The sequence below is a fragment of the Pelophylax lessonae genome (genome assembly GCF_965119305.1).
Source record: "Pelophylax lessonae genome assembly, chromosome: 6".
Classification (NCBI taxonomy): domain Eukaryota; kingdom Metazoa; phylum Chordata; class Amphibia; order Anura; family Ranidae; genus Pelophylax; species Pelophylax lessonae.
In genome coordinates, this window is record NC_138773.1 from 234,024,143 (window position 1) to 234,162,876 (window position 138,734).

General features: G+C 45.6%; 2 protein-coding genes across 2 annotated transcripts; both read right to left on the bottom strand.

Annotated features, from left to right (window-relative positions):
* Positions 1–29,601: 29,601 nt before the first annotated feature.
* Positions 29,602–56,376, bottom strand: NUP35 (nucleoporin 35). Its single transcript, XM_082261002.1, has 9 exons — positions 56,243–56,376; positions 54,381–54,536; positions 51,326–51,453; positions 38,943–39,006; positions 36,694–36,835; positions 33,168–33,237; positions 32,952–33,080; positions 31,930–32,091; positions 29,602–29,752 (listed from the first exon to the last, which is right to left on the bottom strand). Exons 1-9 carry the CDS (start codon positions 56,310–56,312, stop codon positions 29,675–29,677), a joined length of 999 nt encoding a protein of 332 aa, XP_082117128.1. The 5' UTR covers positions 56,313–56,376; the 3' UTR covers positions 29,602–29,674.
* Positions 56,377–73,884: 17,508 nt separating this feature from the next.
* Positions 73,885–121,331, bottom strand: DUSP19 (dual specificity phosphatase 19). The gene is made up of 4 exons (XM_082261349.1): positions 120,968–121,331; positions 115,394–115,440; positions 97,850–98,002; positions 73,885–74,301 (listed from the first exon to the last, which is right to left on the bottom strand). Exons 1-4 carry the CDS (start codon positions 121,191–121,193, stop codon positions 74,080–74,082), a joined length of 648 nt encoding a protein of 215 aa, XP_082117475.1. The 5' UTR covers positions 121,194–121,331; the 3' UTR covers positions 73,885–74,079.
* Positions 121,332–138,734: the final 17,403 nt, after the last annotated feature.

Genomic DNA, 138,734 nt, shown 5'->3' on the forward strand with positions numbered 1-138,734 from the left:
AAGTAATCAACTCATCCATGAGTGCAAGCTCTTCAGGCGAGCCAGGGGGAGAATTATCAACCCCATCTACCTCAGCCTCCCCCTCAGACCCCCCAAGGTCCAGAGATGAGCGAGACCCTTAGAAGGGCACTCCAGCCATCGCAGCCCCATCGCCCTCTGAATCAGAGGAAATAGACAATCTGGGCCGTTTTGCGGATCGATCAGCCATTAGCATCTGCACCTGAGAAGCCAAGTTCGCCACAATAGCAGCCAGATCAGCCCCCTCTGGGGATGCAGCAGCCCCTTGGCCCCCCACCAAGGTGGGAGGAAACTTGCAATACTGAGAATCCATGCCCCAGCAATAATTGAAAAAAAGGAGGACTGCCCCTTTAAGACCGCGGCGAGCGTAGCCCACCGCACACTACAGCATGCACCGACCCCCACAGGGATAAGGACACTGAGCAAGGAAATACAGGAAAAAGAAAGGTAAAAACCTGGAGAGACCACACAGGCTGCTGCCACCGATCGCTGTTCCAAAGCAAAAGGAAGTGATGCAATGACTGACCGCCCTATAAAGCCTATGCAGGCTACACAAACATGGCCGCTCGGCTGAGGCATTTTTGGGCAATGAGAAAATGGCGCCGACATGTGGCTGTATGATCGATCGCCGCCAAAATGGCGGCGTTTGGTGCCAAAACACCGCGCCATACCACACAGGGCTGGTCACCATAATTTGCCACAAAAAATGGGGGGCCGCAGTAGCGGCCGCCGCAAGCAAGTCCAGTCTGCCCCACACTCTCACATAGCAGAGCGGGAGAGCCCCCCCCCCCCGCAGCCCACAGAAAGGCAGCTATTCCACACAGGAATCTGACAGGGAGCTCAGCACATACACAGACATGCAGGGTCACACAGTCACAGACTGACACCCAAAACAGACAGGTCCCCACATAGAATTGCACTTACCAGTCCGGATGGCGTGGGGAGCCTTCTCCAGCGACCTGCACCGAGGACAGGGAGTGTCGCAGCCAGGACGCAGTGGAACTGCGGTGCGAAACCGCAAATGGCGTCCGGTGAGGTAGCCACCTCACAGGCAGCATCCCTGCAGCGAACAGGGATGGGTCGTTCAATATGCCAGGGAAAACCTGAGCTGAACGCTCGATGGCAGGCTGGGAAGCCCCTGGCCCTGAGCCCTGGGATCCAGGGTGGCCAGACCGAGACCCAGCTCCGCATGATCATCTTCATCCGAAGAAACTAAACTAATGCTGAGAAAAAAACAGCTAAGTAAAAGAAAGAGAAAAAATACTCAAAATAAAATCAAAAAGAGGATAGAAGGCTGAGACTGAAAGCCCCAGCACAGGATCAGCCAGCTACTCCTAAGCTAGGCATTAGAAAACTGGGTTGAGAATGCAGGAAGCAGGGAGGTATTGACTGAGGGGACCACCCCCTAGGGGTGTGATATGCTAAAAGCTTTGATATTAACAAATCTTGTTGCCTAGCTACTCCTGCGGAGCAAAGGTCAATTACCCCATTAATGAAGATTATGAAGTGGCGGTGACTGTCGGAGGACGTAAGAGAAACAATGTTTTCTACTTGGTTATAAAACATATGCAATAAAATCAAATTTCTTCATAAATTTAATCCAAAAGGTATTCTGCTACGTCTAAGGGGGGGAAAAATAAAAAATCCCAATGGTGTGGGCCAATCACAGCATCACTTTAGGAATCACAGCTGTTATGAACAAAATTTATTCATAACAGCTTTGTTGACACTGATCATGAGATCGCATAGGAACTGGCAAAGATTCAAACAGTGTATGGGCAGGCTGAATGTACCATGTTGAGCCAGCCGGCTGAATTTACTTGTGATTATCGGCAGTGACTGCTGTACCTGCTAGCAATAATCGCTGTCTTCTCCCGGCAGGGGCGGCATCCCCCCCGCTGGGAGAATGACAGCGTCTCCGCGTCTCGGCTGGAGAGATTCCCCTGTCAGCACTGTCTGAATTGATGAGGGAATCGTGTGAGTTTCTTTCCTGCAACCATTGGTTGCAGGAAAGAAATTTGCACCGTCTATGGCCTGCCTAATAGTTCCTGGACCCACCAAATTCTATTTATTCTAAATGCAGCTAAAATGTCCTCACTAAACCCAGGTAAACAATCAATATGAATGGCACTGTTGAAAAATCATTACATGCATTTATATGCATTTGGAAATGCATATAAACATAGGTTTGACAGCGCCATTGTAAATCAACCCATACATTCTCTGTATAAGCAACTTGTATGCGTTATCTGAACTAGAGATCGACCGATTATTGGCAAAGCCGATATATCGAAGGTAGATATGCACCTTCCCTGATATATATCGAAATCGCCCCCCCCCCCCCCCGGCGGTTACCGATATTGCCGATATTGTCGTGACGTCATCGCGTATGTTGAGCCACGCACCTCTGCGCACTGGGACAGATTCTGCCTTCTTAGGTTGCCTCCCTCAGCCTCGTCTGGAGTCGGGAAAGTGAGTGTACGTACACTACAGTCACAGTGTGTTGAACACAGCCGCCGTGGCCACATACTGGAGTCTGGAGTCGGAACAGTGAGTGATTCTCATACAGTACAGTCACAGTACACAGTGTGTTTAACACAGCCGCCGTGGCAACAACACCTACCCACAGCTGCCCGGTGCTAGCCAGCCACATACCCACAGGTAATTACCAGCCAGCCATCCACATGCCATGCCTGTACCAGCGACCCAGCCACAGGCCCTGGGCCTGTACCAGCCAGCCACCCACCACAGGGTGCCAGCCAGCCAGCCACTCACCACAGGGTGTCAGCCAGCCACCCACCAAAGGGTGCCAGTCAGCCACTCACCAAAGGGTGCCAGCCAGCCACCCACCACACCACAGGGTGCCAGCCAGCCACCCACCACAGGGTGCCAGCCAGCCACCCACCAAAGGTTGCCAGCCAGTCACCCACCACAGGGTGCCAGCCAGACAACCAGCCACCCACCCACCACAGGGTGCCAGCCAGCAGCCAGCCAGCCACCAAAGGGTGCCAGCCACTCATCACCAAAGGGTGCCAGCCAGACAGTTTTTTTAAGCCTATATTCAATTTCAGTAGTGTCTGTCAAATTTCAATGGAGATGGATGCAGATAGAAAAATTAAAAGTGTGGTCTGGGACTATTTATCATCTCCATCTCCAGGAAAAGCAGCAGCACTGTGCAACATATGCACAAACAATGTAAGCATGGGATTAATAACTGCAAAAACCAAAAATATGTCAAATCTTTGGGCCCATCTACTTGTTTATCATGTTGAATCGTATTATGCAGCACAGAAAAAAAACAAAATGAATCACAAGGTGAAACATCACTATCCCAGGCAACAATAACAGATATGTTTCAGAAATAAAACAGGTGGCTAAAATCGGATGGAAGATCCCAACTGCTGGACAGAGTAATGACAGAGATGATGGTCACTGATAACCAACCATTTACAATGGTGTCTGACTCTGGATTTATGCGGTTGATGCCCATACTTGAGCCAAGGTACACACCGAAGAGTGAAAAGTATTATTGAACCGAAATACTGGGAAAGATTCACCAAAAGGTCATAGAGAAAGTAAAGGCTATGCTGAAACCAGAGAATGCTGGCAACTCACTCTCATTCACAACTGACTGCTGGTCAGGACAAACAGAATCACTAATGAGTCTTACATGCCACTTCATTGACAGCTGATGGACAAGAAGGCATTTGGTGTTGAATACAAAAGTGATGCAAGGATCCCACACTGGGGAGCACATTGGAGAAAGGTTTCTAGGCATGCTAGAAGAATGGGGAAATCACCAAAGATCGAGTGATGCTTGTGCTTCAAGACAGCGGAGCGAACATGGTAAAAGGAATGAGACTTGCTGAAGTGTCAGACCTCAGTTGCATGGCACACACCCTCCAACTTGTGGTAAATGATGGTCTGCCAATCCAGAGGGCTTTGCTTGAAATAATTAGCATGCTGAAGAGGTGCACAGGCCATTTCCACCATTCAATCCTTTCCAAGCAGCAACTGAGGTGCATTCAGGAAGACCTTGGCCTACCCAAAAAAAACTTGATTAACGCTGTTCCAACACAATGGAACTCAACACTTCACATGCTGCAAAGAATGCTGGAGCAGAAGCGAGGTAAGTCATTATGACTCATCTGTGTCATCTGTCATCCCATGTGTGAGAGTGCTGAAGATGCTTCTGCAACAGAACCCGACACACGTGGCACTAAAACATGTAGGCAGGCCATGAGGGACAGCCTCGCCAAACATTTTGAGAAGCATGAAGAGAATAAAAATGTTGTGCTTGCATGTCTTTTGGATCCTCGATACAAGAACCATCCTTTCTCCTCTGATGATGTATTGGCCAAGGCAAAAAACAATGGCTGACAGAAGATATTCAACAGAAGGTGCAGGAGGTTCCTGCTGAAAAGAAAAGTCAAGAAGAGTAGGTTTCTAATGTGGAAGAGCAGGATGCTTCAAAAAGAGAAAAATGTCCAAAAAGACAGAGAAACTTCATTGTGGTCACATAGATGCCATGTTCAGTGTTTTATTGGAGGATTCCTCTGAATCTGCAATAATGAGCCTGGATGATGAACTTCATCTCTATTTGAAGGAACCAGTAATTGACAGAAGAAGTGGTGATCCTCTTCAGTGGTGGAAAGAAAATGAGGCTCGCTACAAAAGACTTGCTTCTCATGCTAGAAGATACCTTTCTGCTCCTCCTTCCTCGGTACCAAGTGAGCGCGTTTTTAGAGAAGTGGCAGCAATTTATGAAAAAAAAAGCCATTTAACTGGTGAACATGCTGATATGTTATGCTTTCTGCACTATAATATTGTTCTAATTAACTGGAAATATTAAAAGTGTAGTAGTGTAGTACTAGTGTCCACTCCAATCCATTCCACTGCCTAGCTTTTGTCTGGCTTTTTTTATAGCAGTTTTTCAATGACTGTGCTGCGCTGCAGTAAGTGCAAAACCTCTAGAAAAAACGTAGACAATTGATTGGAGTCAGTGGACTACTGCTGTAGTAGTGCGCCACTCACTACTGCAATCATTTTAAATCACTACTGCAGTGCAGTCACTGCAGTAGCGATTTTACATTTTTGCAGTGAGTGAGTGTACTACTGCAGCAGTAGTCCACTGACTCCCCACTTTCTAGTTTTTTTTTCTAGCAGATTTGCATTGACTGCAGTTAGTGATTTAAAATCATTGCAGTGAGTGAACTACTGCAGCAGTAGTCCACTGACTCCTCCAATCCACTGTCTAGCTGTTTGTTTTTATCTAGCTTTTTTTAGCAGTTTAATTTGCATTGACTGCAGTAGTGATTTAAAATCGTTGCAGTGAGTGCACTACTGCAGCAGTAGTCCACTGACTCCTCCAATCCACTCACTGTCTAGCTGTTTGTTGTTGTCTAGCTTTTTTTCTAGCAGTTTAATTTTCACTGACTGCAGTGTTAAAAATGTTAATATTGATGTCAATCCCCCCCCCCCTACCCTTCGGGGGTTCTTGGGAGTCTATCGGGGGGCGGCCCTCCGCGCGCCGGATGCCGGCCATATGTTGGATGCCGGTGGTGGCGGGGGTCTGCCCCGCGGTGGCCCTGGGGCTCCTGCTTACGCTCTGGGTGCCATATTTCCCGCTTTGCAGGGTTCTAGGGGGTTGGAATGCTTAGGTCGGGGGATGTCCGCCCCCAAGATTCATTATGCTGTTATCCTGTTATTCCACGATGTCTATGTCACCTGAGAGCTGTACATCTTACCGTTACACTATTACTGCTTACTGTGTTTATCTGGTGGTTTGTTATATGCCTTATTTTTGTTCCAATAAACGAATTTAAAAAAAAAAAAAAAATGTTAATAAACAAACATTAACATGTTTAGTAACAGATTTGTGTTGAAAATTGTGTTTATTTTGCAAAACTTTAAATGGTCAAAATATCGGTCCATACCAGCCGATACCGATATGCAATGGCCAAAATATCGGTATCAGCAACAAAAAAACGATATCGGTCGTTCACTAATCTGAACTAGGAAAAATTACCATGAAACTACTTACACATTTTCAAAGGCCTGTCAGTAATTGCAAATGTACTTTACCAACAAAACAGTTAAACTAAAAAGCACAAATAATATAACAAAGTAAAACTACACATACAACACGGAACTGTAATGCTACATTTTAAAACCTCTCTCTATAAAGTTGCACATTGTTACAGCTCTACAACTGCAAGATTCAGTATAGAGCTGTGAAACTGAACATAAGTCATGTACGTGATTCAAAAACAATGTAAACCAGGCATGTCCAACCTGCGGGCCGGAACCGCAGGCAATGCAGCCCACTGCCCCCTGACAATTTTTTATTTTTTTTGCTGGGTAGGAAGGAAGTCGAGTCGGAGGCACGGACACAGCGGCTTCCAACTAACTGTAGGCAGAGGCTGCCTTGGAGGGGAGGGGAGGAGGGGAGCGAGCACCGCAGGATTACAAACAGAGCGGGGATCTCCTGCTTACCCGGCAGCCGCTGTCATATGAAGCCCCGCCTCCTGGACCGCCTCCTATGATAGACAGCACATTGGTGACGTCTATCATAGGAGCCAGTCCAGGAGGAAGGACTTTGTTTGACAGTGGTCGCCGGGTAAGTGGGAGTTCCCCGCTCTGTGTGCAGCTCTCCTCTCTCTTCATTGCAGACTGCATTGGATGGGCACACACTGGTGAGGCTGCATTGGATGGGCTTGCACTGGTGAGGCTACATTGAATGGGCACTGATGAAGCTGCATTGGATGGGCATGCACTGTTGAGGCTGCATTGGATGGGCACTGATCAGGCAGCACTGGATGGGCACGCACTGGTGAAGCTGCATTGGATGGGCAATGTTTAGGCTGCATTGGATGGGCATGCACTAGGTTGCAAGTGCCAGGCGATCTCCTGGCTGATGCGGGAGACTTAGGATGTCTGCAGTCAGTGACAGAGCCGCTGATTCCTGTATAGTTCCGGCTCTGTCACAGGTGGATTGATATGAAATGCACTCCACCTGTGACAAGAGCCATACAGGAAGCAGCGGCTCTGCTCTCTACTGCAGCCGCTGCTTCCTCCAGCAGTACCCGCATGACCAGAAGTACCCGCATGACCAGCAGTAACCGCCAGCAGTAACCGCCAGCAGTCTGCAAAAAAAGTAGAAAAGGTATGTGCATTAGCGTGTGTAAATTGTTTCAATATGTTTTTTTAATAACTAGTTGTGTTTTGTCATAATATGTCATGTCCTTGTTCATACATGTATGAATAAGGACATTACCTTTTCTGGCTGCCTAAGTCACATGTGCTAGGGGTGCAACTAGCCCCCAGCACATAACTGTAAAAATCCCAGCATGTGCAGTGTTTCTGACTCCTACCACCATGAACACTTCAAATCACTGAAGTAGTCGTGGTGGTTAGAGTGTTCCTTTAACATCTCTCAGAAGAAGTAAACCTCTGTATACTGATTCAATTTAATTTGATCATCCTCTAGTTGTGTTAAATTAGTGCGGGGGGGGGGGGGGGACACAGCGGCGCGGGTAGGGCACAGCAGGATTTTATTACTTATAAAATATATACTATAGTTTAGGTATATAAGTGGCCGGAGAAAATTTCTCTACACTCAATGTGGCCTAGAGAAGCCAAAAGGTTGGACACCCATGGTCTACAGGCTTGGAAAGATCAGTTTGTAAATGGATAGAAAATTGGCTAAAAGATAGAATTCAGAGAGTAGTGGTTAATGATTCTTACTCTGAATGGTCCAAGGTTATCAGTGGTGTACCCCAAGGTTCAGTGTTGGGACCCTTACTTTTTAATATCTTTATAAATGATATAGGGTCTGGAATTAAAAGTACCATTTCAGTCTTTGCAGCTGACACCAATCTTTGCAGTGGAATAACTTCCTTACAGGATGTCTCCAACTTACAAGCTGACTTCAATGCACTGTTTCATTGTTCAACTATGTGGCAAATGAGGTTTAATGTTGATTAATGTAAAGTTATGCACTTGGGGGCTAAGAATACGCATGCATCATACATACTAGGCGGAGTAGAACTGGGGGAATCCATAGCGGAGAAGGATCTGGGTGTTCTGGTAGATCCTAAGCTTAATAATAGACTGCAATGCCAAGCCGCCGCTTCCAAAGCAGGCAAAATCCTTTCTTGTATTAAGAGGCAAGGACTCCAGAGAGAGAGAGAGAGAGATATAATTTTGCCCCTGTACAAATCATTAGTAAGACCTCATCTGTAATATGCAGTTCAGTTTTGGGCACCAGTTCTTAAAAAGGATATCGAGGAACTGGAGAAAGTACGGAGAAGGGCAACCAAACTGATAAGAGGCATGGAGGAGCACAGCTATGAGAAAAGATTAGAGGAACTGAATTTATTCTCTCTTGAGAAGAGGAGATTAAAGGGGGATATGATCAACATGTATAAATACATAAGGGGTCCATATAGTGATTTTGGTGTTGAGTTATACACTTTAAGGTCAACACAGAGGACAAGGGGGTATCTTTACTTCTAGAGGAAAACAGATTTCGTCTCCAAATACAGAAAGGTTTCTTCACCTTAAGAGCTGTGAAAATGTGGAATAGATTCCCTCCAGAGATGGTTCTGGCTAGCTCACTAGATTGCTACAAAAAAGGCCTGGATTCTTTCCTGGGTGTACATAACAGAAATGGGTACTAACATTTATAGGTATATCCCCCCCACTGCTTCAGCAGTGGTACTACAGGTCCCAGCGCACCAGTGGCCCTGCTATACCAAAAAGGGGGAGCTGCACACCCACAGAGACTCACCACCAACTTAAGTAAGGACACAGAGTGCCAAGCTGCTTGCCATGCAGAAAGGAAGAGGAATCACAGTCACTGCCACAAGAGGCCCACCGCCGCATCACCTATCCACAGGTCTACAAGAAAATGGCCGCTGCTTTGACTTCAATGGGAAACTTCAAAAACATGGTCACCGAAGCTCAGAACATCCATCCACAAGAAAATGGCAGTGCCGCGCAACACCTAGAACCATCAGCGGCCCCTCAGGTACCTGTACCCCACCAGGACGGCCCTCACAGGGACGCCCACATGACATTTACCATAGAAAAAAGTTAGTGTGAGCGCGCCCCCTCCCACCACTGCATGACATCCCACACTGAGAACAGCTTGGCCACCCTGGGGAGGGGGGTCTAAGGAGGGTAGGTGAGGGAGATTTGTGCAAAGGGACCATGCTAATGAGGGGGGGGGGGTACCATGTGGGAATGAAGTGCACAGCAGGGGGCCTACCAACCCAAGGAAAGGGCCCGCGCCCACCCCGACAATTCACCAGAGGAGAGGGGGGGGGAACTACTCACCACACCTGGGAACCAAGCAGGCACCACTTCAGGCAGTCCACTGCACCCCATTTTATATTCGGGGTACTGCGGGCCAGCGGTATGCTGCGATTTAGGTCGTGACCGGGGCTATGCGTCCTCGTGAGCTGTTTCATTCGCCGGCCAGCCCCCATCCAGTGGGGCTATGCCGTGGTCAACCTAACACAGAGAGAAAGCTCGCTGGCAAGACTGGGAAGACCGTAAGGATCTAGGATATCCAGTGCGTCGCCCAGTCTGGCAGTTGATTGTAGTTCTCACAGGAACAGAAAAAAAAAAAAACACTGAAGGCATGCTCAATTCTTAGCAAACTCTCCATGGAGTACTGTTGAGCAAACCTTTTTGGTTTGAAGCCATGCCTAGCTGGGAGAGGTTACACTTAGGAAGTGGTGGCAACATAACCTTATTGTAATGAATATGAAGCTACCCTGTGTCTTGGGGTGTACAAGAAAAGAACCTGCAAAGACTGGAAGTTTGGGGGAAAAAAAACCACAAAACCAAGCGAACACAAATTCCTGGTCGGGAGGAGTGGGTGCGTAAAGTGAATGAGATCAGGGAGGCTGAGGACTGGATTTCAATACGTAAAAGGTACCTGAGATCGTTTCATCAGCGCTTGGTCACCATGGCTGTACCACATTTGTGATCCAGATCAAGTATCCTCCAGTCTAGACTTGGCACTGTTGGAACCATCTTAGGCAGTATATTCAATCCCACAAGTAGTGGGACTAGATTTACTCTTTGTAACAGATGAGACAGCGATTATCTACTCACCTTACTCTGGATGACATCTCCTCCAGTGGATATTAAAAAATCTCCACAGCCCTATGTCAGGTTTCTGTGATGTAAAAAAATAAGACAAAGATAAATTATTTCAGAACTTTTTCCACCTTTAATGTGACCTATAAATTGTACAACTCAGTTGAACAACAAACTAAAATATTTTAGGTGCTGGGAAGTAAAAATAAAAAACTAAAATAATGTGGTTGCATAAGTGCGCACACCCTTAAACTAGTACAGTACTTGAAGGACCTTTTGTTTTTATTACAGCAGTCTTTTTGAGTATGAGTCTATCAGCATGGCACATTTTGAACTGGCAATATTTGCCCACTCCTCTTTTTAAAAACGCTCCAAATCTGTCAGGTTGTGAGGGCATCTCCTGTGCACAGCCCTCTTCAGATCAACCCCCAGATTTTCAATCGGATTCAGGTCTGGGCCATTCCAAAAACTGGATTTTTTGTAAGAACTTACCGTATAATCCATTTCTCTGAAGTTCATCGGCAGAAGTAGCTTCTTTTTCTTTAGGCCATTGGGTTATGCTCCTCCAATCAGGAATAGGCACTAGGCAGGAAAAAGCTTTACCACGCCTATGGGGGCTGTCCCTGCAGGCATAACCCCACACACTCTGCTACAGCAGTCAGTTTTGTTGCAAGCAGTGTTTAGAAGACAAAAAAAAAAAACCCATACACTCAGAAGTAGAGGGGCGGGTGCTGCGTCTGTCGAACTTCAGAGAAAAAGATTTTACGGTAAAAATCCAGTTTTCTCTATCATCATCGACAGACGCAGCTCCATCTTCTTTAGACCATTGGGATGTCCCAAAGCAGTATAATCATGAGGGGTGGGAAGACAACGCAAAGAAGAACGTAACTCCCCAAGGATAAAGCTAGCCAACTAGGTAACATGGAGCTCAACCAGGAACAACTGGAGCTCACCTTGAAAAAACATACACCCTCAAAGAGAAACAAAACAAAAAATAATTCTCTTTAAACTGCAGCCCGCAAAACCTTGCGATCAAAGGAAACATCCGAAGATGCCAACACATCTACTTTGTAGAATTTTGTAAACGTATGCACAAACGACCAAGTTGCCGCCTTGCAAACTTGCAGCACTGACGCCTGATGGCGAAAAGCCCAAGAGGCACTCAGCGTTCTAGTAGAATGCGCCTTCACTGGGAAAGGAGGAACCTGACCCTTCAGTGAATAAGCCTGAACTACCGTCTGCCTGATCAATCTGGATATGTTCGCAGCAGATGCAGCCAATCCTTTACGAAGTCCTTCAGTATGGACAAAAACAGCGTATGATTTTCTAAAAGACTCAGTGGCCTCCGGGTAAACCCTGATTGCCCGAACCACAGCCAAAGAATGCAAGGCAAATTCCCTGGGATGCTTGGGACAGAGTGAACACAACATTGAAAATTTGACTATACCAACATTGGGTGTCTCAAACTTGACTACTTCCCAAAAAAAACAGCTTTGAATACACTCATGAGTAACGACCAGATTGTCATCAAACCCTCAGACAAAGGTGGCAATGTGGTCATTATGGAAAAGCAACAATATGAAAATATGTGTCTGACAATCCTATCTAATGAGGAATAGTACAGACCGGTGATGACCGGTGAAACCAGACAGAGATGGCAAGCAGGTTTATGGATGATCAACTAAGACCACATGTGGTCAGGTTACCATCATACTTGAAAGACACCCTAGAACTCCTTAAGGTAGTGGAGGGCCTCATTGTTCCCAAGGGAGCCCTATTAGTGGCAATGGATATTGAGGCACTCTACTCCAATATACTGCACACAAAGGGGATTGAAGTAGTTTCTACATTCCTGAAAGAACAAGATCAAGCTAAGTGGCCCTTGGCGGACTTTGTGGTCAAATTACTTGACCACATACTACGCTCAAATGTATTACATTTAATAATGTGACCTACCTCCAGGTACAGGGGGTGGCGATGGGGACATGTTGTGCCCCATCATACGCCAACCTGTACTTGGGGGGGGGGTGGGAGAGGTCCCTATTCTCTGATGATGAGGCGTCAATGTATCTGCGCCACATTCTTTTGTGGCGCAGATACATCGATGATGTGTTCATCATCTGGAAGGGTACCCCTTTTGAACTCCTGGCATTTGTAGACTATTTGTCGAAAACAAATTCAACTTGAAATTTACAGTGCAATTTGACACTGCTAGTTTTTGAAACCCGATGGTTCTCTTTATAACTCCCTATACAGAAAAGAAACTGCTGGAAATACAATACTCCATCACACAAATATTAGTAGTATCCCATACACACAATACCTAGAGCTGAGAAGGAACTGTGCTAAGGACAGTGACTTTGAACGAGAAGCTAAGGCCCTTCAGAATCGATTAATAACCAGAGGCTATAGCAGGAACTTATTGAAAAGGGCCTATAAAAGAGCAAAAATACATCCTATAGAGAAATTAATCTTTGAGCCTAATATCCGTAGATCTACTGAAACAACTAAAATTATTACAAAGTATAATGTTCAACCTTCAGCTAGTTAAAACAGTAGTTAATCGGAACTGGCATTTTCTCTGGGATCTTTAATCCCTTAAAGATCGATTAGTTCATAGCCACTATTCACCAGTGGCTAGTGACTCTGAGGGAGCAACGGGAGGCATGGGCACTTATCGTTGTGAGGGTTGTAACCAATGCCCCTGGGCAGTGTTCCCTTTAGCCTGCGCGCATGCGCGGGCGCGCAGTGTGAATGAAGGTCCCGCGCAAGCACCTATTCAAACCGCGCAGCCGCAGACGTGGCGGCCGTGTAGCAGAGCGTGCGCCGCGAGAGCACGCCCATTGTGTGACAATAGCGAATGAAAATTCGCTATTGTCACACGGATCCTCCTCCTGGCCAATCAGGGAGCGGGTCCTCCCGCTTCCTGATTGGCCGAAAGGCCAACTTCATGCCATTGGCCGAGGAAGAGGCGCCGGGACTCGGGGAGTCAGGAGGACTGAGGAGAGGCAGGAAGCCGGGGAATGAACTGAAGAGAAGCTGCCGCCCGTGACCATGAGGTAAGTGCACGGGGGGGGGGGAACACTGGCATCTCTACATTGATTTGGGGACAATGCTGTGGGCACTCTGCATTAATTAAAAACTGAAAAAATGGCAGAACCATTACTAGACTCGGGACTGAAGAGTCTCTACATTGAAAGGGGGCACACTGGCATCTCTACATTGAAAGGGGGCACACTGGCATCTCTACATTGAAAGGTGGCACACTGGCATCTCTACATTGAAAGGGGGCACACTGGCATCTCTACATTGAAAGGGGGCACACTGGCATCTCTACATTGAAAGGGGGCACGCTGGCATCTCTACATTGAAAGGTGGCACGCTGGCATCTCTACATTGAAAGGGGGCACACTGGCATCTCTACATTGAAAGGTGGCACGCTGGCATCTCTACATTGAAAGGGGGCACACTGGCATCTCTACATTGAAAGGGGGCACACTGGCATCTCTACATTGAAAGGTGGCACACTGGCATCTCTACATTGAAAGGTGGCACACTGGCATCTCTACATTGAAAGGGGGCACACTGGCACCTCTACATTGAAAAGGGGCACGCTGGCATCTCTACATTGATTGGGGGCAATGCTGTAGTACTCTGCATTGATTGGGGGCAATGCTGTAGTACTCTGCATTGATTGGGGGCAATGCTATGGCACTCTGCATTGATTGGGGGCAATGCTGTGGGCACTCTGCATTGATTGGGGGCAATGCTGTGGGCACTCTGCATTGATTGGGGGCCACAGAAAAATGATCAAACGTTGACCGGTCCGCGGCGATAAAAAGGTTGGGGAGCACTGCGCTCAGAAATTTTTTTATTTGCTCAGCCCAGTAAAAAATTAGAGGGAACATTGCCCCTGGGTGAGGGAGAGGAATTCCCTCCCACTCCCGGGGGGGGGGGGTTAAAGCCCGTTTCTATGCTGATTGTCGAACAGAGGGGGTGGTATACCTAGCCAGTTGTACATGTGTTTCATTCTACATGTGAAAGACAAAAAGGGCATTCGCCCGACAGATACAAGACCACTTGTATTGCATTGATGTAGGCTTATTGTACACACCGTTTGGGAAACATGTCGGTCTATACCATAGTTATGATGACCCTCAAGTAATTTAATTCTCTGTATTAGAAACCATCCCAAAAAATCCAAGGGGAGGTAACTGACAATCGTATTCTTAAATGTGAGGCAAAATGGGTCTTTAGCTTACAAGCCACCAAAACACCAGGTCTGAATACAGCAATATCATTCAAACCCTTCTTGGAATAGTTAAATCCCTATCTGAGTCTTTATGTGTTAATATTGGCTCCAGTATAGATATGCGGGAATTGATGGTATAAATCTTATGATGAAGAGATCATCACGGTATATGCTTATATTCATTTAATAATTTATTTATTTTTTCCTCCCCCCCCCCCCCCATGTAATTTGTATCTATTGGAATAAAATTGTTGGAGGAATATCTGGTATTGATTTTGTGAAAGAAATATTGACTGGAATATTTTTTGTTTTTTCCTTTTCTTGTTTCTCTATATATGATATACTGTATAATAAATATGACATTTTGATGTAGTTATATTTCAGGATGCTGGGACATGACCAGGGACCTCTGTGCTTGAGTGATGGCATATCCATTGGTTCGGCCCACTTTTCCTTTTGACGATCACTCCGGCGCCAAGCCGGGATATGAGATGAGCCCTTTTCTCCTCTCTAGGATCCCGGACTCAGATCGAGGGTGTTTTAGACGTCGCTAGGTGACTAGCGTGTTGTCCGCAGACTTGTTTGTGGTTCAAGCTGGTTTCCTCGCACGTCAATATGGCGTACGCACCGAATGTGTGGGACCGGCCAAATATAGCTCTCCGATGGCGGAGATAGCCAGATGCGGCTCCCTGCACACTGAGGACGGAGTTTTTTGTAGGCTCTTTCATTAGCCTCATTGCCACTCTAAGACAAGATATAACTATAAGGTAAACTAGCGACTCTGATGATTGTTAGGCCCTTCTGGGCGATTGTTTGCCCTTTCTCTCTCTTCCACTGCCTTTATTATTCGTTTGGCTCCATCTGGATGGAATCACATTCCTACGGATGCATTGAATGCAGAGTGCATGGTCAGGATTGGCGGTGACTGCACGCCTGATGTAATGTTTGATCTGGGAAATGTGATTGAGGCCAAGGATTTGCTTTTTGAATATATCAATGAGCAGTATTGGTCTTGATCTTGTCTTCACACAGTGGATGTTTTTCTTTCCCTGCATTCTATTACAGTCCTAGTGGGCCCCTGTGAGATCTGTGGCATGGTCCAGTACTCGTCACTGGGCCTGACCCCACTTGAGGTGGACACACTCCCCTTTGTCGGGGGCAGGGAGGTATCTACCCCCTATTCATGTGGGGGATTTTCACCAGTGGTATTTGATGTCACCGCTAGGTGTGCTATGTGAGATCACTTGGGAATGTCTGGCAAACCTGATATAAAAGAAAAAAAAAAAAAATTGTTCTAATCATAGGTAAGCATAATTGACAACCAATGTATATGTAATAATTAGACTTGCGCTGAGACATGTTCTGTATGCGATTTCGGTTCTTGTAACCATGATTATATTACATTATCTCTTTCTCTGTTAATTTTTGAGTGATGAGATAAAACCTGTAGAGATTAAGTGCTACACATGGTCCCTGAAGACGCTACTGTAAGAGCGCATAGCTCAGCGAAACGCATGGGACTTTCTAGTACTATATCCATGTGATTTGTATCCAGGCAGTGATGTCAATACGATTGTCGCAATTCTGCTTTTTATATTACTGATCTTATCTTGATTTTATCTTGCATTGATGGATACTAATAAAAGTATGCAACATGAATAAAAACATCTTTATGTATGACAACCCCACATGCCCTTAAAGTCCCATTTTGAGAGGATTAGTGTAAAAGGAGAATACCTCCCACATCATCCAAGTCTTTCCTGACATAGACCCTAATGGGTTTTCCGCTTTCTCAATTTTTTACTATGAAGGCAACACAAATTCTTCTTTCAGATGAAAATTAGAAACCACCTTAGGAAGAAACAACTGATGAGGTCTAAGTACCACTATCTCTGTGGACCACCAAATAAGGTGAGCGGCAAGACAACATCCCCAGTTCAGACACTCTGCGGGCAGAAGTGTTAGCCACCAAGGCAAGCTTCTGAGACAATGAAAACAGAAATCTCCCAAATGTTCTCAAAAGGAGGATTTTGAAGAACAGAGAATACCAAATTGAGATCCCATGACGGTAACGGGGACCATCTCAGAGGAGCAATATGGCGCACTCTCTAAATGAAAGTACGAATCAAGGTATGCGTAGCTAACGGGCGTTGGAAATATATAGCCAAGGATGATACTTGACCTTTTATAGTGCCCAAAATCAACTGCTGTTCAATCCCTTTCTACAGAAAAGCCAAAACCCTAGCAATTGAAAAACAAGTGAGGATGCCACTTCAGTGATTCGCACCATTAAATTTACAATTTCCACGTACGATAATGTATCCTTCTGGAAGTAGACTTCCTAGCCTTCAACAGCGTAGGAATCACAGAGTAAAGCCCCGTACACACGTACGGATCGTCGTCATACAAACGTCGGCGGACGAAAGATCTGCCGATTGTACGCGTGTTAGTATGGTGCCTCCGACAGCTGTCTGCGCACAATCCGCGGACAAGAGTCTTTCTTGCAAACATGAAAATTTTTGTCTGCGGACACCAGAACGGACGATTGTTCGCCTGTCAGTACAGAATTCTGCCGACACACAGCTACAAATCCCAACACGCATGATCAAACCAAATGAGTTCCCGGAAGAATTTTCTCTAGTAAACTCAACATTTTATTCAGAAAGAACTTTCGGCTCGCGGCAGTCCAAGAAATAGGTGAAATGCGGAGCACATGCTCATCTTGATAAATGTGAGAAGAAGGAAGATGCTGCTCATAATGCCATACTTTTCTAATAAAAAGGCATGTGTTCTGTTATGATGAAGATAATGTTTGTCTATTCTATCTGTTCTATCAAAATTTATAATTAAATAATTTGAACTCTTCACCATTATTATTTTTTAAACAGCAAAGATCTAACTATTGATATGACCCTTTATTCTTGTCTGAATTAATGTCTAAAACATATTTTTCAGGTTATGCACAATATTAAACATGTTAACAAATTCAGATAGGCCATTTTTTATTTTCATTTTTCTTTATTTTTTGTATCTCAGAAAAAAAAAAATGAAAACATTAATACTTTCCGTATAATAAACTAAACATAAAAAAGGTCCATTTGGACAAAATTAAAATAGAAACTGGCAAACAGGGGTAAAATAAATAATAGGGGGTTACAAAAATTAAATTTGCTGGTAACTGAAATCAGGTTGCCATGAGGGCAGGTTTGGATCCTGCTGGCCATATTGCCACTGGCCATGTGGCATTTGGCGAGGTGGTGGGTGTTGTGGAGGTGGAGGTGGAGGGCACGGGTGCTCCTGGCATGCATGGCTGTGCTCATTAAGGATCCCGTTTTCAGCCTTTTGCAGCACATCAAGAATAATTTTTCTGGCATACTGACACTGCCTGAGGTCCACCTTATCCAAAATTTTGGCAGTCATGTTGCCGAAGGACTCATTGGCCTCCGGTTTCCTACGTAGGGCTATGGTGGCCTCCTGTATGAATTCATCTGTGATGTCGTCGATGTGTTTCCTCTTTTGCCTCCGTTTGGCAGGAGGAGGTGGTGGTGGAAATAGTTCCACAGGCTCCTCAGGCTCCTCAGGCTCCCCAGGCTCCTGGCTGCAACCTGGCTCCTCCTCAGTGACACTTCCCTGTTGATGAAATGAACAATTGATTAGAATGTTATAGTGTATATAAAAATGCATGTTTGTTATATTATTGTGAACAAATAGCAGACTTTACATACAGTGGCGTATCTAGGGTCTCCAGTGCCCTTGTTGAGGAGCTGTATTTGGCAACAACCCCCCCCCCCCCCCAGATCAATGTAAAAATGTAACCCACCCCCCCAAAAAAAATTAAAGGGCATTAAAAGTTTCTCATTTGCCCCTTGTTTGCCCAGTGTAGAGCTCTCTAGTGGGCAATCATTGTCTCAGGTGTGAAAAACAAGAAAGAGAGGGTTGAGAGCTAGAGAGAGGGAGAGAAAGAGGGGGTGTGAGAGAGAGAGGAGGGGGGTTGCAGAGAGAGAGAGGGGCCTGAACTTGCAGAGTGCTTGATGTAGGGCATTGAGGGTGAAGCGGTGCAGGTAAACAGGAATAAGGGAGCCACCTGCCTTGCTGACCCAGAGTGAGAGACCAGAGACATGGAAGCAAGGATGGATGGATCATTTGCAGGAGCTGTTAGTTTTGTATTAAAAAAGGTTGAGCCAGAGGAATGCTGAGGCTACAGCAGTGTTTGTTAGGACCAGAGGTGTGCTGGGGATGCAGCACTGTTTGTAAGACCGGAGGTGTGCTGGGGATGCAGTGAGAGGCAGTCTCAGTCTCCTGGTTTTTTGGCTCAGCTGCTCTCAATGTTTTACACCTGCATGAAGCAGCTCTCAATGTTTTACACCTGCATGAATCCGCCTGCAAACTGGGGGTTCTGGGGTGTGCAGGCTGAGTGGATTGTTCAAAAAAACAATAAACCAATGCCAATGTTTTTGTGACCCACCCCCCTTGGCCTGCGCCCCTGGCGGTTGCCTGTCATGCCAACCCCTTGCTATGCCCGTTTACATAAAGGGTCAATTATGGTTTACCTTATAATTTTGTTACATGATTACATTTTAGCAGACAATATATTGTGAAATGCCATACCTGAGTAAAACTCTCCTCCAGGAAATCCTCATCCTGGCTTGGATCAACCGACACTGAGCCCTCTGCCGAAGTAGAAGGCAGTGTTGATATGGATGGCCTGGATTCCAAGGTGTCGGACAGGAATCGCATGTTATCATAGTACCACAGCCGTGGTACATGTCTCTTCTGTGCACCTGCTCCAGACTGGGTGGAATCTTTTATTTTTTTTACCTCCCGCCTGTAGGCACTGCGAATACTGTTTATTTTTCACCTTACATAATCAAAATTTGCCCCAGGACAGACGGGCTTGTAGAAGGCCACCAAATGTTCCATGGCCTGTTGTTTTAGTTTTTTATTTTTATAATCTGCGGACTTCATTTGCCACAAACACGGCAGTTGCCTGTACTCATCAATGAAACTGATGAGAAAGTTGTTGGTGGTGTAATTGTCCACCATATTGCAGGACAGTATATGCCTGCAAGACACAACACAACACAAAACATATTAAAATAGCATGTATTTTGGCACATAATAAAGATATTCCTAATAAAAGCTGTATAGGGCCCAAAACACACACTTTCTATTAAAATAGTCGTACCTTTGTTTGTGGGGAAAAGTCGTGATTCGCCGCTCGATCGTGCTCCAACCCTCGATATGTCCGCTAGCGAATCGTCGGCCGAACGATCCGGCGTCCTTTAAATACAGCGCAGGCGTCAACTCCTCCTCCAGTGGCGGGCTTGTGCAGGGGTGTGTACGTGCCGAAGATCAGGCCTACATGCGACACACACACCTGAAGCAGTGGAACAATCGTTTTTTAATTACGAACCATGTCTCAACAATCTGGGAGCTCAATTAGTGTGGGCCGAAGTGATTGGGCCACCCGAAAATCAAGGGCTACACCCATGACAAAGCCAGAAATGGTGGAGATGGTCTCCATTTTAGAAAAAATGGACTATGATGGAAAGTTGGCAAATTACGACCGGCCCAATGCCAGGAAAGATGGCATCATGGATAAGGTGGTGGCCTGTTTGCAAAAAAAATTCGGTGTGGAGCGATCGAAAGATCAGATTCGTAAACGGTGGTCCGACCTGAAACACCGTGAGCAGGATCAGCTTTCCCAAATCCATCGGATTTTGAAAAAAAGTAAGTTTTATTTTTTATTTATTTTTTTAATCATGCAATATGTTTTTTATAATTTGGTGTATGTTGTATTAACATGTCTAGATTATAATGTCTATGTAAAAAGTTAGATTACTCATTTTAGTTATCATGTCGTGATTAGATCGATCTATTGTTGATGTTTTAGTATATGACATTAAAAGTCAGGAAGCCATAGTTAAAAATATATGTATTGTGTTGCAACGAACGTTCTTTCCTGCACGAATCTTCTCAGCAAACATTCCTATTAATCACAGATTATTATTCAAACCTTTAAATAGGAGAAAAACGTAAACTCCGTGCCAAACAATGGGAAAGGAGGAGGAGAGGTTTGGCAGCTCCATCTGCAGTTGCGGAAGAAGAGGAGGACATGGGCCCAGATGGTGGCACAGATTCGACTAAAGGTAATTGGTTCCTATGCACTGTCAAACATTAATGTACCATATTTTTCGTAGATAACCATGTACATGTCTTCATATTTGTTACTAAAAGAGCTATCAAGCAGGGCACCATGTCCTAACAAATGTACCTCTTGTGACTTTTATGATATGGCCAATGTTTTGTATTATGTAGATGAAGACATTATGCCTGAGGTTATTCTGGTGGAGCCAACAAGTGACCAGACACCAGAGCAACAAGAAGGTTGGTAGTCACAGATTTTTGTGTAGTGGGATCATAGAAATATGTGTATTTGCAATCATTGTTTAACCTTATATTCTTGTATTCCCTTACAAATTTACATTGCAGATGTTGCATCATGCCAGGATGTGGCATCCCCAGCCAGCTCAGAACCCAGATCTCCTGGCAACTTGCCAAGCAGCGTGGAAGCCACTTCCCAAAATGTTGAGGATCCAGGACCAAGTGTCAGAGAGCCAGTTGTGTGCCCACGTAGGTTTTTTCAGAATGATTTTTATCAGTGTTATTTTTAGCCTCCAATTGACAACACTAGTTCCCTATGGGAGCCTCTTTATTTGAATGGAAGTCGCACCGTAAGTCGGATCAGGATGCTCTGACTTGCGGGGCCACTTGCGTTGTGAAGATTTTTGAGGGGGAACTACACCAAAAAATTGAATAACCCACCGTGGGTGTCCCCCCAAGTTCACAACCCGGCCTTTTGTGTGTGGTATTGAGTTTGAGGGTATGCCCACAACAAAAAGACAGCGTGGGTTACCCCCAAAACCCCTACCAGACCCTTATACAAGCATGCAGCTTGTCAGGCCAGGAAAGAGAACGAGCAAGTGGACCAAACACCCCCTGGACCACAGCAGGACACATGCCCTCAACATGGGGGGGTTTTGTTGCTTTGGGCCAGGGGGCCTCTGCACCGCACACCCAAAAGCACCTTGCTCCCATGTAGAGGAGGACAAGGGCCTCATCCCCACAACCCTGTCTGGTGGTTTTGGGGGGTCATGCGGCCAGGGGGTTCCTAGGACTTTGGAATCAACCTTCAACAAAGGGTGGCCCCCAGATCCCGGACACCAATCACTGTGTGAATGGGTATGGGGTACATAGTACCCCTACACATTAACCACATAAATGGAAGTGTATGTGAATAACGACAGGAGACGTTTATGAAATGTTCTTACATATCTTCATCCGGTCTTCTCCACTCTGCTCTTTGGATCTGCTCCTCTCCACTCTTCTGCTGTCCAATCTTCTGCTCTTATGTTGTCTGCTCTTTTGCCCTAGGCTCTTCTTCCTCCTGTCCTCCTCCAATGCTGTTGCCGTGCATTTTGCCCGTCTCTGTTCTCTGTAGCTTAATATATATACATTACGACCATGCCCTCACAATGACGTCATCATGCGTTCACACCCCTAATGAATATATAGTAAGCTCAGGAGACCGGCAGAATCATCAGCAACAGGATCAGAGGAGGACAGGAGGAAGAAGAAGAGCCTAGGGCAAAAGAGCATAAGAACAGGGTAGGTATTAACTCGAGAGTAATTAAAAATAACCTGGACACCAAATGTTTCTCTATTATGACCTCATGTAGGTGATTCACATTGACTCAGTTGTATATTTTTTTACAGATCATGATTTACCTACTTGCACTTTAGCAAAATTAACACGTGAGGCACTCCAATGTTGCTCAGACCTCGAGCAAATCAAGGAAACAGCAACGGCATTGCAATCAAAAATGCGCGATTTTGTCAACATGATTGCCAAATTTTAAAAAGTTTTAAATACATTTTTTATGTTTTTATTGGTTCCTTTTATTACAAATGTTTTGTAATCTTTTATGATATCTTGATGGCACTCAGTTGTTAAGAGTGTACCCACGTTTGGGAAAAAAACTTGAAAACACCCTAACCCTAACCCTGTGAATGTTTCTTAAAAAAAATTTTGTACATTCAACAATGTGTGTTCCATTCTTTATTTGACTTTCGTTGGGGGGTCGAGATCTAAAGCTGTGTAAAGAAGCATTACATGTATGATGGCTGTCCTATTCCCATATTTACATGTTAATGAAAGCATTTTGGACACTGCCATATGCGAGTTGCTGAAGGTGTCAATGAAATGTTAAAGATCCCAACCGTTTATACGCATATCACAGTGCAATCTGACATTTCATACAGGATCGGATCATACAAGTGGGAACGACTGTGCAATCCTATCCTGATGCAGCTGAATAAATGCATCATGTGCGACTTTTGTGCAAGTGCAGTGCGAATTGAGAAATACACTTTGTATGGCTACATTCACACTGAACACAAGTCGCACATGACCCTTTATTTCTGATGTATCAGGATTGGATGGCACAGTTCTTCAGACTTGTGTAATACAATCCTGTGGAAAAAGTAAGTGGCGGGTCACCCTTATGCGATGCAGGAAGGATGCAAAGTCGCAGACTTCCCGCATCGCATAAGTGTGACTCAACACTCAAGGTACTAGCAGTCCTAGGATTCAATATGGCATTGATATTGGCAGTAGAAATCAGTGTAGGGAGATCAGTGTAATCTATAGTGTATTGCTGGTTCGTTGCTCTAGTTCACTTTCCATTACTTATATATATTACACTTTGAGATGAACAATGATGAAGTTTCACATAACACTGACATATCCTAACATTGGTGGGCAGTGAGAAGGATGTCATAAATGAACACAACATAACAGGTGTAGGTACGTTGTTAATACCCTAATGTATTATATTAAATATATAGTATGGGCAACTTCTGGACAAGAACCACCAATGTAAGGTGACATTAGATGAACCTTGGGTGTGACCTAGTTCTCAATGTGACAGGGTTTGTGTAAATTTTGTGGGGTGCAGAAGGCCCTTGTATTTACACCACTGGCTCAAAAATAACATGGCCATCATCACTTTGGATCAGCTGGTGAGAGACTACAGTAAAGAAACACCCTGATGAATGTATTAACCCTTCCAAAGTCACACATATATAACACATGATTAACCCAAATAATTGTGTTTGGCATATGTGCCCAAATGATTAGAATCCACAATACAGAATCATTGCAATTTTGGTTTAATGTGTTGAAAAATAAGATATCTCTGACATTTATCTTGTGTGTCAAATCTTTAACAAGATTAATGTGTGTGTGACAGTGATTGCTGCCAGGACACAGCTCCTCTCCCCACGAAATAGTCCAGATATTCCTGGCGGATCTGACGGGCCCTGTGTGATGCCAATGCTGACCGTCCAACTTCCATTGACGTCATGGACTCCACTTGGTTAGAAGGTTGGGCCTCTCCACTTGTACCTGGCATAGCAGGGTCAATATCCAGTTGCTGCAATACATAATTTTGTGCATTCCTGCGTAGGAAGTTGTGCAAAATGCAGCAACACAAGACCACATTATCCACTTTGTACAGTGCCAGGTTTATGGACGTCAGGAATATCCGGAACCGGTTGGCCATTATCCCGAAGGCATTCTCCACAACTCTGCGAGCTCTGGACAACCGGTAGTTGTAAATCCTTTGGTCTGGGGTGAGGTTCCTCTGAGGGTAGGGCTTCATGAGATGCTCCCCAAGCGCAAAAGCCTCATCTGCGATAAACGCAAAGCTCATACCCTCAACAGTTTGCTCCCTGGATGGCAGGTTCAGAGTGCCGTTCTTTAGACGACGAGCGAACTCCGTCTGATCAATAACTCCCCCAGCCGAATTGCGGCCATTTTTGCCAATATCCAAAAAAATAAACTCATAGTTTGCATTAACTATGGCTAGCATGACTATACTAAAAAAACCTTTATAATTATAATAAAATGTGCCGGAATTCGGAGGGGGGACAATGCGGACGTGCTTCCCATCAATAGCACCCCCACAATTGGGAAAATTCCACTTCTCCAGAAATTGATCAGAAATCTCCAGCCATTGCTCTGCGTTTGAAGGAAACTGTGGGGAAAAAATAAAAATAAAATAATTAGTGCTTGAGCACATCACATTATTAATTACACACACAGTTGTCTGTTAAATGCTTATGCAACTTGTTAAAAAAATAAACAACAGGAAGGCAAAGGTTTGGATTTGGGGATGTAACATCTACATACATTTATTTTCAACCTCCTATTGTTCTTATATTGTAAAGGGCCATACACACTAAGATTCTCTGAAGACTTTTTCGTGCAGATTTACCTTTTCTATGTAGTGCAAGGGCCTACCAGATTGCATAGGATTTGAAAGTGTTTGTTGAACCTCATATTATTTGGTTTTGGTAAATCGGAAGGATAAATTGTTCTGACAATATTCTAGTGTGTATGGCCCATTATACTCACCAGCTAGAGCTGAGATTTACAAACTACGGCCCTCCAGCTGTTGCAGAACTACACATCCCATGAGGCCTTGTAATTCTCTGACATTCACAGACATGACTAGGCATGATGGAAATTGTAGTTCGTGAACAACTGGAGGGCCATAGTTTGAAGACCTCTGAGCTTGAGCTTTGGTATATGCTGACTTTGAGATTTAGCATGTGGGTGGGGGATGGGTAAGAAAAACTGGGCATTTATACATCAATAAGGGCTTGTGGTCAGTGAAGGTTTTAACATCATTACATAAACATAAACAATCATAGGTGGGAATGGATGGACTGATGTATTTTAGATAAATCATAAACTAGGTAATAAAACATTGGCCAAGGAATAATTGTTTGAGGGAAAGCAATAAAATTTGAAAAATTCGACATACTGTTAACAGGCAATGCGTTTAGGGACACATAGGAGAGAATGGTGGGGTGGTTAGTGGGTAATTTTACAAATGGTTAAAGATAATCTACATCTTTACTACTATGTGCATGCGGACAGAGGGTAGTTTACAAATAATGGCCTGTATCAATTGCTGTACATCCAAAAACATCATAATTCAGGTGAAACGACTAATACATGTAATGTAAAAAATCAAACATACCTTGATATAATCCTTCTGCAAGACCTTGATGATGGCAGAGCAGGTCTCAGGGATGATGACTCCAAGTGCTTGGGGGGAGATGCCTGTGGTGAACTTCAGATCCTGCAGGCTTCTCCCTGTTGCAAGATACCTCAACGTCGCAATTAACCTTTGCTCAGGAGTAATTGCAAGCCGCATACAAGTATCCTGCTTCAGAATATAGGGGGACACCAGGGCAAGAAGACGGTAAAAGATGGGATCCGTCATCCTCAAATAATTCCTGAAGTCATCAGGATTATTTTCCTGGAGCTCCCTCAGCAAGGACATATGAGAAAATTGATCACGGTTAAGCAACCAATTTTTCGTCCAGGAGGTCCGCTTCTTCTTCCTATTGCTCGTACGTCGTCTCAGAGCCAAAACTCCAACACTAACGACAGCAACGGTCGAATTCACGGTCGCCATAATAAATTCTCGAACGATGTCTCGGAAAATAGTGAAATGTCGTCAACCAAACAAATGCTACCGAAATCAGCGCGAGATGCCCAGAAGGGTCACGGCCAAACACTCACTTCCTCTTTTGTAGCGGCGAACGTGCGTGGAACGTAGTGACGTCATTTTCTGTCGGCAGACAAATGTCCTGGGCAAGTTTTGAGCACTTTTCAACAGACAAACAACAAACACGCCAGCCGCGAACATTTGTAGGACGTTCTGTCGGCGGACGATCCGTACGTGTGTACGGGGCTTTAGAAAGACCTCCCATCTCTCAACACCTGGCTTTCAACAGCCATGCCGTTAAAGCCAGCGACTAAAGCAGGATAGAAGATCGGACCTTGATACAACAGATCTTCCCTGAGAGGAAGCCTCCAAGGAGCATCAGCGACCAACCTTACTAGGTCTGCATACCAAGACCAGCGAGGCCAGTTTGAGGCCACCAGAATGACAGGAATCCCATCCACCTCTATCCTGTATAGAATCATCGGCAGGAGTTTCCACTATTAACAGCCAAGACCAAAGTCCCAGCAGGGATCTAGGGCTTATTCCTCAACTAGGCAGAAACAAAATGACTGTTGTAGCAAAATGTGTGGGGTTATGCCTGCAGGGATAGCCCCCATAGGCGTGGTAAAGCTTTTTCCGGACTAGTGCCCATTCCTGATTGGAGGAGCATAACCCAATGGTCTAAAGATGGAGCTGTGTCCGAACGATAGAGAAACTTTTTTTTCTGGTGAAGCCATGCTTTGGGTCTTTGTCATGCTGAAAGATGAAAGTGGTTGTAAACTCACCTTTATCTATAGGTAAACCTTCAATAAGGCTTACCTATTAGATACTGTATATATCTCCTAAATTTGCACCGTCAAGAGAAATTTACATTGCATGCAGCCGATGACGTCATCGGCACATGCACTCTGAAGAAACGGCTGCCGTGTAGTTTTAGAGCCCTGTGCCATAACTGGCAGCTCCCGTGCACATGCGTGGGAGTGACGTCACGCGGGTCTGGCCAGTAATACAGCCGGTGTCCAGACCCCGGAAGGAAGACAGGTGAACACCGCCAGCGGGGACAACGTGGGCTTCGTTTGCAGGTAAGCGTCACATAATGTGCTAGTACACGATGCATACTAGCACATTATGCCTTTACTTTGCAGGGAAGAAAGAAAAAAAATATAAAAAACTCTCTACCTTGACTAAGGCCCCCTATTCCAGCTGAAGAAAAACAGCCCCAAAGCAGAATGCTGCCACCACCATACTTCACTGAGTATGGTGTTTTTTTTGGCAAAGTGCAGTGTTTTTGAGCCAAACAGATCTTTTGGAATTTTGGCCAAAAAGTTCAACCTTGGTTCCATCAGACCATAACACTTTTCTTCTCATTGTTTCTTAAATTTTTGAGGGACGTCTAGTTCTTAGTAATGTCACTGTTGTGCCATATTTTCTCCACTTGATGACTGTCTTCACTGTGTGCCACAGTATATCTAATGCCTTGGAAATTCTTTTGTACCCTTCTCTTGACTAATACCTTTTGACAATAAGATTCCTCTGATGCTTTGGAAGCTCTCTGCGGACCATGGTTTTTGCTGTAGGATGCGACTAAAAATAAAGGTCAGGAAAGACCTGCTAAAACAGCCAACTTTATTTGGGGTTAATCAGTGGCACTTTAAATAGGAGTCAGTACACACCTGCCATCATTTTAATTTGAATGTGACTGCCTAATTCTGAACACAGCTACATCCCATGTTATAAAAGAATAAACCAGCCTAGGTTAATCTAGGACTGGTTATATGTTCCCATGCTGTTCACTTTCTATCCATACTACAGGCGGTCCCTGGGCTACAAATAAGATAGGGTCTGTAGGTTTGCTCTTAAGTTGAATTTGTTTATAAGTCGGAACAGTTACAAAAGTGTAGCTCCAGCCAAAAAAAAAAAAAAAAAAGAAAAAAAAAATAAATAATTTAAATTATTTTTGGATAGCATAGGTAATGGTTAACACCCCTGTAACATTTGTTTTACTGTCTGTGCCCCTGTTCAGAAGATTTCACCTCACTTTATGTTCCTATGACAATTGGATTTTGAAACTTTTGGGTTGTTGTGGAAACCAGGATTGGTGATAAAGCTTCAGTGGAGACATCTTTTTCCCATGAGAACTCTTACAGGAGTGAATTTCCCTTCCTAAGGGGTGATTTCCCATCACTTCCTGTTGTCTACCTCCATTTGTAAGTAGGAGTGGTTTGTAAGTCAGATGTTTGTTACAGGGGACCGCCTGTAGTCGGTGATATGGCAGAAGTCGACATGAGCCCTCAAAAGCGTGAGCCCCTGAGCCATGTATGACGTATAACTGGTTAATTTCCTTTATTTCATTTCTACTCTACTTCCTATTGCTGAGTATATAAAAACGTACATGTCACATTTGTGCAATCACAGAGATAGCATGAAATTTTAGGAGCAGTGCGCTCTGAATTACATGCGATCTCTGTGCGGTGCAAATTCAGCCATACAGTTTGTATGGCTGAATTCGCACCCAACACGCACAGGACCCTTTTTTGGTCCGCAGCAGATTCGGATCGCACGGTGGTTCACACTAGTGCGATCCGATTCTGTGCGAACTTTCAGATCGCACTGCGATATGCGATCTGATCTGGGGGCGGGGGGGGGGGGGGTGTCGTTAACTTTTAATTGACACCCCCAGCATATCGCATATGGCAGTGTAAACTGCCAGGGGTGCGGATGCGATGCGGGAACATTCGCAGCATTCCCGCATCGCACAAACGTGAACCGGGACTGAAACATTGTTGTGAAGCACACAGTATTCTTTTGCAGGGGTTTTTTTTGTAATAGTCACATTAATCAGCATTGTCATGTGAAAACTTCATCTCCCTATGTAGGATGTGTGACCAGGTCAGTGTTTCAAACCAAGAGATGTTCTCAAACAGGTGTTTGCTTTGTGGCAAATACTTTTAATTAGATAATTTTTTCATCCAAAATAGAGTGGCTATTAACAGTAATGCTTCAGCACAGAATATATTGAAAGAACACAGAGTATTGCGTGATAAAAACTTGCTGTTCACAGGTTTATTAGAAAAGGGTAAAACAGTTCCGTATATTAAAGCAGTAAACATTCAAAAATTGAGGGGGGGGGGGGGAGAGAAGAAGAAGCACTATTAAAATCATTTACGGTATAAAACAATACAACGGAAAGACATGGAGACAGTTAAGTGGAACACCAGGAAAATCTTATTTTTAAAAAGAATGGGCCAAGGTTAGAACTTCCATCACCAGGAGAGGGATTTCTCTAGTGGGGGGGGGGGGGGGGGGACAGACCACAAGAGAGGTTTTGGTTGCCATATGCCTCCCAAATGAGGGGGTACTAACCCTTCCCAACTTCATCCAAAACTAAGTATTTAACTGGAGTTCTACTTTGAATTAGTAGTGCATTTGTTTGCATTGCATTATTCATAGGACAGGCAGATGGATAATTATGTAAAGATTCAAATTGTCCATCAGAATTGACAAGTAATGTATCCTTGTTGTTCGGCGGCAGATTTTAAATTTATTAGGTTGATGGCAGGGTGGCAAACATGGTTGAAACTTTATTTTTTCCCCCTATCTATACAAATAAAGGCAGGTCCGGTGTATTTTTGAACTGCCAAATGTGGTTATAGAACTAACCAAGAACCATGGCAGTGAATTCATTCAGTGTATTGTATTGGCTAAGAACCAGCTACCATCCAAACACGTACTCCAAGGCTTTAGATACGAGACCTTCATCTTTTCTAGGCGTCTGCTTGTCAGATACCACCTGCAAAAAAGATAAAATACACAATATATTAAAATAGCTACAATATTTTTGACAGCCCTGTGTTTTATACAAACTTATTAAACAGCTTAGAGAGAAGATCTAATATTAAAGTAAAGGGCATACAGGAGATCATACAAACAGATCTAGGATTACTAGAAAAAAAAAAAAAAAGTAGGAATTTGGACTTGCTTGTAAATTCCTCATATCGGGGGGTACTGTAGGGGACTTGTTTTCTTAGACTATGGGTTAAATGTGACCACCTTCAAGGTGATTAGACACTTTCAAAAAATTTTGCTAAAGCATATAACCCTGCCCAGTCAAAATTGCTATTCTCTGAACCACACACTTGTATTCTCAGACCATAGAACATACCCAGCAAACAGAAAGGTAGACAACATCATAGCAAATAGAACTGCTAAAACAACTAAGAAGAAAAAAAAAAAAAAAAAAACTCAGATGGCTGCTAGAAGCACCATACTGCAGTCATGGGTATATTGAGGGGGGTTTGGAGTGAAACTGGGCAAAAGAAAGGTACCTCGAAGGAGGCCACCATAAGGTCCAGAAACCCCAATGCAGAAGCAAACCAAAGGATGGAAGTGGCTTTGACTTGAGGGTCACGTGGGATCATAGGGAGGAGAATCTCAACTTGGGCTCTATCCAAGATTAGACCTAGGTACTTCAGCCAGCATGAGGGCTAGAGAGCCAACTTGGAAATTGGTCATTCTCCCACAGTTAAAAAAAAAAAAAACACATTGGGGTGGGAGGGGAATGGGGATGTGTAGATGGGCATATAGTAGGTCTACCGATACCTAAATTCTGATGGAATTTTTGGGACACACAAAAAAAAGTGGCTTAGAGATTTTAACTCCTGCATTGGGCAGATACACCCATTTGGTTTTGGGACTGTGAAGTTGTTCCAAGGAATTCATTAAATCTGCCACCTTTCAATAGGAGGCTGGCAGATTGGAAGGCAAAAAGTGAGTAGAGGGCAGAGATAGAAACCCATTTGTATCCCTTTGGAATGACAGATTGGACCCAGAGGTCCAGGACATCTCAGATCCAGACTGGCTAAAGAGACATCCCTCACACTTAAAGAGTGGAGGGACCCCTTTATTGTGAGGGAGGCTTCTAGGTAGCTTGATGGAAGTGCCAAGCCTTTGTATGGAAGTAGACACCTGGCAAAAGTAAAAAGGAAAAACTTTTTCTGAGAAGTAGTAGCCAAAGAAATAGGAGACTTGGGCTTCTTCTTGTGTTAAAGCACATCAGTTTGAAGCTGGAAAGCCCAATAACTCACAAATCCAATAGATTACACATTGATAGGAATGGGAAGAAACCTGGCCCTTCTGGTGTCGACAGCCAAAACTCTGGTCTAGTCTCAAAATTAGGGTAGAAGCCAGACACCAATTGAAGAACAAACTGCACTAGTGGAGCTTTTCCTTTGACCCACGTATACAAGCTGGTTATATCTGTAACGGCAGAGGCAGAGATCGTTTGGTTGGGTCCATTAACCCCAACACGAGAGTGTAAGGCCAAAAATTGTGGCGAGTTTACATCTTATGGGGAGAGGTGATTGGCGCACTAACGGTGTGGTACGAAGATTTCATCTTGGTTGAAAGATTGATTTTGTGTGCATAATATAGAATTTTTTGCACATTGGACATTTGAATTTATAGCCTTTTTTCAAGTCTGTTTCCAAATTTTAACCTATTAGGTTCCTCACAAGAAAGCTCTACCCGATAGAGCGAGTGGAGGCTGATATTTGGCAAGCTCTCAATGCAAATGCCAATTGTCTGGCTGTAATGCGGACCCCTCTTGACCCATTATTTTGGGCCACCAGCTCACAAAAATGCAGAGAAGACTGACACTTTGCTGATGTCACAATTGTTCTGGGTCTGTGGTTCCAAGTACTGAAGCCAGCTGTTTAACATTCAACAGGATTAATAAATAAATTAAAAAAAAAAAAGGAAGAAGAAGAGGGGGGGGGGTGGTGGGGAGAGAAGGATAAACAAACATAGTGACTCCTGAAAAAGTGTACCCCCACTACAGAAGTATGCTACACACTAAAACTAAAATCTGGGTGAAGAATATACAGATTATTCATTACCATCAAGAATGGGTGGATATTTTGCGATTAAAATATAGTAACCTAAATATGCAGCCAACTCAGACTGACTTACCTGGTAATCACAAGTTGAAGCTTTATAAGCTGCAGCAAGAGGTCTCATTGTTGATCTTGGAGTAGACACAGTTTGGGTAGGGGTACCTAATGTCCTAATTGGTGGCGTAAAGACAGAGTTGACTGAAGACAATGAGGTCTTTTCACCGCTTTCCATTATGCTCTAAAAGTGAAAATATACATATTACATGTGGTCAATGGCAAAGTGCATTTTACTGTAACTATTACAGAAGGAACAATTTTTTAAAGCCCAAGTTCACCTCTAGGAACATATTACACCTGTATTTAGGGTGTTACCCGTTTCTAAGCATCCACTGATCATGGGTGCAATGCTTTGCAGGCTCATGTGGGGAAAAAATACATGCACATTTTTCTTGCAAAATATCTGCATCTCTTCTTTTACCATTTTTATACTTAAAAAAGTGAGCTTAGGTTTTAACATTAGGGAATCCAAGCGATTGCAATAATGAATTTCTCTAATATACAGTGTCAGCCACAATACACTATTAGTTAAATTAGCCAAATCGATAATGAAGAGGGATTATTGCTGGAAAGAATACATACAATTCTTGGTTGTGGCAAATGGAGTTCTTCTTGGGCACAGCATAAAAAAAGTTGCATAGTAAGTATTTAATACCTTTAGCCTCAAAATATGGCATACCTTTTCCCTAATGCAGTACAGTTTTGCCACTTTTCATCCGGCCAGTAAATGCCTTGCCCCTGCTCTCTAATAAGGTGACATTATTGCCTTTGCATGCATAGTAAGGAGCGTCAGCCTTGTTCTATGCCCATATCTATGTAAAAGCGCATATCTATGTAAAAGCAGAAGGCATGATGGCTCAGGCTGCCCAGTTGTGCATTCTCATGTATGAGTCGGATACACAAACAAAAAGTGGTCATAGCAGACTTGGGATTTAGCTTCATGACTTTTATATTATAAATATTTGATAGAACTGTGTGGAGTTAAAAAAAAAAAAAAAAAAAAAAAAAACTCTAGCAAACCCTACTTGACAGCAGACTTACCTTATCTATGCAAGGCTTCACACCAATCATAATGCAGTCACCAAATATCTTGCCATCCTTACTTAAAGCCTTCCTGGCTTGTAATTTGGACTGATATTGCACATGCATCCAGTTTCCAGTATTGGACATCTGTATAAGAAGGGGTAATTACAATCTACATATAAACACATTAACTAGCATTAAGGAAAGTGGTCCAAGCACGACACGCACACTTACCACATGTTTTATTATGTTACCATACTGTGCAAACTGCAACAGAATATACGATGCTGAGGCCTGTGGAAACCTAAAAGTCAAAACAAACACTTCAATTTGAAAAGGTTTTGATAGAGATTTTTTAATACATACATACTGTTTTTTAGTGCCAATACCGATATTTTGGTCATCTGATATCGGTTTCAGCAATTAAAATTTTTTTTTCCCCACAGGTACCATTATGGAGGGAATCTGGGGTCTAAAAGACCCCAAACCCCTCCTTTGCACTTAAAAGCATTCAAAAAAACGCCAAGTTTGGCTGTTTTGAATGCTCACATTTTTTAAAATTTGCCGCCGAGTACTGGGAAGTGAAGGCGTGACATCACTTACGGGTTTTTTAAACGGAGACACGATCAGAGCCAAATGCGGCTTTGATCAGGTCTTCTCTTCGGCCGCCGTGCAGGTAGGATTGCCCGGGTCTCCTTGAAATGACAGCCGAGGGACGTCCCCTCCCGCTCCTTGTAATGACAGCCGAGCGGCTTCTCAGCCGCATTGGTTGTCATTACAAGACAGCCGACTATGGACGCCGGTACCAGGGTGATGCTTCTAGCTGCAGGCATCACTCCGGTACATGCACTTTCCCGAAAGATCGGCAATATCGGTAACCTCAGGGGCCGATTCCGATATATATCGAGGAAAGTGCATATCGGCCCCTGATATATCGGCATTTCCTATAATCGGACAATCCCTATACACACACACACACACAAATAAAAGTGATGGCTTGGTTGCAGAATGTGTACAGATGTCACATATCCGTTTATGGTATTTACCATCACCCCAAGGCACCACTTTTTTACATTATTCATATCCGATAGTACAAAGTATTTGGTGCTTTGGGTCACATTTTCCTGGGTGCTCTAACACTAGCTTTGATACATTTTAAAACCCTAAAAAGGATGAGAGAGATCAACAAGATCTAGAGAAGTTGATTTATAAACATTGATTCAATGCATTTTGTAATTACATATGTAGAGGAGCAGCAAGGTTTGCATTATATATGCAAGATCAGTTTCCTTCTTTGCATTGCTACACAAGGGTTGTGCTTTTCTGCTCCTTTACACAATGCAAGTCTGAGAAGGCCTTCTCAGTGCAACAATGCACTGAGAGCACCAGATTTCTTGTTTCACCAGCTGTTGAAAAAGGGAGGCAGAGCAATTTGCAGAAAGTAAAAATGAATTAAAAAAAAAAAAAAAAAAAAAGCTGCAAGTCATCAAAAATGGCTCTACTGGTAAAAGCAGAAAATTGTGAGGACCTCAAATACACTCTGTACCAAGTCAATTCTTTGGCTTCAGTAGTTTGAGTCACTGACTTACAAAAATTAACAGATAGGGAGGCTTTTCTTAAATATTTGCAGCAGGTTTTGTTTCAGGTCTGAGACTTGAAAGTAAAAAGCCAGACAAAAACAGTGCTGAGAGAAGGAGTATACCCTCTAGGACTGCCCATAGGCGTAGTCGAGCTTTTTTTCTGCCTAGAGTCCTACTCCTGTAGGGAGCAGTATAACCCAATGGTTAAGAAGATCAAGCGCTGCATCCGTCAATGAACGTTAGAGAAAATAATTTGATCCCCTGCAGACTTTGCAAGTTTATCCACCTACAAAGAAATTAAAGTCTAATTGTTATCATAAGTGTATTTTAAATGATAGAGACAGAATATCAAAAAAAAAGATACAAATTGATTTCGGTGTTCATCAAGTTGGAGTTCGGTGAGTAAAATAAGTATTTGACCCCCTACCAACCAACAATAATTCTGGCTCCTACAGACTAGCTACAGTATGTGCTCATGTGGTACACAGATTAGTCCTGTCATGTTTAAGAAGGTGCTCCTATTGACATTTTGTTATGTGTATAAAAGACACCTGTCCACAATCTTTCTTCCATGCAGATCTCACCATCAAGACCAAAGAGCTGTCGAAGGATGTCAGGAACAAGATAGACCTTCACAAGGCTGGAATGGGCTACAAAACCATTAGCAAGCTTAGTGAGAAGGAGACAACTGTTGGTTCAGCCCAGAACTACATGGGAGGAGCTTGTGAATGATTTCAAGACAGTTGGGAATAGTCACTAAACAAACCATTGGCAACACCATATGCCACCATGGATTAAAATCCTGCAGGGTCCCCCTCCTCAAGGGGGCACATGTACAAGCCTGGCTGAAGTTTTCAATGAACATCTAAATGATTCAGAGAAAGATTGGGAGAAAGTGCTGTGGTCAGATGAGACCAAAATTGAGCTCTTTGTCATTACCTAACCTACCGTGTTTGAAGAAAAATGCTGCCTATGATACAATACTGTCTAGGTTGTTCTTTTATAATGCCTCCCCATTATTGAATCCTGTTATGAATTTTCGATTATATACACACTTGAATTGTTTGTAATAGTTGACGCACTTGTTTTTTTCTTTACATTAACCACTTAAGCCCCAGAAGATTTTACCCCCTTCCTGACCAGGGCCTATTTTGCAATTCGGCACTGCGTGACTTTAACCACTTGCCAACTGCCGCACGACTATTTACATCGGCAGTCAGCCCCTCACAGGCAGAGCGACGTAGGGCTACGTCGCTAGCCTGTGAGGGTCTAGGGAGCGAGCGAGCGCGCGGGCCACCGGAGGCGCGGTCACGAACCCCCCCCCCGCGCGCGCGCGCGTGTCCGGCAGACCCGATGTCCGCCGGTCACTCGCGATCGTCCGTTAGAGCGGAAGAAAGGCAGGCGGCTAATGTAAACAAGCCGCCTGTCATTCTCCCGCGTATGAATTTTTAACGAGTAATGGCAGCAATCTATGTATTTTTTAATGAGTAATGGCAGCGATCTGCGATTTTTTTGCGGTACTGCGACATTGCGGCGGACAGATCGGACCCTTGACTGACATTTGACACTTTTGGGGGTACCAGTGACATTACTACAGTAATCAGTGCTATACATATGCACTGTTACTGTAAAATGACACTGGGAGGGAAGGGGTTAACTTTATTGGAGAGGGAGGGGTTAAGTGTGTCCCTAGGGGCGTGTTTCTTACTGTGATTGGATGTGGCTTTGTGTGTAACAGCACAGATCAACGGTCCTACATAGCCGGAACGAGTGATCAGTGCTTTTACACAGGGGAGAGGGACAGGCGGCTTTGTTTACATTAGCCGCCTGCCTTTCTCCCTCTCCACACGACGATCGCGAGTAACCGGCGGACATTGGGTCCGCCGGTCACACGCGCCGGCTTAGTCGGGTACGAGCGGGGGCGCCTCCGGCGGCGCACTAGCCCCCTATTCACTCCCAGGCTAGTGATGTACCGGTACGTCACTTTGCCTGGGAGGGGCTGACTGCCGCATATAGTCGGGCGGCGGTCGACAAGTGGTTAATAAAATATTTTCACCTCAAAAAAATAAATAAAATAAATAAATATAGTATGGCACACAAAGCACAAAGAAATAAATTAGATTTTCCCTTTGGGGGGAGGGGAAAAAAAAAAAAAATTTAGGGAGACAGAAACCACTCACCCGTAGACTGTCACCCACGTATCATCCAGCTGGTCTTCAGATGTCAACGCATCGCCTTGTGTATAAAATGGATCTAGCTGAGCAGGTGACAGGGTCGCTTTTCTACTCTGATTGATGGTTGCTGGGCTAAAGACACTTGATGCTGTTTACAAGCAATGAAACATTTTACACACAGGCAACATTTCTAACTCCCTTTCAAAGACAGTAATCACAAAATCATCCCACAGTGTGCATTTGGGGCCACTCACCCTCCCCTGCAAGCCTGTCATATTAGAACAAGCAGTGGTGTCTGTATAGTCATGGATTCCTCAGAGAAATATGGTTTACCTTCATGTAGCTCCAGCCGCATAAACCATGCACTCATTCATGCTGTACAGGCCCCAGTGTTTGTGTAAATGAGCCCTTGATATTTTACAGGAGAGCGCCAACCTGATTTATAAAACCATACTTCTGATCAAGTCAGAGCTATATTGAAGCAAGCCACCAAGGGGCTAGCTTTAATGAGAGGAGGCAAGCAAGGAAGCCGGGCAGAGAGAATACTTTTTTTTTTTAAAGCCATCCATTTACTGAATGCCACCAAAAATGTATCTAGTTTGCAAATCCAGTAAAACCAAAGCTTTCAACTATTGTCACAACTGTGCATGCTCATGTTTTGTTTAAATGCTATCGCTGACCTCAACAGAACAATTATGATCAAACGGTTGTGCAACGAATAAGCACAAGCTCCACAATTGCAAAATCCAGTTTTTTTCACTGTCGTATCAAAGGCTGCTCTACCTAGTCTGAGATACTATCAATTACAACAATTCTGCATATGTTTTGCAGGATGGATGAACATGTTAAAGGTTTACTCATAAGGAGTTGGAGAAGCATCAGAACACATTTTTATGAATCAATCACGCAAAAATAAATAGCTAAAGCATTCACATACAGAAATCAAACATTTCTATTCATTATTTAACCTATGAAGTGAATACATGGATAACCTAAACCAAATCATTATTCATGGTCTTCCCCCCTTGCCTTTAAACCCAACTCCAGGCACATCAGTTTCAGGTTTTTCCCTTTAACTTTAAAAAAGGAGAAGTTCACCTTTTTTAACATATTACATCCATATACAGGGTGTAAAATGTTAGATGCACCAGCCCCTCCACCCCCACCGATCCTCTGCTGACAGCACGTGGGGGGGGGGGGGGGGGGACGTTGCATCTCCTCACCCCACTTATGGTCAAAAAAAAAAAAAAAAAAAAAATCTGCATCATTTATTTAGCTTTCTGCGACTGAAAACTACAATTATAGTCAGCCTTTTTGGCTGTCGGCTTATAGTTCACAGTTAACCAGTGCGCTGTTGAGCGATCTAGGTAGTTCAAGTTTGTTCGTGTGTAACTACCTGCCAGTTCAAGGTACAAGCAGAAAGCTTACACAGACTGTCTGTAATGTAAGAGTCCTGCATTGCACCTACAATCTGCTGATTGGGAGTGCAATCCTTTGCACATTCATAGTTAAAAAAAAAAAAAAAAAAAGTCAACTGCAGACAGCCTACAGGCAATATTGGCATCAAATGCTTTCTGCCTTGCCAGCCTCTTTTACTTTGCTTTATAAAGGGGGCAAATGAAGGTGGGGGCCTAAAGTGTATATCCACTTTTGCAGCCAAACTAGAAAAACTACCTTAAATCCGTTTCAAGTTCCCATTCACCTAGAACTTGGGTGTTCAACCTGTGGCCCTCCAGCGGTTGCAGAACTACAAGTCCCATGAGGCATTGCAAGGTTGAAAGGTACAAGCATGACTCCCAAAGGCAGAGGCATGATGGGACTTTAGTTCTGCAATAAGCTGGGAGGGCCACAGGTGGAGCACCCATGACCTAGAATAACTCCCCTTCTATGTAATGTTAAGTGGGGGATTATGGAGTTATGTTTACTGTAATTAACCCTGGCTGTAATGTGCTGGCAGATCTCATAAGATGTAAACTAGATGTAGACAATGTATGTCCTAACAAAGGGTTAGAGATCTCAAGGTTTGGGTGTTACATTGTCAGTGAATACACTACCTCAGTTTGTCCCTCATATTACAGTTTGAAAGTGCTCAGAATAGCTTATAGTCCTGTGTAAAATCTGCTTTAAACAACTAGACAGGTAAAGGTTTACTTTTGCTATGTGAATGGGAAACACGTGGTAGGGATTGATCTGAAACGAATACTCTAAGTTCTGCATTAAATGATTACATATAGATTACTGCTCAAACAACTTACTTGCGCCTGGAGTTGACGGCATAGCACCAGTAAGAGGAGTGTGTAGCGTAGAAAAGCTGGGTTGCTGTAGAATGAATAAAAACATAATACATAAAAAAACAAACATAAAAAAGGAGCTGACAAGAGTTCCTTACATACTAAATGATGAGAGGGTTCCTCAATCTACTATTGTTATGATGCACAGAACAGTAAATACCAGCATCCAACTGTATATGGTAAATTAATCCATCATCCTCCCCCATGTTTCCAATGAACCACTACAGCTCCAGAAGGTCTTACCCCCTTCCTGACCAGAGCACTTTTTGCAATTCGGCACTGCACTGCTTTAACTGGCAATTGCGCTGTCATGCAAAGCTGTATCCGAACTAAATTTGCAACCTTTTTTCCCCACAAAGAGATTTGGGGGGGGTGAGTATGGGCAGAATCTGTGGGCTGCCAATCAGGATTTGCAAGCGCATCAGGAAGGGCACTATAGGCTCTACTTGTGCTAGCCACCACACCAGCTTAAACTGCACTTATGGGACTCGCCACGTCAAGTGATACTGCAGTGCTGGTTGGTCTATGACCAGGGTGTACTAGATCACTAGTGCTCGCCAGTTCACCAGAAGGTTGAGTGGCACTAGTCCCAAGACTGCAGCATACGAGAATATTGTGGTTGTTGCACCTCAGCAACAGAACGGGGGGGGGGGGGGGGGGGGTTGGGTACGCCTGACTTTAGCAGGGACCACTTCTCCGTTGTCAGAGCCATCTGTCAGGGTGCTGCTGCTCTCTACAGGTTCATATACTGAGCCCGATTCTGACAGTGAGGCGTCCCCACCACTCTCATCTATCATGCAGGCTTCTTCACTAGTGTACCTTTCTTTTGACATTTTGGCAACTAAATTTACAGGTACCTAGTGAGACTCACAGATTTAAAAGAAAAAAAAAAACTGCTAGCAGAGATCAGGCCTGACTGCTAAATCTGCAGTTGTGTGTGCCATGTATTGGAAGTGACAGTAATCTATTGATATAGATATAGTAGGACCGTGATAGTGTGGCGGCAATCTGGCGCAAATAGACCCTCTGGGGAGGTACACCAAATGAGTGACACAGGCATCAATAGTAACACTAATACAGTGATCAGATAAAATGCTGATCACTGTAATAAAGGACATTGGCTGGGAAGGGGTTAACATCAAGGTGCAATCAATGGGTTAACTGTGTACCTAAACAATGTTTAAGGTTTGTAATATGTGCTGCTTTTACCAACAGCCCTGGTGAGGAGAAACAGCAAACATCTCGGAAGAAGAGTAAGCTCCCCCAAAAAACAAATACACCACACATTCAGTATTACTGCACACATTGGATTCTGGGGCCATTATTCATTCTTAAGTTATGACAGTTAAAGTTTTTAAAGCACTGCTTTTGAACAAATTTGAGTATTGTAATTTTTAGTTTCCCCAAGCACAATTATAAAGTTTTACATGTTTGGCATTTGTTTACTTAACGCAACCTCATCTTTTTTATTTGACAGAAAAAAAAAAAAAAAAAAAAGTAGACTGACGGTAACTGTTGCTAGGAGTCTTCCATGACAGCCCTTGGGAGATGGAGCTCCTCCCACAAGACAGGGAACACATTGCCATTAGCTCTTTAAAAGGCGGTCCCTCAGGCACCTAGTCAGTTTATTCAAGAACCGAAGGACGGAGCTGAAAAATAGTTGATCCAAATCACCCTATAAATACAAAAGGGTGGCAACATGCTGCCCTGGAAGACTCCTGGAAACAGAGTTACCGGTGAGTCCAACTCCGGTTTTCCACCAGTAGTCTCCCAAGACAGCCCTTGAGAGGATGAACAAGTACCTTCCTTCCAAACGCTTGATCCAGGCTACACAAAATGTCCAAATTAATAGTGTAGAATGAACGTTGTAATACTTGACCACAAGGCAGCTTTACATACCGTATATATTGGAGTATAAGCCGACCCGAGTATAAGCCGAGACCCCTAATTTTACCACAAAAAAACAGGAAAAATGATTGACTCGAGTATAAGCCTAGGGTGAGAATGCAGGGCTGTGGGCATGGTACAGGACAATGCTGTGGGCATGGTACAGGACAATGCAGTGCTGTGGGCATGGTACAGGACAATGCAGTGCTGTGGGCATGGTACAGGACAATGCTGTGGGCATGGTACAGGACAATGCTGTGCTGTGGGCATGGTACAGGACAATGCAGTGCTGTGGGCATGGTACAGGTGTACCATGCCCGCAGCACTGCATCCCTTGTAGCATGCCCGCAGCCATGCATAATGGCAGGTAGTGCAGCTGTGTTTCACTTACCTGTTCTAGAAGCGCTTTAAGTTTAAAAATGGCGCCACCCGGTGCCAAAGCGTCATTGCGCATGCGCCGCCGCTCGGGAAATCTTGTATACATTCGGCTATTCCCGAGAATAGCCGGACGTGTACGGCATGTCCCGAGCGGCGGCGCATCCGCGGTGAAACGTTGGCGCCGGCCGGTGCCATTTTTTAAACGTAAAGCACGTCGGGCCGGCCAGGACATTTTTTTTTTGTGGACTCGAGTATAAGCCGAGAGGGATGTTTTCAGCACGTATACTCGAGTATATACGGTATTTGCTCTCAGGTAGCACCAGCTCTCTGTGCCCAAGATGTGGCTAATGCTCTGGTGGAATGCGCATTCAGCCCCTGTGGAGGATCCAAGTGTAGAGCCTTGTATGCCTCTGAGATAGCCATCTTTATCCACGTAGCTATAGTCCCTTTAGAGGCTTACCTCCCTTTACGCTTCCCTGAGAAGAGGATAAACAAGGCCTCTGATGTTCTAAAGCTCTTCACCTTCAAAATAAGCCATAAGACACCTTCTGACATCTAGCAAACGTAGTTGCTCCTCTTTGCTATTAGATAGTAGTACTATATTCTGACTCCTATGAAAGGTAGAGGCAACCTTGGGGGAAAAAAATGCTTGATCAGTCTTAATAATCCTAACCTCCAATATCTGTAGGAAGGGCTCTGACTGATAAAGCTTGTAGTTCACCGACTTTGCGAGCAAACGTTATTGCAATGGGAAAAAACAGTTTTTAGGATAATAAGTCTTGAGGCCTCTGATAATGGCTCAAAAAGGTTAAGGTTCTCCAATGATTGCTTTTAACAATAGAAAAGTCCCATGTCAGAATCCTACAACAAGGTACTGGCCGTAATCTAGAAACTGCTTATGAGGGAATATTGCAAGTAAATAGGGCTGAAATCCTTAACCATGCTTAATTAAGAACAGACCCTTATCAATAATCTCCAGTATAAAAACTCTACAACAGTCTGAGAATCAGATTCTTTGCCCGATTCCAACAACCATGAATTAAACCACCTCCAGACCTTTTGGGAAATTGCTCTAGTAACTGGTTTATGGCTCTGTAAGTGTTTTTATCACTCACTCAGACCCTGAAATCTAAGGGTCTCTCAGATTCAGATAACAAGCTTAGCATGGCTGGTCTGGGATGGAGTACTGGCCCTGCAATAGCAGGTTTCGGTTGGAAGGTAACATCCAGGGTGGTCAATCTATTAAAGATAGTAAAAGAGAAAACCCATGCCCTTTTTGGTCAAAACACAGCAATCAGGATTAGAGATGTATGTACTGTCCTGAATTTTGACAGGACCTTTGGAATTAAGTATAGGGGCAGAAAGGCATAACATAACCTGAATGTCCATGCGGTCTGGTCTGTAGAGCATCGACTGCCAAGGGTTGATCCCTTGAATGTTAGCAAAAAAAAAAAAAAAAACCCTCTGTAGTTTGTGTTTGATTTGTTCGCAAATAAGTTGCTCTGGAAGGCCCCATTTGGATGTGATCTCCAAAAACGACTGGATCTAGAGCCCAAGCTTCTTGCGAGATTAGCTACCTGCTCAAAAAGTCAGCTAGGTTGTTCTGTATCCCCTTGAGATGCATTGCAGAGAAGGATTCCAAATTCTTGGAAATTTCTCCTTTCAGGAAAAAGGATTTCCTGTGCTATATTTATCAGCATAGGGCTCCTGGTCCCTCCCTGCTTGTTCAGGTATGCTACTGACATGGTCTGACCTGACTTGTACATACTGGCCCACCGAGTTGATCTTGAAAGGCTGCAATTCCTCTCGCTACAGCCTTTAGTTCCTTGCAGTTGGAAGGAAGAGCTGTGTCTGACTGAGATCAGATTCCTTGCACACATTGTCCCTCTAGGTAGGCTACTGGCATCTGTAGTCTGTATGCAGGAGATTGAAAAAGCTCATAGCAATCCCTCCCTTATATTGGCTCGGTTTCTTCACCACCATAAGGCCTGCTTTGTTTTGGCTGGGAGGAACACCCTGTCCTCTAAGCCTTTCTTACAAGTTTTGTAAGAGGAAGGATTGTAGTGGTCTCTGGTGAAACCTGGCCCATCTTCTGGCTGGGATTGAGGCAGTCATAAGTCCTAGCACAGACATTATCGCGCTTATTGACACTTGGGAATTGGTTTGCATCTCTGCTGTCCTTTGACCGATGCGACTGACTTTTTCCTCTGGGGAGTACAATCATCTGTTCCTTGGAGCGGATTATATAACCCAGGAACAAAATTTCTTGCAAGGGTGAGATTCGATTTCTCCACATTGATGATCCATCCTAAGTGGGATAACTACTGCTCTGCAACTATCAGGTCTTCCAGTAGTTTCTCTTTCGTTGGTGCCATAAACAGTAGGTCATCCAAGTATGGGACAATAGTTATGGACTGGAGTCTAAAGGTGCAAGAGCTTCTGCCGGGATTTTGGTAAAGATTCTTGGGCGCCCCCCCCCCGCCGCCATCTTTAATGCTAGGCGAAGATATTTGAGAACTTTCTCTTATAGGGATGTGCAAAAAGGCATCTTTTAAATTGATTGTTGCCATGAAAGCCATGGAGCAAACCCCTGACAGAGTAAATTGACTCCATAAAGAATTTGTACCGTATGACTGTTTATTGGCCTTAAATTTACAATCAACCAGTACTGGCCTTAAATTTACAATCAACCAGTACTTTCCTGAAGGTTTTAGTACTAGAAAAAAACCCTACTTCTTTTGGCTACCAATTCCTTATGAGATTCAGTAAGGCCTGTGCTTTTGCTGGCTCCCTGGATAATTGGATTGGGTAATTAGCATTTGAGGGAGGTATTTTGCTGAACTCCAAGGATAACTCTTTTCGATTTCTCCCCCGGTAAAACTGTTGGAGAAATTCCTCCCCCGTGGCAAAAACTAACCTCCAATTTCTGCAATTTTGGCCAGGAGGGTTAAAGAGCACATTTGCCCTTGACCTCCCCTTCTGGCCAGACCAATGCTTTTTCAAAAAAAATCTTTCTAGGAAAAGACCTCTAACTCTGAAGGTTTTCTTCCTATCAGCTGTACACTCCAGGGCTTCGTCCAACTGAGGGCCAATATGGAGGCTGTATCCCACGGCCAGGTTTTGAGCCAAAAGTGCTCTCCTGGCTGCCACTGATAGCGAAGCTGCTCTGGCTGATAATTTCACTGACTCAGCTGAGGCATCTGAAAAAGCCTACTGCTTTAAAGAGCATGGGGAAAAGCTACCGGTAACTCTTCTGAGAATCTTCCAGGACAGCCCATGAGACGATGAGCCAGAACTTACCAGTCTAAGGAGGGACTACTGCGTGGAGCACCTTTCGACCAAATGCCTGCTCCTGAAAAGAGGAGGAGGTCCAGATAATGTCTAACAAAGGTCAAAAAGTTAGACCAGATAGCAGCCTTACATATTTGTTCTGGTGAGGCACCAGCCCTTTCGGCCTAGGATGCGGACAAGGCCCTTGTTAAATGTGCGTTGACAAAAGTTGGAGCAACATCTTTTGCTTTATAAGCTTCTGTTATAGCCTGCTTTATCCACCTATCTATGGTGGCTTTAGAAGCTCTATTACCCCTGAGTGTGCCAGAAAAAAAAAAATACAAATAAGGTTTCACATCCTAAAGGTTTTGTTAACCTAGGAAAGCCAGAAGAACTCTTCTGACATCCAAAAAAACTAAAAATGCTTTTGTCGTTTTTTGGAGAATTACAAAAAGGGTAGGTAGTACAATACCCTGTGATCTATGAAAGGAAGTGGCTACCTTGGGTAAAAACCCTGGATCGGTTTTGAACACTACTCGATCTTCAAAAATCATAAGAAAAGGCTCCCTAATCGAGAGGGCCTGTAATTCACTGACTCTTCGAGCTGACGTTACTGCAATCAGGAACGCAGCTTTCAGGTGTGAGTAATCTTACTGTTAAATCCTTCAAAGGCTCGAAAGGAACAGTTACCAAGACCTGATGGACCAGAGATAGGTTCCAAGTCGGACATGACCCGACAACTACAGGCTTAGCCCAGGCAATTGCCTTGCAGAACCTAGCTCTAATGGGATTTTCCCAAAGGGAATACTGGAGAAAAATGCTAATGGCTGCAGCCTGCCCTTTTAAAAAGGTACTAAAGGAAAGGCCCTTGTCGAGATTTAAATTTCTTCCAAACTTTGGAGTAGATTGCTCTCGTGACAGGCTTTCGACAATTGACCAAGGTCTTCACTACCTTGTCTGAGAATCCCTGGAAGCTTAGTATCTGCTCCTCAGATACCAAGTTGTTTAAGGATGTGATATGCGGATGAGATACCGGACCCTGAGTCAACAGGTCCTGTCTCAAAGGAAGTGTTATCGGAGGCTTTGAAGTTAATGTCTGTAGGCGCAAAAACCACAGCCTTTTGGGACAAATAGGGGGCTATTAGTATTAAATTGGTACCCTCTTGGAGAAATTTACAGAGGACTTCCGGGATTAGCCTGACTGATGGAAAGGCATAGCAAAGGTTGAATGACCAGGGATTCGCAAAATTGTCAATCCCCAGAGATTTATCCCTTTGGTTTAGGGGAAAAAAACTCTGTTTTGCTGTTTGGGCTGCAAAGAGGTCCACTTCTGGTAGACCCCACCCGGCCGCAATTTCTGCGAAATCTTTTGGGTTGAGGGACCAATTGTTCCGACATACCAGGTGGCAACTGAGGTGGTCTGCTAAGACATTCCGAGTTTCCTTCAGATGAAGCGCTGAAATGGAGGCCAGATTCACTTCAGCCCAAGAGAAAAATTTCTGGGCTATGAACTGCAACCCCCGACTTCACATGCCTCCCTGTTTGTTGAGGTACGCCACTGGTGGAATGTTGTCAGGTCGAATCTGCAGATGACTTCCTCTGATGTCTGCTTGAAAGGCCTCTAAGGCTTTTTGTACTGCCATGAGTTCTGATACAACGACACCTGTGTCTCTAGTGGGGACCATACTCCCTGTGCTAATTGGCTCTGGAGATGGGCTCCCTATCCCCAAGAGCTTGCGTCTGTGATTATCCTTTGTGACACCTGAATAACCCAGTTCAATCCCTTCGTTAAGTGAAGCCGCGATCTCCACCACCATAGGGTTCTTTTTACCCTGGAGAGAACTTTCACCTTTTGTTCCAAGGAATCTGGAGATCCATCCCAGTTTTTCAACAGGAACCCTTGGAGGGGACGCTGTTAAATTCGTAACCAAGGGACAGCCGGAAAACAGGAGGTCATAAGGCCTATGACTCTTGAGATATCCCTGAGTGAGACCCATTGGTTGGTGTGCAAAGAAGTCACCATCTGAAACATCTTTAAAACCTTGGATTTTTGGGAGAAAAATCCTTTGATCCAGAGAGGAAATCTTGTAACTGAGATATGTCACTCTTTGGGAAGGTGTTGGGTAAGATTTTTTCTTTGTTGATCATCCAGCCTCGCGACCCGAGGAACTCCTGAAATTGTTTGGATTGTTTGGAGATTCCTTTCTAGTTTCTGACTTGAGTCTGCCACAACTAGGAGGTCGTCCAGGTAGGGGGATGATCAGTATTGATTTTTGTCTTAGCGGGGCTAAAGCTTCCCCAAGACTTTGGTGAAGATGCGTGGGGCTGAAGAGAACCCAAAGGGCAGCATCTGAAAATGTTGGATTTCCAACCCTAGCTTCACTGCTAGTCGTAAAAACTTCTGGTAAGCCAGGTGAATGGGGGATGTGAAAATAAGCATCCTTTAGGTCCAGTGTTGCCATGAAACATTCCGGATATAGCAAATTTCCTATGGAATGCACCAATTCCATGCAAAAATGCTTGTATTTTATCGAGCGATTTAAAGTGTGTAGAATTGGAATCAAACGATAACTCCGAGGGTTTTCTCATCACAAAGATGTGGGAGTAAAACCCCCTGCCCTGTTCCTCTTTTGGAACAGGGACCAACACTTTCTGATCTACTAAGCCGCAGCTGCTTTCACTCGATCTCTGGGTAGACTGGTAATTAACAACCTCTTAGAGGGCAGGGAATTGAACTCCAGTCTGTACCCTGTGTGGACACAAGGTCCATAATAAAAAGAGCTTGACGCAATTCCTTTCCACTGTGGGAGGAAGGACCTTAATCTTCCGCCCACTCCGTGAAAGGAGTCACTGCGGTTTGTTGGAAGGATTAAACAAGATGCTCCCCCTATCCCTGCCTTTGTGGCCAGTCCAACGCTTTTTGGGTCCGGCCTGTACCTCACGCGGCCCCGACTGTCTGCAACTTTTCCCTCGTGTCGTCACCACACACACACTGTTGGATCAGAAATAAGTTACGGTCTCAAGCCCCAAAATCTATCTATGAGGGTTTTAAAGGAGCTAAAAGTTAGCTCATCCCTGACTGAAGTCAGCATCCTCTGGGAGGATATAGTTTGATCATCTTTAACCAAACTATCTATACATGTACGGCACACTGTTTTGCTCCATGTGAAACTTAGCTTTGTCCCGCAAACGGCACATTTCTTTTTGGGGGGGCTGCACCTGGACCTTGGTCTATAACCAAAAAAAAAAAAAAAAATAAGGAGACATCAATTCTGAGTTAAGACTCCCAATATTTACAATCCCAAAACACCTGCGCAGGGTGATGAAAAAAGTGCCCCCTTCACCAGCCCCCAAGCAATTTATGGAGGGAAGGAAAAGGTAAACCCCCACAGGTATACGCAAAAGGGAAGACTCCCACAGCTTACCTGGGAGGTGCCGGTGCCCGCTTCTGCTGCCTGAGCGGATGCTGCAGAGGAATCCATCCTGCTCTGGTGTTTCGCAGCCTCTGCTGGGTCTTCACCTATACACCGGCCACCCAGAAATCTCCTGTTCGTGTCCTCATCGAGGGGGAAACTTCTCTCTTTAGGCTACTTGAAAAGAAGGGCCTTTTCTCAAGTTCTGACCCCTCCTTAAGCACCATATCCATCATGACTTGGTGCACTGGGAATACCTTGGGCTTCTTGCTCAGCCCCTTGTACATTCTATCGTGCCTTAATAGCAGAGCTTCTTCCTTAATATCCAAGGTATCGTATATAGCTCTGAAAAGTTCATCCACTTCCTCCAAAGAAAGTCTGAACCATCTTCCTGACCCTCCTCCTGTCCAGAGTCTGTATGAGAGAAATCTGGGTCAGTAATCTTAGAAAGGGGTGCTTCCTACTCTCTGAAGGCTCTCCTGAGCCTGAAGCTACAGGAGTAGGAGAGGTGGGCACCTGATCTGACTAGCAGCCGCGCTTGACACCTGGGCATCCACAATAAACTGTCGGATTGATTGAAAAGTGGATGCTCGTCCATCACTTCCCTCGCCGGGCACTGGAGAGAGGGTGGACGGGAAACCCCAACACCTGCGGAGAGAACCCAAGGCCAAAGGTTGCTCCTGAAAAAAGGTGAGGGGGAACTCCTGGCTGAAGCTGGTAACCCTTGGAGCGTTGAAGCTTATCCAGCCCTCTTTAACCACTTCCCGCCCACCCTATAGGCGACTGACGTAGGCTCTTTATGTGACCAGCTGTGATTGGTCACATGGTAGTAAATAGGAAGTTCCATTGATCGGCTTTCCTCAATTCGTGCCTGACAGGCATGAGTAGAGGAGAGCCGATCTGCAGCTCTGACGGGGGGGGGGGGGGGGGGGGGTCTGCACTGGTAATCAGAGCATTGGATTACCAGTGCAAACCCTTGGGGGGGGGGGGGGTGCCACTAGAACCACCAGGGATGCCCACCCATGACCCCAGGGATGGCAATACCAGTGCCCTCCCCATCAGTGCTGCCCGCCAGTGCCCATTATTGCCCACCAGTGCAGGGAAAAAAAAAAAAAAACGTATTTACAAAATTGTATAACAAAAGAAAAAAAAAAACATTTGTTTTTATTTTTTTTAAGCTTTTCGGCATTTTTTTTTTTATTTGTTTAGCAAAAAAACCTTTCGGTGATCAAATACCACCAAAAAATAAAAACCTCTACTTGTGGGGGAAAAAAAAAAAATGACATAAATTTGGTTTAGGTACAGTGTTGCATGACCGCGCAATTGTCATTCAAAATTGTCATTTGCAACAGTGCTAAAAGCTGAAAATTGGCCTGGGCAGGAAGAAACACAGTTCCTCCACGCAACATGTCTCCTCCGGAGTGAAGAAACAAAACTGACCACCTTTTAGAGAGCTAATGGTAATACATTTCCCGTCTAGTGGGAGCAGCTCTCAAGGGCTGTCTTGGAAGACGACTGGGGGAAAAATGTTTAGGTAATCCACAGCGTTTGTGTGTAACAAAATTAATCAGAGTATTTTTTACTACAACCATTCTTTTCGCCAGGATCTCTGCTTTTAGAAACGTGTAATGTTTTGGGAATTCTAAATAACCCTCAGACATGTGCATTTTAACGTGTGCAAAAAAAATGAAAGTGGTTCTTGCAACTGTTAAACCAACTTTAAGCCCTCACTTTTCCTTCAAGTGGGGGGGGGGGGGGAAGAGATTCACTTTAGGTCCACCACATTTGGGATGTCATTTGTGTGTGTGGCATGTACTTAGTTTTGACAGGTACCCACTTAGATCACCGAGGCAATCCAAACAGAAAATTCTCCTCTCCCCTCCCTCCCCACAGTCTTCACAGAAACGTCACAGGTCCCAGAGGACTGTGGGACCATTCATAAAGTGCAGGGCAGCTCATGCATGTGCAGCCACAAGCAGCACAGCCAGCCCACAGGGAAGAGGCCAGCACCAGGAACCCAAAGGCTAAGCTAGTGATGAACTAGCCTGGGTAAGGATGGCGCTGGATCCCTGGACAGGTGAGTGTCCTTATATTAAAGTCAGCAGCTACATGATTTGTAGCTGCTGACCTAATTTTCCTAGCGTGAAGGACCTCTTTAAGCACTGTCAGCAGCGAGATTTTAATAACTTCCCACGTACGCAACTTCTTTATACCACAAACATGTCAATAGCTCCCACTTCTATCAACCTGCATTGTAAGGAGGAAGAGCCAGGAGAGCAGCTTCTCTCATCTACAGTGCTAGATTAAAAAATCAGGCTCAGGCAAGTATTGGGGAAGAATGCATGAAGGTAAAAAAACTAAAAGGCTTTAAAACAACTTTTAGGTTCGGTTCACAGATATGCAAATTGGATGAGTTTTGAACCGCATCCGATTCACATGACATGTGAACTGAATGTGCTTTCTATGGAGCCAGTTCACATTTGTTCAGGCTGGCCACAATTTTTTTTTTTTTCTTTTATAAATAAGAGTCCTGTACAATTTTCAGTGCAGTTTAGGTGCAAATAATTCAAGTTTCATACGCTGTAAAATTTCTCACCTGAACCGGTGAACAAAACCACACACAAGGAAATAATGCCCTGTCATGTGAACCGAGGCCAACTCATAAAAAGCAAGGAACGCTTTTAAAAATGCATGCAAATGTACGTTCCTGCATATGAATTTCCATGTGCAGCATGGTGTAAAAGGACCTGCATTACTTGCCTATGTTCTATTTGAAGTTGTTGCCATGACCGCTGCCTCGAGTTTCCTCTCTTGGGGAGGCTCCTTTCTCTTGCAGCAACCTATGGAGCCACCTCTGCATGCAGAGACTAGAGATATAGCCCTTTACACTGTGTGCATCAATAGAAACAGTCCTGTAGCCTACTCCTCACCCATCATTGCTCCATGCTAGCAGACTGGCTTGAGACTGCACGGTCTCCTGTTAACTCTCTCTTGCGTAGACTGAAGTTCAGAAAGCAGGAGCCAATAAAAGTACTTGGGTAAGTATTTTAACAAATAGATTGCTGGGGAATATTTGTGTTTTCAATGTGTTAAGCTAAAAACTGCCAGAGGGTTAATACTATTTTAATACTAGCCAACAATGAAGAAACCAGTTCTGGGCTCCCTTCCGCACACAGCACCTGAACTAGTATAGATAGTAGAGGCATTGGTCATGTGATATCAGCTGAAAGGTCTTAATTCAATGAGAGCTGTTAATGGGCCAGCCCCTTTCTGATTATCAATCCTCTAGTACACTGTGGCTGCAATGCTACTATGAATAGAACTTTATCTGTTGACCAAGTAGGGGGCTTATAACACAGAGCTATATTAGGAAAAATAAAGAAGTGGTATTGACCTTACCAGTTTTCTGGAATTAAGAGGTGTTGACCCAAGACCTGGACTTGAGACATCATCATAAAGGCTTTTAACTGGAGGAGCACCGCTCTTGTCTTTATGAGATGGTACTAAAGGCTGAGGAGGGGAGCCACCTAAAAAGGTTAAAAATTAACAAATTTAAACAACTAGAATGGGCTGAAGATGCTCTTTCTGCTCTCATGTGACAGCACTGGGTGTCTGGAGCACCAACCACCATCACAGTCATGTGGGTTTAGAAAAGGGACATGATCTCTATACCAACAAGTACACAATAGTTAGCACACAAATGCCAAAAAACACTGTCGGGGAAGGAAGGTAAGCATGTGCTGCTGGGAAAGGCAACAAGGATGTGAACCGGTTACCTTTTCCCAGTAGTAACTTCTAAGGCTTCAAGTACACATAGCCGCCCATGACCGCCAGCCGCAGGAAAATGCAAAACGTGGCAAAACCGTTCCTATCCTGAACACAATTCTCCACATTCAGAAGAGGGAGGTTGAACCTCCCCTAACTGCTGTAGCTCCCAAATGATCCTAAAAGCTTGTATGTACATGGACAAAGGCTTTTATAGAGTGGAGTTTAGGAGCTTTGGCAAAAAAACACACCAAAAGCTCCCAAAACACAAGATTAGAAGCTGTAGTGTAAATGAAGCCTAAGAAAAATTATGTCCATTATAGTTGATTGAGTTTTTCCCCTACGCCAGGGATATGCAAACTGTGGCCCTCCAGATGTTGCAGATCTACAAGTCCCATGGGGCATAGCAAGACTGACAGCCACAAGCATGACACCCAGAGGCAGAGGCATGATGGGACTTGTAGTTTCACAACAGCTGGAGGGCCACAGTTTGCATATCCTTGCCCTACGCCAACTATAGCCAAATGCCATGGCCAATACAACAAGCATGGAGGCCTAGCATCCCTTTAGTAAAATCTAAATAAGGTGTAAATCCGACACAGTTATAGATAAGTTCACCCTTGAAGTAGCCCCCTTTTCCTTTCCCGCACTGCCTAAGGAGAAATAATTATTCCTTGCTCTGCAGGGTCACTCCAGCACTGTGACTGGTCCCCAGCAGCTGCCTCTAAGCAAAAAGAGAGAGGCTGTGCCCACAGACCGAAGCTTCAGGCAGAGGAGGAAAAGCAGTGGAGAAGGAAGAGAGGTTAAGGACAGAGCCAGCACTGTGCCCACCTAGACAGGCATTGCACGGGTCAATTTTGGATATTCCTGAAGCTTGGCTTTCAAGAACTACTCAAGGAATACATTTTTTTTTTTTTTTTAAATCTGCTGGGGTTACAAACAGGTAATTCTTTAGGTGCTGTACACCACCTCCTAGATTGCTGTCTGTAATTTGCAATTTTCATTAGAGCCAGAAGGTATAGCTATTGTTATACTACACACATTACACAGGACCATCCTTATTTTGTCCATTCACAGAATTGCTTTTTATTTTGTGAAGGAGTTCACAGGATACAAAAGGTTGCGAGTGGAGAAGCAAACAGGATGGCTTGTGCATAGGAGAGCCGCAAGTCTAGGGTCAAAAGCAGCTGAAGTACACTGATTGTTATATTCCCCGACTTCAATGAAACTAAATTATAACAAGCAGTGTTGCAGGATGGGACATACACCACCTGAGATTTAACTCTTTACAACCCAGCACATTTTTAAAAACCCTAATTTCCAGTGCTTTTGTTGCTGCCTGAGTTACGTGCGGCAGCAAAAGCGTAGGCTTTAACGCCCACTTGCAGAACATATGCATCCCTGGTTGGATGATGTTCCTTGCAAAGAGATTGCAGCACAGAGACGGAGCTGTCAAAGACCGCTCTTAGTCCCCCACTAACAACTGGTAGCTGGCAGAACTGGCTTCCGATCATTTGACAGCCAGTCACAGGTGGTCACAGGATCGTAATCTTTCCTACCACCTTGAGTGTATATACCCCAATAAAAAAGTTGGGCAAGACAGCTAGGTTTCAAAAGTTGGGTGTCAGGCCACAAACACATTAAAATACTAAACTGTTACCACGTTATACAGTTTCTGTATTGTCTTAGGTTACTCCTTCGCTGCAATAATGTACGCTCCATGGAACTTTGTTTAAAGTGTATAGAGGCGGTTGGGGGGAGGGGCTTCCGGCCCATGGGCGCAGTATGATCCCACCTGGGGCGCTTGGGGTCAGTGGCACCCTCCTGGGGCCCGGAAGTTGTCAACTATGGCCCTGTACACCAGAACGTAGACTCAAGGGTAACCTATTTTGATAAAGTTCCTTTTAAGCCTGGTCTCTATGTTATTATGTTCAGACAGGACCAGGGAGGCCCAGTTGGGTTTCCTTGCTTCCCTTTTGTATCTGTTAAATTGCATTTCTTTTTACTCCTGCTGTAAGTTCCTTATGGTCTATTTGTTACATTTCTCTTTACAAACTCTGATAAAAATGTATTGAATCATAAAGTACTAAACTGATTAGACATTTTTCCACAAAGCAAAATATCTTTTTCTTCTACATTTTTGAAGTATGTATGCACTGTGCTAAATACTTGATCACATGCAAGTGGAGTTCCGACAAAAAACACTGAATTATCAGAGGTCCCAGCCAGGCGGAGAGAAGGTATAGAGGGAAAGGGTGCCACAGCTAAATAAGTGAACAAGAGCTGCGTCATCAGTACAAGCGACGTTTCACAGCCAATGTTTATTTTGGGATACATGGATTACTAACTACAAGAATGGTACCAGTGAACAGCTGGAGAACTGGCTGCGTCTGAACCAGCTTCAGCAAACACTGCTCCCAGTATAGCTGGGGAAGTCACTCTCTGAAGAGAAAAAAAAAAAAAAAAAAAAAAAACTCACCAAGAAGGCAATTCATGGCAAAGCTGAATATTCATTAATAAATCTTTGTAACTGATCAAGGCAACAATTTGTACCAGGAAGAAGGACCAAGCTAGTGAAGATTGTGGCAGCGCAAGGCCAAGAGGCCTTCTTTTGTCAATGGAAGCATGCATGGTTGTCCATTACAGAGGTCAAATTGCATTAGAAATTTTGAAAAGCATTTTCCATTACCTCCAATCATAGGGGAACGTAGCTCCATTACTCCCATGGATTGCCGCGGCTGTGGAGTTACTGGTGTTGGTATATCTCCCAATAGAAAACCAGGTAAAAACTGGGCTCCGGCCCCAGGTTTTGGAGAGGTTGGTGATCCTAAAGTCATTGGTTCACCTGCAGAAGAAAAGCAAAAATGTATTACTAAACAACCAGCAATGATTTAAAGGTGTATTTAACAGCCAAAGTAAGCTAGGCCACTTCCACATGGGTAATGCTGCGGGCTCGCAACGTGGGGTTAGCAGGTGATAAGGAGGCCATATTTTGCCTGTTGGAAAAAGGATCGTACATTGAAATTCCTCTTCGCTGCAACCTTATTCCTTAGATAGGTTTGCAGTGCACCACTATGTACATCAAAGTGTATGGGGCCAGGTCTGGCAGGTGGTTGCAGCGTGTTAAAGCAGAGTTCCATTCCCATGAAAAAAATTAAAAGTCAGAAGCTACAAATACTGCAGCTGCTGACTTTTAAATATTAGAACTTACCTGTCCAGGGTTCCCGCAATGTCGGCACCTGAAGCCAATTTTCGCATTGGCTCTCGGGTGCCGCCGCTGCCATTCAGGGTAAGGGAACACGGTATTGGAGCCTTTAGGCTTCACTTTATAACTGGAGGAAAAAGGAGGGGGCTGAACTTCGAGGGACAGTGCCGCGGCGCCGTGTCCGGGAAGTGGGGGGGGGGGGGGGGAAGTACCTGTCAAAAACAGGTACCATATTCCTCACTCCCCCTTGAAAGGTGCCAAATGGGGCACCAGAGGGGGGGGGGTGATTAAGCATAAAGGCGGACGTTCCAATTTTTGGATGGAGCTCCACTTTAAACTCTTGCTCCTGCTGCCCCTTAAGAGAATCTAAATGGCAGGAGTCTTGTTACCATTGATTGGCTGTCACAGTGGTCACATAGTCGGAAGCACCCAATCGTAAGATCGCAGCAGGGGCTGCCCACTGCAAGGACCAGCTAGGCTCCACTCAGCACAGCTTGGCCCAGCTCGGTTCTTTTCCACTAAAGTAGCAAGTTGGTGGGATTACAACGATTCTCTGACCAATCAGTGGCTAGTAGTGACAAACAATCAAGGCTGCATGCAAAGGATTGTGGGATATGGTATAGGTACGGCCCACTTGGCACCCCAACCGAGGTGGTACTGTTTAAGTGAGCCGTACCATGCAGTGGAAAAGCGCCAAACCAAGCCATACCATACCATGCAGTGGAAAAGCGCCTATAGTTACTGTAGTGATAGCTTGCAGTGAGCGTACCCACCGCTCCCAGTTTAGGCAGCCATTTGCCAGTAAAGCCCACCAGTCCAGTGGCTCCATATAGGCATATGGCAGACAGGGACATCTTAAAATGCACTTACTGCCTACTTTTACTGCACTGACACCCATGTGAAAGGGAATATGGGGTTCCCAAGCACAGATCTCTTCTGGGAGTTCCCAATTACAGCTGCAGGGGGAATAGTAATGGGTGTGGCCTGATTCTTCCAGGATGGAGCCCCTCCTCCTTTAGCAGCAGTCTCAGGGGTATCAGATATGTACACTGGGAAGGAGATAGAATCCTCTGGGAAGTGTGTAGTTGTAGCGAATGGTCTGGTGACCGGGTCCCTTTAATGACCATGAACTAGGTGGTGTGATTCCGGCCTGTGATTGGCGGAGTCCGGTTCTGTCCCCCTCGGGTCGGCCTGTGATTGGCGGAGTCCCGCACTCTCACGCTCCTCCGGCCAGCCTGTGTCCTCCATCCTGGGAGCGGCACGTGTCAGTGACAGGGGAAGGCCAGCACTAGGCGCGCTCCCGCCATGCCGCCTCTGCCTGACCGCCATTCAGCGGCGCTACTCACCCAGCGGCTCCATAGAGAACGCGGCCATGCCTCTGTGGGCTGGAAGCACCGGCGGCTCACCCGACCACATTCAAACCCAGCGACTAGGAGGGACAAATCAGCTGAGCGCCGGGAAGTCCCGGTGAATCGTCACTTCCGCGGAGAGGCAGAGGTTTAAATGATGCCGAGCAGCGCTAACTAGCGGCCATAATGAGAAGTGCATCTTGTGCTGGGGATTCATTCTATAAAGGAAGGAGATGTGTGTAGGCAGGATCAGTGATCAGTAACCTGTGATAGAGCAGGGATCTGTATAGGATGTGTATCTGTTATGGCCCAGCTGTGAGGGCTGCCAGACACTGCACAGATCAGCGGATTTCTGAGTAGGTTACACCCTAGGTTCACATAGGTGCGCGTCACCAACGCGTGTATAATCACACACCATGCATATCACTTCAATACCGACCACTTTCACCCCATTCCTGCCCAGGCCAATTTTCCATTTTTATCATGTTGTAAGGCAGACAGAGCTTTGTTTTGGTGGTATTTAATCACCACTGTTTTTTTTTTTTTTTTTCTAAGCAAAAGACTACATTTTGAAAAAAAGTTTTTCTTAGATTCTGTTATAAAATTTAGCAAATAAGTAATGTTTCTTCTTCACTGATGGGTACTGATAAGCTGCACTGATGAGGCAACAGTGTTAGGCTGCACAGATGGGCACTGATAAGCTGTACTGATGGGCACTGATGAGACGGAACTGATAAGCTGTACTGATGGGCAATGATAATCAGGGCACTTTGTCAGTGTATAGAATGTACTGAGAGCCTTGCTGGATATTGGCTCCCCTTTTCTCATATAGACACAACACAACACATGAGGAAAAGAGTGCCAACAACCAGCAAGTCTGTGTACATGTGATCAGCTGTGATTGGACACAGCTGATAACATAGTAAAGGGCCCCTGTGATAGTCCCTTTACCAACACCTTTGATCAGCTGTGTCCAATGGACACAGTGGTCTCAGAGCGCACCCGTTGGGGGATGCACAGGGGGCAGGGTTCAAGGAGGATGTCCATGGACGCCCTTCTAGAACTAGCCGACCGCACTGTAGCCATCTTTAGGCTATAGCGCAGTACTAAAGTTGTTAAAGAAAAGGTTCAGGAATGTTTTTACCCACTTTTCTCGCAGGTACAGCAGCAACCTATTCAAATTAATAGGCAGCATTCCCCGTGATGTGCTTGCACAAACACACACACAATATATTGAACCCAGGCATAGATCAGCCACAGAGAGGAAGCCTGTATGTCAATGACAGACTGACATTGCATGTCCTTGCAGATGGGACAAATACCTGCAGATGGATGTGTGCACCTGGATGTGGACTGTCTTCTTCCAGAGGTGTGCATCTGTCCCTAACCACAGGTAATCACTCCATGTTCAGTTTACATGTGTTTAGCCTGTCATTGATTTGTACTGGCTTCCTGTCCCTGTCTGATCAAACACACCTGCCCAAGAAATAGGCTGATCTGAGCGGTGTACAGTCCTTATTGGTCATATGCATGATCCCTAGAAGATACAGTAAAATTTGATATAGGTAATCAGGTTATTACCCAATGGAATCCATCATTTCAATACCTTTCTCATGTGATCCCCACGCCAGCCCCATGAATTTAAAGGGTTAGTTCAACTTTACAGAAAAAAATGTAAAGGTGAACCCCCCCCCCCCTTACCTTGGGGGTTCCAGATGTCAACTCCAGAGCAGGCCAGTTCTCCCTCTTCTCTGTCAGCGTTTCCAGGGTGCACCAAATGGATTCCCTGACAATTCTGGCCAATGTGCTTCACTTTCTGTGTGCTTCTTCCAGGCGGGTGACTCATAAAATACTAAAGACAGAGGCAGCCAAGTAACTGGTATTTTCAGGAGGTTGTCAGTAATGACGGCTTACATACCTTTCTTAGTGAATGTTTCCTTTGAGAAGACAGTCCAGAGTTGGCACTCAGAATACATTCATGCTTTTACATGCACATGGTAGTTTTTACAAAATTGAAAGCTGTTTAAACATATGAATGCATGGAAACTGATCAAGGCAGCCTATAACCAACAATGTCTATGGAACTGTGAAATGATCAAAACTGTTGGTGGTGGTTGGTTTAATCTGTTTGGTTTCTTTTGCAGTTAAAAATGGTTGAAAGTGTTTGAAATTACCAAAACTTGTGTGTATCACCAACATTAGGGTCATCAGTTTCTAAATTTTGCAGCTATAAGAAAACTTCAAATTAGAAGTAAGATTGCCGATTTGCTGTTTGCTAATTCAGAGGCTTAATATACTTGGGGGTCTTTTTATTAATGTTTTCACCCAAGAGTCACACATTTTACAACTATGATTTATTAAGCAAAATGTAAATCTAGATTTAGAGTTTTGTGAATCTTGGGTGAAACAAATAAATGATAAATAGACCCCCTTTAGGTCAGCTTTAAACGAGTCAAAAAACCAAACATTCTGCCGATTGAAAATTATTTTGGCGTGTATGAATGTGCCATCATTTTTTTTCATTTCTCTAAACAAAATCCAGCATGTTGAATCAGGCACTTTCGATTGCGGCAAGAAAATCTTGCATGCTGGTACCCTAAGGCCCCTTTCACACTGTTTGCTCCATCAGCGGACTCCGTTTTTCTCAGCGGGGGGATCGATCCGCCAATCCCCCGCTGAGCAGGCGGATGGCAGCTCCGTCTCCGCTCTGTGTGCGGAGACGGAGCTGTCAGGTCCCCGCTGTCCTCTATGGGGGAATCGGATGAGAACAGACCGAGTGTCCGTTCTCATCCGATCCGCCAGACGGATGGAAAATAGGGTTTCCATCCGCCCGGATTTGACGGACAGGATCGGATCCGATGTCAGCGGACATGTCTCCGCTGACATCCGCTGCCCCATAGAGATGCATGGGGCATCCGTTCAGATCCGCCTGAAAAACTGACAGGCGGATCTGAACGGTCTGCATGTGTGAAAGAGTCCTTATGATGCAAAAAAACAAGTAACCAAGAGTTTTCATTCGGTTTTCAACTTATCTATGACCTGCTTTAGTGCCTAGTGTCTTCAGGCTGGTTTCACACGGGCTGTCCGATCAGGTTCACCTGCCAGTTTTTCAGGTGGACCTGATCAGACCATCCCTAAGGCTCCGTGTACACGGGACGTTAGAAAAAACATGCTGCAAAGCTAGTTCTGACGCCGGGAAAAAGCAGCTGTTACAGCTTTTTACATTTGCGTTATTGCACGTTTGGCCACGTTGCTTTTAGCAGTGTTATTTCTGCCTCTGTTCAAAATCAATGGTTCCCTATGGGAGCCTATTGATTTGTATGGAAGTCGCACCGCAAGTCGGATCAGGATGATCCGACTTGCGGCTCGACTTGCACTGTGAGAATCTTGAGGGGGAACTCCACGCCAAAAATGGGAAAAAAACTGCGTAGGGGTCCCCCCCAGGCAGGGCTGGTGCTACCACTAGGCAAGTTAGGCAGCCGCCTAGGGCGCCTGGCCACTGGTTTTCCCACTCAGTCTCAGCCTCCCTCTCCAAGTCCCGCCGCCGCCTGTGCTGTGTAGCCGCTCTGCTCACTGAGTGAAAGGGCGCCGCGGCAGCACTGAAGAACCGCGAACTGACATCCGAGTCCTGACACTTGCAATGAAAGAACAGAGGCTGCCCGTGCCTCTATGATCAGGTAAGTGATGAGGGAGGGTGCTCTGATAGTGGAAGATTCCCTGTAGATGGGACAAGTCCTCCCTAGTCCTGGGCTCTCATGGAAGGAGAGGGTTGGGGTAGGGGGGGATTATGTGTCCGCATTCTCCGGCCATACAAAGGATTGGGGGCGGGCCACTTGTGCAGGGGGTGTCACATCCAGGAGAAGGTCAGAAGGCAGAGAGAGAGAGAGCCGGGACAGCTCGGCCACATCTACAGCACAGCCTGCTATGGGGGCGGCTCCGTGATGCCGGCACACCGGCCATGGAGAAGAAGAGTGCGGATGATGACTGCGAGGACTGGGGGGAGTGTTTATTATCTGCATCCTCCCATCTACAGGATGGTACCAAGTCACTACAGGTCCTCTTGTATCAGAGACTACGGCTCACCCACTGCATGGTGACATGACAGACAGGTCACAGTCTGTGACCTGTCTGTCTCTCTCAGAGACTTTCTGGTGCCAGTCCAGAGCTTTAGAAGCAGTCAGTGATCGTCTGTCCCTGGTCCCTCCCATGATCCTTGTGAAGACCAGTTACTACAGCCAGCCAGCTCTGCTCTGTCCTTCTCCCCTCCCCTTTATCCAGCAGCAGAGCAGAGCAGACTCACGTATCTAATCAGTGGAGCTCCGGGGGGTCGATACCTGGAGGAATGTGTGAGACAGAGCTGAAGAAGCATGGCTGCCTAATCTTTCCTTGTGCCTGGAGAGAGAGAACCATTGGCAGCAGAGCAGAGCCCTGGTTGTAAGTGAATAATGAAAAACACATTGAGATTATTTAACTGACTCTATAGTGTGTATATATATGTGTGATCTCTCAAATATGTGATGTTATCCCCCCTCCTACCCCCTCTCTCCTCTTCCCCCCTCCTCCTCTTCCCCCCTCCTCCTCTTCCCCTCCTCCTCCTCCCCCCTCTCCCTCCTCCTCCCCCTCTTCCCCCCCTCCTCCTCCTCCTCCTCCCCCTCCTCCTCCTCCTCTTGCCCCCTCATCCTCCTCTTTCCCCCTCATCCTCTTTCCTCCTCATCCTCTCCCTCCTTCCCCTCTTTTGGGGGTGGCAAAATAAGGTTTCGCCTAGGGTGTCAAAAATCCTTGCACCGGCCCTGCCCCCAGGTTTCAAACCAGGCCCTTCGGGTCTGGTATGGAATTTGAGGGTAGCCCCACGCCGAAAAAACGGCGTGTGGCCCCCCCCAGAATCCATACCAGACCCTTATCCGAGCATGCAGCCCGGGAGGGCAGGAAGGGGGAGGGGATGAGCGAGCGGCCCCACCCCCCCCCCCTGGACCATACCAGGCCACATAGCCTCAACATGGGGGGGTGTTGGTGCTTTGGGGCAGGGGGAGCTCTGCACCCCCCACCCCAAAGCACCTTGCTCCCATGTTGATGAGGACAAGGGCCTCATCCCCACAACCCTGGCCGGTGGTTGTGGGGGTCTGCGGGCAGGGGGCTCATCGGAATCTGGAAGCCCCCTTTAACAAGGGGGCCCCCCAAATCCCGGACCCCCTCCCTATGTGAATGGGTATAGGGTACACTGTACCCCTACCCATTCACCCCATAAAAGGCAGTGTATGTAAATAACGACAGGAGACGTTTTGGAAAGTTTATTAAAAATCTTCATCTGTTCTTCTCTGCTCTGGTCACCATCAGGAATACACATAGTGGCCTATGAAAGCGTACAACTGGACCCAATCCTTCAAGGAACACCAGCCTGTGTAAGAGCAGTTGCAGCTGCTGCATTACTAGTTGAGAAGGTTGCCATTGTAAGGATGAATCAGCCTCTGACAGTCTACACAACACATGCAGCAAATTTAATCCTGAAAAGAGCATCTGTCATCAGCAACGCTGCGCAAATTTGAAGCAATCCTGCTTGAATAAGGAGCGATAGAAGTGAGAAGATGTACTACAATCAACCCTGCCAGCTTTCTCCCAGAGAAGGAAGAAGACTTTGAAGGGGAGGGTGATCACAACTTCTTGAAACTCATGGAAGAAGAAATGCAGCAAATCTCCCCAGTAAAGGACACTCCTCTTGAAAATCCTAATCTGATCCTGTTTGTAGACGGTTCATGCCTATTTAAGGATGGTGTCCCATGAACGGCATATGTGGTGACAACACTGGAGGAAGTGGTTGAGACCCAATTACTCCCTTCAACACTCTGGACGCAGGTTGCCGAATTGGTAGCACTCACGAGTGCTTGTGAGACCACAAAGGATCAATCAGCTAACATCTATACCGATAGCAGGTATGCTTTAGTTCAGGACTATAGACCCATATGGAAGAACAGAGAATTCACAACTGCTGCAGGAGAACCAATTCAAAACTGGAAATATGTTCAAGAGCTTTTTGAAACAGTCACCCTCCCAAAGGAAGTTGCTATCCTGAAGGTCAAAGCACATACTGGTGGACAAACCATGGAAAACAAAGGAAACCAGTTGGCTGATTATACTGGCAGGAAGAACGCTGAAACACAAATGGAGAAAATTATGACCCTAGTCACTAATTTTTCAAAAGAAGAAGAAGAAGCTCGTAAAAGATTGGAGGAAAGTAGAAAATGAGTACAGAAGGCAAAAGAACTGATCAGGAAACTGCAAGAATCTGCACCCGATAACTGGTATGAAATCAAGGAAAAGGGATGGAGAAAGGAAAAACAAAGATGGACTCTTGTGCAAGGAAAAATGGAATATGTGTCCAAACCCAAACTGAGAAAATGATCATGCAATTAGCCCATGGCCCAGGCCATGTAGGCCCTAAAGCAATGGAGAGAAACATTAATAAGGCTGGATGGTTTATTCAATACTCCAGGAATGCATGTCAAGACTTTGTTGAGGAATGCATAATTTGTGCTAAAAACACCCCGGAAAAGCCAACTAGAGTGACACAAAGACATTTGGTCAAGCCACTATTCCCTTTTCAAAGACTTCAGATTGACTACAACCAATTACCTAAATCAGGTCAATACCAATATGTTTTGGTGTGTGTGGACATGTTTTCAGGATGGGTGGAAGCTTGTCCAGTAACTAAAGCAAATGGCAAGACGACAGCAAAGAAGCTCCCTTCTGAAGTAATATGCCGTTTTGGAATTGCTGAAACCGCAGAGAGCGACCTTGGAACAGATCATGCAAATTATATGCAAAGACTTGGGAATTAAGCAGGTATTTCATACCCCTTATCAGAGGCGTAACTAGAGCCTTCAGGGCCCCGATGCAAGAAACCATGAAGGGCCCCCCCAGATCCCTGGCCGTGGCCCTTCCCTTCAAGCCCAGGGCTCTTCCCACTAATCCTGGGGCTCTTTACTCTCGTTGCATGGCCTTTTATTACGGTCCCGCAGCAGGATCCTTTCACAAGTTCTGCAGTGGGCTCCCTTCCTGCAATCTTTGGGCCTCCCCAGTGGTGGAATGCCAGGGCCCGGTCGCAAGTGTGACTTTTGCAATCCTGGAAGTTCACCCACTGGTTTGCTACTGGGCCCCCTGGAGCATGGGGCCCGGTAGCAATCGCAACCCCTGCAACCCCTGTAGTTACGCCCCTGCCCCTTATCATCCTCATAGTTCAGGAAAGATAGAATAATACAGTGGGATCATTAAGGACAGGCTAGCTAAACTAATGCAGGAAAGAGAGGAAGGGTCAGACAAGAAACAGTGACCAGAACTGTTGCCACTGGTTCATTACAGCATCCGGACTACCCCTACCTATAAGACAGAAAATTTGAGTCCTTATGAGATTTTGTTTGGGGGCCCATCTAAGACAGGATTGTATTTTCCACATCAGACTGCTGTAATGTATAATGATCTTGCTGCTTATGTAATTGCCTTGCACAAGCAACTAACTGCGACGTACAAGCTTGTTTTTGATTTTATTCCAGATCAAGTAACTAGAACACATGACTTGAAGCCAGGTGATTGGGTCCTAGTGAAAGAACACATGAAAGTACTATTAGGACCAAAGTTTGAGAGACCCTACCAAGTGCTTCTGACAACTGCCATAGCTATAAATTTGGAAGGAAAACAGGATGTGATACATGCCAGCCATTGCAAGAAAGTACAGCCACTCTTAAAAGTTCAGTAAATTGCTGTTATGCCTTTGCTTGATCCTAGCAGTCAATGCTATAGAAACCACCTGTACAAATTTCACATGTTGGCGGGCATAAGGGGTAACTTGAGTAATTGCTGGATCTGTTCACATAAACCAGACTGTTCAAAAGGTATACACCTGATACCCATTCCCATTAATTTAACCACCTGAAAAACTGTATCTTTATGGGCCAGGCCAAAAATTGGCCTTGATAGGGCCCCAGATGTTAAACCAATTTACCTTCACTCTGATTTTAAACAATACAAGGCTGTCCAAATAACATGTGTCTAGAAATGTCACAAATGTTTTACTATTTTGAACATACACCTTATGCTAAAAATAACAAAAGACATTTGGGAACATCCCCTTGCTTATCACAAGAAAAAGGTATACAATGTGGTATTAAAATAGAAAATATGTCAAACCCAGATTACTTTTTGTATAGAGATGATAAATACATTAAGTCAGCAGAATGGCTTCTAGCCCCCCAAGGACTGCACAAGAACACATATACCCAGAAACTATGGGGCCAAAATTATCAGTTTATTTATAAATCCTATTGAGCCCTCATTGGACTATACTAACGCTGAAGTGGATAATTTCTCACTGTTTGATCAGAATCTGTATTTTCTAATCAATGCTGGAATGTGGAAATATCCCAGGATGGGAAACATTTCTGCAGCCAGATGTTACAATCATCAGACCAGGGAGTATATACGTTGCCCTGGTCACTGGCTTTTTACACCATATATACTAATAGATCCTTACTACCCTATCCGTGGTCAAAAGGCTTATAAGTGGATAACTCCCCATAGTTATGGTTCCTGCTATATTGGGACATTGGTGCCATCCCTCTTTGTGGTTGAGGAAAATGACATCAGGGCATGCCTTTATGAAAACGTACATCTGTATTTAATACTGCGATTAAAGCGGAGTTCCGCCTTCCCCTCCAAAAATTAAAAGTCAGCAGCTACACATACTGTAGGTGCTGACTTTTAATATTAGGACACTTACCTGTCCTGAAGTCCAGCGATGTCGGCACCGCAACCGATGTATACATTGGCTGTCGGGTGCTGCCGTCGCCATTGCCGGTAAGGGAACCCGGCAGTGAAGCCTTGCGGCTTCGCGGGCGGTCCCCTACTGCACATGCGCGAAGCATGCTGCGCATTCCTATTGGCTCTGCGGCGGGGAAATGAGGCGTGGGCCAAACTTCCGAGGGACAGCGGCGTGGCGTCATATCCCGGAAATGTAGAGAAGGGTACCTGTCAAAAACAGGTACCTGCTCCCTCCTCCCCCCTAAAAGGTGCCAAATGTGGCACCGGAGGGGGAAGGAAGCAAAAGAGCGGAAGTTACACTTTTAGGTGGAACTCCACTTTAAGGTATGGGCATGTTTTCCAGCAATATTAGGGGGAGGCATACATATAGTAGATAAAATGGAAAAAGCTCTTTATCCACTTCCCGACCACCCGCCGCCTTTTTACTGTGACAGGGTGGCTCTCCTAAGCAAACCGACGTAGACCTACATCGGTTGCGCGTGGGAAGCTAGGGGGCAAGCGACGTAGACCTACATCAGCAGTGGGGAAGCCGACGCACGGGTCAGGCGGCTCCGATTTCCGCCTGACACCCGCGAGCGATCCCCACTGAGGGATCACAGCTGACCGTTCTCCCTGAAATGATTACAGAGCTCATGTGATCCTTCTATATAGGATCACTTGTCTCTATGGTCATTTCACAAGCCATACCCCCCCCCCCCACAGTTAGAATCACTCCCCTAGGCTCACATTTAACCCATTGATCACCCATAGGGTTAACCCTTTCCCTGCCAGTGCCATTTATACAGTAACAGTGCATATTTTTAGCACTAATTACTGTAGTAATGTCACTGGCACCCCCAAAAGTGTCAAAAATGTCAGTTAGGGGTCCGATCTGTCCGATGCAATGTCGCAGTCCCGCAAAAAATCGCAGATCGCCGCCATTACTAGTAAAAAAAAAAAATAGAAATGACATAAATCTTTCCCGTTGTTAGTAGACGCGATAACTTTTGCGCAAACCAATCAAAATACATCTATTGTGATTTTGTTTTTTTACCAAAAATATGTAGCAGAAAACAAATTGGCCTAAAATGTAAAAAAATTTAGATTTTTAAATTTTTTTTTTGAGAATGTTATATAGCAGAATGTGAAAAATTGGATTTTTGACTTACCGTAAAATCCTTTTCTCTTAAGCTCATTGACAGACGCAGTCCTCTTTGATTAATATCAGTAGGGTTATACTGCCCCCTACAGGAGTAGGACACTAGGCAGGAAAAACGTTCTGGCCACACCTTAGGGGCAGTCCCAGAGGTATATCCTCTCACTTCCTGCTACAGGATGTCAGTTATGTAACAAAGCAGTGTCAGAGAATTCAACCCAACCCAACTTAAAAATAGAGGGGCGGGTACTGCGTCTGTCAATGAGCTTAAGAGAAAATGATTTTACGGTAAGTCAAAAATCCAATTTTCTCTGTCGCTCATTGACAGACGCAGTCCTCTTTGATTAATTTCAGTAGGGACGTCCCAAAGCAGTGCCACAAATGAGGGGTGGGATAACAGAAATCAAAATCCAATCCAGAAGGCCCAACCGGAGCCAACCAGAAGCATCAAGGACTCATCGAGCAAAAAGATGAGACCCAAGCCCAACAAACCCTCTAGGTAGACCAACGGTCTCCTCAAACAGCGGCCTGCAGAACCTTGCGGCCCAAAGAGGCATCCGCCGATGCCAGCACATCAACCTTATAAAATTTTGTAAAGGTATGAACCAACGACCAGGTAGTCGCCTTGCAAACCTGAACCACTGACGCCTGATGGCGGAAGGCCCAGAAAGCACTAAGCGCTCGAGTGGAGTGCGCCTTAACAGGGAACGGAGGAAACCGACCCTCAATTGAATAAGCCTGTACCACCGTCTGTCTGATCCATCTAGAGATAGTCGCGGCAGACGCAGGCAACCCTTTTCTGGGGCCATCCGTGATCACAAAAAGTGAATCCGTCTTACGAAAACGAGTCCGTAGTAGTCAAGTATACCCTGATCGCCCGAACCACATCCAAGGAGTGTAACGCAAACTCCCGAGGATGACTGGGCTTAGGACACAGGGAAGGTAGCACAATATCCTCATTTAGATGAAAATCTGAAACCACCTTAGGAAGGAAGGATGGATTCGGACGAAGAACCACCTTATCCCTATGAACCACCAGATATGGGGAACGACAGGACAATGCGGCCAGTTCTGACACCCTGCGTGCAGAAGTGATAGCCACCAAAAAGGCCACCTTCTGGGATAAGGTAAGCAAGGGAATCTCCCTAATATTTTCAAAGGGAGGTTTCTGAAGAACCGACAACACCAAATTAAGATCCCAGGGCGGCAAGGGCACGCGCACCGGCGGAGCCAGTTGCCGCACCCCCTGGATGAAATTCCGCACCAAGGAATGAGTAGCCAGAGGCTTCTGAAAGAAGATTGCTAACGCTGAAACCTGACCCTTGATAGTGCTCAAGGCCAGTTTCTGCTCAACCCCCTGTTGCAGCAAAGCCAAGATTCGAGTCACCGAGTAAGAACGTGGAGGAAACCCAAGGGATTCACACCACGCGATATAAGACTTTCATGTGCGATGATAGACTTTTCTGGAAGTCGCTTTCCTCGCTTTAATTAGAGTAGGAATAACTGAAGCTGACAACCCCTTGTCCTTCAGCACCTGGGTCTCAACCGCCAAGCCGTTAAGCCAGCGATCGTAAAGCAGAATGGAAGATCGGTCCCTGAGACAGCAGATCCTCCCTGAGAGGAAGTCGCCAAGGGGCGTCCGCGACCAGCCTGACCAAGTCGGCGTACGAGGCCACGATGAGGCCAGTCCGGAGCCATAAGGATGACTGGAATTCCCTCCACCTCTATCCTGCGAAGAAGTTTCGGCAGCAACTTGAGAGGAGGGAAGGTATACAGTAGCTGGTACTGCCCCCACGGAGCGACCAGCGCGTCTGCGGCGTCCGCCTGAGTATTGCGGGAGCGGGCTACAAACCTCCGCACCTTCCTGTTGAGCCGAGATGCCAACAGATCTACATCCGGGGTGCCCCAAAGAAGGCACAATTGGTGAAATACCTCTGGATGAAGAGACCATTCCCCTTGATCCAGAATCTGACGGCTGAAAAAATCTGCCTGCCAATTTTCCACCCGCGGAATGAATACCGCGGAGAGAGCTGGAACAAATCGTTCCGCCCAACGAAGGATGCCGGCCACTTTTACGGCCGCCAGAACACTCTTGGTGTCCCCCTAGTGATTGACGTAAGCCACGACCGTGGCATTGTCCGACTGGATCCGAATCGGGCTGCCCCGGAGCTGCTCGGTCCAGTGAACCAGACAAAGTCTGATCGCTCTCAGTTCCAATACATTTATCGGTAACCTGGATACCTCCAGGGACCAGAGCCTTTGAGCAGATAGTCTGCCGAGAATCCCACCCCACCCGGATAGACTGGCATCCGTGGTGACAATCGTCCAATAGATCGGGAGAAATGACTTCCCCTGACTGAGCATCGGAGACAGAAGCCACCAAACCAGAGACTCCCTGGTCCGCTCGCTCAGCCGGATCCGATTGTCCAGGGAATCGGGATTCCGGTTCTATTTGAGAAGAATCTCCTTTTGCAGAATTCGGGTATGAAACTGGGCAAACGGTACTGCCTCGAAAGAAGCCACCATCAGTCCCAGAACCCTTATGCAAGTCTGAAGGGAAGGCCAGTTGACAGACAATAACAACTGAGTCGTCGACTGAATCTTCTGGAGTTTCTCCGCAGGGAGAAACACTTTTGCCAAGGAGGTGTCTAACGTTAGGCCCCAATGGGAACCAGGGATGACTTCTGCAGGTTCACCAACCACCTGAACTCTTCCAAAGAGATCATGGTGATCTCCAAGTTTAGCAACAGAGCCTGCGGAGACTCTGCACGGAGAAAAAGGTCGTCCAGGTAGCCTAGAACCGATGTGCCCCGCTGTCGCAACAGCGCCAAATTCTGGGTCAAAAAAACTTTTGTGAAGACCCGGGGAGCAGAGGCTAAACCAAAGGGTAATGCCACAACTGATAATGGTTCTCTCCCACAGCAAAGCGAAGGAACGCTGATGTCCTGCGTAAATGGGAATGTGAAGATAGGCATCTTTGATGTCTATGGACGCCAAAAAATCCATCTGATGCAGGGAGGCCACCACTGTGCGAATGGACTCCATTTTGAATTTTTGCACCCGGACAAAACAATTGAGCGCCCTCAAGTCCAGAACGCAGAGGACGCAGCTTGCCCTCTTTCCTGGGTACTGTGAACAGGTTCGAGTAGAACCCCTGAAAACATTTTCCCCAAGGAACCGGACCACTCCTTGTTGTATCAAGTCCGTCACTGCCCCCAGCAGAGCCTTTAAGCGATCCGGGGATCGTATGTTGGAAGGGAAGAACCGCACCGGTGGAAGTGATCGAAAACTCGATCTTGTATCCCGCCCGTATGACCTCGCGAACCCATTTGTCTGGAATTCTGGAAAGCCACGGGTCCGGAAACCGGTGAAGACGTCCCCCCACCCCAGATATGGGTGGGGGCATACCTTCAGGCTGTAGTGGTCTTATTTTCAGGTCTGGAAGGACCGGATCTTTGTTTACCCGACCAGCGTTAAGCCTACAGCACCTGGTATTCCCAGGCGGTTTCTCATACAGGTACTAAACAGGCCCAACCCTGTTTAGCTTCCGAGATCAGACGAGATCGGGCGCATTCAAGGTGATGCGGCCGTAGGCCCCTTTGAAACCCCCTGGGGGTTTTTTGGAGGACTTTGACTTATCGCTCGCCTCAGAGGAATGAAAAAACTTTTTTATGAACGGAAAAAGAGGGTCCCCGTCTGCGACGAGGTCCCTTACCCTTCGTAGCCTGTGGTAGAAAGGTGCTCTTGCCTCCAATGAGACCCTTGATAATCTCATCCAAGGTAGCACCAAACAGGCGATCCCTTTGAAAGGGGAGATCAGCCAAAGCTCTTTTGGGAGCTTAATCCGCCGACCAGCACTTTAACCATAACATGCGCCGGAGGACCACCACCGAGATCGATACACGCCCCAACAATGGAGCGGTGTCCAGGGCGGCGTCACAGACAAGCTGTAGCCCTTGTACCATTGTCAATGTTTGTGAAACCAGAACAATGGTAAACATTGGCCTAAAGGCCGACCCTACCAGGGAAAAATATGGAGCGTTCTCCAACCGGATAACAGTAGCTTTATTTAGTCTGGAAATCGGTAAATCCACCGACGGTGGTACCGTCCATTTGTTAAGGAGGGATTCTTCAAACGGATAGCGCCTATCAATCCGTTTGGACATACCAGGGGTTCGTTTTGAACGGACCCACTCTTCTTTAATTATATCATCAAAATATTTGGGCAAGGAAACACCTTTGCCATCTTGGAAGGCTTGCGGGTACCAAAAGCAATTTCAGTATCAACTGCCTCCGCCGGTGTAACCTCAAGTCTTAAGGTTTCCCAGACAGACACAATCAGTGCATCCACCGGCGCTTCGTCTTGCGCTATGGCGGAGACAGAAACGTCATCCTCTTTCTTCGAGGAGACGGGACCCGAGACAACAGCCCCAGAGGAGAAACCTGCAGCAGCAGCGACAGGCTCAGAATCCGTATCTGATGTGTCAAACGAAATAGGGGTAGGCGGGGGTCGCTTTTTAGCCCCCCGTCCCTGACAGGCCACCTCCACCCGGGATACAAAAGACTCCAAGACCGCTGAAAGTGCATTGATAGTAAGAGGAGAATTGGAGGGTCCCGTGGTCACCTCGAGGGGATCAGGTGGAGACACCTGTGTAGCAGGGTCCATGGCAAAGCCAGGAAAACCTGTCAGCAAACAAATGACAAAATTGAAAAAAGAAAAACTTTTTTTTTTTTTTATAAAGTAATCCAACAGCGCTCCTCAGTGACCACGTGCTTTGGAATCCCCACAGAGAGAGAAAAGAGACCCCCAAAGGCTCCCCACCTGATGCACAGAAGCTCCTACAGGACTGCTCTCAGCACTGTCTTTACAGGACAGGAAGTCTTGTGGATCGATTTACCCGGGCAAAGGGAGGGGCTCCGCCCCTTTACACGCCTTCCGGCACTCCCCCCGTTGCTCAGCACTCAAGCCAGGCGAAGCTGGGTGTATCAAAATGGCCGCCGCCATACAGGAGACATTAGGCTACGCCAAAATGGCGGCCCAGCGTGGCCCGCGGAAGGATGGCGGCTCCGTGCGGCTACATCGCTGATAGAGGACTCCCGTGCGATAGGTAGGTGCCTGATAGTATCACCCCTCTGCACGACTGTTTTAACAGTAACGCCAGCGGCGCCCTGTCTCCATCCTTGACCGACATCAGTCATGGATTCCTCAGTCCTTTTACAATGCAGGCTTTCCTTGCAGCGACAGACTCATATAGATTGTCAGCTCCCAAACCAAGCCTCCTGGAGTGGTATACCTTACTCACCAACTCATACTAGCGAGGGGGAGATATGTGAAGTATGTCATAGGATAGAGGGGAACCCGGGATCATGAGGGTCCGACCATCCACAGAGGGGCCCGCATCTACTCCCAAAACCCGATCAGGGGGAGAGGGGGAACATTCTACTCACCATACCGGAACAGGCGGGCACCCACTCCTGACAGAACCCCTCTCCACCGAGGTGGGGGGGCTGTCGGCCAACACAGACGCCGCGACTCCGATTCAGACTGGTCGTGGGCGAACTGGCGAGACGGTTAACTCGCGGGGCCAGTCCCCGTCCAGTGGGACTATGTCACGGCCGACCCAGCGCGGAGCTAGGGTCTGCGCGCGCTCGTAGGCCGGCTGGGGTGACCACTGGATCTCAACATCCAGCCCGTCGCCCAGCTCCAGCATAATTGCTTGAAGATCTCACAGGAACAAAAACTGGAGAAAAAAGCTAACTAAAAAAGATTTATCTAAAAAAGCTTGCCAGGACCAGAGATCCCAGCAAGGAACTTAGGTCCTTACTCCTGACTAGGCAGAAAAAAAACTGACATCCTGTAGCAGGAAGTGAGAGGATATACCCATGGGACTGCCCCTAAGGTGTGGCCAGAACGTTTTTCCTGCCTAGTGTCCTACTCCTGTAGGGGGCAGTATAACCCTACTGATATTAATCAAAGAGGACTGCGTCTGTCAATGAGCGACAGAGAAAATATTGTTTTTTTTTTTTTCAAACTTGTCGCTCTTTTTTTTGTTTATAGCGCAAAAAATAAAAATCGCACAGGTGACCAAATACCACCAAAAGAAAGCTCTATTTATGGGGAAAAAAGGACATCGATTTTATTTGGGTACAGTGTTGCACGACCATGCAATTGTCCATTAAAATAACGCAGTGCCAAATCGCAAAATAATGTCATTAATGGGTCAATAATGATCATTAAGGGGGCAAATCCTTCCGGTCTTAAAGTGGTTATAATTATAGTGCATTGGTTTACCAAATGTTTAATGAAACTATAGCTGCAAACCTAAGATTACTACACAAGCATACCATGCAAATTAACTTGGTCTTAGACTACCTATTAGCCAAACTGGGAGACCTATGTGTGCTTGCAAATTATACTCAAGACATGATAGAAGCCCATCTCAAGAAGATGGTAAAACTGAGGAAACAGGCCATTGATGTCACCACTCCTGAAAAGGATAGTAATTGGAATCCATTTGCTGGTTGGAACATCGGTGGGTGGATGGGTTCATGGATTCAACAAATTTTTTTTGTCCTTGAAGGAATTATTGTCATAGGATTGCTTGCTTATTTGTTTTTCAGATGTGCTAAATGTGGAATACAAAAGATTACTAGAATGGCAGTTAGGACTGAGGAAGATGACCCTAAGGAAGAGATAGAGTGTTACCAGATAGTCAATCTAGCAGATACATGTGATACCAAGATGAGTAATGCGAATGAATAAAGTCTAGTAACCCTAAAAAAAAACTTTACTCCACTTAGCAGTGAAGTAGTACTGTGGGCCCTTGGTGTTGTATTAGGTAGGGAAAAAATAAGGTAGGGACCCCACCATAGGGAATTGAGTATATATATATATATATATATATGGGGGTCTGATAAATGTGTTCTCTATATACGCATATATTTACTGTTTCTTCTGCTTTTTCACTGTTATTTTATTTTAAGAGCTGGTTTACACTTTTCTGTTAACTGTAGGAAACAAAGTTTGAGCCTGTGATGACACTCACCGCCTGATGAAAACCAACCACCTACCTTCCTGTTTGATGAAAGAATAGACATTTGTGGTCAGAACCAGTTTGAACCAACAACTGTCATGGCGGACTGCTGCTAGTTTCCTTTTTGTGTCAGTCACATGATGTTAACGCCCATTTAACTATTAGCTTGCTATTCAGAAGATATGGACACTAATTGTCTTGATTATACGATCACAACTAGATTACAACCTAGAACACACCAATGTCTTATTCATAATTACTATAAATTAGCCTAATGCTTGTTAGCTAGAACATATACTTCTGCTTTTTCTCAGTTCACACAAACTGAGCTTCTGTAAAGCTATATCCTCCCACTACAGTGAATAAATGCACCTTTTCTTTTTTATCAATTTGGACTCACTATCTCATCTTAAAGGTCTCCTTTGAAGACTCCCTAACCGGAAGTAACAATTCCAAAGTTTTTTTTTTGGAACATGCGACCAGCAGACGAGTAATATAAGCTCCCCCTGCTTATGTTTCCCTGCAGACAGGCTGGGGAAGAGCTGGGTCATGTGACAGCTGTAGTTCTATTAGGAAAAAGGTACTTCAATTTTTTTTTTTTTATTAAAATAATTACAGTGCCATCATCCATATACAGAAATAGAAGGGATAATGTAAATTAAACAGTGTGTTCAGTATCACTTTAAAGATAACATGGACTGGCTGCTGCAAGTTACATAAAGTAGGCTGCATGCCTTATTGGAGTATTTATGTTCAGATAAATAAAACACTGCATTTCAATTGACACCGGGAATACAACTCTTTCTATAAGAAGTGCAACAACTGATAACAAGTAGGAGACAAAAAACACAGCTTTGTCAGTCTGTCTTTTCATGTATATCTGTCTGTCTTCTTATATTGTCTTGATACTTGTGGAGCTGTTCCATGAATCCAGGGTTGGGGCAAGCTGCGGGTCTGGCGTTTTTTACAATTGAAAAGGCTCTGGCAAAATTCAGTTTATCGTGACACATCAAATAACCAATAATTATTGCTGGAGCACGAGACACGCCTGCATTACAGTGGACAAGCACCACTCCATCCTGCCAAAATAAAAGTATAAAATTATACATTGCATGTACAAATATTTCCTTTCACACCTGTCCACCCCCTATGAGCAATTTTTACATTTTTGCTATGGACCTGTTTATTCGGTAATAACTTTGTCATTACTAAATATTACAAGGCAATACATATATTGTTTTTTTTAACCCCTTCGCACCTAAGGGTAAACCAAATCCAAATGCCTAAGCCCAATTTTGCAATTTGGACATGTGTTAGTAAAAACCATACATATCACAACTACTTTGTGCATCCAGGTGTACCTTGTTTTTTCAGGACAAATTGGGCTTTCATTTAGTGATAAATGGTCATGGATATTGCCTGATTTTTTTTTTTTTTGTTATCAAAGGAAAACTGGCCCAAAATAGTAATAAAAAACAAAAAACTTTTTTTTAAATTTAACTGTAAACTGTAAATTTCTTGCTACTACCATAACCTACCATCAAAGAACAACCTCAAAAAAACGTCCTGCTCCTGAATATTTCAGCGATACCACATATGTGTATGTTAGTTGATTGTACCTGTAGCCCAGCCCAGAAACAATGCTGCGCATTTTGCTTCTTTTTTTTTTATCCTACCTAAAACACACTGACACTGATACTAATTTAACCACTTTACGTCTGCTCACAGTAATACTACTGCGTAGTATTAACGTCGTCAGACACTCCCCCTTCTGGGCGGCGCTTGCGTGCCGCCGGAGGCTCGCTCCCGCTGTTTTCATTCACAGCGGGAGTCGGGCCAGGGGAGGAGCAGCGGCGATCGCCGCTGCTCTGCCCCGATCGCCGGGGATCTAGTGTGGAGATCCGCCCGCCTGTGTAAACACAAGCGGACGGATCTCCATAGTGACAGGGAGTGACAGATCGGACTGTTCAGCATAGCTGGACATCCGATCTGTCCATGACTCACTCAGTCCCCTCCCACCCTACACGTCAGTAAGCACCAGGCATACATTAACCCCTCCCTCTCCAATAAAATTAACCCCTTCCCTGCCAGTGTCATTTTTACAGTAACAGTGCATATATATAGCACTGATTACTGCAGTAATGTCACTGGTACCCCCAAAAGTGTCAAAAATGTCAGTCAAGGGTCCGATCTGTCCGCCGCAATGTCGCAGTCCCACAAAAAAAAAAATCGCAGATCGCCACCATTACGAATTAAAAAAAAAAACACCAAAAATTACAGAAATCTTTCCCTTTGTTAGTAAACGCAATAACTTTTGCGCAAACCAATCAAAATACGCTTATTGCGATTTTTTTTACCAAACATAGGTAGCAGAAAACAAATTGGCCAAAAATTTTTTAAAAAATTGGTTTTTACATCTTTTTTGGGGGGAATTTCATATAAAAAAATGTTAAAAATATTGTTATTTTTTCAAAATAAACGCTCTTTTTTTGTTTATAGCGCAAAAGGTAAAAATCGCACAGGTGATCAAATACCACCAAAAGAAAGCTCTGTTTGTGGGGAAAAAAGGACGTAAATTTCGTTTGGGTACGGCGTCGCACGACCGCGCAATTGTCAGTTGAAGTCGCACAGCGCCGAATCGCAAAAAGTGGCCTGGACGGAAGACAGCAAAATCCTCCGGTGGTAAAGTGGTTAACGCAAACACAAACCCAGGCACTGATCTAGATTAAACCTAGATCTGTTTTTTTTTCCTACACACACTTTTTTTTATTATCTCTGCAAGGACAGTGTGATACAATGTATCTCTCTCGCAAATTACTGAGACAGAAAACACAGAGGGCTGGCTTTACAGTGACCAATCACTGTGATCAGGTAATCAGGAATCGGACGTTCCGGGTCCTAATCGTTAAAAAGGGGATCTCGGTGAGACACCAGTCTCTGTGCTGGGCGCACGCCCAGCACAAAGGAAGATACGCAAATATGTGACCTCACAGAAAAAAGCCCAGTCCAGTGGGGCCACATATTTGCATACAGTTGGTGTGAAAGGGTTAAGGACAAAAAAGGCTTTTTTTTTTTCACAATATTGTCTTGCAACAATGATTTTCTTTCCCCGCCAAACCTTATACAATAAAAACACAACAAACCTAAACAAAATGCCCTTTTTTTTATTTTATTTTAGCAGTGTTAGCCCCCGTTCACATTAGGTCGCTCCGACTTCGGGGGCGACCTGTGAAGTCGCGTGCACCGCGACTTCGGCGCGACTTGCACGGACTTCATATAATTGAAGTCAATGCAAGTCGCCTCCAGGTCGCCCCGAAGTAGTACAGGACCTTTTTTCTAAGACTTGTGTCGCTCCTATTAGAACCAGTCCTGTACTACTCAATGGACCCGACAGTGCGCGACTTGCCAGGCTGACCAAGTCGCCTGGCAAGTCGTAATAGTGTGAACCGGCTTAGTGTAAAAATAAATAGTGTTATTGCAAATAAAATGAGTACATTTTATTCTGTAATTTGTCCTGTTTAAAAATGACTCTAAAATGATGATTCTAGTACAAAGCATTGCAAAATTATTTACAAATTAAATGAAGTGTTTTTTTGTTTTATTATATGTTATAAATATATGTTAAACATATAATACAAAAAACAACAAAGTTTACATATTCATAGATAATAAAATAGAAAAAAAAAATCAGCATGAAAATAATAGTTGAAGAGAGAAGGAGACTAATTAGGGCTGATTAGAGTAAAATAAAAAAAAAAAAGCGGAAAACAAATTGGCCTAAAATGTTAAAAATTAGATTTTTACATTTTTTTGAGAATGTTAATATAGCAGAAAGTGAAAAATATTGTTTTTTTTTTTTTCAGAATTGTCGCTCTTATTTTGTTTATAGCGCAAAAAATAGAAAAATAGCACAGGCGATCAAATACCACCAAAAGAAAGCTCTATTTTTGGGAAAAAAAGGACATCAATTTTATTTGGGTATAGCGTCGCACGACCGCGCAATTGTCCATTAAAGTAACGCAGTGCCGAATCCCAAAAATATGGCCTGATCATTAAGGGGGAAAATCCTCCGGTCCAGAAGTGGTGAAAGTGATACTAAAGTCTAGTTTTTTTTTTTTTTTTTTTTAGCTAAAAATAACAAACAAGTTATACTTACCTGCTCTGTGCAGTGGTTTTGCACAGAGCAGCCTGGATCCTCCTCTTCTCGATCCCTCTTTGGTGCTTCTTCCTGTTAAAGTGGAGTTCCACCCTTAAAAGTCATTTTTTTTCCAATCTGCTTGCTCTCTGTCACCTGAAAAATAAATGGATAATCAAGATTTTTTTTTTTCTTTACTTACCTTGTTTTAGAAGGAAATATACTCACCTTACTTCCTCTTCCTCTCTCTTCGGCCGTGGCCCACGCCGTCACTTCCTGCTTTAGGTAAGGATTAGGGGGCTGATGCACACAGAATGCTTTTTATCTTAATGCATAGAATGCATTAGGATAAAGAAAAAATGCCTTTACAACCACTTTAAGCTTTTTTGGGCATGTGTAGCATGCCCAAAGTCTGCACCTAGTTAAAGTGGAACTCCTGCGCACGCTTAAATGAACTCCTGTCCATGCATGGGAGTGACATCATGGAAGTCTGGCCAATGAAAATGGCCAGTGATCAGTACTCAGAGGACGATCCGGCTGAAGATGACAGCAGCCGATCAGGAGATCCAGGACAACACAGCACTGAAGAGAAGGTGAGTATAGTTCCACTTTAACCCCTTTCTACCAGCAGGAGTGGTCCTTTAAGGAAATATTAATTCTAGAACTTCCTAATCATGTGAATACTGTGGTTGGCTGTCACAGTGGTCACATGTTTAGGAGCCCGTACTACCTACCCCTGACCATAAAGAGTGACCGGGAACTGTTGGTGACAGCACTTTTAGTGCTGGGGACACAATGATTAAGCAAACTTCCAGCACAGAACCGTGTCATGGAAATAAATGTTAGCTGGTCTCCCTTTGCTCTACCCAACAACAGATCATGCTGGTCCTGGGCCCACAGATGGGACAATAGAGCCCAGGATATTTGAGGGGGGGGGGGTATCTTTCAGTACCAGTGAAAGTGATTGGGCAGGTTCATAAGTGATTGGGCAGCTCCACATTCTCTTCCACCAGCAAGTCGACAGCTGTGTAAAAACTGCCACTGCCAATACCGGAAGCCCTTATGTCAGCGGCAGTGAAAGGGTTACAGAGATAAAACATGAGGAAATGTCCATGCATTGCAGAGATTTTATTTTGCCTTTGACATCCAGAAGAGAACTACTCCAACATGCATTTTTATACTGTAAATATCAAAGGGGGCACATTACAAAACCCTTTGTCAGTTAAGAAAAATGTGTAACCATTTTTGTTTAAAAAAAAAAAAAAGTTTAAAGGGAATTTATAAGGCCTCATTTACATGTGCAGTTGGGGGTGTCAAAAATGCACAGTTGAGCCGCATTTTTGCCACCCACCAACTGCCCCCCCTCCCTCAAGCTGAAATAAGCCACGGTTGTGATGCTTCACGCCTTTGGCAAAGTTTACCAGACATGTAGGGATCGATGGACAGAAACCCTGCTGAATGCTACACATACAAATGAAGAAGCTCTGCAAATGCCCCACAGGTGCGTGCAAACGCATGCTGTTGCATCGTGTTTGTCAACCAAAATGGGGTTAAAACAGGCAGTGAGGGGGTGTCACATTGCTTCTTCACCACTTTTCAGTAGCCTTTGAAGCGTGATCTGAATGCAGGTCTGGCTTCAGATGACAGGGAGATTTAGGCCCCTTGCACATGGGCGGTGCACCCGACGGACTTCGTTTTGCTCAGCGGGGATCGATCTGCTGAGCAGGCGGATGACAGGTCTGTCTCCGCTTACTTTGCAGAGATGGAGCTGTCAGAGCCTGTTCGTTTTCATCCGATCTTATCCGATCCGATTCTCCAGACGGATGAAAAATAGGGTTTCCATAATGTGCATATCAGCACATTATGTGGAACTTACCTGAAAACGGAGCCCTCCAGCAATGCGATGTAATCACGGGAGGCAGTGTCCATCTTCACCCGGTCTTCCTTCGGGGTTCGTGGACTACGGCTGTGTGACAGGCCGTAGCCGCGATGACATCACTCCAAAGCTTGTGCCGCGGAGCCGTCATTCACAGCACAGGTATCTTGAAGGAACGGCACAGGTGCCCATTCCTTCAGAGCGTATGCGCCAATGACGTCATTGATTGCATGTCATGTAAATATCTCCTAAACAGAGTATGTTTAGGAGATATTTACAGTATCTATAGGTAAGCTTTATTATAGGCTTACCTATAGGTACAAATTATGCACAGGAGTTTACTTTGTTTTTACAATTCGTTATTTTTTTACAGGGAAGCCTTCATTGCTGCGGGAGGGGGGGGGGGCAGTGAAAGGGGGGCACACGGGAGGGGGGGGGGGGTCAGGAGCAGGCAGAACAGGGAGGGGGATCTGTATCAAAGAGGCAATTACAGAAATGATGCCCTGTGTCTGTGTCTCTCCCTGCAGCAGCTGAAAGCTGGCAGGAGGGGAAGAAACTGACTTTCAGCTGCTGCAGAGCTGCACAGGGCTTCCTTCTGTAACTGCTCCTCTGCCCGACCAATTCCCCATGCTGTTGGGGCCCCCCGTGTGCCTGAGCCCCCTACAGGAGGACTGGTGGTCCCTCCTATCAGCGGCCCTGATTAAAAGAATCAGAAGCTGTATGGGATCTCTCTCTCTACAGTGCTCCTTACCCATAACTGTCAAATGGATGCCATGACTAATTAGAAATTTCATAAATAGCAAGTTAACTTTCAATAAATGTTAATAATAAAAAAAAATATATATACCCCTCCAACGCTACAGCGCATTGTCGTTTTTTTCGCATCAATTTCTCTAAATCCTTTGCCCTGCCCATCTCCCTTGATCACACCACAACGAAGGGACTCTGGGCTGTCTGCTCGTTTCAGCTAGCAAAAGACTCTATTCGTTATCTTGGAGTGAACATTACATCCGATCCTGCGGCCTTGTATGTGGCAAATTTTACCCCCCCTCCTTTCGCAAATTAAGGATGATCTGACCCACTGGCACTCTCTCACCCTTACATAGTCTGGTAGGTGTAGCGCTCTTAAAATGACTATCCTAACCAGGATTTTGTACTTGATGCAGGCCCTTCTCATGCGCCTCCAATCTATCTTTTTTAAAAGGTTAGACGCCCTGTTTCGGGAGTTCGTTTGGTCACATCAAAGACCGCGCATTCAACTACAGCTCCTTTATCTACCAAAGTCTAGGGGGGGTCTGGGATTGCCGAATTTGAAGTCCTACTCTAGAGCAGCTCACTTAACCAGACTAATAGACTGGCATTGCCATGCCAAGGCCAAAAGATGGGTAGCCATGGAAATGGAGGACTCTGGCAACACGGCGAAAAGCTGGCCCTGGACTTTGTCACCTATTCCAAAGGAAAAAAGTAGCCACCCCACTTTTGGCAGCACGCTTACGGTCTTTAGGGAGGCCTTCCTCCACACTGCGGTCTCCCCACGTCCTTCTCCGATGGTGCCCGTCTTGGGCAACCCATATTTTCCCCCGGGTATTGGGGGTGCGAGGTTCCTTGGTCTGATCTCAGAGGGCTGTCTTCACCTTTGGGAGTTTCTTGGGAGTAATGGGAAACTTTCCACGGAAATTCTGTCTGGGGCTGCCAACCCTTCACTGGACTTTTGGAGCGGTCTCCAACTCTGGCATTTCCTCCGTAAATGTCTCCGTCTCCCAGGTATCCTTCACCCTTTGACTGACATAGAGCATGTATGCCACAGACGGGAACCGATCCGCCATATCCTTTCCATCACCTATGCTGCCTTAATCCACCCGCCCGCAGATTTTTTCCCCTCCTTTTCTGGCATGTTGGGAGTCTTTGACTTGAACACCAAATTCACGGAAGCCCAAAAAGGAAAGATCTTTCATTTTGCACAAAAATCATCAATCACCACTAAGGTACAAGAAACGGGCTACAAGATTCTTACGAGGTGGTATAGGGTGCCCTCCATTTTACATCTTTTTTACCCACAAGTATCAGATAAATGTTGGCGTTGTGATCTTGATCGAAGAACCATGCTTCATATTTTTTGGGAATGTCCACAAAGTAAACAATTCTGGCAAGCAGTGACTGACACCATCAAACACCTAACCAATGTAGACTTAGTGAATGACCCAGCAGCATGCCTGCTCCATCTCACCCGAAGGCCCATCAAATAATATAAGGCATCACTGACTATCTCGTGACTCAGTCCTAAAGGCAGCCAAGGCATGTATACCCCTCTGCTGGAGATCAGCTGTTCCACCCACGAGGTCTCTTTGGTTTTCTAAGGTTAATAAACTCAGGGACATAAAGGATATGTCAGCCACTCTATAAAATTGGGAGGGAGGAGGGGGCGGAGCCAACGGCCGGCATGTGAGGACGTACAGGGGGAGAGCTCCGTCTATGTGCCTGTGATCCTGCTGTTATCCTGTGCACAAACTTGGCTTCAGTTGCTGCTGGCTGCTCGGGAGGGCTCCCTGGAATCGAAGGGGTGACTCCTATGATGGTGAAGTACGGGAAGGTGCCTCCAGCGACCCCGGGGAACAGGCTGGCTCGGTTCGCATGGGGAGCTCAAGATGGCGCCGGCCATCAGGCGGGGGAGGCGCCGATGGCGCGGGACGATGCGCACCCTGGCAGGGATGTCTGGGATGATCCGGTGGCTCCTATACCCGCTCCTATGCCTCCTAGGAAGGGAGGGAAGCAGAGGGGGCGATCGCTGGACAGACATGTGGAGTCGGTGAGTGCAAGGCTGCCGGGTTCCCCCCCCTCGGCCCCCGGGGAACCATCCTTGTCCCAGATCATGGAGGCCATACAGTTCTGCAGGTCCTCCCTTACTGAACAAATTGATGGCCTCAAGGTTGAATTCTCATTTCTCAAACAAGATGTGGCAAAGGTGAGGGACAGGACTCATGCTGCAGAGAGGAGGCTTACTGATGTGGAAGCTGTACTGAGACCTATGGAGACAACGGTGCAGGTCTCTAAACAGAATATATCTGATCATACATTGAAACTGGCTGACATGGAGGATCGCATGCGCCGCAATAATCTCAGATTTGTGGGTTTTCCTGAGGGTGCGGAAGCTGGGAAGCCGGAGGACTTTCTGGAGGGATGGTTGAAAGCGAACATGGATTCCGCTACTTTTACCAGAATGTTTGCCATTGAGAGGGCCCATAGGATACCTGCCAGGGCTCCCCCGAGGGGGGCTATCCCTCGCTCTTTGATTGCAAAGCTGCTACACTTCCGGGACAGAGAGAACATTCTGAGGGTGGCACGCACTGGCCCTCCGTTGGAGTATAATGGCTACCGCATTTCCATTTATCCTGACTTTTCGGCGACTACGCAGAAGCAGCGTGCTAGCTATCAGCCGGTGAAGAGGCGCCTTAGGGAGCTCAACTTGGGGTACAGCATGCTATACCCGGCTAAGCTGCGGGTGCTGGATGGGGGCAAGGCCCATTTCTTCAACAACCCTATGGAGGCGTCTGAGTGGCTGGATGCGAGGGGATCCTGAAGGAGTTTTTTGTTTTTTTGGTCTGGAGGCTGATTGGGACTGAAGCTTGTCAACTGGAGTTTGTGCACCTACATGTGGAACTGTTTTTTTTGCAGGCGGACAGACGGACTCTTTTTGGTTGGTTCGATTTTTGCTGCTCCCCTTCCCCTTTTTTTTTTGGGGGGGTTTGTGTTGTTGGTTTTTTTTTGGTCGGGGAAATTTTTTTTTTCTTTTCCTGGCCATTCCCTTTGCCGCCCCTGGTCTCCCTGTAGTTTTTTTTTTTGCAGGGGGGGAGGGGACCGGCTGTGTTTTTTGTTTTTTTCGGAGACTGAGAGACTGTCTATGTTGGGTTACTAGGTCTTTGGGACTGGAGTTGGGGTGTATGGTCCTCTTTTAGGAGAGGGACTCTGCCTGTTTGTACTGTTGGGTGTTACGGGATGAGGCACTTGGCGGGTTGGGGCTGGGTGCAGGGGGGGGGGGGTGGGAGGGGTGTTGGGACGGGTTTTTGTTTTGTTTTTTTCATTTCAGGTGACCGGGGAGGCTTTACTGTGGCCAGGACTTGTGGGGGGGCATATGATTGCTGTGATGCTGTGTTGGGGGGTTCTCTGGGGCTCGGGGGTGGGGTTCCTGGAGCTTTTGCTTGGAGGTAGGGCCCTGGATGGGGTCAGGGGCGGGAGCCTTCTGCTTGCGGTACATTCAGATGATGGCTGAGCGTCTGAAATTGGTGTCCTGGAATGTCCGGGGCTTGAACTCTAAGTTCAAACGTTCGTTGATTTTTGATTATCTGAAAACGCATAAGCCTCATTTGATTCTGTTGCAGGAGACTCATTTGCAGGGCTCCAGGATCCTCTCCCTAAAAAGGGCACATATTGCTCAGGGGTATCACTCTACTTATTCTTCCTATGCTAGGGGGGTCTCCATTTTAGTTACAAAAGCATTGCCCATAACGGTGCACACTGTTAAAACGGATGTGTTTGGGAGATATGTAATTCTGGTCTTTAAGGTTTGCCTGAGGGTGCTAACTATTGTGAATGTGTATCTGCCTCCTCCATTCTCCCTGGCTCTCCTTGACGAGATATTTCAAGCAGCTATGGAGGCGGCGGAGGGTCTGGTGTTTTTTATGGGGGATTTCAATGCAGTCTCGAATCCTGAACTAGACAGACTGAGAGCTGTGGCTGGTTCTCCGGCCCCCCTTGCGGGGTGGTTGACCACTTATGGCTTTCGGGATGTGTGGAGATATGCGCACCCGTTGGCTAGAGAGTACTCGTGCTACTCGGAGACGCATAAATCGTTGTCTCGGGTGGACACGGTACTTGCTGAAGAGGCGGGGTTGGGCCTGGTGGACTCGGTGGAATATTTACCTAGAGTTCACTCGGATCATTCCCCCCTGGCCCTCACTCTTCGGGTGGGATTTCGGGATGGGGTTCGTCAGTGGAGGATGGAGGCCAGTTGGTTGCAGGAGGAATACATAAAAATAGCCTGTTCCAAAGCCATAGCTGCCTATTGGGGGGAGAATGGGGGGTATGGGGAGGTCCCGCTTCAATGGGAGGCGTTTAAGGCTACTTTGCGGGGGGTTTACATGACTGAATTAAAAAGTTTTAAACGTCAGCTGGCCTCTACGAGGGTGGAGAAGGAGTTGGAAGTTTCCGGGGCGGAAGAGCACTATGTGGATGCTCCAGACCCAGCTGGGTTGCTTAGGTGGAGACAGGCGACTAGGGACTTACAACTGTTCCTGACTGACCAGACGACTAGGACGATGTTGGCCCAGAGGAGGAGGGTATTTGAGTTTGGGGACAAGAATGGGCGATTGTTGGCTTTCCTGGCCCGCTCGGATCGGGTTCCGGTGCATGTGGGGTGTGTTCTGGGGGAAAAGGGACGGGAGGTGACGGATCCTGCTGGTATCCTCCGGGAGTTTGCCAAATATTATGAGGACTTGTACAAGTCCTGCTCGATTAGGGATCAGTCGGAGCTGGATGATTATCTGCAGGGTGTTGAGTTCCCGCAGTTGTCGGAGGAGGACAGGGGCTTTTTGGATAGGGGGTTTTCGGTGGGGGAGATTGAGAAGGCAGTTGCGTCCTTCTCCCCCAGGAAATCCCCCGGCTTGGACGGTCTGCCGTCGGAATGGTATCACACCTTCCGGGATGTCTTGTCTCCCCGTTTGCTGTCTCTGTATAACTCTGCGAGGGAGGGTGGGGTTCTTCCCCCTTCTATGAGGGAAGCGCTGGTGGTCCTTATTCCGAAACCCGGGAAGGATCTCCGGGAATGTGGGGCGTACAGACCGATCTCGCTGATTAATGTAGACACCAAAATTTTGGCAAAGGTCCTGGCTTTAAGGTTACAGACGGTTATCCTGAAATTGATTAAGGCGGATCAGACGGGGTTTATGCCGGGGCGGTGTGCGCAAATGAATGTGCGGAGGCTTTTTGTTAACCTTCAGGCAAAACACGACGTGGTTGGGGAGAGGGTTGTGGCTTCTCTGGATACACAAAAGGCCTTCGACTCCGTCGAATGGCAATATCTTTTTAGGGTGTTGGAGGCGTACGGTTTTGGCCCTATTTTTCGGTCGTGGGTGCGGTTACTGTACACAGAGCCTACAGTGAGGGTTAGGGTGAATGGGCAGATCTCTGAACCTTTCCGGATGCATAGGGGGACCAGGCAGGGGTGCCCTTTGTCACCCCTGCTGTTCGCCCTGGCTATGGAACCTTTGGCTATGAGGTTGAGGGAGAGTATGGTCTTTCGTGGCTTGCGAGTGGGTCACATGGAAGAGCGCGTTTCTCTATATGCGGACGACATGCTCTTGTATTTGCAGGATCCGGGGCCTTCTTTGAATTATGCCATCCGAGTGATTCGGGAGTTCGGGGAGTTCTCGGGCTTTTGTATCAATTGGACCAAATCTTCCTTGTTTCCCTTGGACGAGGGGGTTGTGGCTCCGGCTGGGTGCCCCATCCCTTTGACCGATTCGTTTACGTACTTGGGGATTGTGTTTCAGCTCCCGATCTCCAGGTTTCTGGAGAATAATCTTGTTCCGATAGTGAAGGCTTTTAGGGATAGAGTGGAGCGGTGGCGGTCGCTCCCCCTCTCGCTGCTGGGCAGAGTTAACATTTTTAAAATGATATTTTTGCCCAAATTTTTGTATGTACTCTCTAATGCCCCGGTCTATGTTCCTAGAGGGGTGTTCCGGAGGATAGATGCTATTCTTACTACTCTGCTTTGGGGTAATAAACCTTCTAGAGTGGCCTTGTCGGTGCTCAAATGCCCGGTGGCGAGAGGGGGACTGGCGGTGCCGGATCTGCGTTCTTATTATTTTGCTTCGCAGTTGGTTTTCCTGCATTGGAGATATTTTCCGCAGGTGCCTAACGCAGCGGTTGAGGTGGAGGCGGCCCTGGCCTCCTCCTTTGAATCGCTGATTAATGTCCTATATCGGGGAGGGGCTCCTGGGCGGGACCTGGGGTCGGTGATGCGTTTGCCGGGGAAAATCTTTCGGCTTTGTGCCGCGCGGATCGGGGACGATTCTTTGGTGACTTCGCCGAATAGCCCTTTGTGGTTTAATCCGGCGCTGAAGGAGTTTGTCCGTATGCAAGATGGGGGTAGTTGGGCTAGATATGGTCTGAAGTACCTACATCAGCTGTTCTATCAGGGTAGGTTGGTGTCCTTCGCACAGCTGAGGGAGACCTTTGGGATCCCCGGGACGTGGCGCTTCAGGTACTTACAACTTCAGCACGCGGTGCGGGTGCAGTTTGGGGGGGGGGTTGTGGTTTTGACTAACCCCTCGCTCGAAGCTCTGTTAATGGATCCGGAGCCGATGAAACGGATTTCCAGATACTACGGGGCGCTGTGTCCTGGGGGTTCTGGGGCAGTGGATAGGGCCAGGGCTAGGTGGGTGACCTTTATTCCTGACTTGACCGATGAGCAGTGGGAGGAGGTATTGGAGAATTATTTGGGCACGGTTATTTCTTCGACCGATAAGATGATACAGCTGAGATATCTACACCAGACCTACTATACTCCGGTACGTCTGTTCTCTATGCGTAAGAGGGATACTGATTTGTGCCACAAGTGTTCGGGAGATCGAGGCTCCTTTCTGCATATGGTCTGGGACTGCCCTAAGGTGCGACCACTGTGGTCTCAGGTTACGAAATTTATTGCGGATAGCTTTGGTCTCCCGAATATTTGTTCTCCCCTGGTGTGTTTACTGGGGGTCGTGGAGGTGGAGGGTCTAGATATGGCCACCAAGCTGTTTCTCCGCATTCTTTTTTTCTGCGTTAGGAAATTGATCGCCAGGAGTTGGATCTATACTGCGGAGCTGACTCTTGGGATGTGGATACGGGTGGTGAATGCCGACATTGTACTGTACAGGATGACTTATGAGGCTAGGGGGTCACCTAAGAAGTTTAGGAAGGTGTGGTACCGATGGGTGGACTCGGAGGCTACTTTAGTGGACACGCAGGTTAATGGTTAGGATGGGTCTGGAGCGATATGGGGGGCGGATTGAGGCTTAGATCATTCCCCTGATGTGTGACTGTTGAGTGATTGATGTGCTCTGCCACGGACCTGGTGGTTTGGTATGGGGGGTTTCTCTGGGTTGTCACCTGTGGGGGGTTTGTTCAGATGGCCACCTCGCCTGCTCCTCCTAAGGGAGTGTGGGTGGGGAGGCCTGGTTCTTGGTTCTGGGCTGAGGGGTGGGGGGTTCGGGGATGTTGTTTTCCTTTAAAAATGCAAAACTTGGGGTCCTACTGGGCGCATGGTTAGTGCGAGCTGATCGGCGGCTGTCTGAGGGGTTTTGCTTTTTTTACTATATACCATATGTGTTATGGAACTTTTTTTGTTTCTGGATGTTTACCCCTTGGAGGCTGTTGTGCTATGCTGGTTATGTAATGTTTCTGTTGCACTGTGTGCCTAGGTTGGACTTCAATAAAAATCTTTTTCAAAAAAAAAAAAAAAAATTGGGAGGGCTTCGTCCAGGACAAATGGGGACTGTGGCAATACTTTACCCTTACTGACGACTACTTGCGGGAGTTTCCGCATCCTGGCTGAGGGACGGGGGGGCCCCAGGGGGCTGGGCCCGGTGAGCCTCGATACAACTTTTTCTCTTTTTCATGTCTCTTTCACCCTTTTCCTATTTCCCTTGCATTTCTTTTTCTCCTTTCTCTTCTTTCCTCATACCCTGTGCATTATCATTAGAAGATCCTTCTTGTACATCATATACAGTGTCTTCCTGATTTGAGATCTTGCTGATCATTCTACCCCTAATCCTAAAACATATTTTGATTTTTACCTCTTGGCATCTCTGTGTGGTGCACACTATGGCACTATATACTTCCTCTACAATTATATTGTATGTTTTTTGCTATACCTTCATGCTCTGTGGTCAACCGGAGCTGTTATCCCTTATACATTGTATGTTATGTACCGTGTTATTTTATATTGTGCCATTTCACATGTTTTGTACCACAACCTTTGACTAAATAAAGAAATTAAAAAAAAATAAATAATACTATAATAATAACGTTGAATCTGCACATTGCTGTGGATACATTTTTTTTTTTTATAGATAAGCAAAAGAGTTTGTTAGCAGTAGCCCATTAAAAAAATAGCCTCGCCATCTATTACATTAATTCTTTTGTGCTTTAATGAAATAAACTATCCAATTAAATATGAATGGTTTGTATGCTTAACATCATCAAGCTTCCATGAATGGGAATCAACAAGCCATGTCTTTTATATGGCTGTACTGAGTGATAAAATTACTCAATGCTTTTCATTAGGTTCTTACATGTATACAAAACGGAAAACTTCGAAGTGTTAACAGCTCTATGTAACCCGAGAGAGGTCATTATGCAAAACAGGACTCAGATGGCCTGTAAATTATTCTTCACATGGGAAGAGGATACTACATCTAACAAAGAGTGGTGCAATTGAATCTTCCAAGATGTTAATCTATGATAAATAATCCACATTGGATCTATTGAGAAGTTAATCCCATATAAAGTTCGGCACTTTGCCCACAACCCTTCCTAGTAATGAGATGATTATTAAGGTCTTTTCGGGGTTACGGCAAAGGGTAATATAGTAAATAGTATTGGCTATGTAGAGTGTGTAGCACAGAGAGATATGCAAAAGGCTACCAGCAACAAAAGTATTAACTATAAGGTTTGTAGTAAACCTACACCCTAAAATGTTGTGTACTACAAAAAAAGTAGCAAATACATGTATGAAGAATTAGAGAACTACTTCAGGGCAGAGCCAGATCAGCCACAAGGCAACCTATGCTGGAGCCTATCCATAGAAGAAATTAGCCGGCAAGCTGGTACATTCCAAGTTCCAAATTCTTTATTAGGCTACATTAAAAGCGGCACAAAATAGTGATTAGTTATTTTGTGCTGCTTTTAATGTAGTCTAGTAAAATATTTGGAACTTGGAATGTACCAGGTTGACACCTTATTTCTTCTATGGATTGATGCCTTGGGAGCAAACACTCCAGCCTATCAACAATCTATGTGGTTACAGACCAGTTGAGCTTGGCTAAAGTTTCTTCATTTTATGCAGGAGCCTATGACTCGGGGAATGTCCAGAGGGCCCAGATACAACCTTCATGCTCCTGCAGTACACCAGGGGGAATAGCTCAACTGGTCGAAGCTGTTCACCTACCTGTTGCTTTATAAGGGAGGATGCACCTGTATGCAGTTGCTGTATGATAGGGTGGGCCATATCAGCACAGGCAATGAAAATGGGATGGCATTGCCTTTTGCAATCCTTATCAATGTCAACTGAAGGAATAAGATGTGGGGGTAAAGCTGCTACCCTGCTTGCTCTTGTACCGTAAGGGGTCATTTGTCCTAAAGGCTGGCCCATCCAAGAAGACAGGAAAGAGCTGTGAAAACTATCTAAAAGCTTTTGGGGCAGGCTTCGCTCCATGCACAAATGGCCTACAGGTATGGGAAGAGTATGAATGCATATTTTAAAAATTGGATTGCTTTAGAATTTTGGAATGGGTTTATGGACTGCAAAGAGTATGTTTTTAGAAACCATTTAAAGACGTTTGGGCTAAACACATATCTGAATACAAGAATACATATGTAAGATGATCGATCCTGTGTTTTTTTGCAAGTAGCCTGTAATTGATGTAGAATGTAGTAGACCTAATAAGTCCATTCCACAGCCCTTCTCTCTGCATAGGCTTTGTACAGCACAGTTATGATGTCATTGCTACTTTTACAAGGCTTTTAAAAACATTTGGTGCACATAAAGTGGATTTACTGTATAAACTTTGTGGCAAATTAAGTATATATTTAACTACTTTCCGCCCGTAGGACATCAATGGATGTCCTGGGTTTGCGTCGGGTATACAGGGATGACGCCTGCATCTACAGGTATTACATTTTTCAGCAGGTTTATAGCAGAAGTTATTTGAGTGGCTAAATAGCCACTTAATCACTTCTGTGGGTGGTGGAAGGGGGTACCACCCCCCTCTTGCCATTGCTGCATTTCCCAGGCTCTGCTGTGCGATCAGACTGCATGGAACAGAGTGAGAGAGGATCTGATGTTGTTCCTCTCTCTCTGTGACCCTGGAAATCGGGAGCGACGAGTATGTCATCACTTTCGGTTCCGCCTCTTTGTTTACAGCTTATCAGACTGATCTGTGTCTGATCGGTTGCATTGGGGACCAGAGGAGAGATCTGGGGTCTAATAGACCCCAGATCTCTCCATAAAGAGGACCTGTCATGGCCCATGTTGTCACATGGGATGAATAACAGCAATACGTTTTTCCCCAAAAAAATGTTAAAAAAAAAAGGATTTGTATAAAATAATTAATAATAATAAAAAAATGTAAAGCAGCCCTATCCTCCCGTTCTTATGTGCAAATGCATACGTTACTCCTGCATGCAAACAGTGATTGCACCACACATGTAAGGTATTGTCGCGAACGTCAGAACAAGAGCAATAATCCCAGCACCAGACCTCCATTGTAATTCTAAACTAGTAACCTGTTAAAGTGACGCCACCATTCCACGGGCAGACACATTTTTAAAATGTGACATGTTAGGTACCTATTTACTCGACGTAACATTGTCTTTTACATTATACAAAAAAATTAGGGTAAATATTGTGTTTTGGTTTTTTAATTAAAGTGTTTTTTTTTCACACAAAACGCATTTGAAAAAACGCTGCACAATACATATACATATATGTGTGTATATACATATACATATATATATATATATATATATATATATATACACACACACATACATAATGTTTGGGGGTTCTAAGTAATTTTCTAGCAAAACAAAGTAGGTTTTTACATGTACGTGCGAAGTGTCAGAATTGGGCCAGATACAAAGTGGTTAAATGAAAGCTTTCATGCCCAGAGTTTAGCTTTAATCCAACTCTGCTACAGGGTTTACAGATCTTTAGAATGTGGTGTACTATGCCCCTTCTAGGTTATGAAATGAATTATAAATTGTTACATATTTGGCAATGTGTTTGAGTCAATTCACACTACTGTATGTAAAACTGTAAAACACCGGTCACTGCCAGGACACACAGAAAACTGTTTTCTGTGTGTCCTAGCCACATTGAAATGCAGTCCGGAGCCGCGCTGCAGCAGGCTGCAATAAAATGCAGACATGCTGCATTTTATTGCAGCGAGCTGTACAGAATTGCATGTCACTGTACATTGCATTGCACTGCTGTACAGTAAGATAAATAAAGTGAGTAAAAAGAAAAGAAAGTTGAGTGTGATTCGCTGATCACCCAATCATTAGATGTGGTAGTTGCATCAATTTTCTCTTTTCCCAGGTAATCTGGCCAGTAACACACCTCCTGTATTAGTTTGACGCAACCTCTGGAGGGATGAGCACAGGAAGCACAGCAGCATTATCAGTCTAGGGAGGAGGGGAGAGTTAAATGTGATAGCAGATTTCATTACACCAACAAATTGAAGCCAAACTCCAGCCCACACTTTATAATTAGTTACAACACACAGTTTTATTTATTTATTTTTTCCCTTTTGGGACAAAGGTTTTGTATGAATAAATTAAAGCTGATCGTTTTAAAGCAGAAGTTCCGCTTGTCTGCCTCCACCCGGCCCCTCCCACGCCCCCTTTAACCCCTTTGCGCCTAATGGTAAAACAAATCTTAATGCCTAAGCACAATTTTGCAACTTTGACATTTGCTAGTAAAACTGTACATATCATCACTACTTTGTGCATCCCAGTGAATTATATTTTGTTTTTTTCAGGACAAATTGGGCTTTCATTCGGTAGTAATGGTTATTATCACAGGAAAACTGGTCCAAAATAGTAAACAAAATAATAATTTTTTTAAAAGTTAGCTGTATATTTCTTGTTACCACCATAATCTACCACCAAAGAACCACCAAAGAACAACCCAAAATAAATTCTCCTGCTCCTGACGAGTCCAGTGATACCACATGTGTGGATGTTAGTAGTTGTTTGAACAAGCACAGCTCAGAAACAATAGTGCGCATTTTGCTTTTTATTTTTTTATCCTAGCTAATGTTTTTTTTTTTAAGAAATGCTTTACAAATATGATATACTGACCATGACCTTTTACCCTGACCTTTGACCTTTACTTGACCCAAACACTAACCCTGGCAAACATTGATCTAGGTATTTTTTCTTTATTTTGTATTATTAATATTATTATTTTTTTATTTTTATTCTTTGTTACAAACACTTTTTTTTCTCACTCTGCAAGGAGAGAGAAAGATACAATGTTTATTTTCTCTCCATTCACAGAGTAAGGCCCCTTTCACACTTGTGCGACTTGAAAGTAGCGCGATTTTGCCGCGATTTTACGGCGATTGTGACGCGATTTTGACGCGATTTTGATGGACTTGAAGCAACGTCTATGTCTTTGGACCTCAAAACGCATTAAAATCGGGCCAAAGTAGTGCAGGAACTACTTTGAAGTTGCTGCAACTTTAAGTTGCGCATATATGAATGGGTATCATTGGAAAACATGGCAAATGACATGTCGTGCAACTCTGATGTCCAAAGTTGCACGACAAGTTGCACAAGTGTGAAAGGGGCCTTAGTGCCGGTTCACATTTGTGCGATGCGGGAACGCTGCGAATATGCAGCCTGTTCCCGCATCGCATCCGCACCCCCGCAGGGGGTGTCAATTAAAAGTTAACGACACCCCCAGTTGCGATCGCATATCGCAGTGTGATCTGCAAGTTCGCATATACAGACCGTTCATTTCATCAGTTCAGTATTGTCAAAATGGATATAGTATTCATCCGTTTTTTTGTCCGTTTTTTTTTTTTTACATCCACTACCAATGCAAAAACGGATGAAAAACGGACTGTTTGTCAGTTTACATCGGTTTTTTTGTCCGATCCGTTTTATTAACGGAAGAAAAATAGGGATTTCATCCGTTCAAAAAAATGGATATTGACGGAAGCGGATGAAAACAAATGTAAACTGATGATCATCCGTTGTCATCCGTTTTTCCATAGGAATGCATTGATGTCCGTTTTTCATCCGTCAACGGATGGATGAAAAACAGACAGACAAATGGTCCGTATGTGTGAAAGGGGCCTAAGAAACACAGGGACGGGCTTCACAGTGACTGATCATTGTCATAGCCAATCAGAGGCTACCACAGAAATCAGGTGACCTGTAAATGGAATTTCCAGGTCCCGATCTTTAGTACAGGACCCGAGGCTCTAGGTGAGACCTCGGTCTCTGTTTTGGGAGCGCGATGTGCAATGCGCTCCCCGCACAAAGACAGATACGCATATATGCGGCTCCACGGAATAAAAAGCCCGGTCCAGTGAGCCTGCATATCTGTATACTGTCAGCGTCAAGAAGTTAAAGCGGAGTTCCACCCTAAAAATAATTTTTTCACCGTCCACTAGCTTAGATGAACCTGAAAAAAAATTGGATAATTAGAAAAAAAAAAAATTTTTTTTCACTTACCTTGTTTTTAATGAAAATATACTTGCCTGCCTTCCTTCCTCTGCGGCCGCGGCCCACGCTGTCACTTCCTCCTTGCATTGACTCCTGGGAGATGAGCGTCATCAATCACAGGAGTCAATGCGCCTGCACCGGCCCCGCTCGTCACTTCCGGTGCAGGCGCGTCATTCCCTAATGTGCAGGGATGACGCGCCTGCCCCGGAAGTGATGAGCAGGACCAGGGCAGGCGCATTCTGGGACTTTGACGTCACGGAAGAGGACACTGAAGAGGACGCTCCAGCTTCAGCTGCCCACACCTGAGAGGCAGTGCTGGACAAGACATTTTCAAGGTAAGTATTTCTTCTAAAAAGGTAAGTGAAACAGGGGACATTTCAGAGGCTATCGTTGCTTAAATGCACTAGCCCTGGAAGTCCCAAGGGTATTTTTAGGTAAAACTGGTGGAACTTTGCTTTAAGTTTATTTTTTTTTTTTTTTTGGGGGGGGGGGGGGGGGTAACCTGGTTTTTGACATATATCCGCTTCCACTTCCGTGCAGATCCCCACGTGCTCCAAGCTGATTTTCACCCCCCCCCCCCTTCTCCAGCAGCCTTCTGGGACATGTCACAAGTTCCAGGAGGCTGTGCGATCATTCACAAAGCACAACGCGGCTCAGGCATACGCAGTGGGAAGCCGACTGTGAATCCGCAAGCTGTCACAGCTGGCTTCCCAAAGTAAACATGCCAGGGCCTGGACCCAAAGACCAACAGAATCGGCGTGGGTGAGGACAGCGCTGGATCCCTGCACAGGTAAGTGTCCTATTATTAAAAGTCAGCAGCTACAGGATTTGTTGCTGCTGACTTTTATTTTATTTATTTTTTTTTTCGTTTCTAGGGTGCAGAACTGCTTTAATCACCCCTCCCAGTGTTAAGTGGTTTGTCTCATCCATGTTAACTCATCCATCCTGCTGGAGAGCTTGTGGAACACAACAGACTTGCTGTCTGGATCACTAGAAGAAAAAGTCTAAAAAAGGAAACTAATGCAGCCACCACATTAACCACTTTACAACCGGAGGATTTTGCTGTCTTCCGTCCAGGCCACTTTTTGCGATTCGGCGCTGTGCGACTTCAACTGACAATTGCGCGGTCGTGCGACGCCGTACCCAAACTAAATTTACGTCCTTTTTTTCCCACAAACAGAGCTTTCTTTTGGTGGTATTTGATCACCTGTGCGATTTTTACTTTTTGTGCTATAAACAAAAAAAGAGCGTTTATTTTGAAAAAATAACAATATTTTTCATATTTTTTTATATGAAATTCCCCCCAAAAAAGATGTAAAAACCAATTTTTTTAAAAGTTTTTGGCCAATTTGTTTTATGCTACATATGTTTGGTAAAAAAAATCGCAATAAGCGTATTTTGATTGGTTTGCGCAAAAGTTATTGCGTTTACTAACAAAGGGAAAGATTCCTGTCATTTTTGGTGTTTTTTTTTTAACGCGTAATGGCGGCGATCTGCGATTTTTTTTGCGGGACTGCGACATTGCGGCGGACAGACCGGACCCCTGACTGACATTTTTGACACTTTTGGGGGTACCAGTGACATTACTGCAGTAATCAGTGCTATATATATGCACTGTTACTGTAAAAATTACACTGGCAGGGAAGGGGTTAATTTTATTGGAGAGGGAGGGGTTAATGTATGCCTGGTGCTTACTGACGTGTAGGGGGGGAGGTGACTATGTGATTCATGGACAGATCGGATGTCCAGCTATGCTGAACAGTCCGATCTGTCACTCCCTGTCACTATGGAGATCCGCCCGCTGTGTTTACACACAGCGGGCGGATCTCCAGACTCGATCCCCGACGATCGGGTAAGAGCAGCGGCGATCGCCGCTGCTCCTCCCCTGGCCCGACTCCCGCTGTGAATGAAAACAGCGGGAGCGAGCCTCCGGCGGCGCGCAAGCGCCGCCCAGAAGGGGAGGAGTCCAGTCACGTTAATACTACGTGGCTGGACGGGAACGAGCCACTCTGCCGCAGTAGTATTACTGTGAGCGGTTGCAGAGTGGTTAAAGTGGAGCTACACTCTCTCTCTCTCTTCACTCTCATTATTTTGAATCCTCATGCTGCTAGCTTTAGTAAATCGATAGGAAAGTATGTTATATTTACTTGTTTTAAACTTTTCTTTTTACATTTCTTTAGTTACTTCCTGGTTTCTTGCCTAGGCAAATGATGTTATCCACCCCAGGAGTCTTCAGGAGGGGAGGAGGGGTTTTCTCAGCTAAGCACACTCTGCTGCATGCATGCTTGAGCTAAGATGGATTCCAAGAAGTAAATGCTACATTAATAATTTGCTCTTACTCAAGATGGACATGACTAGAAATGCTAGGGGGGTGATTTTCAAAGTGATTTTTCAACAAAATAAAACATGGAGACATGGATGGATGGGGGAGATTGCTTTGAATATTAAAAATTAATGAAAATGTGTTTTTGGTTTGTGCTGCTCAGATGTAGTGAAGATCCGCTTTATGAACTGGTAAGCTGCCATATATTAATGTTTGCTTTGGGGCTTAATACAGCTTTAAAGAGATTCAATTTGCCCATAAAAGGCAGAGCATCTTTAATCACTTTTTTTCTTCGGGTCTGGGGCATGCATGAGCGCCGCCGGCGACCCGCTCCTGCTGTGATTGGATACAACAGGAGCCAATTGGCGGGTCCGGCAAACCCGATGTTGACCGGCACCCCGCAATAGTTTCTGAGAGCGGTAGAATGGCGCTCTGCCTATGTAAACAAGGCAGATTGCAGTTCTGTCAGAAGGGAAGATGGAGATCCTGTGTTTCTGTTAAGCAGGAGCACGGAACTCTGTCAAAGCACCTCCCACACAGATAGCAAGCACTCCCAAGGAACACATTTAACCCTTTCCCTGCCATGCCAGTGTCATTTATACAGTGAAAGTGCATTTTTTTTAGTACTGATCACTGTATTAGTGTTACTGGTCCCCAAAAAGTGTCACTTATTCCTCGTTTCCACTGAGTGGAACGGTTGGGGTCGGTACAGTTTGGAAGGGTTAGAATGGTCCGGCCTATTCAGGTGAGTGTTTCCACTGCAAGTTGGACCACTAGGGGCCATGCAGGGTTCACACGAAACGTGGTGTTTGTTTTGTGCTTTCGTTTGACATGAGCATTGACGTTTTCCTGTCCACCAATCAGTGGAATGTATCGTGTGACGCCAGTAGCTCCGCCCTAACCTACCGTACCATTTCCTATGGCCCGACATCTGAAGGAGGACCAGGAATGGTGTGGTTTGGTTCGGTTGTATGGACCACTTTCATAATGGAAACACTCAAAATAGCGTACCGTACCGAACTGACCCGAACCGATCCGCTCAGTGGAAACGAGGCATTAGTGTCAGTTTTTTCCTGCCACAATACTGCTAAAAACAAAAACGCTAATCGCAACCATTACTAGTAAAAAAAAAAAAATCCATATATCTATCCCATAGTTTGTAGATGCTATACCTTTTGCGCTAAACAATCAATATGTGCTTATTGAGATTTTTTTTTTTAACCAAAAACATGTAGCAGAATACATTTTGGCCTAAACTGATGAACAAATTCCTTTTACGTTTTTTTTTTTTTTTTTTGGGATGTTTTATAGCAGAAAGAAAAAAATGTTTTTTTTTTCTTTTCCCAAAATTGTCTGTTTTTTTTTTTTTTGTTTATAGCATAAAAAAATAAAAACTACAGAGGTAATGAAATAGCACCAAAGGAAACTCTATTAGTGGGGGAAAAAAGGACATCAATGTTATTTTGGTACAGCGTCGCACGACCGCGCAGTTGTCAGTTCAAGTAACGCAGTGCCGTTTTACAAATAATGTCCTAGTCGTGAAGGGGGGTAATCCTTCCGGAGCTTAAGTGGTTAAAGCTCACCACCCAACCTGCTTATTGTCAGCTGCATCACAGTGCTACTACAAAAATTGTGGTGTACCGCCACTAAGTTTCTTCAGTTAGCCTTCATTGCTGCATTATCTGCCAATAAAACAATATCTATAATACAGACAGAGTATATGAATTATCTGTACCCGTCTCTAAAATGAAGAATGCTGAAATGTATTCTGGAAAAATAAAGAGTGAGAGAAATTCTTACCTCCTTTTTTGTTTGTTCTATAAAATCAAAGCACTCTGGGAAATAGGAAGTGATGTCAGTCTCAGGGAGATCGAGGATGGAAAGCTTCCTGTAAGTGAATTCATTTGGAAATACATTTTCCACACCATAGGCCACATTCAGAATATGGGTGACCTACATGATGATATGAAAAATAATAAAGTTAGAAATATTTAAAAAAAGAAATACAACCAAACCAAGCAAGGATTAGGTATGAGGAAAAAGGATTAGTTTGTATAAGGGCCAGTTCACACCATAGAAACACAGTCCGGATGCGTTCTAGATGTTTTTCTGCATGCGTGTTTTGGATGTGTTCCAGTGCATTTTTAAAGCGTTTTTGATGCAGTCTAGTGCACTTTCTAGTGATCGACCGATATCGCTTTTTAATTGCCGATACCGATATTTTGGTCATCGCATATCGGTATTGGCCGATATTTTTGGACATTTTAACATTTTTTTTTTTTCATTTTTACAGGTACTGTTGTGGAGGGATCTGGGGGTATAAAAGACCCCAAACCCCTCCTCTGCACTTAAAAGCATTCAAAACACCAAGTTTGGCTGTTTTGAATGCTGTCATTTTTTTTAATTTGGCGCTGAGTACCCGGAAGTGAGGTCATGACTTCACTTCCGGGTTTTTACATGGAGACCGATCAGAGCCGAATGCGGCTTTGATCGGGTCTTCGGTGGCCGTGCAGGTAGGTTGCCCGGGTCTCTCGGTGGGACGGGAGGCCCGGGCGAGCCGCGGAAGGCGGCGGGGGTGGGGGGGCAGGGGTGACGTCCCCTCCCGCTCCTTGTAAAGACAGCTGAGCGGCTTCTCAGCCACATCGGTTGTCATTACAAGACAGCCGACCGTCGGCTATGGACGCCAGTACCGGGGTGATGCCTCTAGCTTTAGGCATCACCCCGGTACAAGCACTTTCAGAAATATCTGCAATATTGATAACCTCAGGGGCCGATTCCAATATATCAGGAAAGTGCATATCGGCCCCCAATATATCGGTTTTGCCGATAATCGGTCGATCCCTAATTTATTTCCCTTCTTTTTTCTTAACCTTAAATAAGGACGTGTGTTACAGTGCATTTTTGGTGCATTTAAGTGCGTTCTGGGGTGTTTTTGATGCGTTTTACCGCATTCCAGTACAGCTCAGTGCAGAAAAAAATGCATCATTTTCAAATTGCTTCTTGAACTGGAACTGACCGCACTGGTGTGAACTATGCCATTAAAACCATACAGCCTACTTTCTATGTGTTTTTGATGCAGAAAAAAAATGCACTGGACCGCATGTGGTTTGAACTCACACCATAGAAACACAGTCTGGATGCGTTCCAAAAGCTTTTCTGCATGTGTGTTTTTGACGCATTTTTGATGCATTCCAGTGCATTTTTTCTTAACCTTAAATAAGGACATGTGTGTTATAGTGTGGTTTTTTTTGGTGCATTTAAGGGTTTTTTATGCATTTTACCACATTCCAGTACAGTTCAGTGCAGAAAAAAAATTAATTTTTGATAAAGTCTAGTGCATTTGTTTCCCTTCTTTTTTCTTAACCTTAAATAAGGACATGTATATATAAGGAAATTTGTAATGCATTTTACCAGTACAGTTCAGTGCAGAAAAAATGCATCATGTTCAACTTTTTTTTCTGGAACTGGAACTGACCGCACTGGTGTGAACTATGCCATTAAAACCATATAGCCTACTTTTTATGTGTTTTTGATGCAAAAAAAAAAAAACGCACTGGACCGCATGTGGTGTGAATACACACCATAGAAACGCAGTCTGGATGCGTTCAAATCTTTGTCTGCATGTGTGTTTTTGATGCATTTTTGATGCGTTCTGGTGCGTTTTTGATGCAGTCTAGCACATTTGTTCCTCTTCTTTTTTCTTAACCTTGAATATAGACATGTGTGTTAGAGTGCATTTTTGGTGCGCTCCAGTAGGTTTTTGATACATTTTACAGCATTCCAGTACAATCTGATGCAGGAAAAATTCAGCATGTTCTACTTTTTTTTCTGGAACTGGAACGCACTGGAACTGCAAGCACTGGTATGAACTATGCCATTGAAAACCATACAGTATAACCTACTTTCCATGCGTTTTTGATGCAGAAGAAAACCGCACTTGACTGCATGTGGTGTGAACTGACCCTAAATGTTTTTTTTTTTAATGGGGTGCAAGTAAGCAGCACTAAAACTATTAACACCAAACTGAACTTTCAGTTTAAATCAGCAAAATACATTCCAGGTGTTCAAAATCTTAGGCCCCTATCGCATCTAGGTGTTGCTTTTTTTTACAGGCGTTTTTTCTGGCGTTTTTAGTTATCAAGTGACCAATGAAAAGCAGTAAAATGCCTGTAATTTGCCAAAAAAGAAGCTCATGTACTTTTTTGAGTGACGGGCGTTTTGCTTAAGGCGACAGAACGCTCCGATGTGAACAGGGATCATTGAAATGAATGGGATTTGCCTAGATGTGAACGGAGCCTTACAGTTCATTTACTTTTAAAAAGCCACCACAGCCTATCCTCTGCCAGCATGCTGTAGTGAAAGACGCTCACTGTGTGTGTAAGCAGCATTCCCTCTACAAAGATCCAACACACCCTCTTCAGCAGTGGCAGCTGGTGCTCCATGGGTCGGGGGGGGGGGGGCGGCAGATGAACCACACTATACCCCCTCCCTGGACCACACCAGCCCACACACCATACCCTCCCCCCCCGGTCACCGGTTCACTCACCCTGGACATGTGGAGGGCAGGCAGCAGCGGCGGTGGCTTCCCCCCCAGTCTCCTCCTTCTCCTCCCTCTTCCTTCTCCTTGGTCAATGGCATGGCTTCTCCTTTCGGCCAATCGGGAAACAGGTCTCAGGACCCGCTTCCTGATTGGCCAGGAGGAGGGTCCGTGTGACAATAGCGAATATTCATTCGCTATTGTCACACAACTGGGTGGGCTCAGGGTGCAGTGCTCTGCGCCCCGAGCCCGCCCTTTTTTGAAGCCTATTAGAGCCTCTGGCTCTAATCACGTGCTTCATAAAAAAAAAAAAAAAAAACATTGGAACCCATGCATCCGGCGCCCTGAATGTAGATTAGGGGGCCGGACGCATGGATAGGGGGGGGGGGGAGAGCGGCGCCCCTGCGCCCCCAATGGACGGGCCGCCACTGCCCTTCAGGGTCTGAACAAGAATTCTCCAATCAGCAAGCAGCATGAGATTGGCTGATTGCAAAGCCATAGGTTGGACTCAGCAGGGGGGCGTGTCAGACCTCCACAGAGAGACCACCGCTTCCACACAGAGAGCACCAGTCCTTTTCTGTAGCAGCTGGCAGGGAGCATGATTTTTTTTTTAGTCCGGAAGTAGTAGCTTTCTAAGAAAAATTAAAGCATTTGTTACCCTAAAACTTCACATTCCATCCTGATATGTGGCTGCTCTACCATCTACTTGTATGAGAAACCGGAAGTGACGTGCCGCTCCGTGCGTGACAGGAAATACGTCAACGCGTTTCGCCGTAATTTCCGGCGTTTTCAAAGACGTTTGAAAACGCCGGAAATTACGGCGAAACGCGTTGACGTATTTCCTGTCACGCACGGAGCGGCACGTCACTTCCGGTTGGTCACTTCCTGCCCGTGGAACGCACGCCGAGCGGTGTAACCACGCGGCGAGTTTGTGCATTTTGCTTATACATTCTGCTACATTGTAAGTATGTATTTGGCTTCCAAGCACAATTAAACCTACATATACATACTTCACTATGCATGGCCTTTCTCCTTTATTCTAATGGTGGATGCGCAAGCGGACCCATGAACAGGGAAAAGCATATGGAGGAATCCTTTTAAGAATCCTGGTGCCAAGGCTTATGTGCAATATTTCTAAAGGCTCCTAATTATTGGCGTTTTGGTGAGTAGGGAACTGAGAGGGGCACCCTTCACTCTTGGAGCACTTTATTGGTTACCAGCACTGGAGCACCTTATCTTGGGATTATTATAAGGACTATAATATCTCACCTGATTGTTGATTTATATTTATGGACTTTTCTTCATTAATTTTTAGCAATCTATTCTTATTTAAAGTTCTTATTCACTACTTTCAGCACTTTATATTTTATATCACTATTGAATGTTATTTATTAAGGTTGATATAACCATACACACTGCTCTCCTCTAATGGTCACACTTATCCTGACACACCCCTGCTGCACAGCCATTCACTGGGAATCTCAGTGTGCTGCTGCTGTCCGAATCTGTGCGATGCCCACTTTGTGGCGCCACACCGGTTTCCAAAAGTACTACTTTTGGCAACTTCGTGCATGAACCCACACAGATGTCTTTCAAATCAACCCCCAAACTCACAATAAATTGCGGGTTTAAAATTGTGAGGCTTGAGGCTTGTATGAGGCTTGGTATGAAAGTCACATTGCGTGTTGGGTGACTCAGACAATGACTGGTATTTTCCTTGATATAAGAATGTGTGGAATTCAGGCAATTCAGAAAACAGGCTGAACAGAATGACAACTACAGAATTCAGATACTTGTTCCTTCCTGTAATGCACCTTTAACCACTTTACCACTGGAGGATTTTGCTGTCTTATGTCTGGGCCACTTTTTGCGAGTGACTTTAACTGACAATTGCCCGGTTGTGCGACGCCGTACCCAAACAAAATTTACATCCTTTTTTTCCCACAAACAGAGCTTTCTTTTGGTGGTATTTAATCACCTGTGCAATTTTTTGATAATGCGCTATAAGCAAAAAAAAGAGCGTCAATTTTGCAAAAACAACAATATTTTTCACTTTTTTTATATGAAATCCCCCCCCCCAAAAAAAAAAATGTAAAAATCAAAATTTTTTAACATTTTCGGCCAATTTGTTTTATGCTACATATGTTTGGTAAACAAAAATCGCAAAAAGATAACAAAGGGAAATATTTTTGTCATTTTTGTTGTTTTTTTTTTAACGCGTAATGGCGGTGATCTGCGATTTTTTTTGCGGGACTGCGACATTGCAGCGGACAGATCGGACCCTTGACTGACATTTTTGACACTTTTGGGGTTACCAGTGACATTACTACAGTAATCAGTGCTATACATATGCACTGTTACTGTAAAATGACACTGACAGTGAAGGGGTTAACTTTTTTGAGAGGGAGGGGTTATGTGTGTCCCTAGGGGCGTGATTCTAACTGTGATTGGCTGTGGCTTGAGGTGTAGGAACAGTGATCAACGGTCCTACATAGTAGAACCGTATGATCACTATTTTTACACAGGGGAGAATGACAGGCGGCTTGTTTACATTAGCCGCCTGCCTTTCTCCAGCTCTAACGAACGATCGCGAGTGACCGGTGGACATCGGGTACGCCGGTCACACGCGCAGGGGGGACCGTGAATGTGCGGGAGCGCGCCTCCGGCGGCGCGCGCTCGCTCCCTAGACCCTCACAGGCTAGTGACGTAGTACTACGTCGCTTTGCCTGTGAGGGGCTGACCGGCAAGCGGTTAAGGAAAACCTACAATAGGGGAACCATTTTCCCAAAACACTACATTGTCTGACCTTGAACAAGTAGGCAGCCAGTGAAGTCAGAGTAAAATCATAACTGCTTAGCTACATACATGTTCTGGACAAGTGATTTAGAAGGGTTTTAAGCCCAAAGCTTAGGATGGCAGCCAAGCAACTTACACTATATTACCAAAAGTATTGGGACACCTGCCTTTACACGCACATGAACTTTAATGACATCCCAGTCTTAGTCCGTAGGGTTCAATATTGAGTTGGCCACCCTTTGCAGCTATAACAACTTCAACTCTGCTAGGAAGGCTGTCCACAAGGTTTAGGAGTGGGTCTATGGGAATGTTTGACCATTCTTCCAGAAGCGCATTTGTGAGGTCAGGCACTGATGTTGGAGAGAAGGCCGGGCTCATAGTCCTCGCTCTAATTCATTCCAAAGGTTTTCTATCAGGTTGAGATCAGGACTCTGTGCGGGCCAGTCAAGTTCCTCCACCCAAACTCACTCATCCATGTCCTTATGGACCTTGCTTAGTGTACTCTTTTGGGGTGCGGCTTGAAAGACATCTGCACAGATGTCAATTGAAATCACCCCTGAAGTCGCCAAAAGTAGTGCAGGAACTACTTTTGGAAATCGTTGCGCCGCCACCAAGTCTGCGTCGCACCGATTGGGACGCTCCCATTGCCGGCAATAGGCTGCAATTTGACCTGTCAAATCGCGCCGTCACACAGGTGATCTAGCTGCTAGTGACAGATCGCCAGCATCGGGATCCTTAAGAGACTTCATACCATTCGCTCTGGAAACACTTCCTCAATAGCTGAGCCAGCGAAATGTCATATCCCCCTTAAAGAGGAGTTCCGCCTGGAGAAAAAAAAATTAAAAGTCAGCAGCTACAAATACTGTAGCTGCTGACTTTTAATATATAAACACTTACCTGTCCAGGGAGCCCGCAATGTCAGCACCCCAGCCGATTTTCGGATCAGCTGCCAGGTGCTGCCGCCGCTATTCTTTGTAAGGTAAACCGGCAATGAAGCATTTCGGCTTCACAGCCAGTTCCCTACTGTGCATGTGCGAAGCACGCTGCGCATTCTCATAGGTTCGGCGGCAGGGGAAGGGGAAGGCGAAGGAGGATGGAACTTCCGGTGAACGGCGCCGCGGCGCTGTCTCCTGGAAGTGGGGAAGGGTACCTGTCAAATGGCGCTTTTCCACTGCATGGAACCGAACCGGTCGGCTCGCTTTTGCACTTTTCCACTGCATGGTACAGTGTAGGAACGGTTCGGTACGGTACGGTGCGGCGGCGCTTTTCCACTACATGGAACCGAACGGTACGGCTCGCTTAAACAGTACCTCAGTTGTGGTTCCAAGAGGGCCGTACCGGTACCATATCCCACAATCCTTTGCATGCAGCCTTGACTGTTTGTCACTACTAGCCACTGATTGGTCGGAGAATCGTTGTTATCCCATCCACTTTACTTTAGTGGAAAAGCAAACCGTACCAAACCGTTCCAACACCGTACCATGCGGTACCATGCAGTGGAAAACCAAACAGAGCCAAGCAGGGCCGAGTGGAGCTGAGCCGGTACCTGCAGTGGAAAAGTACCATTTGATACCCGTTCCCCCCTCTCCCCTTAAAGGTGCCAAATGTGGCACCGGAGGGGGGGAGGAAGCAGATGACCAGAAGTTCCACTTTTGGGTGGAACTCCGCTTTAAGTGCTTGTGGCCATTGAGGAGATGACTCCATAGATGTAAATGGACGGCTCACCCATGTGACTCTGCTGCTGGCAATGTCTTACTAGTGGCAGAATTGTGAGTCTATTTGGTAGCAGTGAAAGTATATTCATTTGACATGATATCAGCCTTTTGTAGTCCCTGTACAGCAGAGATCAATGAAGGTAAAGAAGAAGCAGCATGCTGATAGAAGGCGAGAGCAGAATGATGGAAAGATGAGCTGATCAGTGTGCTGCCTCTTCTTTCAAGGCCGGTGTACACAGACCGAAAATTGGCCATTTTCAAATTTTGCTTTGTGTGTACCGCCGTCTATTCAACAGAAGCTGGTCGTTAACCACTTCAGCCCCAGAAGGTTTTACCCCCTTAAAGCAAAGTTCCGCCCCCCCCTCCAAAAATTAAAAGTCAGCAGCTACACATACTGTAGCTGCTGCCTTTAATATATAGACACTTACCTGTCCTGGAATACAGCGATGTCTGCACCGCAGCCAATGTTTCCATCGGCTGCCTGGTGCTGCCACCACCATTGCCGGTAAGGGAGCCCGGCAGTGAAGGCTTGCGGCCAGGTCCCTACTGCATATACACGAAACGCGTTGCGTTTGCTTACTGGCCTGGCAGTAGGGGAAGGAGGAGGGGCCGAACTTCTGACCTACCTCGCCACAGCGAGGTCCGACGGAAGTGGGGACAGGGTACCTGTGAAAAAACTGAATTTTTGTAAAATCTTACCTGTAAAATTCCTTTCTCTGAGTCCTCCGACAGTCGCCGCCTCTTCATATTCGTCACAATGGGGTATTAGACTTTGCTCCGAAGGAGTAGCTAGGCAACAGAATATGTTAACATTAAAGCTTTTAACATATCCCACCCTCAAGGGGTGGTCCCCTCAGTCAATACCCTTCTTCTTCCTGCAACCATATCTCAGTTTTCAATGTCTAGCTTGTCAGGAGTGGCTGGCTCTCTCTGTGCTGGGGCTTTGTGCCCCAGACTCTTTCTTCTTTTTTGATTTTTTGTTTTGAGTTTTCTCTCTACCTTTACTTAGCTGTTCTTTTTGTCAGCATTAGTTAGTTCTTCGGATGAAGAGGATCATGCGGGCTGGGTCTCGGGCTGATCCCCCTGGTCGCAGGTCATGGGTCAGTGGCTTCCCAGCCTGCCATCGAGCGTTCAGCCAGGTAACGCTCCTGGCACAGTTAACGACCCATCCCTGTTCGGTGCAGGGATGATTGGTGAGGTGGCTACCTCACTGGACGCTGTGCGGTTTCTTAACCCCCATTCTGTGCGTCTTGTTCGCCTGTGCGGGTCCCCCACGCCATTGTGAGGTAAGTGTATCTATGTGGGGACCTGTCTGTCTGGGGGGGTGTCAGTCTGGGACTGTGTAACCTGCCTCTGTTCACACTGTTTGTCTCCCTATCACTCGGCTGCATGCTGTGGGCTGCAAGGGGGGGGGGGGGGGAGCTGTGTGACACTGTGTGTGTCAGCCTTGTCAGTGTGAGAAGCTGTGTGCTGTGGGGCATGTTTTGGGCATGTTTGGGCACTATACAGCGATCGCTGCCGCAATCTGACATGTTTTTTTATACATGGATGACATGTGTGCATTACTGTACTGTGGAGCGGCGGTTTCGGCGCCAAACGGCGCCATTTTGCCTACACTCGCTCCGGCCGCATGTTCTACATGCATGGCGGCCATTTTCTTGTAGCCTCCCATAGGCTTTCATAGAGCGCCCTGGCAGCATCACTTCCTCTTCTCCAGGAACACCGATCGAGGCAGCAGCGGCGGCGAGGGTCTCCTCAGGTTATATCCTTCTTATCCATTGCCTGTGTCAGTTTTATTGTCCCTGTGGGGGTCTCATTGTGCTTGTGTGTGGTGCGGTGGGCTGCGCTCGCCGCACTTGTTAAAGGGGCAGTTAACCCTTTATTATCCGGCATTTGTAATAGGGGCAATGGATTCTTAGGAGGGCAAATTTCCTACCGCCTTGGTGGAAAGCCAGGGGACCGCTGTTTCCCCCCCAGGGGGGGATTTAGCCACTATTGTGGCTGGCCTTGCTGCTCAGGTGCAGATGCTGGTGGCTGCTCAATCTACTAAAAGACCCAGAGTTTCTCTTTCCTCTGATTCTGAGGGTGAAGGTGATGGGGCTGTTATGGCGGGGGCCTCCTTATCGGGGTCCCACTCCTCCCTGGATCTAGTGGGGTCCGAGGTGGAGGCTGAAGTTGAAGGGGTTGATAATTCTCCCCCTGGCTCGCCTGAAGAGCTTGCAATCATGGATGAATTGATTGCTTCCATAAAACGAACGCTGCGTTTGCAGGATGAAGTGTGTCCCCCCGCTGCCTTGGCGGCTTATGGGACGCAGAGAAAACGCAGGACGCCGCAGGTTTTTCCCTGCAATGATGATTTTCAGGGCGCTGTTAAGGAACAATGGCGCAATCTGCGCAAACCTTTTGCTGTACCAAGTAGGTTCAAGCTGCGTTATCCTTTCTCGCCTTCCACTGATGAAAGGTGGTGTGTGCCACCCCCAGTGGATCACGCAATTGCGGTTTTAAACAAATCCACTGCGATTCCTGCAGAGGATTCCCCTGTGTCCGTGATGCCACGGATAGGAGATTGGAGTCTCTTGCCCGTTATACTTATTCTGTTACGGGTTCTATGCTTAAGGCTCTGTTTGCCTCTCTCATGGCGGCCCAGGCGGTCGCAAGTTGGACGCAGATGCTTAGGCGCGTCCTAGTGGACGATTCGGCCTCACCGGCGACCCTGGATATGGTGGATCAAATCCACCAGGGTGTCATGTATCTGTGTGATGCGGACTTGGACTTAGTCCCGTTGGCTGCACGTGTGCACAGCGTGGCGGTGTTGTCTCGCCGCCTGGTTTGGTTGAAATGTTGGTCGGTGGACCAGTCTTCACGTAAGACCTTAGCCAATCTGCCTTATGATGGGTCTCGCTTTTTTGGGGAGTCCTTGGATGTGTTGATTAAGGGGATCACCGGAGGTAAGAGCACTCTCTTGCCCCATTTCCCCAAGGCTAAGGGGGCTTCTGGGAAGAAGCATGCTAATTTTCGGCCCCCTCAGGGGTCCTTTCGTGCCTTTCGGTCGCACTACAAGGGCAAACCGTTCAAAGGTCAAGGCTCTCAGAAGAAGCCCTGGTCTGGAAAACAGAAGTCCGGTCAATCCGGATCCGCAGCCCATAACAGTGCGGCCTGAAGGGGCGCCCTCACCCAGTTTTGGGGTGGGGGGACGCTTGCTCGGTTTTCTTCAGCCCTGGTTGGCCCGCGTGCGGGACAGATGGGTTCAGGAGATCGTTCGATCTGGTTACAAGATCGAGTTTCTCTCTCGGCCGGAGAGCAGATTTTTTCCCTCAAATCTTCAACTGGCTCCAGAGCGTTTACGGGACCTGCACCTGGCGGTGCGGGACCTGAGGGCTCAGGGAGTGGTAGTTCCGGTGCCTCATCGGGACAGATTTCGGGGGTTTTATTCCAATCTGTTCACCGTGCCCAGAAAGGAGGGCAAGGTTCGTCCAATTCTGGACTTGAAGGCTCTAAACCGCTCTGTGCGGGTTCGCAAGTTCCGCATGGAATCCCTGCGGTCGGTGGTGGCTGCCCTGGTTCCGGGGGAATTCATGGCCTCCATCGATTTGAAGGATGCGTATCTTCACATCCCCATTTTCGAGGGTCACCAGAGGTACCTTCGATTCGCCATTGCGGAGGATCACTACCAGTTCGTGGCGTTGCCTTTTGGTCTCGCCTCGGCTCCGCGGGTCTTCACCAAGGTGCTTGCACCGGTTCTGGCATTATTGAGGGCCCAGGGCATTTCTGTCCTGGGGTATCTGGACGACATTCTGGTTCGGTCTGCGACCAGCCAGGGTCTGGAGAAGGACCTGTCTGTCACGATGCAAACTCTGCAGGAGTTTGGTTGGACGATAAATTTTCCAAAGTCGACACTGAGTCCGTCGGTTCGTCTTCCCTACCTGGGAATGATTCTGGACTCGGTGCAGGCGAAGGTCTTCCTGCCGGAAGACAAACTCAGAACTCTTCAGGAGGAAGTCAGGTCCCTCAGGGACGTTGCGGACGTGCGTGAGATGTCTGGGATTGATGGTCTCGGCCTTCGAGGCGATTCCCTTCGCCCAGTTTCACACGCGGGGTCTCCAAGCGGAGATCCTGTCCATGTGGGACGGGCGACCTCAATCTCTGGATCTTCAAATCTCGTTGAGTCATCGCACCAGAAGAGACCTTCTGTGGTGGCTCCAGTCCCCGATGGTGTCCGGGGGCAAGTCGTTTCGTCCTATCTCGTGGACGGTAATCACCACAGATGCCAGCCTGTCGGGCTGGGGTGGTGTTCTGGGCGTTCTGTCCGCCCAGGGGATTTGTATGGAGGGGGAGTCCTCCCTTCCGATCAACATTCTGGAATTGCGTGCGATAAATCTCTGTCTTCATCGCTGGACGGACCGGCTGCAGGGCTGCCCGGTTCGGGTGCAGACGGACAATGCCACGGCGGTGGCCTACATCAACCACCAAGGGGGCACCAGGAGTGCCCGAGCGGCTCGAGAAGTGGCCGACATTCTGTCTTGGGCCGAGACTCATGTCCCGGCGATAACGGCGGTTCACAATCCGGGGGTGGTGAACTGGCAGGCGGACTATCTGAGTCGCCAGACCCTGGATCAGGGGGAATGGTCCCTCCACCCGGCTGTCTTCCAGATGTTGTGCGCGAAGTGGGGTCTTCCAGATGTGGACCTGTTCGCGTCTCGTCTCAACAACAAGGTGAGAAGGTTCGTGGCAAGGACGCGCGACCCTCGGGCAGACGCGTCAGACGCGTTAGTGGCCCCGTGGCATCGGTACAGGCTGATGTACGCGTTTCCACCGATTCAGTTGCTGTCCAGGTTCCTTCGCAGGTTACACTCGGAACGCAGCACGATGATTCTTGTGGCACCGGACTGGCCTCGCCGGTCCTGGTACGCAGACCTCGTGAATCTGGCGGTCGACGCCCCGTGGCGTCTGCCTCTTCGAGACGATCTCCTGTCTCAAGGACCGATATATCATCCTGCTTTACAGTCGCTGGCTTTGACGGCCTGGCTGTTGAGACCGAGGTCCTGAAGGAGAAGGGTCTCTCCCCAGAGGTCGTTCATACCTTGATCAACGCGAGGAAGTCTTCCTCGGGGAAGGTTTATTACCGTCCTTGGAAGGCCTATTTTGCCTGGTGTGAGTCCAGGGGGTTTTCACCCCGCACGTACTCGGTTTCCCGAGTGCTGTCCTTCCTTCAAACGGGTGTCGATCAGCGTTTGGCGCTGGCTACGATAAAGAGTCAGGTGTCTGCGCTGGCCGTTCTGTTTCAACGTCCCGTGGCTTCCAACTCCTTGGTTGACACTTTTGTTCAGGGAGTGCGGCATCTGGTTCCTCCCAGGAGGGATCCTCTGCCCCCTTGGGACTTGAATCTCGTTCTGTGTTACAACGTGCTCCTTTTGAACAGATCAGGGAGATCTCGTTGTCTATGTTGTCCAAAAAGGTCACCTTTTTGGTTGCGATCACTACGGCTCGCAGAGTGTCGGAGCTGGCGGCTTTGTCCTGCAAGTCTCCGTATCTGGTTGTTCATTTGGATAAGGTGGTCTTGCGACCTAATCCTTCTTTTCTTCCGAAGCGAGTTTCGGAATTCCATCTTAATGAGGATATTGTCTTGCCTTCGCTGTGCGCGAAGCCTAAACATCCAAAGGAGGTGAGATTACATTCTTTGGATGTTGTTCGGGCGAGTCTTTTCGAAAGACGGACTCCTTGTTTGTTCTTCCAGAGGGTCCTCGGAAGGGCATGGCGGCGTCGGCCTCTACCATCGCCAAATGGATCAGGCAGACCATTGAACAGGCCTATGCTTTGCAGGGGAAGGTTCCCCCTGTGCCTGTGAAGGTGCACTCTACTAGATCTCTGAGTACGTCTTGGGCCTGTCGTCATGGGGCTTCTGTAGCCCAGGTGTGTAAGGCGGCGATCTGGTCGACCGTGCATACTTTCACAAAATTCTACAAAGTAGATGTTCAGGCATCGGCGGATGCTTCCTTTGGCCGCAAGGTTCTTAGTGCGGCAATTCCCTAGGGTCCCTTGTTGGGGACCTCTGGCTGTTGGGATAAGTTTTTTATCCCGTGGTTATTTGTCTTTTCCTGGGTTGTTGCTCCTGTTGAGCACTTGTTTTTCCTGTAGCCCAGCTGGTTTCCTTCCTTTGGTAAGGTTCCTTTCTTTGATGCGGAGACTGCGTTGCCTTTCGGCGCGGATGCGTTTCCCACCCCTCATGTTTGCACTGCTTTGGGACGTCCCCATATGTGACGAATATGAAGAGGCGGCGACTGTCGGAGGACGTAAGAGAAAACGGAACTTTTGTAAAATCTTACCTGTAAAATTCCTTTCTCTGAGTCCTCCGACAGTCGCCGCCCCCGCCCCTCTTTTGGGGTTTGGTTGTATACTCTACTGCTATTCCACTGAAACTGAGATATGGTTGCAGGAAGTAGGAGGGTATTGACTGAGGGGACCACCCCTTGAGGGTGGGATATGTTAAAAGCTTTAATGTTAACATATTCTGTTGCCTAGCTACTCCTTCGGAGCAAAGTCTAATACCCCCATATGTGACGAATATGAAGAGGCGGCGACTGTCGGAGGACGTAAGAGAAACAGGGATCCTCCCCGAAAGGTGCCAAATGTTGCACCAAAGGGGGGGGGGGAGACAGATAAGCGGAAGATCCACTTTTGGGTGGAACTCCACTTTAATGTAAACAAGGCAGATCGCCGTTCTGACAGGGGAGAGGATGGAGATCTTGTGTTTCTGCTAAGCAGGAACATGGATCTCTGTCTTCCCCCAGTCAGAGCAACCCCCCTTACAGTTAGAAAGCACCCCCTAGGGACCTTTTAACCCTTTGATCGCCCCGAATGTTAACCCCTTCCCTGCTAGTGTCATTATTACAGTAACAGTGCAGGTTTTCTTTAGTCCTGATCACTGTATTGGTGTCACTGGTCGCCAAAAAAGTGTCAAAAGTGTCAGTTAGGTGTCCGATTTGTCCGCCGCAATGTCGCAGTCCCGCTCTAAGTTGCTAAACGCCGCCATTACTAGTAAAAAATAAATATATAAAATTTTCATGAAAATAGCCCATCTTTGTAGACGCTATAACTTTTGCACAAACCAATCAATATACGCTTATAGCAGAATACATTTTGGAATAAATGTATTTATAGCAGAATACATTTTGGCCTAAATTGATGAAGAAATTAGATTTTTTTACATTTTTTTTATTGGATGTGTTTTATTGCAGAAAGTAAAATATATATATTTTTTTATTTAAATTGTCGCTCTTTTTTTGTTTATAGCGCAAAAAATAAAAACCGCTGAGCTAATTAAATACCACCAAAAGAAAGCTCTATTATTATTATTATGGGAAAAAAAGGACATCAGTTTTATTTGGGTACAGTGTCGCAAGTCCACGCAATTGTCAGTTAAGTAAGGCAGTGCCGTATTGCAAAAATTGGCCTGGTCATGAAGGGGGTAAAATCTTTAAGAGTTCAAGTGGTTAACTGACAATTTTGGTAATGCTACATAGATTGCTACATAGATACATACATTGTACTATATATATTATAACTATACAATAAATTGTTTGAAACAATATAAGAATCTTAACAGTTTGTAAATATTAAATAGAAACATCTATTGTATTCATGGAGATAATCGAATTTTCATCACATTCCACTGTCCAATGTGTTAGGGCTGGTTCACACTGTGCGGTCCCTTACATTCTTTTTTTTTTTTTTTATATTTTTTATTAATTTTCTTACAATACATATAGCAAACACATACATATACAAAAAGAAAATACACAAATTAATAAATATTAAATCACATTTTACATACATAAAATATGGCATTTCTAAATATGTTGAACATTGTTTATTTCCAAAGGAAAGGGGGGGGATAAGGGAAATGTTTCTCCTCTGTGTTCTCACTCATAAAATGCGACGGGGAGGAAGAAAAAAAAAAAAGGGAAAAAATTATTTTTTTTTTTTAAATTGTGAAAAGGAAAAAAAACAGTATGGGTTCCCATATTATGGGGTTCTTGTCTCCGTGAACACTCAGAAAATAAAAAAAAAATTGTGAAAAGGAAAAAACCCAGTATGGATTCCCATATTATTGGATTCTTGTCTCAGTGAATACTTCTAAGTACCAGATTTAAATTGTGAAGAAGAAAAAACCCAGAATGGGTTCCCGTATTATGGGGTTCTTGTCTCAGTGAATACTTCTAAGTACCAAAAAAAAAAAAATTTAAATTGTGAAGAAGAAAAAACCCAGTATGGATTCCCATATTATGGGGTTCTTGTCTCAGTGAACACTCAGAAGAAAAAAAAAATTGTGAAAAGAAAAAAAAACAGTATGGGTTCCCATATTATGGGGTTCTTGTTGTGAAAAGAAAAAACCCAGTATGGATTCCAATATTATGGGATTCTTGTCTCAGTGAATACTTCTAAGTACCAAAAAAAAAAAAAAAAAAGATTTAAATTGTGAAGAAGAAAAAACCCAGAATGGGTTCCTGTATTATGGGGTTCTTGTCTCAGTGAATACTTCTAAGTACCAAAAAAAAAAAATTTTAAATTCTGAAGAAGAAAAAACCCAGTATGGGTTCCCATATTATGGGGTTCTTGTCTCAGTGAATACTCAGAAAAAAAAAAATTGTGAAAAGGAAAAAAAACAGTATGGGTTCCCATATTATGGAGTTCTTGTTGTGAAAAGAAAAAAACCCAGTATGGATTCTCATATTATTGGATTCTTGTCTCGGTGAATACTTCTAAGTACCAAAAAAAAAAAAAAGATTTAAATTGTGAAGAAGAAAAAACCCAGTATGGGTTCCCATATTATGGGGTTCTTGTCTCAGTGAACACTCAGGGAAAAAAAAATGTGAAAAGGAAAAAACCCAGTATGGATTCCAATATTATGGGATTCTTGTCTCAGTGAATACTTCTAAGTACCAAAAAAAAAAAATTTTTAAATTGTGAAGAAGAAAAAACCCAGTATGGATTCCCATATTATGGGGTTCTTGTCTCAGTGAACACTCAGAAAAAAAAAAAATTGTGAAAAGGAAAAAAAACAGTATGGGTTCCCATATTATGGGGTTCTTGTCTCCGTGAACACTCAGAAAATAAAAAAAAAAATTGTGAAAAGGAAAAAACCCAGTATGGATTCCCATATTATTGGATTCTTGTCTCAGTGAATACTTCTAAGTACCAAAAAAAAAACAAAGATTTAAATCGTGAAGAAGAAAAAACCAAGTATGGGTTCCCATATTATGGGGTTCTTGTCTCAGTGAACACTCAGGGAAAAAAAAAAAGTTGTGAAAAGGAAAAAAACCCGGTATGGATTCCCATATTATGGGATTCTTGTATCAGTGAATACTTTTAAGTACCAAAAAAAAAAAAAAAAGATTTAAATTGTGAAGAAGAAAAAACCCAGTATGGGTTCCCATATTATGGGGTTCTTGTCTCAGTGAACACTCAGGGAAAAAAAAATGTGAAAAGGAAAAAACCCAGTATGGATTCCAATATTATGGGATTCTTGTCTCAGTGAATACTTCTAAGTACCAAAAAAAAAAAAAATTTTTAAAATTGTGAAGAAGAAAAAACCCAGTATGGGTTCCCATATTATGGGGTTCTTGTCTCAGTGAACACTCAGAAAAAAAAAAATTGTGAAAAGGAAAAAAAACAGTATGGGTTCCCATATTATGGGGTTCTTGTTCTGAAAAGAAAAAAACCCAGTATGGATTCTCATATTATTGGATTCTTGTCTCAGTAAATACTTCTAAGTACCAAAAAAAAAAAAAAAAAGATTTAAATTGTGAAGAAGAAAAAAACCAGTTTGGATTCCCATATTATTGGATTCTTGTCTCAGTGAATACTTCTAAGTACCAAAAAAAAAAGATTTAAATTGTGAAGAAGAAAAACCCAGTATGGGTTCCCATATTATGGGATTCTTGTCTCAGTGAACACTTCAAACAGAAAAAAAAAAAAAAGAAAGAAAAAAATTCTGATTTTGACAGCCCATTCGCTGCCAAACGCACAGAACCCAGCAAGACGTAGTGCAAGCACAACTGTGGCAACATGCGATTTAGTGGATGCACTGTTTGTGAGATGCATTTAGGGTACCCTTACCAATCAATAGCACCCACGAGTCATTTGTAAGAACGGCACATTCATGTGCAGAACAGGAAATATGAACAGGAAGCACCTTTCCCGCTCCACGTTACGGGGTGAACGGGCCCTTAGAGTTTCTCTTTTGTTCCAAAGTATATGAAATACATTTGTTATAGCACTAAAAATGCTAATGTTTACCTTAAATTTTTTTAGTACATCCAGGTCCTGTGCAATATCTTGTGAACCTAAAATAAAATAAAATTAAATAAAATGGATAAGATGTCCTTAGTTTTAAAGGTCATTTTTTAATTTGCTGTTCATTCTCTATATATGTTATAAAGTAAACATATTACTGTAGCTACTATTACAGTCGGCCACCTTATCTTCCAGGGGTTGGCCAACAGTATTGGCAACAGGACCATCACTGACTGTCATATAAGGTAGCACACTGTGCAGAGCTACTGACATATGAAACCCTCATCAATAATTCTGACCAGCCAGTAAAGACGAGAAATTTGACCTCACAATTTCTATCTGTACACATGGCACACAGTCTTTTTTGAATCACTGATCACACTAATCTAGGAATTTTAGGACTTTGGAATTACATCATACAAACTTTAAGGCATAAGACAGAATTCACCCAACTGACTGAGCCATCAGAACAAAGACCTTATAAAGAATAATTGTTGTATACACATTAGTAATTGGGGTTTCTTCTTCTAAAGGAAATAGGTTAACTTTGCAAAGGAATTTCCCTTAGCTTAGAGAATATGGTACAAATTCACTTTGCAAAGGAATTTCCCTTAGCTTAGAGAATATGGTACAAATTCACTTTGCAAAAAATACCCAATCAGGTGCAAGGAAAAAAAAAAAAACAATATTTTTGCTTGTACACGTTTGGATGATGGAAGTCAGTAGAGCTTCACCTCATTCACTAAACTTAGGGCCCATTCACAGGGGCGGACTCTGCCAGTGGATCCGCCTGCTCAGTGAGGAATCTGTCCGCTGATCCCCGCTGAGCAGGTTGATGAAAAGTCTGTGTCCGCTCTGCTTATACAGAGCTGACACAGACACAGTCCGCCTTCCTCTATGGCTGGTTGGATGTAAATGGGCCACCTGTCCGTTTACATCCAACTGTTATCCAATCTGAACGTCCAGATGGATGGGAAACGGATCCCCCATCCATTCCTTTTAGCAGATAGGATCAGATTAGATGTCTGTTTATATCCACTACTTCATAGAGGGCAATGGATGGTCCGATTGGGTTCACCTGAAAAACTGATAGGCAGACTTGATCAGTCCAACCATGCGAGAAGGGCCTAAGGGAAAATTAGTTTTAATAGGCTGAGTAGCTGCTGCTAAACGTGTGCCCCAGTCATTCCAGCAGCAAGAATCCTTTGATTCTTGCTTGTGAAATCTGGTGGCAACATGTAACTGGCTGTGTGAAAGAGGCCTTATAAAGGGCTGTCTTAATGCATCGGCACTCCTGGGCACTGCCCAGGGGTCCCAGGTGCACAAGGGTCCCATGATAATCTTGCATTACGCATTTTCCAAATGTCCCAGACAGTCATGCTTTTTACTAAGCTGTCCTAGGATGGCCATGTCCCAGGCAACATCCTGGAACCTGTATTGTGCCCTACTGACCCAATTATTGTGCCCTCCTTATCCCCCCGTACTGTGCCCTTTTACCCCCCCCCCCCCCTGTACTGTGCCCTCCTGACCACTCTGTACTGTGCCATTCTGCTTTCCCCTCTGTACTGTTCCCTTTGTGTCTATTAATGTTTGGTTTATGGCAGATTTTCTTATTGTTTAAGGCTCCATTCACACTACCGCGACTTGTCAGGCGACTTGTCAGCCTGACAAGTCGCAGCGGTCCCTCGCGGTCCATGCAGTGCTACAGGACCCGTTCTAATAGGAGCGACACAAGTCGCTCCGACTTAGAAAAAGGGTCCTGTATTACTTCGGGGTGACCTGGAGGCGACTTGCATTGACTTCCATTATGTGAAGTCCGTGCAAGTCGCACCGAAGTCGCGGTGCATGGGTCTTCACAGGTCGCCCCTGAAGTCGTGCCGCTGCAGTGTGAATGCGGTCTAAAATCAATGTTATTGAAAGTGCTAATAAATATATATTTAATTCTATCAACTATTTATACTTTAAGTCTTGAGAGTAGGTTCATTAATTGGGGCACACTGGTAGGGGCCCCAGTGCATTACTTTGTCCAGGGGCCCATGATGCTATTCAGACGGCCTTGACTGGGGAGTGGGGAGAAACATTCTAAATGCCAAAAAAGTATTTCTATTCTAGTGTGACAGAATATGGTTCTCTGTGGTCCACTGAGACAAGCTGCACATACACGAGGGAGTCGATGATAACCTCTAAGGGGTGACCAAACGGTTGACAATCTCACCATACAATCTTTTGTGCAATTAATTGTGTATGAGCCCTTATAAAATGCTTCTTGGTTGCATATCTGCATTTGGCCAGTTATTTAGGATGCATTATAGCTAGTGGGTCAGCATAAGTCAGCCAACCAGCATTTTCAGAAGGTCTCATAAAAAGTAGCATTTGTTATTCCTTCATGGTACTTTAACCTCAGATATTTGGCCATCCAAGGTGCCAAGAACGGGTGATCCAGACAGATGATGGCTACCCATCTCATGTTGGGGACACTGCAAATTAGGTTACGTATATACCCAACAAATAGGCCATCAAACAAACTGCTCCTTTCAACATGCATAGCTCCCATGTAACTCATTTCGAGGGACTGTCCCTGATTTGGAACAAAGTCCCTCTGACCCTCTTTCCTCCTCAATTGTTCCTTGTTTTGGTCTGATCTATACAGTTGTATATAAAAAAAATATTTTTATCATTTAACCACTTGCCGACCGCCGCCCGACTATATACGGCGGTGGTCAGCCCCTCCCAGGCAAAGTGACGTACCGGTACGTCACTAGCCTGGGAGCGAATAGGGGGCGAGCGCGCGCCACCGGAGGCACGCTCCCGCCCCCGCTCGTACCCGACGTAGCTGGCGCGTGTGACCGCTGGACCCGATGTCCGCCGGTCACTCGCGATCGTCGGGTAGAGAGGGAGAAAGGCAGGCGGCTAATGTAAACAAAGGCGCCTGTCATTCTCCCCTGTGTAAAAGCACAGATCACTCGGTCCTGCTATGTAGGACCGCTGATCTGTGCTTTTACATCACAAGCCACATCCAATGACAGTTAGAAACACGCCCCTAGGGACACACTTAACCCCTCCCTCTCCAATAAAGTTAACCCCTTCCCTCCCAGTGTAATTTTTACAGTAACAGTGCATATGTATAGCACTGATTACTGTAGTAATGTCACTGGTACCCCCAAAAGTGTCACAAATGTCAGTCAAGGGTCCGATCTGTCCGCCGCAATGTCGCAGTACCGCAAAAAAAAAAAAAAAAAAAAAAAAAAATCGCAGATCGCCGCCATTACGCGTTAAAAAAAAAAACAACAAAAATGACAAAAATCTTTCCCTTAGTTAGTAAACGCAATAACTTTTGCGCAAACCAATCAAAATACGCTTATTGTGATTTTTTTTTACCAAACATATGTAGCAGAAAACAAAATGGCCAAAAATTTAAAACATTTTTGATTTTTACATTTTTTTGGGGGGAATTTTATATTAAAAAATTTGAAAAATATTGTTATTTTTGCAAAATTGTCGCTCTTTTTTTGTTTATAGCGCATGATCAAAAAAATCGCACAGGTGATCAAATACCACCAAAAGAAAGCTCTGTTTGTGGGAAAAAAAGAACGTCAAATTAGTTTGGATACAGCGTCGCACGACCGCGCAATTGTCCGTTAAAATCACGCAGTGCCGAATCGCAAAATACCCCTGGTCAGGAAGGGGGTAAAATCTTCTGGGGCTTAAGTGGTTAAAAAGTATTTCCCAGTGCTAAACCTTTCATCCAATTTCTAAATTGCTCAATTGTAAATTTCAAAAGCCAGTGCAAAGGAATAGTAGTGGTAAAAAAAGTACTTGAGGGTTTAACTAGTCATTTTTGTATAATTCTCCTTTAAGGGGGTGTGACAGGGGGTGTGTCCTATGTCAGCCTTTTTCAGCCAGGGTGCCTTGAGGCTTCTTCAGGGGTGCCTTGGCACAATGCCTTAAAGTCGGGCGGCACAGTGGTTAGCACTTTCACGTAGCAGCAAGAGGGTTGCTGGTTCGAATCCCAACCACGACACCACCTGCCTGGAGTTTGCATGTTCTCCCTGTGCCTGCGTGGGTTTCCTCCGGGTACTCCGTTTCCTCCCACACTCCAAAGACATGCTGGTAGGTTAATTGGATCCTGTATAAAATAAAAAATTGGCCCTACTGTGTATGTATGTGAGTTAGGGACCTTAGATTGTAAGCTCCTTGAGGGCAGGGACTGATGTGAATGTACAATGTATATGTAAAGCGTTACATAAATTGACAGCACTATATAAGTACCTGAAATAAAATAAAGTTGCCAAAAAATGTATGCAAGGCATCAAGTGGAGGGATCAAGCTTGCTTTTTAGTTACACAAAGGCACAGGTTTTAATTATGCATCAATACGACCTCCTAGCCACAGGTATCCTAACAACCAATGACCTCATCAGTTGGCAAGGAGGATGTCGATCACCTGCACAGCATCCTTGTGTGACCCTCCCCTGCCCCTCTCTGTCAGCACTGGGGTCACATTAGCTGACTGATGGAGAGAAACTCAGAGGGAAGAGAAACATTGGAATGCTAGGACACGGACACAACCCGCTCTCCTCTATGAGGCGGTCGGATGGAAATGGACTGCCTGTCCATTTCTATCGGATTGTCATCCGATCCGGTCTGCCGGATTGATGGCAAACATATCCCCTTCCATCTATTTTTAGAGAGCCCAAATTTGATGCCACTCTATTGAGGTCAATGGATGGTCTAATCGGGTCCTCCTGAAAAACTGACAGGCAGATCAATCAGGACATTCGTGTGAAAGGGGCCTTAGATTGTAAGCTCTAACGAGCAGGGTCCTCTGATTCCTCTTGTACCAAATTGTATTATAACTGTAATGTCTGCCTTCATTTTGTAAAGTGCTGCGCAAACTGTTGGTGCTATATATATCCTGTATAATAATAATAGTATTAAGAGGGTCACATTTTTATTTTATCATGTGAACATTGTCACAAGAGGCATTGAAACAAGTGAGCAGGAACAGAGCCTGGTATTATGGCAAACATCTGTGACAAATAAGAAGCCAGTGCTGAATCCAGCCCACTGGGTTCCACTTTGGTTAAATATCTCTTTCGCGTGGATTCAGCCCCGGTTCACACTTGTGCGTGTGCGGGGTTCGCATGTAATGTCGGAGCACACTGCTCCGACATTACATGCGATCGGCTGTGCAGTGCGAGTTTAGCCATACACTTTGTATGGCTAAATTCGCACCGCAGCCGCACCAAACACGCACAGGGACCCTTTTTTTCAGCAGCATCAGGATCGGATCGCACAGCGGTTCACACTTGTGCGATCCGATCCTGTGCGAACTGCACGATTGCACTGCGATATGCGATCAAACTGGGGTGTCGTTAAGATTACATTGACACCCCCAGCGTATCGCATATGGCAGGGGGTGCATGTGCGATGCGGGAACAGGCTGCGGATTCGCAGCCTTCCCGCATCGCATAAATGTGAACCGGGGCTCACCCTTTAAAAATTACAATTGTTTACTTTTAAGATGCCGATACATAAATAAAAGACTATACTCAAATGTACACAATTTCGCACTTACCCAAAAATAGCCAGGGCTTGATGACCCCCACCTGCAAGTCCATGCTAAGGTCCTGCACATATCCACAGGCCGGTCCATCATGTTGCTCTGGGTCATCCACAACATGCACCAGGGAATCTTTCCATGTCTCTATGATTCTCTTTCCTGATAATGTTGTAACTCGAGTGCATTGTTTCTTGAGTCTGTTTTTAGAGAATCCTTTGATCTCATCACCCAGTGAGTGCATCACATGAGCATTCGCTCTACAATGTGCAGCCGGAGATGTATAGTGACAGCAGACAATGCACTCAGATACCAAGCTCACATCTGATCCCTTCCTAGACCTGGCTGTTCATTCAAGTCTTCCTGCATGACATAACAGAAGCCATCTCATTGGGTATTCTCTTCATAGCCTTCATTGGCTGCTTCTCACCAGGCACAGAGCGAAAGCTAGAACTGCAGATCTGGTTCCTTGAGTGCATACCATCTGATCTGTGTGACATGCTGCTCTACTGAGATCATCCATATTTTTCACAGCTTTTTTTTTAAAACAATGTGTCTACAGAAATATGATGCCTTATGAATACTTATCTCTCCATGCACAACACAACACCCATGAAACCTGAACTACGGGAAGATGTAAAAGATTATTACTGTGGGCAAAATGGCATGGAGCATTTTTTTTTTTTTTTAAAGGTAACTTTATTGTTTACGCAGAAACAACAATGGTACAAACATGAATAATCAACGTTCACCTTAGGCTCCATTCACACCTGAGCGTATTGTTTTCTGGAGTTTTTTTGGGCTTTTACAGGCGTTTTTTTTTCTGGCTTTTTTCAGGCGTTTTTTTTATCGCTTTTTTATTGCGTTTTTTCTGGCTTTTTTATTGCGTTTTTTTCTGGCTTTTTTTAACCACTTGCCGACCGCCGCAATTACATATACTGCGGCGGTCAGCCCCGTGCAGGCAAAGTGACGTATGGGTACGTCACTCGCCTGCGAGCCAATAGGGGGCGAGCGCGCGCCGCCGGAGGCACGCTCCCGCCCCCCGCTCGTTCACGGGCAGGGCTGCTGTTAGAAATCGCGGGGCCCCGTACAGACTACCTGGCAGGGCCCCCCCAAGAAAATATTAAAGATACATTTAGCTAAAATTACAACAAAATCACTATTATCAGACACAAATATAACATAACTCACATAATTCCTGCTAAATCTAAAAAAAAAACTATGTTAAATAAAAAAAGATGAGATGAGAAAAATATACAGGCTGGGCAGTTGGAGCTCAGTGATCAGAGAGACAGAGAGAGAGAAACAAAGTTACAATTTACAAATAAACTCCTGAGCAGAGATAAGTGCTGGGAGGGGCGGCCAACCAAGGGAGGGGGATTAGTGAGGGACAACTGTCTCTTTCTCAACAGATAAAAGCTGATAGCAGGGAGAGGGACAGATCTGATTCAGGTGCTGGAGGAAGATTTCTGTATTTGTTGTCCATCACTAATCCCCCTCTCTGTGTGGGCCCCCCTGTCTGCTTGGGTCCCCTACAAGAGGGCTGGTGGTCCCCCCCCTATCAGCGGCCCTGTTCACGGGCATCCCCGCGTGAGTGACCGGCGGCTCCGATGTCCGCGGGTCACTCGCGATCTCCCGCTGGAGAGGGAGAAAGGCAGGCGGCTGATGTAAACAAATCCGCCTGTCACTCTCCCTGATCTAACTGCAGAGATCATACGATCCTGCTATGTAGGATCGTATGTCTCTGTGGTTACATCAAAAGCCACGCCCCTTTACAGTTAGAAGCACGCCCCTAGGGACACACTTAACCCCTTGCTCTCTAATAAAGTTAACCCCTTCCCTGCCAGTGTAATTTTTACAGTAACAGTGCATATTTATAGCACTGATTACTGTAGTAATGTCACTGGTAACCCCAAAAGTGTCAAAAATGTCAGTCAAGGGTCCGATCTGTCCGCCGCAAAGTCGCAGTCCCGCAAAAAAAAAATCGCAGATCGCCTCCATTGCTAGTTAAAAAAAAAAAAACTATAAAAATGACATAAATCTTTCCCGTAGTTAGTAAACGCAATAACTTTCGCGTAAACCAATCAAAATATGCTTATTGCGATTTTTTTCACCAAAAATATGTAGCAGAAAACAAATTGGCCTAAAATGTTAAAAAATTTTGATTTTTATATTTTTTTGGGGGAATTTCATATAAAAAAATGTGAAAAATATTGTTATTTTTTTCAAAATTGTCGCTATTTTTTTGTTTATAGCGCAAAAAGTAAAAATTGCACAGGTGATCAAATACCACCAAAAGAAAGCTCTGTTTGTGGGGAAAAAAGGACATCAATTTTATTTGGGTACAGTGTCGCACGACCGCGCAATTGTCTGTTAAAGTAATGCAGTGCCGAATCGCAAAATAGGCCCTGGTCTTTGAGCAGCCAAATCCTCCGGGGCTTAAGTGGTTAAAGCGTTTTTTGCAGGTGTTTGGAGGCAGACATCTAACAAAAACGCTTGTAATCAGCCAAAAAAGAAGCTCATGTACTTTTTTGAGCTTCAGGCATTTTTCTTCTGGAGACAAAACGCTCAGATGTGAACAGGGGCCATTTAAATTAATAGGATTTTGCTTGTTGAGCGTTTTGAGACTTCAGAGATGAGCGTTTTACGAGCTGAAATATGCTCAGGTGAGAACAGGGCCTTAAAAATGGTGAGCAGCGTAAATTCAAAATGTCCAATCAATATACTGGAAGCCATGTGTGCGCAGCCAATTGCATTAGGGCATGCACCCCAAAGCTTAAACACACATGCCTTTCTTTGAAGCCTCAGCTGCAAGGGGCAGTGAATGAATGGGAAATTCTCTGTGCTGAGTGGCTTCCTGTTCATTCGCAAACTGAAGCATGGTAAACACAGTTTACTATGCTTCAAGTGATTGTAAAGTTTCGTTTTTTTTCTTTTAAATAACGAACATGTCATACTTACTTCCTCTCTGCATTTGGTTTTTCATAGGGCAGCCTGGATCCTCCTCTTTTTAGGTCCCTCTTCGTGCTCCTGGCCCCTCCCCCCTTGCGAGTGCCTCCACAGCAAGCAGCTTGCTATGGGGGCACCAGAGCCAAGCTGCAGCTCTGTTTGTCCATTCAGGGGCTGTGGTTTTGCCCCACCCCCTCTCTCTCCTGATTGGCTAACTGACTTTGATTGACAGCCACGGGAGCCTATTGCGCCATGGTTGTGTCTCAGCCAATTAAGAGGGAGAGTCCCAGACAGCGGAGGGAATCGTGGACATCGAAGAAGTTCCAGAACATTGATTGGATTACTCCAGCATCCAACAACCCTGAGTGAAGCTCAGTCCCAGGACACCTCCCCACCTGGACAGACTGGCATCCGTGATGACCTCTGTCCCATTCAAGGGGATAAGGGATTTGCCCTGCCAAGAAGCCGGAGACCGAAGCCACCAGACCAGGGACCCCCTGGTTACCTGGCTCAGCCGAATCTGATTTACCAGAGACCTCGGACACTTGTCCCATATCACCAGGAGCTCCCTTTGGAGGGACCTCGTATGGAACTGTGGAAAAGGAACCGCCGCAAAGGTAGATACCATCAGACGAAGCACCCACATGTAAGTCCGAAGGGAGGACCACCTGCAGGATAGTAGTGTATGAATCGCAGCATGCAACTTCTGAAGTTTGTCCAGAGGAAGGAACACTCTGGCTAGAGCTAAATCCATAGTCAGACCTGGACAATCCAATTTCCTGGATGGAATCAGAGCCGACATCTGGTAGTTTAGAAGCAAAACAAACATTTTTAGGGTCTGCATAGTGATCTCTATGTCACCTATCAGGGCAGCAGAGGACTCCGCTTGCAAGAGGAGGTCGTCCAGTTAGCCCAGTACAGCAATCTCCCGCCGAGGTAGCAATGCCAGAATCTGGGCCAACACTTTTGTGAAGACCCTAGGAGTGGAGGCGAGACCAAAGGGTAATGCCACGAACTGATAATGCTCCTCCCCCACAGCAAAACGGAGGAAGTGCTGGACAAGTGAGGGCGCACCTTCATGCTAAAGTAGCCTTGTCTGCGGGTCCAGAGAATCACACTCTTGGCTTGCCAGACCAGGGCCGCTTGGAACCTCCCGAGGAGGACTTGGAAGGTTTTGAACCTTTGTCAGTGGATCCTGAGGAACGAAAAAAAACTTCTTGTGAGCCGAGAAACTGCGACGAGGTTCTTTCCCATTCCCCCCTGTAAGACTCTTAATGTTGCCATCCAGGGTAGCCCAAACAGGCGATCGCCTTGAAAGGGTAAATCAGCTTTTTTAGAAGTCTGGTCCGCAGACCAACACTTTAGCCGCAATACACGCCCAAGCACCACTCCTGAAACAGATAGCTTAGAAATCAGGGGAGCCGCGACCAAAGAGGCATTACAGACACAGCCCCTGGACCAACTGGTCCACCAACTCAGCTTAGGCAGGGGGAACTTGCTCACCCTCTAGATCACGGTGCAAAAGCTTAGCCTACACAGTTAGTGTTTGTGACACCAGGACAAAGGCCAGGACTGGTTTAAACGCCGAGCCAGCAATAGTGAACATATTGCGGGTCACAGCCTCTGCTTTCCTGTCAGCCGGATCTTTAAAATCCGGAGAGTCCCTTACCAGAATCATGGTTGCCTTGTTTAACCTGGAGACAGGGAGGTTCACCACTGGTGGAACAGTCCACTTTTTGAGTAGTGACTCCTCAAAGGGGTACCTCACAGCAAAGCATTTAGGAACCACAAAGGGATGTTTTAGATGCTCCCATTCCATATAGACAAATTTGTCAAAATAGGAGGGATAAGGAAACACTTTTGCTGTGTGAAACGGCTTGAGGGTGTCAAAAAAGGGATGGCCACCACTGCAGCCGCCTCATTTGCATCCTCCATCTGCAAAGTCTCTCACTTGGATGCAATCAGTGCTTCAACCAGGGCCTCTCGAGTGCAGCTACAGCTGTGGAGAAATCAACTGCACAGGTCAGGGAACATGGCTACAACCCCGCAGGGTGGGCCACGTCTGCAGGGACAGAGCCAGATTCAGGATCTGACGACACCTGATGAGTCAGGAGAAAGAGGTGGGCGCTACTAGGAAACACAAAAACCCAGAGGGGCCACCTAATGAGACACTGCAAAGGGGGGCCGCCGACTAAGGCACCGACTGAGGCCCCACACACTGAGTGCCGACTGAGACCCTGCACAGCGGGCGCCAACTGAAGACTCACGAATTAACTGAACCCCGCAAAAAAAGTGGGTGCCCCCTGATGCCCCTTTAAGAAAGTTTGGAGGGGAGGCCGCAAAAAGAGCCCCCTTAAGGGGGCCGCCCACTGTGATGCCGGTAGTCCAGCAGGCAGAATCCCCCCAGGGTCCTACAACACCCCTGCAGCATAATGGCGGCTACATCCGCCGGTGACCTGGACCAGCCCCACAGTGCCACCCCTCCAGAAAAGGAGGCTTCCAGCTCAGTCACACGGCCTACATTTTTGGATACCTGGCTGTGAGTGCGCAGACCTAAGGGGGATGGGACCGACCTAGGAGGCGGAGGGGAGGGGGTGCTCAAATGGAGAGCTGCAGCTCCAGCTGCCCTCACTGGGTCTGCCCCACACAGTGTCTGGCCTGTAGGACGCAAAGCGGTGGCCTAGATTACCGGAGGGTCCGACCACATGGAGTGTGGACCCGAGGACGCGCGGACACCTGCTCCCTGGGCTTTACAGCAGCGGTGGGTGAGCCCAAGGGGTACCCCACCCCCAGTAGCAAACCCCGACGTTGGAGGGTAAACAGTGTGCCTGCTAGGTACATAGGCCAGGGGTACACAGACACCTGGGCGTGTAGAAATGCCAGCCCATGGCCTCACCAGGAGAACCCCAGAGGGACTGACTACCCCAGAGTGCCTGCATCCCACACCGACCAGGAAAGAAGGATGCCTGTGTTCATAACTGATGGAACAGCTGTCTGCCGTGTTTACATTGGCAGACCGCCGTTCTGTCTCCATGAGGGGCAATCGCTGATCGGCTTCCCCTGTGGCAAATGGGCATGCGCGCACGCCCCTACTAGTGGTCCCACGAAGCGACATACACTTACGCTGTCTTCTGGCAGCGGGACGGGAACTTCCTGTCCAACAACCGGAACAAAATTGAGCTGAGCTCAGCCTTTTACATGGAGCTGTGTATTCTATGAATGAACAGAAAACTTCCTCTGATTGGCTGAGGCAGGTGGATGACGTCACAATCTTAGACTCAGCCAATCAGAGGAACCTTTTTATTTGTTTACAGAATACACAGCTCTCTGTGAAAGGTTGAACGCAGCTTAGCCCAATTGGATTTTGTTTCTTGTTGTAGGACAGGAAGTTCCCATCCCACTGCCAGAACACAGCGCTGTATACTGTATGTAGCTGAGGGGTATATACAGTTTATACAGCGCTTCTAGCTGCTGCATCTCTCAAGGCCCTTTCACATGGGCGTTCAATCTGAATTTTGTTTTTCTTTAACTACTTCCCGCAATCCAACGTACAGTACCTGTACCTCAGTTTGAGGAAGTGGTTGTACCGGGGTGATGCCTGCAGCTAGAGGCATCAACCCAGTACAGTTTTTTAGAGTCGGCTTTCAAATGATAACATTTGATGCGGCCGCTGGTTATCACAAGGAACAGGAGGGGACACCCCCCCCCCCTCCCGCCGCTCTGCCCGGGTCTCCATTCCCACCGGGAGACCTGAGCAACCAGCCGCCACGTACGCTGACTAGCTGGAGTCCCAAACAAAGCCAGATTCGTCTTCGATCAGGTCTCCGATGTAGTAACCCGGAAGCAATGTCACCCCCAGTGGACGGGTTTGGGGTCTTATAGACAACAGATCCCTCCATAAAGAGTATGGCCCCTTTCACACGGAGCGGACCGTATTGTGATATTTTTTTTTTTTTCACGGACACGGATGACATTTGTGTCATCCGGTCCGTATGTCCGCATATCATCCCATCCGTTTGCGGATGATATACGGACATAATGTATGTCTATGGGATTGCGGATCTCAGAGGATGACACAGCTGACATCCGATTTTGCGTCCTTTTCGTTTTTTAAACGGAAAAAAAAATAAGGTTCTGTTCCGTTCCAAAAAACAGAACAGAACTGAAAGGACGCAAATCGGATGTCCGTGGATGGTCATGCGCTGACATCCGCAATCCCATTGACATGCATTATGTCCGTATATCACCCGCAAATAGATGGGGTTATATACGGACATACGGAACGCCCGTGTGAAAGGGGCCTATCTGCCACTGCCTATTACTGTCAAAAAGGATGTTTACTTTCCTTGTGACAACAATAAAAGTGATCACATTTTTTTTTCTTTAAAGGGACAGTGAAAAAATTAAAAAATAAAATAAAAAAATAGGGAAAAAAAAAGAATTTTAAAGCGTCCCTGTCCCGGCGTGCATGCACACCAAAGAAAATGCATACGTAAGTCGCGCCTGCAAATGTAAACGGTGTTCAAATCACACATGTGAGGTATCACTTATCATCAGAGCAAGAGTAATAATTCTAGCAAAAAAAATTCCTCTGTTAAGCCCCGTACACACGCACAGATTGTTGGCCAACTGATCGGCCAACTTTTGTCCAGTGTTTTTTGTTGGTTGAAATGTGCTCTAGACTGCACTGGACTTTTGTTGGCCAACAAAAACCAACTTCAGAAGTGATGTCATGTGATGGTTGACTTTCTGTGTGTTTTTTCTTCTCTGAGCATGCCCAGTCTTGCTCATCTGATTTTTGTCTGCCGAAATCTGTACTGACTGAGGAACAATCGGCCGTTCTTTGTTGGCCAACAAAAATTTTATAGCATGCACACCAGATTTTTTCGGCCGAAAATTTGCAGTTGGTTGTCTGAAGCATCATACTAACAAGCCTACAATCGGCAGATCGGACGTTGGCCAACAATTTACGGCCAACAATCTGTGTTGAAAGACCGCTGCACAAATACCGTGTGACATAAAATATGGCAAAAAAATACATAAATGTTTGACGCAATTTCCGGCTTTACGCTTGACGATACGTCACTTCCGGTCGCGGTGGAACGCAGGCCGGTGTAACGTTAAAAAACCCTACCTCGTGAAAATTCCCTACCCTCGTCACTTCCTGTTCACATACGTCATGGAACAGCTGAGCAGCTTACCACTGCGCATGCTCCCAGCTCCGGAGGGTAGGGAATTTTCACAGGGTAGTGTTTTTTAATGTTACACCGCATCAGCTGTTGCCGCGGGTACATTAAATAATTTCGGCTGCAACATTAAATCATCTCCGCTCCTACCCCTGTGACTTCCCTGATCTTGGCTACTAAATGTAAAAGCGGCAACCTTTTGCCACATTTCAGGCTTCAAACATAAAGATATAAAACTGTAATTTTTTGTGAAGAATCAACAACAAGTGGGACACAACCATGAAGTGGAACGAAATTTTTTTTTGGATATTTCAAACTTTGTTAACAAATAAAAAACTAAAAAATTGGGCGTGCACAATTATTCAGCCCCTTTACTTTCAGTGCAGCAAACTCTCTCCAGAAGTTCAGTGAGGATCTCTGAATGATCCAATGTTGACCTAAATGACTAATGATGATAAATAGAATCCACCTGTGTGTAATCAAGTCTCCGTATAAATGCACCTGCACTGTGATAGTCTCAGAGGTCCGTTTAAAACGCAGAGAGCATCATGAAGAACAAGGAACACACCAGGCAGGTCCGAGATACTGTTGTGGAGAAGTTTAAAGCCGGATTTGGATACAAAAAGATTTCCCAAGCTTTAAACATCCCAAGGAGCACTGTGCAAGCAATAATATTGAAATGGGAGTATCAGACCACTGCAAATCTACGAAGACCTGGCCGTCCCTCTAAACTTTCAGCTCATACAAGGAGAAGACTGATCAGAGATGCAGCCAAGAGGCCCATGATCACTCTGGATGACTTGCAGAGATCTACAGCTGAGGTGGGAGACTGTCCATAGGACAACAATCAGTCGTATACTGCACAAATCTGGCCTTTATGGAAGAGGGGCAAGAAGAAAGACATTTCTTAAAGATATCCATAAAAAGTGTAATTTAAAGTTTGCCACAAGCCACCTGGGAGACACACCAAACATGTGGAAGAAGGTGCTCTGGTCAGATGAAACCAAAATCAAACTTTTTGGCAACAATGCAAAACGTTATGTTTTGGCGTAAAAGCAACACAGCTCATCACCCTGAGCACACCATCCCCACTGTCAAACATGGTGGTGGCAGCATCATGGTTTGGGCCTGCTTTTCTTCAGCAGGGACAGGGAAGATGGTTAAAATTGATGGGAATACGGATGGAGCCAAATACAGGACCATTCTGGAAGAAAACCTGATGGAGTCTGCAAAAGACCTAAGACTGGGACGGAGATTTGTCTTCCAACAAGACAATGATCCAAAACATAAAGCAAAATCTACAATGGAATGTTTCACAAATAAACATATCCAGGTGTTAGAATGACCAAGTCAAAGTCCAGACCTGAATCCAATCGAGAATCTGTGGAATGAACTGAAAACTGCTGTTCACAAACGCTCTCCATCCAACCTCACTGAGCTCGAGCTGTTTTGCAAGGAGGAATGGGAAAAAATGTCAGTCTCTCGATGTGCAAAACTGATAGAGAAATACCCCAAGCGACTTACAGCTGTAATCGCAGCAAAAGGTGGCGCTACAATGTATTAACTTAAGGGGGCTGAATAATTTTGCATGCCCAATTTTTCAGTTTTTTTTGTTAAAAAAGTTTGAAATATCCAATAAATTTCGTTCCACTTCATGATTGTGTCCCACTTGTTGTTGATTCTTCACAAAAAATTACAGTTTTTTATCTCTATGTTTGAAGCCTGAATTGTGGCAAAAGGTCGAAAAGTTCAAGGGAGCCGAATACTTTCGCAATGCACTGTATATACAGCCCCGGATGCAGCTGGGTCCTTTTTTTTTTTGTATGCCACTAAACACGGCTAACATTTTTCTTTGTAGATGCAGCTGTGTGTACAGCCCTATTTATTTCTATAATGTTGCATTTAGATGTGTACAAAACAATTTACCTTTCGCATCTAAATGGGTCATTTTAGACACCTGTGTGATTGGGCCACTTGCCGCCTAGAAACATGTTGCCTGGGAAGGGCGGGTACCACATACAGGTCTTCATGTGTTATAAACCTAAAGCCTAGATTCACATACTGTATGTGGGGGTCGGGAATGAATGCATAATCATCCATGACCCGCACACAAATGTGCTGCTCTTTAGCAGATGCTCAGGGAGGTCCATTAATTCTTAATGGCACCCATGTATGAAAACCATGTGGTTCTGTACAGTGTGTTTTTAACCACTTGCTTACTGGGCACTTTTACCCCCTTCCTGTCCAGACCAATTTTCTGCCTGTCACATTTTGAATGACAATTGCACCGTCATGGTAAACTGTACCCATATTTCATTTTTTAAACACAATTAGAGCTTTCTGTGGTATTTTATTACCACTGGGTTTTTATTTTTTGATAAAGAAATGAAAAAAGACTAAATATAAAAAAAAAAAAAAGCTAGAGTTATTATCTAACTCCTTTTCCAGGAATCCTCCAGGACGGTCACATGAGAGATAGGCTCCACCTCCTGCAGGAAACACACAAGTTTAAAAAGGCTGCCCTACTCTGCCCTTTCAGTTGTACAAAAATTGCCTTGCCGCCAAATACTAACGTTTTGATACATGTGACTTGATATCTCCCATTAGTAAGGGTGGTGGCCTACCGTCCTGGAGGATTCCTGAAAAAGGAGTTATCAGGTAATAACTCTAGCTTTCCCCAGTCATCCTCCAGAATGGTCACAGAATAGAGTGGGACTACTGCCTGCAGGACCTTTCCTACCAAATGTCAGATCTTGGGCGGAGACCAAATCGATACTGTAGTGCTTCACAAAGTTGGAATCACTGGACCAGATAGCTGCTTGACAGATTTGCTCGATGGAGGCCCCAGCTTTCTCTGCCTAGGGAGTCGCAAATGGCGCGCCTGGAGAGTGCATTCAGGTTTGGCTGACCGACTTGATTTTAAGTAGCGTAAGCTGCTTTTATCGCGGTCCTGATCAATCTATGGAATTTTTGGATACTGGTTTTCCTTTGTAAATGCCACCAAACAAAACAAAAAGGTTTGGAGCTTTCCTAAAAGGGTTTAGTGGCATCAGATGGTGGAGGACATCCCTTCTAATGTCCAAAGTTGAGAATGCTTCCATCACTTAATTGGGTGGGTACTGGCAGAAGGATGGTAATATGACCTCTTGTGTCTGGTGTAAAGCTGAGGCAACTTTGGGGAGTAACAACAGGTCTGTCCTGAGGACCGGTTTATGTGGAAAGATTGTGAAAAAACGTTCCTATACGTTCAGGGCCTGAAGTTCGCTTACACATCTAGCCGATGTGATGGCAACTACTAGGGCTACTTTGAATGTCAGGTATTTCAATTATGTGTCTGAGAGTGGCTCAAAAGGGGCTCGAGTTAGAGCCCTGAGCACCAGGAAAGGGTCCCATGGGGCTACCTTAATGCTTACTCTCGGGCAGATTCTCAAGTTAGACTTGAAGAACCATTTGACTACAGCATTCCCGCTAAGCTGTGCATCCAGAAGGACTGAAAGTGCCGCGGAGTGCACTTTGAGCGTGCTTACCACCAAGCCAGCTTCTGCCCCTTCGAAAAGAAAATCCAGCACCGTGCCCAAGTCCTGATCGTCCTGGGAAGAAGTTGTACTGGAGGAAAGACATACCCTGGGTTGAGCCCCCACAGGAGCCCTAGGGCATCTACCCCTAGTGAGTCTTCCTCTCTTTTCAGGAAAAATACTTTGTCATCTTCTTGTTTTTTTTTTTTTACTGTGGCAAAAAAGTTCGACCTCCGGAAGGCCCCCTTCGAGGTAAGTATCGAAAAAAAAGTTTTGTGGTTCAGTTCCCATTCTGCTGGGTCCAGCTGTCTGCAGCCCAAGAGATCCGCTAGGGTGTTGTATGTACTCTTGATGTGTACTGCTGTCAGTGATAGTAAGTGAACTTCTGCCCATGAGAGAAGGTTGTGTGCAGTTCTCATAAGGGGTTTCGATCTGGTGCCCCCTTGGCGGTTGAAATATGCCATTGTAGTGACATTGTTTGATAGTATCTGTACATACTTTCCCGCTACTGACTCCTGGAAGGCAGGAAGCGCTTTTTGCACCGCCGTCAGTTCCTTTAAGTTGGAGGAGACTTCTGACATCTCTGGTTCCCAGGTTTCTTGTCTGGCCTATTGCCCTATATGAGTCCCCCATCCAGACGCACTCGTGTCTGTGGTAACTTTAACTTGAATCGGCGGGAGCCGCAGTCTGCCTTTCTCCAGGGTGTCCTTTATCCACCATGCCAATGACCTCCTGAAGACTCTGGGAATGGAAATCCATTTTTTCGAATGATTTCACGTTTCCATCCCAGTTGTTTAAAAGGTGGCACGGTAGGGCTTCCATGTATAACTGGCCCCATTGTACTACTGGGATTGAGGCCGACATGAGCCCCAAAAGGGAAAATATGACTCCTTGTGTCCTTTGAATTGAGGTTCTCAATTGTTCTGCTGCGTTGATTAGTTTGGCTATCTTGTCCTCTGGTAGGATGATCTTTTGTGCAGGTGTGTGGATTATGTAGCCCAGGAACGTAGCCTTTTGAGAGGGAATTCTGTTGGACTTCTATGAATTGATTTACCACCCCAGCTGGGTGAGCAAAAGTTTGGTCGTTTGTAAGCTCATGAGAACTTCCTCTTGAGTTTGACCGTAGACTAAAAAGTCGTCCAGATATGGCTCTATCTGGACCCCCTCAATCGGAGCTCTTGCATGACTTCCACCATATTCGTGGTAATATACGCGGGGCCGATGAAATGCCCAAAATGAGAGCTTGATACTGAAAGTGTCAAGTTTTCCTCCCCTCCTGGATGGCGAATCTCAAACTTTTGATGGCTGGGATGAATCGGGACTTTTTACTTTTTTTTTTCAAGGGAAATCCCTTGATTTTATCTGACCTCTTTAAAACTTTTTCGAGTTTAGAACCAAACAATAAATTGCCATCAAAAGGGATAATACATAATTTATTCTTGGAGGCGTAATCACCCTCCCAGGTCTTTAACCATAGGGCCTTCTAGCCGCATTGACTAGGCCCGTGCATGCGGAAATTCTTAAGGCTGAAGCGTTGACCATCCACCCCTTTTTCTATTAGTAGAAGGGAATAAAATGCTTCCTCCGTTCCCGGGACCTTGTCCAGGTGTTCCCGGAGTTGTTCCATCCAAAATGTCACGTTTCTGGCTACGCATGTGTTAGCTATGTTGGGCTGAAACCCTGCTTCATATGCTCTTCGCAGTGTGACATCCCTTCGTTTTTCTTCCTGAAGTCCTCTACAGGCTGGGATTCCTGGATTTCTTCTGTTATAAAGATTGCTTTTAAAAGCTCCTCTGCCAGAAAAAAGATGTTTAGAGATTTTCTGTGATTCGATCGTGCCTGACTCGTCTTCAGAGTTACGCTAGGTATAGGAGTTCCCCTTCTTCCTCCAAATATGAAGAATTCAACTGTGGCTGAGGTTCCTTTTTCTACCGTGTGGTCTTGGGGTTCTGAGATAAGGCAGATGGTCGTTCCTCCCCTTTCATCTCGTCATTGGCCGTTCGTATTGATAAAAACGTGGATGTCATCTCTTTTTTTAAATCGAGAAAGTCCTTCGCCAGAGGCTTTGTCTTCTCATTAACAATTATCTTAATGCATTTGTGGCAGAGCAATTTATCGCTCTCGGATGGAATCTTTACTCCACCCATACGGCAATGCTTTTTCATTTTGGCTTTCTCAGCCCCATCTACAGACTCCTGGGCTCCAGAGGAGACAACAGCAGAGAGAAAGCGAGACCGAGTGAGCGTCAGCTCGGGGACCGTTGCTGCCCCTGTGGCCTTCCTTCCCCCCCCCCCTACCTGTGAAGTCTGCTCAGGGGTGGTGATCCCCACTGGGAAGTCCCCCATGTCCTCCCCCCTGCTTACCGTATAAAAGCTGGGGCCTTGCTCTGCAGCCTCTGGTAAGATGCCTTGATCCTCTGCCATATTGATCGCCTGCATGCCTGGGGGGAAGGAGCATGCCTGTGTACATCCACTGCCACCCCCATTGTTCAAGATGGATGCTTTAAAGTGACATCAGAATCTCCAACCTCCTCTGTCACTCCCCCCTGGTCTCCGGAATGGCCACATCTATTAGCGGCCATGTTGCCCCTCCTAAAGATGGCTGCCTCACCACTTTCTGTGGCGGGGCCATCTTGGCAACGTCATATCCCCCCCACAGGCATATTTCCAATAGACCTGTGGGGGTACAGACCAGCAGAGTGTTGGTGTGCTGCGGGGGGGAAAAGGGGAGACCCCCGGTGCCCCTTCCTCCAGTACGAGCCTGCCTAATGGCCAGAGGAATCCGGCGGAAGATGCAGCCTGACACTGGATCTCCTACTCGCCGCACAGTGAGCATTCCTCTGGGCTCTTCCCCCATCCTTAGCTTAACCTAAAGCAAGGGTGGGGGGGGGGGGAAAGGACAGAACCACCCTCTCTAGTCCACATACCTGGTGTAGGGGTGTTCAGGTTTGTTGAAAGTTTAGCAAGGAATCCTGTACTCCTCAGGTCCTCCTTCCCTCCCAGGATACCTGTGACTGACTGCCTCCTCAGCCTGAGCACAGGGGGAATGATATGGTATAGGACCCCCAACATTCTACATATGTCTGGCGATGCCTCTGACAGACCGGATCCCTTTTGCACATCTGGTGGGAATGTCCGCTAATCCAGCCTTATTGGAAGGAGGTCCCCGCTCTCATTGCCCGCATTACCACTTACATCCCTGATTTCACACCAGCACAATACCTTCTTCACCACACCTCCCTTTCCCAAAGAATTTATAAGAAATCTTTGCTGCTACATTTAATGACTGCGGCCAAAATGTGCTTTCCCTGCCGATGGCTTTCTCCCTCCCCACCTTCCGTAGCAGATTGGCTGCGGAGAGTGGGCAAGGTCTCGGAGACGGAGGACTTGACCCATCAAGCACTCGACATCCCATCTAAGTTTTATGAAACCTGGGCCTTTTGGATAGACTTTTCCTTCTCGGATGAATACCACCGACTGCTGACCGGTCATAGTTAATGTAATGTACAGATTATGCCCTTTGCTTTAACTAAGTCATTGAGAATACATCCATCCTTTGCCCGTCGGATTTGTACAGCTGTCCCCCCCCCCCTTTTTTTCTTTTCTTCCCTTTCTCTCTCCTCTCCTGCTTCCCTACCCCGTAGGACGTTTGTACCCCTTGTCTCTCTGTGATGCTTATCATTACCTTCCGCTTCTTCCCCATCTTTCCCCCTGTCCCATTGTCAAATGGGGTGATGTCCTCTGAAACTTTTGGGTGACCGCCCCGCTGACACGGACACAGCTAGTTCCCCTTGGGGGCGTCCGCCACATTTTTGCGCTCACCCCACGGCTTCTCTCTTAGTTCGCAAGAGACGGGACAGGGCACATCCCTCCCTCCTCATTGACACGCTTCATTTATTATCCCGCTTGAGATCGCTTCTTCCTATGACAGAAGTTGCATCTTGCTTACCCCCTATGTTTCATGCTGATTGGGTAGACACTTGTGCTACTTATGTACACTATGGTAATGTACTTTTCTTTACGGACCCTTGATAGGATTTTGCTTAGTTCATCCTGTAAATTCTTTGTGTATTATATCCAGCTATCGTTGTAATCTGGTTGTGTATGAGGTGTACATTATTTTCTGATGTGTATTACTGTACCACTTTGACTTGCTTACTTGTCACTTTCTTTTTATTATTCAATAAAACGTTTAAAAAAAAAAAAAAATGTTTTTTATAGTGTGTTATAAAATTTTGCAAACAGCTAATTTTTCTCCTTCACCGATGGGCACTGCTGAGTCAGCACTGATGGGCACAGTCACTGATAAACAGCACTGATAAGGAGGCGCTGATTGTCACTGTTGGGACTGCCCTGATTATCAGTGTAGATGTCCCTTTCACACAAGCCGGTTATCCGCTCTCTTCTCCTCACACTGTCAGCATGAGAAAAGGAATGCTGATAACTAGCTTGTGTTTACATGGTGATCAGCTGTGATTGGACACAGCTGATCATGTGGTAAAGGACTGCTGTGATTGGCCCTTTACCCTGATCTGTGATGAGATCCTCCCAGAACTGGAAGACCACGCTGTACCTGTTATTTGGCAATAGCAGGGTCGGGAAGTGGTTAAAAAAGGGTTGTACACATATTTCCCCATGTTTCAGCCAGGTATAGCAACTCATTCAAATGAATGCGCTGCCGTACCTACGATGTGCATGCGCAAACATGCACGTACAGTGGGTATAAAAAAAACAATCTCCCCTTTACAATAATCACATTTTGTTGATTTGCAGCCTGAAAATGAAGACAGACACTGTTTTTGTTTTATACAGCTGTATTTACCCATAACATACAAGTGAAAGATATAACACCAACATGTTAGGAAAAAAAAAAAAAACACAATTACTGAGTTAAAAAAAGATCATCCCCCATTTATAAATGATATGTAAAATCAGGTGTAGCTAATCACCTTTTCAAAAAGCCATTTGACATTCACCTGTGGTCGATTTGATTAGCTCAGCATGAAAAAAAGCTTTCCTGGAATATTTCAGTCTCCTAGTAGTGCAACTGAAGCAAAAAAATCAACAGTTCATATGTGAACCTAACCCCATTCCTGAACACACAGAGCCTTAAAGCTCTGTGGGCGGGAAGCCTGCTGAACAATACACATTCAAGGGAATGGGGAAGCAACGCAAATGACATGCAATGCTTATGGTTGCAGGGCGTTTGTTGGCAAAAATAGGGTTAACACAGGCAGTGAGGAGGCATTGCAATGCTGTGGGTTCCGGTCCAGGCATCTGGGTGGATCCCGACCATATTGTCGGGATCTTTTTCGGAACCTGGACTGGCGCAGTGACCTCAGCCGACTGTGGGACTTTAGCCCACTGTCAGCTTAAAACAAGTCATAGGACTGCAGAACGAACTGCACTGTGACATACAGGAGAAGGACAGCTAAAATAGGTTCAGCTGTACTTCTTTAGGAGAGCCTGGTGTGCAGGAGGCCCAACCCCCGGGAGGGATGTACGGCTCCTACACGCCCAATGTACTCAGGCCTGCACTGGGCTCATACACACACTATCCCTGGCACTGATCTCATACACACCCTACCCCTGGCACTGATCTCATACACACACTACCCCTGGCACTGATCTCATACACACACTACCCCTGGCACTGATCTCACACACACACTACCCCTGGCACTGATCTCACACACACACTACCCCTGGCACTGATCTCATACACACACTATCCCTGGCACTGATCTCATACACACACTACCCCTGGCGCTGATATCACACACCCTACCCCTGGCACTGATCTCATACACACACTATCCCTTGCATTGATCTCACACACTATCCCTTGCATTGATCTCTCACACACACACTACCCCTGGCACTGATCTCTCACACACACACTTCCCCTGGCACTGATCTCTCACACACACACTTCCCCTGGCACTGATCTCTCACACACACACTTCCCCTGGCACTGATCTCATACACACACACTACCCCTGGCACTGATCTCTCACACACACACACACTACCCCTGGCACTGATCTCTCACACACACACTACCCCTGGCACTGATCTCTCACACACACACACTTCCCCTGGCACTGATCTCATACACACACTATCCCTTGCATTG

Excerpts from the sequence above, each read along its gene's own strand:
- NUP35 (XM_082261002.1), bottom strand. The coding sequence starts at position 56,312 with ATGTGGTCGGGTGAGCCGCCGGTGCTTCCAGCCCACAGAGGCATGGCC. Across the intron at positions 39,007-51,325 it reads CTCTTAATTCCAGAAAACTG|CAACCCAGCTTTTCTACGCT; the intron begins GTAAGGTCAATA and ends TTCATTCTACAG. Across the intron at positions 33,238-36,693 it reads ACGTGGGTGACAGTCTACGG|GTTTCCACAGGCCTCAGCAT; the intron begins GTGAGTGGTTTC and ends TTTGACTTTTAG.
- DUSP19 (XM_082261349.1), bottom strand. The coding sequence starts at position 121,193 with ATGCACTCACTGGGTGATGAGATCAAAGGATTCTCTAAAAACAGACTC. Across the intron at positions 115,441-120,967 it reads CAAGCCCTGGCTATTTTTGG|GTTCACAAGATATTGCACAG; the intron begins GTAAGTGCGAAA and ends ATTTTATTTTAG. Across the intron at positions 98,003-115,393 it reads ATGTACTAAAAAAATTTAAG|GTCACCCATATTCTGAATGT; the intron begins GTAAACATTAGC and ends ATCATCATGTAG.